The following is a 140336-nucleotide window of genomic DNA, read 5'->3' as shown; positions in this document are numbered from 1 at the left end:
CTACGAAACCTCCAGTGATTTTCTATCAGCGTGAGGCTGAGTAGATGATGACAGAATTTTCATTTTTGGGTCAGCTTGAGTGCTGAGAGTGTTAGCCTCCATGTCGGCTGCCACCCTGCTGATGGAAAGTTGCTCAGTAGTTGGTTTGTTAGTTAGTAACAAGCGTAAACTTAAAGTTGTCACAACTAATATTTGGTTGCAAACCCTTTGCACTCAACGATGGAGTGAATTCTCTCTCCTTGCGTCTGAAATGTCTTTTCTTGCCTGTATTGCTGCATGTTACTAAAATACTTTCTCCTCCTCATAAACTCTTCACTGCCAACTTCGTCGACGGCCTCCGACTTATTCCATACTGGGCCTGCGTTAATCGATTGTTATGCTTACATAACAAACGTCCTTGGGCCTCAGGTCACGCGCTCACTCGGAAAAAAGCAAAACCACGACAAATTAAAATAGCTGATTATATTATTATATCATTACTTTATGTGTAAATATCCAACCAACAATTCATCCAGGTCAGATACAAGATGATGAGGTGAAGCTTGTAAACAACTGCTAAACATAACCATCACAATCATTACGGTCTCGCGTTAAGCAGCATTTTTTCACAGCTACAGTGAATGATACGATTACATTTAAATGAAAAAAGTTTTTATTACCGGTAAGCATACTATCAAGAACCCTCTTCCACACGACTGCCCTTGCATTGCCCTTAAGGTTGTTGTTTACACAGACTGTGTAACAGACATCTATCAAACACGTCCTTGCCAAAGTCATCCGTTGGCCCGCCACCGCCAAACATATGGCTGCCTTGCCTTAATTCCCTCGCCCTCTTCCTTTTTTTTTCTAACTATACATAGATTTTTATCTTCATGGGAATAAAGCCATCTTAGCATGTCATGTTTTTTAATATACCCCCGTGCCCCCTATAAATATTTATAAAAGATGTGCCATTAAGATGGGCCAAAAAGGACCCGGTGCTAGACCGTAAGCAAACACCTTTTGTTTGACTTCGGTAATACACTTCTAGTTTAGAAGCCAAACTTTAAATGCTGTAAGAGGGCAGACATGCTCCGGCATCATAAGGTATGACATTTGCACTCCTTTTACTGACTGCCTCTGATTTAGCAATTCAAAACTCAAAGGCGTGTGAAGACAAAGCAATGCAAGATTTAGTGTATGATCTCCAAATTTTTGTGAAAGTGAGGTACAAACTTGCCGGAATATTAAATATTGACTTCGGAAATGTGACCAGGGCCATGACATAATGTCAGAACATTTTCCATTGTTATTATATTTTAGAATACATTTCCGTAACCTTGGGCAAGGCAGTGCAGGGATAGTTTCAGCTGGGTAAACGGGGATTAGACAACCCAAATGCCAGAAAAAACGCTGTTCCTTGTATGCCTCTGCAAACCACAAATGTATGTAAACTGTGTGTCTATGTTGCAACTTCACTTAACTTTAGGTTTCAGTCAGCCTTATGTTGTGCACCAGCACTGTTTGCAGTCTGGTTAGGTTTAGGTGCAAAAAAAACACTTGGTTAGGGTTAGGAAAAGATTATATTTTGGCTTACTCAGTTTTGTTGCAACAAACACAGATGAAAGCATGTATCAGCTACCTAATGCACATCTACCAACTGCAGCTGCCATTAACCAGTTAGCTCAGCTAGCCACACAGCTAGCGATCCAGACTGAGAGTTATGGCACCGGGGAAGCTTTAGACAGGGCAGTCCCTGTCCAAAGCTTCCATAACTCCCAGCTCATAACTCCTAGCAGGGGCTAGCTACTTAGCATGCAAACTTCTACAGAGATCACTGCAACACAATACACAGACGAACACAACTGTTATTTTTTCACATTCTGTGATCCTTTTGGTAAATGTGTTCAGTGTAAATTCTTGCAAAATGCACCTCTATTATTTGAATGGTTAAACCAAATTTCTTACATAGTGCGATGTAAATGCCGCAGTGAAATGTCTGACTAAATGAAAATCACCTTGAATATAATAGAGCTGGATGAAAAAAGAAAGAGTGCATTTTGAATCTAAAGGGGCTTCATCAGCTCTGTCCTCTTTTTCTACACCCTCACACCTCTCTTTCCCACAACTCTCTCCTTTTTCTTATTTCTACACCGCTCCCCGGTCCCACCAGCCCTCTGGCCCCTCCACCTCTCCATTTGGCTGCTGTACTTTCTGTCCTGCTTCGCTCTCCCTCCAAGGCCCTGCCTGGCCCAGTTTAGATCAGCTGCCAAAGTGAGTCTGTGTGAGTTTCGGTGTGCCTTTTGCACCTTTGTCTGTGTGTGCGTGTGTTTCTGCATATTCTCTGTGTGTATCACATGTGCCTATAGTCCTCTTTGCTCTGATTAGCCGATGTTGACTGTGGTAAAAGAAAAAAGAATTATATGTCGACAATATGTCGACATTTCGAGTTGCATACTGAATACGTGAGGCCAAAACACAATAAGTTAGATTCCCAGCGGCCGCGCTGACACTTACATGAAGGTTTCCACATTTTTCTGCAGTGCAGTTCAAAAGTGCAAATAGGATGTCAAAGTAGCAAGCACATGACTTTTCGTATAATCCTCACATCGATACACATAATTATGCACACTGCAGGGGAGGTCCCGAAATTCAATGTGTCAGTGCAGCCGGATTTTTAAGCTGAATGTAAATCAAAGCTGCCGAAAATCGATAGTGATCGCAAGGGCAGAGCAACAGACACATTTCAGTTCAAGTAAGCGAGGGGTTAAGTGCAGAGCCGCATATAGAAAAGGTGACAAACATAGTGCAAAGAAGTCATCCATAAAACTTGAGCTTGTTAAGCTGTGTGATTGCGACGCGTGAGTTTCGAACTGCCATATGGTTGATTTAGCACAGAGTTTGGCACCCTGTTCTTCTTCCAGGAGAGCTGGCATCGGATCAACAAATGTAATCAAAATGAGCTGAATTTTCCGGGCAATCAAGTAATCACCTAAACAACACACTGGCTACTGTGATTATGTCGGTTCGGAGGACCGACATAATCACAACACATTTAAAAAATGTGAATGAATCTTAATTTGTTATGTAAACACGAAAGAACAAAATGGGCATGAGGTTTCCTCGATAATCTGGTTACTCCCGTGGAATATGCCTGCAAACATATTGACAGGAAGTGGAAACCAAATGTGGCGACATTAAAAACATGGTTTGGCTCGCTTGACTGCACAAAACAACATGGCGCCTGCCTCTATCCATCAGGTTCTGGTGAACTTACCAATGATAAAAAAAAAAAAAAAACTTCTTCTGCCCTTCTTCTGAGGACAAAATTATTGCACATCTGTCCATCCTACCAGTGTTCCAAAGGCATCATGACGGGTTTTTGTTTTGCAAGGTTTTACTTTATTCCAGCCAAAATCTAAGGATTTATGGCAGAAAGTGCTGTACAGATTATAAAGCCATCACAGGTAAATTGTGATTAGTGACACTCTGGAACCTATAAATACAAATTTAAATCATAAATCGACTTGACATAAAACAAGGGAGCAAGTAAAGGGAGGATGTCAGAGGTGTCTGTGGGTCACTAGCACCCCAATCTTGGATCCCATAAACCTTTTATTGTATTTTAATAAATGCCCTCCATATAATTTATTAAAGCATAAAATAAAATTCTCTAATTTGTGTCCAACAGAGTTTTTGCCAACCAAAAAGTACAATGTCCAGATTAAAATCTTCAAATGACACCCAGTCCTTCTCCCACAAAAAAAAAAAGAGTAATTCAAGAATACATGAATATGCAAATAGACACAATGCGTCTCCTACTTCATGCTCTAGTCTGTTTTCAGTCTTTGTGCACTGGAGGGTTTCACGTTTCTGCATTACACTTGTAGTGTATCCTGAGCAGACAACTACCATACAGGTCGACTGTGAAAACAGTTTATCGCAGCCCGTATTGAAGTTTCTTGCTTGATGGTGACCTCAGGTGCCCGTTGTAATTACCAGGCAGCAAAGGAGGAAGTCAAGGGGAAGAAGCACAGAGAGCGCCACGTCTGCGAAGGGAGGAAGTCAGGGACGGATGGTTGGGTCAAACAAGCACAGGACTTTCACCCAGAGGACAGCTGCTCATGGGTCAGTGTGGAAGCAAAAGTCAATGGGGAGTTACTTTATCTTACTAACGTAATTAAGTAACGCCATGTTCATTAGATCATTAAAGTTATGTATGCAAAGTAGTTATTTTATGCCAAACCAAGATGGATTCCTCAACCTAAACAAGTAGTTTTGTTCCCTCAAGAATCAACCGTAATGATACGAAGATGGTCTCATAAACCTGACGCAGGTACGCTGCAGCAGCCATGTTGGCAGACATTTCATTTCTTGGGAGTCACTGGCAAGGGACCTACTCAGTTGTTTAGGCACGAAGATGTGTTCGGACCAGGACTGGCTTCGAAGTTATTTGCAATGTTTCAAACTATGCTTGTGAGCCTGCTTCTTAAAATCTGATTTTCAATAAGCACAAGGAAAATATACACTTGCAGCAATGAGTGCGAAGAAAGTCTTCTACTGTAGCGTCTAACTCATACATCATCGTCCACAGTGAAGCTCAAACATTCAACTGCAGAAAGAAGAAAAAACATTTTTCACAAGTTTTCCAGTTACACAACAAACTGCAGCTCCGAGCAAGAAAATGTGAAATCAGTGAACACTTTCTTCAAGTTCAGCACAGTTTAGAAAAAAAACCAAAAAAAACCACAGCAGTTTCCTGTAGTGGCAGATGGTAGAACATGTCAAAGACTGAATAATCACATCTGAACTCTTCATAGGCCTAAAGCAAAGAAGCAAAACATACGCGAAGCAATGTGACACACTGACAAATGTTACCTCGCTATTAAGAAACACTGGTTATAACAATAGAGTGGGATATTCAACATGAGCTTATGTGAGAAACGACAATAATTCAGGGCAAAACGTTTGTTTTTTTGTGCAAAAAGCAAGTAATATGTGTGGGAATTGTTGTTCAACACTAGTACAGAATGCTCTATAGATTGCAGGTGTTGCTCAACCTTGCCTCCGGCCATCTCTGCCTCACAAATGTCTGAGAGGTTATTTTATTGTCCAGACCAAATTTCTTTTAATCTTTCAGCTAGATGAATACTAATGACGAGGCCGCACGCAGGTCTTGGATGTGTTTCATAGCCCTCCCGATGGCTGTAAAAGATGTTGAAGAGAAAAATGATTGCCCCATCTGTCTGAGAGACATGCAAATTAGAGAGGGTCACAGGAGTGTGCCGGCGAGGGGGTCAGAAATATTGTGCAATAATAAGATGAAGGGAAACGTGCCCTCGTCGTGTCCATTAGAACGCCCGGAGCTAATTGTGTGAGCAAGGCCTGTGGCGCTTACCAATACTGAAACGGGAGACGAGGAGCATGTCGATTTCTGAACTTAGCGCAAAGAAAGGCGCTGTCTGTGCACAGTAAGCCACCGGGTCACCAAACAAAGAGCATATAAATGGGTAAACTTCATTGCCACGGTACTCGAAAAATAAATAGCGAGCACTTGAATTTGTGATGGTAAAAAGTGCAAGGTAATAAACAAGAGGGTCAGCGGAGTGCCTCTCTAATGGAAGAAACATAAACGGGTACACAGAGAATAAAAGGAAGACTTGGATGTCTTTCAAAAACCAAGTGTCTGCTTTGGAACATAATATGCGGAGATTCATATCTTTGTGTTCTGAATAGAAAACTGAGAATATTAAAGGGGCAGTTTGCACCAAAATCGAGAACACCCATAAGCTAGAGCTATTTATACATCAAGATTGAGGAGCTAATGGAGGTAATTGGAGATGTCTGCCTTCTCTCGGATATAATGGAACTAGATGGCACTCGGCTTGTGCTTCTCAACCCAGCTGCAATGTCTCTTTCGAAGAAATCATGACCCCGCTACTCAAGGTAACCCATGGCCTCAAGATGACGATGTAGACACTATTTTTGGGATGTAAAAATGAATGGCATCCTCTCGAGACTGAATACGCTGCAATGTCAGTGAGCTTAATTAGATAGCCCCATGCTAACACTACAGCAGGTGAGAGCACTTCAGCTGCTAAGAGTAATTTGTACTTTGGATCTCTGACGTGGTGAACTGTCCCTTTAAGAAACAAAGACTTAAAGTACCACCAGTTTGCGCTGAGACCTAACTAATCCACATTCTCTTTCTGCCCCCGACCTTTAAAATCCACAAGCGACAACAGGTGACCTTTGAGGAACGGCACAGAAAAAAAGAAATCCAACCCCCTCATCGACTGTGACAGGAAGAGCTTATCAACTTTAACTGGAGACATTTTGGACCATTGGCATCACGGTAAAATCAACTGACAAGTCAAGAGGACGCCTGTGCATATGTGATCTTCAGTTTCTTTTCCTCTGTTTTTACACCATCAGTGATACCGAACATACTTCCTTCCACATGTTACTTTCTGTAAGACCTGTTATTGATCAATTGGATGTCTGAGAGCAGAATGATCCTAACGAACAACGTGATCCACTTCAATCGTGCATCGATCGGTAGTCTGCCCTTCGTTGTTATTTTTGCTGTCACATTTTGGCAAAGATGGCAACCAATCCCGAGTCTGCAAATACTACTGATGATTATGTTACACTTTTGTAAGGACTATCCATAAATGCAACACTGAATGTTCAGCAACAATCTTGTCTTTTTTTTTCTTTTTCTTTTTTTTTTTGTGGGGCTGTAAAAATAAATAAATGTTGTTGTTTTTTTCATTTTCAAGCAGCAATTTTATTTACACATTTTTCCTGACATTTTGCAGCAGGCCTGGTGTCAAAAATGTTTAACGTCAATCTTGGTGACTTTATGTGATAAGCATACTGTATGTAGCGCCACGTCAGGAATACTCAGTCATTCTTTGGGACTAAATGTTACTGACATTGCGTCGCACACAAGGTCACAGTGGCACTTTTGCTAAAATGACATTGCAAACACCCAGCAGCTATGAGGCATAATGTGCACTAGAACAAAGAATATGGCCAAGTTTTAGTATGTAATCAACAATATCATCGTATCATACTGAACACATTAAAACGATGCTGCGTGGGTGTCCTTATTTAACTTTTAGCAACACATTTGGCACTTTTCAACCATGAAAATATCTCTCACAATAAATCAGATGAGGAGGAAGGAGACACTAACAACAATCTTGCCTTTTTACTGCCTCCCTAAGCGCATTCTGACCGGTTGAGATAAAGCACCTAAAATGGAAAACATTCGGGGCTGTTTTCATTAAAGCACAATATCAACTGATTTAACTCAACACAAAAGTGAAATAGTCGCAGTTTAAATACTCCTCCTACGACCCCTCTCTGAGTAGACTCTTACTTGGCGCAATAAAACTCACCTTTTCACAGACCTTGGCTCATTATCGGGTTTATAGACATCATTTGACAACAGAATAATGCTGGGAGGTCTGGATACTGTATGGTGTGTGTGAGTGTGTGTGCGCACGTGTGATTGTGTTTGCATGTGTGTATGTGTGAGCGAAGGAGCGAGACAAAGACGGAGCGAGGTGCTTGTGTTCATGCATTCATGCATGCGTGCCGATTGTGTCTGTGTGCGCTTACATGCGAATTTGATTATGTACGTCTTTGTGTCTTCTCCGAGCGTATCAACAATAACATTATAACCCAGGGGAGCCTATTAAAGAGTAGGTCTCTCCAGTGTGTGAGCGTGTGTTTAAAAATAGGAGCCATGTGTTAGAGTGATGGGTGAACTTCCCCGGCTTACTCAGGGGGACTCAATTAAAATGAGCTTTTTATTCCCCCCCACCGCCTCTCTCACCTGCAGAACAAGGACTCAGGTGCAGGCCTCAAGCATGGTGTGTGTGTATGTGTGTGGAGTATCCAGAAAAGGACTAAAGGTGGTCTTCTTGGTGCCAACCTCTTACATTCCTGGATATATAATCTGTTATTGATTGTAAGAAAACCATCTTCGCATGACACAATGGTGCCCCAAAAAAACAGCCCTTTAAAATCCCCTCTGGTCAATGTAACTGTCATCACTGCAGATATTCCTGTGCATGCTCAACACAAGGCAAATCCTGTAAAATCCCATAAAAGATCTGGCTGAAATGAGGCTCCGCCATCCTCCTCGTTAAAAGGGGAGCTCTTGAAAAAGCCTAAAACCTGAATGGGATTACTAGAAAGGACCGATTGTGGAATCCAAATAAAGGTACATTCAGCCTTCTTCACTGCACAACATCCTCCGTGTTTTATTGGCTGTACTATGATCCTTTAACAGAGTGTGGTGTGCTATCACAGTGGGACAGCTGTGCAGCACGTCGCTGAAGCATACTGCCACAGTGACACCGTGCTAATTCGACTGTCAGCGTGTTCATTATAATACAAGGGAAAATGGAGGAGAGACAGGGACACATTCTGCTCTGCTAAAATCCAACCAAGACGTCTGGTGCAGCTGTGTGTGTGTGTGTGTGTGTGAGTGTGTGTGTGTGTGTGTGTGTGTGTGTGTGTGTGTGTGTGTGTGTGTGTGTGTGTGTGTGTGTGTGTGTGTGTGTGTGTGTCTGTCTGTCTGTGTGGAGGGATTTCCACTCTGCATGTGCAAACACAAGTGTGTAGCATAGCCAAACATAATGACGCTGCTTTGTTTAATGAATGTTATATGCTTAAAAGTTGTCACCAGCTCACTGAAATCCACTTCACAGCCTGCTTTTAACCTCCCTTTTGATACATTCCTTCTTTTCTTTAACTTGCGACCTTACGTCTCCCTAGGTTGAATTTTCGGTTGAGGTTTTTGGCTTAAAATGCCTGTCTTGGTCAACAGGGCTGGAGATGTCCCAACTTTCCTGTCAAAAGTGTACGATTTTTTTTGCCACAAACACTGCGATAATATCCAGTAGTTTCACATTTATAAATGTTGAAATGCAGTTTCAAACAGTAGCCTGTTGAAGTCTTGTCTGGACCAAAATGTTACCCCACCAATAAAGAGTGTTACAGCTCAGAAAGCGTGCTGGCAGTGTGCCATTCTATCTTTTGTTCTTTAAAGTGTTGCATTTCCGCGCCATATCTCAGTTTGTGATGAATTAAAATGGGAGTGAGGTGACTCGATAAACAAGTAAGGGATTTGGGGTGACTGTTAACTTGGGTTTTTTCGGTAATTACAGAACATCCAATAACTTCCAATTTGCATATTCAGCAATATCACTGAGATGAGTGCTTACTTATGTTTATGAGTGTCAGCATGATTAACCAGAAGTGTAAACACAGAGGCGCAAACCATAAAATACCTGAAAAATGTATAATGACGAAGAAACAAAAAGCAAACAATATGTTGTTGAGCAAGCTGCTCAAATGAAGTTGGGCCATAAACATTTGGTTCAATACCTGGTGCTTATGTATTCACCCTTGTTATAAACATTAATTTAACTATAAACTTGTTTTTTGCAACACCAAACATTGGTAACACTTAGGTCAATAATACATTACTACACAATGATCAATCAATAGACACAATAAGGTCCACAAAAATGTGACTAGTTACTGAAGAGCGAGTGAGGAATGAATCAGGGAAGACTTTCTAGTTAATTAACCATTAATGAGTAATTACTGAATAACTGTGATTTCAGGACTATATGGTAGATAATGATGAGCTCCTGGAGAACAGACTGGGTGATACTGTATTAATGAATAACGGTTAGTTCATCAATGTCTGTAAATGAACATACTGACCACTTTCTTCATGAGTTGTTCCTGATTAACTATGCTGCTGAGTGGCACGAACCAGCAATGACTCATTAATTACTAATTACTTAATCATTAGTTACTTTATTTATAAAGTACTTCATGTAAAAGTTAAGCATAATGCAGAGTAGCTGCCCAGGAGTTACTCTCTTTGGGAAGGTATGGACCTTCCCCCCCAGTGTCGTTATGGCACTCTATGGAGCACAGATTTTTTCACTATTTGATTGTGTCAGCAAGTTGGTGATATAAGTGAGCTTCCCATGTTATCACAGTGTGACCATTGCCTTTTAAATCCCGCTCCACACAGAAATAACTCACAAAGCAAATGGCCTCTGAAATAAGCAACATTTCAACACTGACATTTTCCTCTCGGGTCGGTGGGATCCGGAAGGCCTGCTGTGTTTCCATCAGCTGTTTGTCTGTGCACAGTAAGCAAATTATCTAATGCACTCATCTGTTTGATGCCGAGAGCAATTTTGCTTTTACTTCCTCTTCAGGAAACAAAGGCACACTCCACTTCAGTGACATCATCTTTATTTCTAGAAATATTGTATGCAGATACTAACTTCTAAACCTCTAAACTACCGTCCCTACAAACAACTTCCATACTTATGCTGCTGAGGCACTCAAAAGCATTGTAGTGTTAATTTGGAGATAGCAGCTTGGGCAAACCAGTGGGACACCACTTTGCATGCTCACACACTTGAGCCTCAAATGGCATTACTAACTCTGTAATCTAATCACTGGCCAGTGTAGTAATGCGGTCCACAGCACAAGGCCCAGGAAACTCCTGGGCATACAAGCAATTAATTAACCTAATTGCATGGTTAACTTAATTGATTACCTTGTTATTTTTCTAGCCTCGATATGGCTCCATTGCACAGTGAGATAATGTAGACATAATGTGGGTATTAGCCCACTGGCACCGTTGGTTTCAGGTATCTCTCTTTGCCCTCGCACTGCTCTTGACTCAGTGAAATACCAAAGTGTCCTAGTTGTGCAGTGAATGAGCAAATGATGCTGAATTATCATTCCATTATCGCATGCTTAATTAGTTTTATTTATTAGCCATTAGCTGAACGCTTCCAATCCAGCTCAGAAATGATAAGCAGTGCACTTGAGTGTGTGGCCTTGAATGCTGCTGACTGGCGCCGGTCACTGGCCGAGTCGCGCTAATGTCACTAAGATAAAGGCTGCGTCAGAACGCAACACGGGAATGAATTATGGGTCGGATCAGCCAAAATTGGCCCTCCTTTTTGTAGGGAATTTGTAATGATAGCTGAGATATATCTAAAACTAAAGCAGTGTTACGAAAGGGACCCTCAGATAGAAAAAAAAAAAAAAAGCGCGCGAGAGAGTGTGTGTGAAGGTTGGTGAAGCCAGAAGCATTCATCAGTGGAATGAGTTGGCCTCAGATTTGGCCTCAGAAAACTGTCATATCAACACTGCTTTAGGGTAGGGCAGCCAGCTCCCCTCTCTTCCTCTACACCCTTCATCCCCGACTCCCTGCTCCACTTTTACATTATCTCCTTGCCTCCCCTCTCTGTCTTCCCTGTCTGGCTTGTCCTAATCTCCCCCCCTTCTCCCCTTTCGCTTGCTCATCTCCATTCTTTTCGCAGTCTCACACTGTTCCGCCCTCCTCTCTCTCCTCCAGTCCTCCGTCTGCTGCACGTATGAGAGATGACTCTTCCTCCTGGCCTGAGTATATTAGCTCCCCGGCCTCACTCTTTCCTGACAGCTCCGACCTTGTTAGAACTGGAGAGTGAGACGTCCACTTTCTTACAGCTGCAGAAAAGCTGCAAGGGCAGCTGGATGACTCTTTTTTACCTTTTAGTTTTACCCTGGAAGATGGATGTACATAAACACATCATCATCAGGGGATGATCATTAAGAAGCTGGCTGCCAGCACCAAAACATCTCACTTCAAGACTCCATGTGCGTCTATTTTTATCCAAAGGACTACAGCTGGGGTTTCAAGAGTCTTTCCCAAACTCCTTTTGTCGAAAACTTTCTCCTAATGCCCCATAATAGCTTGGCAAATAAGTGGCACCACCCACCTCACAAGCACACCTTGATTTTTACACTTCTTATAAAAACCAATTACCATACTCTATCATGCTCCATGGCACCATTAAATGAGCTCATTAAATACCTTTAGGATTACAAATCAAAGTAATTGCCAATTAGGATTTACCCTAATTGTGTAAAACTTCAAAGATCTGATGCTTTCTCGCCTAGTTTGTGGCACCACACCGGCCTTATCGCGCCGCGTACCTGTTTATCAGCTGAGCCATTCCGATGATGGATGCGGACAAGCAGAACCAGACTGGATCAGATTTTGATATACTCGCCGCAATAAATACTGCAGCTCAAGCACAGGTAGTCCAATAACTGCAGAAAAGGTAAACATATGTCTCTATCGCTGTCAGTGGAGATATCAGGGCAACCTTGATGTCAAGGTGACAAAACGAGGTTTGGTTTGAGCGTCACGTCCTTGTCTCTGCGAAAAGATCTGTCTTTTGAGATTAAAAATAAATAAATAAATAAAGAGTGAGAGACTAAAGCCGTGCCACTGGCTCCGTGAGGCTTCCTTGCCATGAGCTACATGCTAATGTGCTCACAGTGATGTTTAGAGATAGTGATCGCCGTGTTCACCACCTTAGTTTAGCATGTCGGTATGTTGACATTAGCCAATCAGATCATTTTAGCAAAGTACGCCGATAGCATGGTAAGTAAAATATTTCAGTTTAAACCATCATTTGACCGCTTCCTCATCGATCACACGTTTGATAATATAATATGTTGTTTTGCCTTCAAATATGGCCTGATGTCCCTCCAGATTTTGACTATACATTATCTTTTCAATTAGTGATCAGTCAGGAGGCAGTGAAATTATAACAATTTGTCAGATTTCCTGGGTTTATTACGCCTCTACATTTAACCTTGGAGGGCCCCGACTGCCCCAATAGAGGACTGCTATGTCAGTCTACCATGGAGCCGCAGTGCTACCCTGGCTAAAAGGTTGTTTTGTTTTGTTTTGTTTCTTCTGCTTCACCACAACTGCTTCGAGCATTGGGCCGGCTTTTTCAATTTTCCTGAGACATCTTAATTCCTGAGACAAGTTAATTATCTCATTAGCCCAAGAAAAACAAGCTTTGTAATCTTGTCACAACAAGATAATCAACCTGTTATCTGAGAAAAAAAAATAAAATTTAAAAAGAAGGGTAGTTTCTTCTTATTACTTTGAAAAGTTTATCAGAGATCAGGATCGCCGTGCAAGCATTGCGCAGACGGCATCTTGACAAGGGATGCAACCGATTCCGGCGCTAAATGTCAGATCAATCGTACTACCTGTGATTGATTAAGGCTGTACTTTTATCCTGCCTACATACACACTCTATTAAACTTTTCACACATCCAATAATGTTGGGTAGTTTCCTTTTCCAGCTACCAGAATCCTTTTGATTGTAGCCTAACGGACAGTAACACATGAAGTTCACCACCGAAGGCTACGTATTACAATAATCAGTCAAGATGTAAAAACCCTTGTATCAACCATTTAAAGAAACAACATTTTGAAGGATTTTACAAGTGGTTATACTGCAAGAAATGATCTCGTCAACTCGAGAAATAAACTTTTTTTTTTCTTAAGATCAATGAACGAACACATCATGGGAGAAAAATCTGCATTATCATTTCAAGATATCAAAAAATATTCTACTCATGACCTCAGGGCTTTGCCGTTCTCGGCTTCGGTAGATAATTATCAATCCAGAATGAAAATGTTTTTGGGTGGGGTGAGTGCAGTGTTCTCAATGCTGCATGTTAAAAGTCCGGTGAGCTTACAGCATGATGTATCTCAACGCCCTCAGGCTTAGCCACGGCAATGCCGACCTCTCTGAAACAGTGTGGCCATTTAAATAGAACAGTAAATCAAATTTTGCCTCAGGGAATAGAAGTCCATTTTCTTAGCCTCTATCACAATATATAGAGCATTTGTGCAATATATGAACACGCCCGTGGGTCCCTCTAAATTTAGGGGAATGGGCTGTGATAGAGGTCTGTCTTGTGTGAACTCTTTGGTACCTAATTGCCACCCCTGCACCGTGAGTCATAAAGGGTGCGCGTTGGCTCCAGCCCTGCGACTTTATATAACGATAACGCTGCAGAAAGAGCTATTGCCAGGAGTGTGAAACCTTGCAGTCCCTATTCCCTGCCTCTAGTTAGCTTGTGTGCGGGAGTTAACACACACACATACACACACAGCCTGAAATATTCAGGAGGTAGCACTCATGTGTTTGTCCTAGTTGTATTTAAAAAGGGATTTGGTCATGCTCAGATTGCTTTTACATTTCTCATGTGCCGTTATTTCCATGTAGACCAGGGCAGTACTTTAGGGTTCTCTTTTTTTTTTTTTTTGAGGGAAGCGACAAGCAGGAGGGGTTTTTTTTCTGCTAGGACAAAAAGTACACCGCCAGTGTTATTTGTAGGCAGACTTGTGCTGCTGGTACTTGACTGTGAACTTAGGCAGCGCTTCGGAATACTTAAACAGTCTGTTGCCATGTGCCCCCCCCACCACCCCCACCCCGGGCTGATAAGTTTCATCACGGGGGAAAGAGTTAGGTCAACTGGGCTTTAAAGAGCACTTTTTTTTTTTTTCCGAAGTGTTGCGGCCATGATTCTGAGATATTGGGAGGATTTAGCCTCTTTTTTTCTGATGAAATGTTTCAATATGAAACGATAAAATATACATATAGGACATGACTACTAAAATCTACTTCTAAATAAGGCTAGGCAAGACTGTGCAATTGTTCTTTTTACTGTCTATTGCACGCACTTTGGGTTCTTTATGGACCATATCTTTTTCTCATTTCTATCGTCTAAAAATACAGAATTTTCTCTTTAAATTTGCCCACAGTGGCTCTGAATCCCAGCCAGAGCCTTCTCTCGAAAACAGCACACTCAGCCACCCGGCCTTCGGTGTCCTCCAATGCCGCTGTAACATGGCAGCGGTAATAGAAAACCATAAAAGGCCTGTACGTGATGACAGAGTAATAACAGTAGATTTAAACTGTGGCGGGGCAGGCAGCCTCCCCCAGCCGTAACGACTAATACAAATGCATGTCTAGGAGCCGGTAGATTGAGGTCAATAATCGTTGTTTATTACATTCATTATACAAAACAGCAAATGTTAATAAAATTGATTATTTTTTGGCTTTTGAGCGCCGTCGAGAAAATAGCCCCAATAGAACTGTAAAGTTCCCTGCTTTAGTTTAGGATAGATGAGGCCGATAAATTCCCAGGATTACGTTCAACGCATTCAGATATTGATTGCGCGCCGTGTGTAATTTCATACACGCCGCGCTATATGCTGGGGGAACATGGCAGGGAGGCAGAGAGATGGGGTGGGGGGAGAGATGGAGGAGGTGAGGGAGCTCGGCTTCGCAGAGGAGGCAAATAAAATGACTGTGTGGGATTCATTTCAAAAAAGAACTAATATCAGCAGAGTCATACTGATAGGCACATAGATTCGATTAGATAGACTCTATTTATCCCACGACGGGGGGAAATTCACTTGTCACGACAGCTCGAGCATGGAACACGTACAGGGGAAAAAAAAGAGTCAGACAAATACGCATGAAGGTAAATAGAAGAAGTAAGATATTTACACAAAAAAAAACAAAAAGCAAAGTGAGTGGAAGGTGATTGTTCGGGCAGGTGCTCGAGTTAAACAGTCTGATGGCTGTGGGGGATGAACGATCTGCGGTAGTGCTCCTTCTTACACACATGCACATATACAGGCATGCACACGCACACATGCACACACATACACACACACACACTAATTCAAAGCCATTTTCCAGAGCCGAGCAATTGCCTGCAGTGTTGAGGAGTGGCGTGACCGGGATGGGACCAGCCTCCTACAAATGGCTTGGAATGCTAATGCGCTCACAAATGGGTCAGGGTAGAGCTAAATGAGAGCTATCTAGGCCTGGCTAATTATGAAGTAACCAAGCCTCAGCCAATCGGGTTGGCAGGCCAGGGAGGCCAATGAACCGACTGGTTGCAGACAGGCTGACTGCTAATTGGCTTTTACTAGGAGAATAGTTTTTTTTTTTGTTTTGTTTTGTTCTTAATGCAAGTGTGTCAGCGTAGGGCGGTTGATGGCTGGATGGCGTGTCAAGAGCTAGTCAGCATATGGACGGAAGAACATCAAATCTTCATTAGCTGAACAACGCCAGTCCTGCGCACGCCATACCTCATTATGCAACCTCTGATCCTTTGGTTGTATTCAATTATTAAAGGTTAGTTTTGCTAATTCAGAGGTAAGATATGAATGAAAAGGAAAACTGGATCCATGGGACCATGTTGGAAGCTACGTGAACATCAAACGGGACACGCAATTCTATTTGCTAACCTTGTATTGTAGCCCTGCATTTCATTCAGCGCCTGAATGACTGTTGACTAGTTGAAGGATCTGCAAATGTAAACCATTTCTCCAGTGAATGACTGCATGGTCACCCTTTAAAGAAATGAGCTGGTAAAATATCAATAGTTTAAAAGACACTTCATTCTCATTACTTTGTAAATGTTATGTTTTCAGATATTTTCAAAATATCTGATGTCAATGATCTCCATGTCGAATAGACGCTGTCCCAAGAAAACTGCTTCCTTCTGGTCCATGTGTGATGGCAACATTTAATCTGGGTCTCATAAATGACAGGTTCCAGCATTGTGTTTGAATTTATTCATCAAATCCATTTGAGTAATTAAAGATGGCACATTAATAATCCCTGTGGGGCCCCTTATTAAATCCCTTTTAGTTTTCCCCATTAATTATTTGGATGATCTGGGAATTCATCTGCCCGGAGAGCTAAACGAAACAGAAAACACAACAATAAAATTGTGATCTTTGCTTGTAATTTAACCTCCAGATCAGTAATCTCTTTTCTTTCAGGTTAATGTGCACACATCTCCACACACAGTTTCACTCTTGTCCCTCACAGCCCTGTCTTGGGCTTATGCTGCCATCTCCTGGTAAGGACTGACCTACATTGTCAAAAGAATAAGGCTGCACAGAGGACTGTACTGTAGTTCATAACATTTGCACCACTGCTTAATCAAGCAGATAATGAGCAATAAGATTTGAAGCTGTGTGTGTGTGTGTGTGTGTGTGTGTGTGTGTGTGTGTGTGTGTGTGCGTGCGTGTGTGTGTGTGTGTGTGCGTGTGTGTGTCAAAACTCGTGAGACGGGGGGGGGGTTTCAGTATAAATATTTATGCCCGGCAAACAGATCAATGGCTATTAAAAAGGTCAAGGGCAGATGATGATGGATGCCGGGTTGTATGTATTGATAAAATCTGACCGCAATAATAAATTACAAATGCGCGCACACACACGGACGTAGACGGCAAAGCAAATGATAGGGATTAATTCATTGATCATGCTTAATCTGTCATAATTAATTCTATAGGAACAACTGTGATGAGAGCACGCCTCCATTAAACAGATAAATTATTCAGCATGAGGAGGAGGAGGTGGACCCAAGATAAATGAGTGTGGGAGACTGGAGCCAGCAGTCACAGGCTGAGGCTAATTACAGTCTTTTCTTGGAAACTAGCACAGGTTAACTTACAGTAACAGTTATATGGAAACACCATATAACTGTAATTGGAGGCTCAGGTTAACGTAACAGTTCACGGAGGCACTCGGGCTTCATTACCGTTCACTTTGACTAAAGTGATGGCATATTGTAGATGTCACATTTGTTGACCTATATAGCCCCTTCTTCATTTCTACCACCGAGCTGGTCCCAGTTGGAATGAAATATCTTTGCTGTCCCAGCAGGTTTCCCTTTAAGCTAGGTACGTTTCTTCAGTTCGTTTCTTTTTCCATCATTAAGTTTTCATATTTGCAGAACTAAGCCCCCCTCGAAATTGCAGCATTCTAGAAAGCGATCATCATGGAGGTAGAAAAGAGGCTAGCAGGGATTTAATGGATCATGAGCATAACAATACACCTGGGGCCAGATGTATAAAACTTTGTGGGTTCAAGAGTAAAAGTCTGTGTTTGCACAAAGCAAAAATATGCATGAACAGTTCTTTGTGCCAGATATTTATATACTCCTGCATATGCATTGTTCTGTGAGGCAGCCATTGGGAAATGTAGACACTGTATTTTGTTCTGTACTCTGTCTGGTAGCTGTACCGTCGTGTAGGTTGTGCTAGTTCAGCCTGTCGTCTTGTTATACAAAGCTATTAATTGAGACTTCGTAGACGATAATTAATGGTAATACACAAAACAATAAATCTTTTGACAGAACTCACTGCAGTCTATTATATTTAGATCAGCTCAAGTTTCAAGCACGTTACAATGATCCATTCATTATTAAAAATCAGTTTCTGTGTGGAACGTGGCTTACATGTTTTCCGCATGTGTGCTTTGTTGAGTCGAGGACAACACATGTCTGTTAATAATGTCCATCTGGTTATATTTTATTAACTTTCCAGCATCATTTACAGCTGTATGCAGGCACAGGGAAAGACATATATCACAAGAGATTCTGATATTTGTGAGCAGTGGTGTTTAGAAATGAAAAAACTAAACCCTTAAGGAGCCTCCCTTCTTGCTTTTACATGTGTGATCTCTCCATGTCATAAAATAATAAAGGCATGTCACTAATCAGACATAATTTATTTACACTCCTAAATATTAGGAAAGATGTGTGAAACCTGGGCATTACAGCACTTGGATTATCTTTTTTTGTTTGTTTCTAAAACGACTCACTTAAACAGGTGTTAATATAAAGCACCTGGACAGCTTTGGTGTTTCCGACTTTGTGATTCTGCCTCTAAACAGCTGCATGTTTTAAAGACAAATTAAGCCAAGAAAAAAGGACAAAAACTGCTGGGACTATCTGATGCTGCACATTTACAGCACAGTAAAGAACTGGTGAAAAAGAAACTGCTGACAGTTTATCAACCCTCGCTGCCGATTGTGAAGATTAAAATCGCCAATTCTTACTCCATTTTTCCGTACCTCGGTTGAAACCTCGGCTTAGCACATTAAACACAATTTTTCTAGACCAAATAATGCCCCCGGTGTTCGATCTAAAAAACTTTCAAATACAGAAGTTTCTCAATAACCTCCTTCGTGTTAATCACGACCAATACAATACTGCTTGATTGAAGTGGTGTCAACCTTTTGTCCATGCTCAACCTACTGCACCTTAGAAGAAGGTTTCTCTGCACATCGGACAGGTGGACTTGTTGCTGGAGGTGAACCATTTGTACTGTGGGAAGATGAGGAAAAAAAAAAACATAGATTGATGTTAAAGACAACAACAAATTTCTGTCAGCAAGCAAAGTATGTTGACTTCAAACTAAATGTTGTCATGCACTGAATTGTGTCTGGTGTGTGGTATTGTCATGATCTCTACACATCGGTCTCACCAAACAAGCCGAGTGGAATTTTTTCTTGCAGGTGCGGCATCCCTTCTTGGGCAGAGAGTAGTTGGAGCCGTGGATGACAGAGAAGCAGATCATGCAGTCCTCTATCCCCTCGAAGCGCTTATCCACGTTGTTCTTCCACAGAGCCAGGCCCTCCATTATACTGCCATTCTGAACAAACACACACGCATTTATGTCTTTCTTATTTGTTTTCTTTTTCACAAGAATCTTCTTGGCCTGTACTGCTCAAGAAAACTTCACTGGTAGAGACTTAACCTAGCCTTGGGTCTTCAGATCTAAGAGAGGACGCTACTTAAAAAAACAGCTTCTTGAGTTTATATCCACTGTGTGTCTGTGTTTCTTACCTGGTGTGTGAGGTAGGTGCTCAGCTGCAGCATCCAGTTCCTCCACTGCTGAACGGCAACCCCCACGCGCCTCCCACTCTCGACAGCGATGGAGCCTAAAGGGTAGTTCTGTGGTAGCTGAATCACCAACTCGATGAAGATATCATCCACAGAATAGGTAGCAATCACCTCCCGCGCTGCCGAGCGGGCCTTCACCTGGGGGAAGATGATAAATAAATAAATACACTGTTTGCCTTTGCTATCGGCAGTCTTTCCTTCTAATGATTAGACATCTGATTAACAATTTATTATCTGCCTATTATTCCTGCGTCTGTATATTACATTAACTCAGACTCAACAGGAGAAACGCAATGATCAGGTATGCTGAGAAGATACACCCCCCCACACACACACAGTGTTTGACAACTTACAGTCATGCTGTCAAACATCTGAGTGCTGGAATGGACCGATGAGATCTCCTGGGCTGAGAGAACAGGACTGATGTATCTAATGGTGAACTTCTCCACAGCTGCGCTCACTCTCTTCTCCTGGCCGTTCCACCACAGCCGCACCATGGCAGGCAGGTCCTGCACTGTGCTGTAGTACACACTGCAGGCCAGATGGGGGAGCTCCCACTCAACACTCTCGCTTTCTGTGGGCAAGACGCACAGGAAGTGGAAATCTAAGCTTGTTTACATTTCACAGCCTGTGTACAGAAGTCCTGTGTGTGTGTGTGTGTGTGTGTGTGTGTGTGTGTGTGTGTGTGTGTGTGTGTGAGAGTGTGACTCACTGTCAACAGCCAGAGACAGGCTCTCTGTGAAGAAGGTTCTTGTCTCCTTCGTCTCTGCGCCCTGGCCCGGGTACATGGGGTTCTCAGGCATCAGTTTGAAGAGGTGAAGGAGGAGCTTGTTGAGGGAGCAGCTTCTCTTAAGATACTGAGCATAATGGGCACGCAGCTAGAAATAAATCAGAGGAGCAGTCAGTACTAGGACAATAATTTGCTATGAACATTAGTCTTCTCAGACGTCAAAACACAATTGCTGTGTTTCCATCTAGATGTCTGGAAAATTTGAAGTGAACTTTTAAAATGTCACAAAGAAAACAAAAAGATAATGCAATGTTTGTTTACATGGACTGTTTGGAGCGAATAAAACAAGCCTAGTTTCACCAGAAATTGGCTGTTGAGAATACATTGCACATTGTAGAAGAAGAAGAGGTGGTGAGCTGTAAAACAAAACCAGTTGTTTGCCAACCGGCAATAAGCCTCGAGAAGAGAAAGGATGAGAACAACAGAACAAAGAAATCATAGTAGTAGTAGAAAAAAAAAACACATCGCCTTTGCTAGCTACCATACAAAAATGGAGAGGAGGGAAAGAAACTGTTGATGCTGTCGACAGTGAAAACTTCTTGTACTCTGCGAGCCGAAACAGCTGATAAGTCATGAGTTGAATGTTCTGAAACGTTTTTTAAATTTTTCATTGAAGGCATTAACACGTTTCTACAAACAGAAAAAAAACACCTTGAGCGTGTATGAAAACCTTCTTGCAAAATGAGAGAATGTTTTTTTACACTGCGAGACTCAAACTGCACATAAAAATGCTTTGATGGAAACACGGCTACTCTCACAATGAAAGTGCAAATACAGATAATTAGAAGAAAAAATAGCAGACATATTGTACAAAGCATTTGTTAATCTGAAGCCAGGCCTTATCATGACTCACATGTGAGGGCGAAGATTTGAAAAAGGTGAGGAGCAGCTTCCAGGACAGTAAATAGCCCAGGATGCAAGAGTACTCCACGCTGAGAGGCTGGACCACTGCAAACTCTCCTACTTGAAGTCCTGCCAGGATGCTGTCACACAGCTCCTCACAGGTCGACAGGGCGGCCATCAGAGACACTGGAGGGGAACTGAACAAAAATAATAAACTGTATCCTGTACAGATTTTTATCTGCTCACATGACAATACTTAGAATCAAGCAACTATCATGCACTTACAGACATGGCTCATCACTGTCATCATCAGACTTGTTGTTGTCTCCTTCTCCATCACACTCAGGCAGCTGAGGCATCACCCTGTGATGACAATAAGCGAGTATGTTCATTTTAGTTTTTTATCTTGTGGTTGAATTCTGATCATTCTCAGTCACTTAAAAATCTCAGAATCACTTGAATCATAACACATTAATGTGGATTTACAGGTCAAGTGTTTAGGATTTAATGGCATCAAGCAGTGTGAAATGTGAAAGGCCCTTCTCCATCGACAGTGTTCAGTCTGTCCATTCAGGACTAATGAAGATAGAAACATTATTACAGAAACATAGTGGGGCAACACTTCAGACACCGTGGAAGATTATACAATGATGATCAGACATGATTATCAAATGATACATTCCATATCTGCGCCTAAGTCCTACAAACTGGACCTTTAAGGAGAACCTATCCGTGCTCTCAAAAGTCCTTACTTTTCTAACAAGTGGTAGACAGTCATCTGCAGAGGCCTGGCCTTAAACAGCAGCAGAGGACAGAAAGTGTTGAGTAGGGTCTGGAGGGGCTCCGGCAGGTTTGTATTCTGGTCCACGATGAAGCGCGGAGGCAGGGAGTTCTGTATTAGCTGCTGCACAGGCACATATGTCAGAGCCACGCCGACTGACTGCAGCACCGCCAAAGGGAACACAGGGTCGTCTGGTTCAGTGAAGGCATCTGCATTTAGACAACAAACAGAGGAAAGGACTGTGACTGTTGTGCACAGTGATTATATCAATTTGTCTTAACTGCTTGTATTTTGTAATGGAAGGGTTTGGAATGAAGTCAAACATGTTGTTCATTTAGGATTTTATGTTGTAATACACTGTGTTATGCTCAATAAAGTGCTGGAATGTAACAATGTACATTTACACTGTATTTATGTATTTATTTACCAAGTATTTATGTACACATTTGAGATACTACCTTGAGTATTTCCCTTTTATGCAAATGTTTACCTCTACTCCACTGCATCCAAGTACATTTAGCTCGGAGTGGAGAATTTTTACATTGTGGTGTTAGTATTTTTAACTGAAGCAAATGATCTGACCACTTCTACGACCGCGTAAATGTCAAACAGTTATTGTCAAATTTTTTTTTTTAGAGATAATGCCATACCACTTAAAATAAAATCCACAGACAAACCTGTGATACTGATGGGCAGAGGCAGCAACAGGTTGTAGATTCCCTCAACGAAGAAGTCAGCCCATTCACCAGCCAGTTCTGACGGCAGCTTCTCCAGGACGTCGGGCGAAGATGATGTGAAGAACTGGTTCAGATTCACTATCAAGGCAGCATTCTCACACACAAACAACTGCACCCATGGGTTCCACAGACTGCTCACATTCTCGCTGGCAACCTGAGATTGAAAGAAAGCAAATAAAAAGTGAGGGAACACTTTTAACCAAAAATATGTAGAAAAGGTGATATTTAAACCACAAAACCTTCATTTTACATGAGGAAGCTGCAGAGTAGCAGGTTGAGTAAGAGTTTAACACCCCATGGCAGGAAGATTCCCCCGCCCCATTGTCCTGGAAACTAAATTCTTACACGCTCATTGAGGCACCACTCCATGGCTGACCTCAGAGTCACAAAAAAACACAATACATATGATCTTTGTCTCACCTCCAACCAGGCTAACATGGAGCAGAGCAAAAAGTCCCACTGGCTGCCCCCAAGAACTGTCGGACGATGCGTCACCAGCCAGGACAGGAAACGCACCATCTCCACAGTCAAGTTCAACTGTTCTGGAGTTGCTTTAGAGAGGTCACTGAAATACAAAGACGGAAAAAGATTTATGAATAAAGATTATCTATAATTCAACAATGTTTCAGGAGATATTAATAAATATAAAAATGTGTAAATTTGTGTGAATGTGTTAGTGATTACATCACCTGCCAAAGAGAAACCAGTCCTCCTTACTGTTCCTCCACTCCATCACGGTGGCCAGGATTGCCTGCACGACCTCCTCATCTATTTGTGTGTTGGCTTTTAGACAGCATAGCAACACCGCCAGACAGCCATACACATCTGTGACACAGCCAAAAATGATCATTATTTACTTTGTTCAAAGTGCCTATATATGCATTTGTGTGTGTGTGTGTTTAAATGTGTATTCTCACCATCATTCTCTTGCCAGCTGATTATTCCAGCAGTAGCCAGAGCAACGAGAGTCTCTCTGTCTTCTTTGGTCATGGTGGGGCAGAGCACCTGCAGAGTGCTCAGTTTGCTTTGAGACACTGGGAACAAACTAAGTAAAGACAGACAATATTCAGTATGCAAAATCCTGATAACAGTAACCATGTAAAGGCCCTGAAAGTGAAAATTTAATGACTTGAACAGATAAATTATTAACCTGTCAGCGCTGCCATAAAGCCTCCTCACAGTCGCATTGTGAGTGGCTGCCAAGTTGTTGGTGATGATGTAGTTTTCCAGAGTCAGAGACCATAGACCTCCATCCTCTACTGACCTTCAGGGAAACAGTATGCATGTATTCAGTGGATAGTTGAAATAATTGCCAAGGAAAGTAATGATGCACCAAAAATCAGTGCTGATAAATTTTTCATCTTGTTTCATCAGAAGAGGACATATTTATTAAATTTCTTTTTATCCATCCAAGTAATCAGTTATGCTTTTATTGATGTCCAGATCATATTAAGTCCGACAAATTATTCAGAGGCTCCGCAGATCAAGGTGAGTAAAAGTTCTGTTTATGTAGAAAATCATTACACGTCTTGATCTTGCGTGATCTTGATTTTAAGTTAACTCCTCCTTCGTCAAAAATCAATGAGCATAGCTTACCTTGAGTAGAGTTTTTCCAGTAGATCTTTCATTGGAACCAGAGTGTGGAGGCCTTCTGACAGGCCCCAGTCAGTCAGTAGACTGCAATAAGCAGACACTATAGCAGGGCTGTACTCGACCTCCTTACACCACTGTAGGGCGTACAACAGTTCTGAAACTGTTAAAAGACAAATATAGATATACAAATACATGTTAAAGCACATCATAGATTATTTACCCTTTTACAAACATGTTAAACGCAAAGTTGCACACAAATGTCCTGTGTGATTGAGTACCTGTGTGCTTGAGGTTTGGCAGGTGTGAAGGACATTCTACCTCCTTTTGGTCAGGCGGTATGAATGCAACAGATCGGGCCACCCTCCCCAGCAAGGCGCAGACACATAGGTGGGCCGGCAGCCTGGTTGTCAACCTAAACCTCCAGGTGTCCACGGAGGATTTTTCATAGACTGCTCGGTGACGGCTGGCCAGTAAGGGGGTTTTGACCCACTGCAGAGGACACAGAAAAAATTAAAGGACAATTCGTAAATGTCACCCGTTTCGTGGAAGCAATATCCCTCCACAGATAGTTCGTCTTCATAACTGATAAAGTGCCTGAGTTATTTGCCAGCTCACCTGAGGAGGTAAGGCTTGTCTGATTCTTGTCCATTCTGTCTGGTTGGGCATCAGCTGGGTAAAGAACTGGACGAGGAGGGGGGAGTCTTGATCGCAGACAGAGATGATTGTCTCCACTAAGCTTTGTACAGCCACAACTAGAACCTGTAGACTAAATCCCATAGTAAAAAGAGATAGCTGGAGTCACAACAAAGTTTTGAGACAGATTCTTAAGAAATGGCTGCACCGGTACCAACACAAATCGATATAAACTCTACATCAGAGGAAGGTGTTTTGTTACCTTTTGATGTCCAGGGAGACGGTGAGTAGTTGATTTGTCACCCAGAGGGCTGCACTGTGCAAGAAGCCTCCCTCCTTGACCTCATACTCAGAGTGCTGGACCAATGATTGGACCCCAGCTGCACACACTGTCCTCAGCTTACCTAAAAGTGAGTCTTTTGAAGCAAAATCAATAAACATCAGTTATTTTACTTATCTGACAGGTATATATATGTTTGCGAACTGTGACGGTACCTACCAGACAGGTGACTGTGTGTTTGATCTTGGGCAGTGAGCTGGAAGACAGTGAGCAAAAGTTCCTCAGCAGAGAGCAGAAGAAGACAGTCTTGTACTGAAGAGAAGAATGTGGAGGCCACATCACAGATGAAGGAGATGAGTGGCTCCATGTTGCCTGCATCTGACAGACTCTTGGTCTCGGACAGAGTGGCATGGAGCTTCTCCAAGATCTTCTCCATGTACACCTCCCCTATCACAGGGTCTGCGCAAGTAAGAACAGATAAAAGAGGATAAGAAAATCCACAAAAATCTACATTTATAGATGGAAAAGATTTTTTTGCTGCGTGTGTTTGTGTTCACCATTGTTGTGGTGCTGAGAGAGGACCAGACTGATAAGAGTCCAACTGTGGTTGCTTCTAGAAGAGGTGGAAGAGGAAGAGCTGCGTCCCACCTTGCAGAGCTCCTCAGTCAATCCCAGGAGCTGCTCGCCCAGAACTGAACCTTTCAGCCAATCAGCACAGCTCTGAAGAGTGTCAGCATCTGCACATGCCTGATAGTACGGATATTGGAGTGGCACATTTATAACAATGTAAATGCGGCGTATCAGTATCTGGACTGCAACAAATGATTATTTTCATTGTTGAATAATCAACCAATTGTTATCATGATTCATCTTTAAGTGTTATCAAATTGCTTCTTTCTGTCCTTTTACAATCTGAAATCACAAGGAAAAGCAGCAAATTCTCACATTAAAGAAGCTGGAACCAACCAGCAAATGTCTGACATTTTAGCTTGAAAAATAACTGAGTTGATCAATTGATTATCAGATAGTAGGTAGTAGGTAAAACATGTTCATCAAAGTCTTTCTAAACAAAATGACACATACCCTCTGTATTACTTGCAGGATAATCCCCCACTGTAAATCCATCTGGAAAGTAGTGTGAAGAGCACAAATGTAAACACAGAACCAACAAATACAGTTGAATCTACAACAAAAGGAAGGATCCTCATGTCTTATTAGATATGTGAATCAACAACAGGTTAAATGTTCTGACATCTGCATTTCATGTTACCGTGGTGATGTGGTTGAGGACGCGTGTGGTCTCCTGCCGGCTGCAGCAGTAGAGCGCGCTGAAGACCATCTCCACCAGGTGCTCAGTGTCTGTGCGCCCCTCCTCAGCCAGCCACACCACCACCTGCTCCAGCAGGAACTGCATCGCTGGATTTCTGAGCTCGTCCTGCTGTTCACGGTTCATTGTTGTTGTTTCATCTAACTCGACCAAGGTCTACGCCAAGCACATTTTGGGGAAAAAGTTAATTGCATTAAAATATTCTCAGGGCTGTTAAAACTTAATACCAAAAATACTGAATGTGAAAGGGCCATGCCAGAGTTTCCCTTTTAGTTTTACTAGAACAACGTTCAAAATATACCAAACTGGAAAATTTAAATACACTCTTTCACACTGATCATTGAACATGACTTACACTGAAGACCCTGGTTGTGTGGAAAGACCGCAAGAGAAGTGAGAGGAAAACAAGATGTCTCTCTGACTTTTTCTCATTCACATGCACCAGGCACAGTTGGGCCAGCTGGCACACTACATCCTCAAAATGCTCGGTCTGTGGGGAACCGAGTGCCTTCTCGTTCACAAGCTCTGACACCGACTGCACGGGCTTCTCAACACCACCTTCCTCCTCAACTCCAGTTTTCTCATAGTCCTCTGGCTTAGAGAAAAACATCTTGACAGATTTCTTCTTCTGGGTGTGCTTTCTTTTTACTCTCTCGGGGTAACGCATTACCTGGATAGAATAGGAGAGAATAGATTTATTTAGTCACTTTGGCCACTTTTTAAGACATAAGTGGCTGTGACAGCCACATTGATTTGCTGTATCCTTTGTGCCAACATGGAGAGTTCCCTGAATTCACAAAAAAAAAAAAAAAAAAAACCTTACCTGCAGCAAGGTGGCTACCCCTTCCAAAGCCTGTGGATCGGCGTCCTTGTTGTCAACATAATGCACAAACATAAGACCAAGCTCCTCCCAGAAGTCTGCAAGAAGCACTTGAAAGACATCCTTGCCTTCATTTGCTTCACCTTCATTATGTAACCCTGCTCTTTTCTCCCAGGAAACGAGCATTTCAGTGACCAGAAGGAAAAGTGGACCATTCTGAAGGGAGGTATTTGCCAGAGCCTTTTCCAGGAGTGGCAGGAGCTACAAAAAGACAAACAGAACAATGTAAGAAAGCTAAGGACTCTAGTAGATTTAACGCAATTGAAAGTTTAGGATTGTGTGATCCCACCTGCTGTGAAATAAGCATGGTCCGTAGTTTTTTCTGATCCTCCTCCTCTTCTGTATGGTGCAGTATGCAGTATCTTAAGCACTCAACCACAGAAGTCACTATAACAGCACTTTCTGATGGGCTTGTTGCTGCACGCTCACTAGACAGACTGAGAAACCACACAAACATTTAAGGTTATACAGTTTAGCGGCAATTAATAATTAATTTGTTGTCAACTGTTAAATTAATCACCAACTATTTTCAGTTTGAGTGATTTTTTTAAGAAGAAAATTCAAAGATGATTCCATCTTGTGAAATGTAAATATTTTCATTTTTTTCCTCCTCTATGGCAGAAAACCGAATATCTTTTGGTTGACAACAAAATAAAAACACATAGAATCCTCAAATGTGTATACTAAAAATTCAAGTAATACATTTTCTTAACTTATAATTTAAATTTGCATAGAATTGTTTACTTGATTTGAAAATGAATACACAATGACTATACTGTCACTATTAATTTCCCTTTGAATTTGATAAATGGTAAAAAATTAATTATCATTTAACCAAAGCACACATACGCACGCGCACACACACAAATACACAAACAACTCACCCTTGTATGAATGACGTGAAGAAGGTGGTGTAGAAGTCTAACATTGGGTCAGTGACCTCTCGGGGCAGTTTGCTGAGGAGAGGCATCAGATTAGGGTGGAGTGCTTTGGCCATGCCTTTGCCACCATCTTTTAGCAGAGCCCAAAGTTTTGGTAAGAAGCCCTTCTTAGGATTCACATGTGTCCAGCAATCCTGAAATAGGAACACGAAGATATAAAATTAAACACAACCTTAATATAAACTGGCTCACACATCTACTTCAGTGTCTGTACATTTGTAACATGATTAGCACAGGTTAATATATTTCCTCCGAGAGGTACCTAGTAAGTCTACAGACTAACATAGGTAATAGATGATAAAATGCATTACAATGTGAGGTAATGATTTCAACACAAGCTTACAGGGATCGTAGACACAACATGAAGAACAGCTTCCCACACAGGAGGCAGCACTACAGGGTCCGTGTCGTCAACACTGAGGAGAACAGCAGGGCAGAGTCGCGCTGCTTCAGCCTGGACCAGTCCTGGAGTGTACTCACACAGAGCACACAACATCTCGAAAAATGCCCCTCGCACCTGAGGAGCAATACAACATAGTAAGGCAACTATATTCTTCACAACAAATTTTTCTTCTTATTATTATTGTTGTTGTGTTGTTATCATTATCATGATCATTTTCATCATCATGCATATTTATTATTATGACTATTATTATCATTGCAACGGTACTGTTGCTGTATATCTGGCAGCACAAACAGCCATCATTTTTTGCATTTTATGTTGCTGTCAGTTCAAGTACTACAATACAGCGCTGGGAATAAAACATGTCTACAAAAAGTGATTGCACAACCTAGAAAAAGTTGTATTTATTCAGAAGTTTATGTATGAAACGGAAAGCGGAAGAATGAACATTTAGTACCTTTTTTTCGTTGAGTTAAACTACTTTATGTGCATGCCAGGTGAACTACTTCATGAATTATTTAGATACAACCCTTATCCCATAAAATCTGTTGTTTTCACTTTGCATGTTGCAGGCATCGATTCCACAATATATTTACAGAAAAAATTCAAGTTCATCAGTTTGAACATGAAATATCTTGCTTTTGTAATGTATTCATCTGAATAAAGCTTGATGAAAACCATTGCATTCTGTTTTTATTTGCATTTTACTTATAGCTCTGACTTTCTTTCAAATATCTAAGCACAACTGTTCAGCTGGGTGCCAGTACCTGCGGTGTCTTGTGTTTGCCGTACTTCCAGAACTTCCCAGAGTTAACAAGATGTGCTAGTCGTGGCTCCAGGGCGGTCCTGTCATTCTGGAGCAGCAGGGACAGCAGTCTCTTCACCCCCAATAGAGAACTGGTCAGCATGCGCACATATTTGGCTTCTCTCTCTTCTTCTGTTACACTTCTAGAGAACAGAGGGAACCAGTGAGAGAATATATCATCATTGTGTCTACACAGTGAGAGGAATGGACACAGAGATATCATGAGCTAAGGTTTAACTCACTGTGGATCGCTCAGCGTGTCCGCTGTCTCCTTTAACAAAATATCTTGAAGCACCTGCAATATATGAATACAACATGTTATGTTAAATTTAGCTCATCAGATCGAAGCTCTATTCTCTTTGTCAACACTAAAGCCAACACAACTACTCACGTTAAGGATCTCATCCTTGCAGAAGCTGAGAGCCTCAGGCTGCTTGGTGGGTGAGAAGGCAGCCTGGAAGGCCTGACACGCAGCAGAGGCTGCAGGTGTGTAAGTGTCACACTGAGACAGAATCCAGTGGCCCATCAAGCTCTTCAGAAAGGGTGCTAAGCTGCGACGCACCTTCTGCACCAGCTGCTCAAAGGCCTGCTGTGTGGCCTCCCTGATCCGTCGATCGTGGTCCTGATAGAGATAATGTAAACAAAATTATTCTTATGTGAACACACCTCATACTCTTGAAGTTGCATACATTTAAGTTCCATTCATTCAATAAATCTATAAAATGAGATAAATAACTATCAATGTCACACAAAAATAGGACTTCAAGGATCAAATTACCACTGATATCTTGCAGTAAATCCTGGGCCAGTATGGCAATACACCCTTAACCTCTTCAGCATCCCGCTCCTGACACATGGACCCAAAGTCCTGCACGGCCTGTGGAGAGCACACAGTAATAAAACACACATCTGAACCATAGCATATCTTCAGACTTGATAAGACCCAATTCAATATTGTTATTGGTCTCATGTCAAGTGCTAGATTGAAGTGCATATCTTTCATTTATTAACACGGTTAGTACGTTGTTGTTACATGTGGTTGGTAACTTGGATAAACTCGAAGTTCTTACTCACTTTAAGTCTGGTGACACCATCCCTCTTGGAGAGTTTCCTGAGCACCAGGCGGAAATCAGCATCTACCAGGTTGTCTATCTCCTCCGCGCCGTGGACAGCTGGGACATAACTCAGCTCTGAATTAACCGTCGTGTCAAAGCCCACAAACCCCGGGATGACACCACCCTCCCGGGTCAGTACCTCGGCAGCTCGGCCGCTACTGGACGGCTGGTGACGGGAGGAGAAACTCTTGGTTAACACAAAAATCTCAGCAAAATGTGGCGACGGAAGTGTGTTGATTATGAAACAGTTCGGTCATCAGTCACACCTAGGGTTAGCTTAGCCGCCTGCAGGCTGCTAACATGAAGTTTGTATTAGCTTGTGCTAGCAGTCTCACTTCAGCACATTACGTTAATTTACAGAAACAGGTACTTACCCGAACATTTCCTTTGGTTCGCTGTTTATTCTTGCCCCCCATGGATACACATTAACCTTAAAGGTGTCCGTTTTCCGAACCTAACTTATTAATGAGTAGCTTTGGCAGTAGTTACAGTGGAGAATGGAAGCTACTGGTCGTTCTCATGCTGCACAACTGAAGACTTCCTGGCTGGATATTTCAAAATAAAGCGTCGTCTTCACTAACGTTTATCATGTATGACGTGTAACGTTATTAGCCATACTTTACAATTATACAGCTCCATATTCATTTATTTGCATATTTAAGATTACATGACGTCAGTACACTAATTTAAATGAATCCAGTGCATTCAAAATAGTCAAGTCTATTTCATGAATAAATCCAGTATTTGATAATATGCACCATAACGCCACACTGGTTATCGATTCCTTACTGTTTTATTTTGTTGTTATTGTTGTTTTTCAGTATACATGCATACTGTAGTTTTAATTTAACTGAATCAACATGCCTTTTTTTTAATCAATTTCAAACAAGACATGTCACACGCTTTTATTTTGAACAGGAAATCATAAAACAAAAGTTACTTACATGTGCTTACTTGACAGAGATATTCACTTCCGGTATGGATTTCTTCCCCTTGTCTATTTGGAGTCAACTAAAAGAATGATGTGCTCATCACTGCCCTCCAGTGACAGATTACAGACCCTGCAGCCCTGTTAACAAAAAAACTTGAATGTTTTTTTATTTGTCAGAGAAGGGGGAGGTAATTTTGCCCTGATTGTGGCGGGAGAGGGAAGGTCTTCACGTCTCGTCTGCAGACCATACATTTGGTCAGTAAATTTCATATACGTTGCTGTCGATCAAGCTAGATTTTTTTGTGTATGAGTGGCGTGATGCAGGCACTAAGTTCTGCAGTGTTGAAATGTAAAGAAAAAAGGGGTTACTGGAAGTAATATTTTGTATATCTAATTTCATGGCATCCTGCTCTTTTAGGAGGCATCCTCTGAGCATCACATCCAAGCTCATGGAAATTCAGTCAAATTCAAAGAACTTTATCACAGATGAGTATTGGCAAAAGGCGAATTTTATGATAATGTGGTTAGGTGGAAGTTTGAAAATCTGCATTGACACTGAAGCTGAAGTCGGCTTTGTCTTGAACCCCGACAACAAAAAAAGGCCACCCGGCACATCTACAATAACGTATTACATCAACAGAGCATAGCCTCCACCATGTTCCAACATCTGTACTACATCAGTGTCTGAATGACACACATTATAAATCACAGCGTTTCCCTTTGAGTTCCAAACAATGTTGCAGTGTGCGGTGAGATGACAGAGGAGAGGACAACACATGGACACAGTTACCTTTGACTCTTTACAAGCAAGCTTTATATGTAGAAGAGTTTACTTGAAACTTTTTTGTGAAACATTTGAAAACAGCTGATAATCAACTGTAACCATTTCCGTCTTCTTGTGACCTTGAGATACACAGAAATGCAACAGAGACAGAGTGAATGAGGACAAGTATGTGTACCAAACAACTTTAACTTGAAGAAATGTCTACTGCCCTGAGGATCAGAGGCCTAATGGCTGCTCTTTACATTATCTTTCTCCTTAACATTACAATGATATAAGATCAAATCAAGCACAGAAATCAAACAAGTCACACTTAGAATTACAAAATATTTTAATATACACCTTTTTTTTTTACATCAATCAAAAACATTTACAGAGTTGTATTATAATTGAGTAGATTTAGTTAATGTGTCACTATTTTTTTTTTTAAACATCTAGTCTTCAGTATAAATAGGAACTTTGCTCTGTATTCTTTACAATCATGGCTTTATGTACGGAGGTCAGGTGTGTCTAAAGCTGGGTTGAGTTAAAGAAGTGAAAGCAAAATTTGCCATTAACCAACAAGTAAATAATTGCCAGAAATTTGAGATGTGTACCAAAAGATTTTACAGTTTTACAGTGGAATATTATGCAGTCATTTCAAATCTGGAATGAAAGTGTTACAAATGGCCCCAAAGGGAAAAGACGTCATTTGCACCAAGCACAGATATTTTACAGGAACCACAGAAGTGCCCACTGTCCCCTTTATTTAACAAACTGCAGAACCACTCTATCTATCACCTGGTGAGAGATGTCCAAACATCTTTTCTGGCAGACATCCTCATCTCTCAGCAACGGAAAATGAAAAACAAAAGCGGATTGGGCTGTGCGGATTTTATTCACAGAAACTGATACCTTGTTGCCTTCGGGCAAGTGCACCAACATGACAACAAATTCTTCAGTAAACAATGTTTCAATCTGTGTTTCAATCTAATGTGGATTTTTTTAGCGACAGGGTTCACCTTGGAACTGACACAAACTATTAATCAAAACGCAAAGCAGCCACATCACTATTTCTCAGAGCTCATGTGAAACAACCATGTATTTAACTCAAAACTGCATTTGGCAGTATTAGTAAATATTCAACATTGAAGTCATTTCTAATCCAAACACGAGAGTGAAATTGAAAAAGATAGAGCAGGTTGGCCTTAGCGATGCCTTTTTTATTATTACTATTATTTGTGAAGAAAATGTTTTTTGATGGTGCAGAACTTTAAAGAGCATTACATGGATGTGCAATTCATCCCGTGCATCACTTAACAAACTTGGCTTTTCAGTGCTCTTCAGTGATGTAGTTCATGTAATGCATTTTGTACATTAAAGGCTGTTTCACAAAAACTTAGAAGCCCATTCTCTGATCGAAATGTTTGAATGCAGTAAATAGAAGCTACATGTGTATTCGACTGTAAACCACAGGTGAAAGAGACACCCATTTTATCTGTTCTGCCACATCATCCACCTCTGGCTGAATCATTCATAATATATGACTACGTGTTTCTTATTCAACATTCTATGTTTAATACACTTCAAATATACCAGTCTCTTTGAAAAATAGATTACAGGGAGACACGTGATTAGTGACAATCTGCAAACTGTAAATCCACATTTTAAAGTAATCAGGTTAGTGATCTGTATGTGCTGTGAATGCATTTGTTGACATTATTAGTCTCAGTACAGTTTACAAGTAAACAGTGGATTTATTACATGTTTAACTAGCTGTATTTATTGTAGTTTTATGTGTCTTAAATGTAAAATTATTTGTTTTCCCTCCATTTACATCAAAATTGTGTATATTCTAATTACTAATCTTCCATAAAATAAACGACCAAATTCGGCGTGGTCCTTGATGCTTTCTTTTAAACCATTAAGCTCTATGGTAGTAATTTCTGTCAAGTGTCGTTTAGAGAAACACTCTAGTGTGTCTAACAGTGCAGATTTGGAAAACAAAACTCAAATCACATTTAGAAATCAATGAAATGCTTACAAAAAGAAAACAAACACCTGCAACAGGTTAAAAACGGTGACTTTCCACCTGTGTTTTACATCGTATTTCACATCACAGACCACAATCTAAACACATCTCATAATCCCATAATCTAATAAAGAATAAAATATTTGATAAGGCTACATAATCATAAATATCATCAGTTGCATCCATCGTCTCGAAAAAGTACACATTCAGAAATGATCAGGGGATAATCTCAAATTCCTCCTCAGATATCGCTGCGTCTACTCCAAAAAGTTCAGTTAGTTTCACCGGCTGACATAAAAGCAACCATCTGATTAAACCAAACTGTGTTCAGTCAGTATAAACAGGTAACCTGCAAAATAACAAAACATTACACTGAAAGCATAAAAGGAATGTTTTTGGATCCAAAGTGAAATCTTTTTATGTTTTGCAAATTATGTCATTAAAATGATGCATTCCATTTATTTTACCGGTTACCTGTATCCATACAATCCCCATCAGTTGATGTGCAACACCACGCTCGACACTGGCTACGCCTTGCTTTGGACAGGCCTTCTACATCCTCTAAAGCATATCCCATCACATAACGTGAACATCATCGCTTCTGAGCTGTTAGAACATCCGTTTAAAAAAAAAAAAAAAAAATCCATAAGTTACTCAGAAAGAACAGTCAGAACTGTTCATTTCCTGTTGAGGTAACCCTAAAACCCCTCCCAGAGCTCGGCCCCAAATCATCCGAGCTGGATGTCGGCTCCTGGTGTGAGAATGGTGGTGAAGCGGGGGTCCAGTTTGGGCACAAAGCCTTTAAAGTCCCTGGATGCCTGAGTCCCAAACACGTCTAGAACCTGTCTGTTCATCAGAGCAAATCTGGGAGAGGAGACAGAAAAATCATCACTGTACCATCATGAAAAAAATACAACTCAAGGAGATTATGGACAGAAAGAGTCCGATTATAGATCAATCTATCACGACAGGATTGGATTAAATTGTTTACGTGAGACTACCATACATGCTGTATACTGTAGTTTAAGATTCACTTGTCATTTATAACAGATTCTCACAAAACAAAAGAAATGAAAACCCTCGTACCTGCCCTTAGTCAAACGCAGCAGGAACTTCCAATATGTAGGCCTGAGGTTCTGCACTTCCATGACGGCCTGTGTAACAGTAATGTGTCATACATAATGTCTTTACTCACCCTGAGTCACATGTAGCTCAACACAGTGTCATCGGTACAATGAAATGTGTTTGGTGAGAAAACAGGTCAGCTCAGCAGTGAGCGCATGAGTCACATTAACAGCACCAGTCATGTAATGATGAAATAAGATCAAAAAAACATATTAATTTAGAACAGCTGCAAGAAACTCAAATTTTGTGTTGATTCTGGCGACCCCTGTGGACAAAAGCGGTAAGGGCACCACCATTTCCTGACAAAGATCTTGATCTGGTTTGTTTTTGAGCAAGTGAAAGAAAGATGGCACATATTTCTAATACTTTCATTTTTTATCTTTCTATACACAGCTGTTTGCAGGATGCACAGTGGTGAGTTAATGTATCCATTTATGGTTATGCAAGATTAATGACGGTTGGCAAAACTACCGTTCACACACATATGCCGGGTGTAATCCTTCAGATGTGGCTGCCCAGTTCTACTAATTTTGTCAAGCCCCTAGCAATTTTATGACTTCATAATGATAAGCCAACAAGCCATCATAAAATGCTAGATTAGAAGACAGTTGCTGGCAATACAGAAGAATCCATTGCCATAACACTAGACTACAGGGCCGGGTACCAATATGCATGTTTGTGTACATGTTACTTACAGCTTGGAAACAGATAGCAGTGGAGATGGCATATAGCACTGTGTCTGCATGAGGGAAGTAGGGGAACCGTCCGGCCTCAATGCCCTTGAAGTACATGGTCTATGGACAGAGAGACAGAGTGCATGTGCTGTTAATGATAAACTGTCCAATACAGATAAGCAGAAAAGCACAATAACAATAGCCTGCAAGCCAATTTTCTGCGATCTGTTTTGACGAAAATACGGTGCTTATCAGTAAATGCTTCATGCTCCGATATTTTCTTTTACCTCCACCAGCTTTGTGAAGAGATACATGGATATCGTCGTACTTTTGTAGAAGAACATTGACATACCGGCCAGGAAGCCTAGAAAAAAACAGCAAGAAATGCAAACAGACAATCATCAAACAGAGTCAATCAGCCGGGACATTAGAAAAACTCGAGTGCACGATTGGCCTGCAGTGATTTCATTTGATAGTTTAGGCAATCCTCACCAGCAATCAGTGCGTGGAGTTCGTCATCAATGTTTCGCAACCAGCGCAGCAAGCAGCTTGTTCCCTTGTGTGAAAGAGGAACACATAAATCTTAACAACGTGAAACTCACAAATGTAAATCAGACATAGAAATCAGATATTACAAATCAAATGTGTCTTTAAGGTGATGGGAGGCGGAAACATATGTTGTACAGTCGATATATTCTGGTACTTCAAGGCAGATGTTTGCCAACCTGAAAGCAAGAATTGAAGCAAAACAGAAAAAAAAGGAAAATGGCAGAAAACAAAAAACAAACAAATAAACTAGAAAGTATGAAATGTACCTTGTAAATACTGACAAAGGATCCTAGAAAGGCCCCTAGCTGGAAGTTCTCTTTGTTGTAGAAGAGGGAGGGGAGCCGTGAGGGTTTAGAGAACATCTGCCTGAACGTTGAGGGAACCTTAAGACAACACTGAATCAGGTAGCCAACACTGAACATCCTGACAAAACCCTGCCCAATGCAAGAAAAGAGAAAAGTATTTAATACCATCATTGACTTACACAGAATTGTGAGGATTTTTAAATCAGTGTCTCACTTTAATGCAGTAGGAAATGCAGTTGTCCTGGTAATGTTTACAACATCTGTGCCTTGGACCCTTTTTGCATCTGAATTATTAAAAAAAAAAGAAAAAGAAAAGAAAAGTAAATTCTGGGCACTCTTTATAAAAACCCATGTGTGCCTGTGTTGAGGTGTGCATTCTCTCACATGGATTCTAGCAGTTCCCTGGTGTAGGCTAGCAGAGTTTTCCTCCTGGAGCTGGGCCGTTCTGCTGACGCCGGCGAGTCCTCTCCAGTCTCTATAGCAGCTGTCCTCTCCAGGGGCCTTGTGCAGGTGTGTTCTGCTGCCATAACAGAGTGATTGGGAATCTCTTCTTTCCCAATGATGAACCTGACACAGTAGAGCCCACACCACACCTGTGAGTTTTAGCAAGACAGCAGGAATCTAAATCAAGGCATTAGTGGAAATGGGGACCACTTACTTTAATGCAGAGAATGCAAAGCCTTTGAGACCATCTTTACTCCTGCAGCAAAAAAACAAAACAAATTTCACTCAAAATGTGAGCATTCCTCTATAAATGTTTCACATTGGGTTGTGAGAATTTGTCTGACCTGAAGTAGAACATGTAGAGCGATGCAGTTATGCAGAAGAGGAGCACCTAATGGGGAAAAAGAGTAAAAACGAGGGCATCAGGAAAAACAGGTGAAACGTAACCATCAGGCCATGCATATGAATATTTACACTATGCATTGAAATAGGAGCTGCTGGACGTGTGGTGTATCTTCATATCATGCACTGTAATCCACTGTACATTCAAGTATTATTCTCCATCTGCCGAGGCGTGGCTACCTGCTAACAGGAAGCTAAAGCAGACCTGAGAGCCTGTGATGATAGCCACGACTCTCCCATATCATGTAAGATATAATTCATCTCCTCAATCTCAGCTCACCCAGAACTCCCTTTCATCTTACCTCGCCGTGCCTGATGGGTTTGACCATGCCTCGTGTCACTGCCATGCGGAATAAGGTCTCAGTGGCCTGACAACAAAATCAGAAGATTATACTTTTACATACACATTGTGTCGTGAAAAGCAGACATATCTCATCACGTGTAACAATAACATTTAAAAGAACAGAGCAGCTCTTACAAGATTTGCCATGTATATTGTCAGCAGCCCTCTCCTGAAGGGGAAAAAAAGGGAGATACATGAATTCTCAATAGACACAGAATCAGTATTTAAGATTTAACCAACAACTTTATTACAATCCCTAAAAAGACAGTGCCGTTTTTTTTGTTTGTTTTTGTTTTTTTGTGCAAAACACGAGCATACTTTGCGAGAACAGGAGGAGCAAGAAAAAGTGAACAGACTCTTCAGACAGAATCTCACCTGCTCTTGCGCTCCACGAGGATGGCGATGTAGGAGGCAGGCAGCGCCGAGCCGAACCCGGCAGACCAGGAGTTGAACCCTCCCAGAAGTTTCCTAAAGTTAGCAATATACAGCTTTACTGCACTGTTCGTTCGGTGGTTTCTGTTATTTGTTTGTTTGTCTAGTTGCTTTTCACAACTGGACGGTAGTGAAGACGAAGGGTCACTGTCTGCCCAAACTCTATGCAAATAAATAATGCTTTGGTCATATGTAGGTCCTGTCTTTTCCCTTTAAATCAAAAGCAAAATTGTTTGTATGGCCTGCTAATGAATTGCCTTCCTTCAACACATTTGTGTGGTAATGTTAAATGTATTTTTTTTTTACAAGAAATCCCCACAGGGTACTTGAACAACTCTGAACAAAGACACACACACGACTGCTTAACTTGTAGGCTTGTGCAAACAGTCAAACTGTTCCTCGGGTGTGTCTGTTGAGCTTCTGAAACTCTTGCATCTGATCCTCATAATCTCAGCTGGGCTGTGTGATTGATAGGGCACATCTGGGTGACATCAACTGACCTGAGAATGCAGAAGAAAACGATATAGAGACCCCCATTGGCAGTGAGGAAAGAGGTAGACCACAGGATCTCAGGGAGAAGCCTTTTCAGATAGTAGTCCTTCTTCCTTCTCCTTAGAATTGCTGCTATCTGCAATACACAGCACACACTGGGTTGCCAAACATTGCAAAAATCATTAAAAATATAACTGTGAATGTATTCAACTTCGCACTGGCGGTCTCAACAGCATCGAGGATCTGCGAAAGGACCAGGGCTGACTGGTTGAACGAGTTAACTGCGGAATTCAGAGGTTTGCAGAACTTATCAGATGATGTTTTTCAGTTCACTGGTAATTAGCCTGTAACTCATGACCGTGTCAGAATGTGTTTTGTAAAAGGGCAACTTGGTGCAAATGTCATTCCTCTTTCACAGACTTAGAACTCGTGCGTGAACTTGACCGTTAGCCCCCCGAGGGTGAGCAAGCGTCACGTCAGTTTGCTGCTCGTCTCAGAACTAACTAGTTAGCTTTACTTGGTTAGCAAGCTAACTTTAGCTTCAGAGCGTCCAAATATTTGCAGGTCAAGCGGTGAAACCTACCAGATAAAGAGGGGCGTATATTTTGAAGGAGACCTCCAGGGCACCCCTGGTTACATCCACGGCAGACTGCACGCACGACGGGCTCCACGTATGGCCGATCTCGTAGCAGCTGTGCGGTATTTTGCTGAGAGCAGCCATGTCTGTACCCAGACAGCCACCGCCAGGCACCAGCAGGAAGACAGAGAGGCGCTGCCGTGCGCGTTCACTGTGAGGGGAGCGCGGTCACGCAAAGGAGCTGTGGACGCGCACGGCGCCTTTGGGACAGGACACTGATGGTTGAATGGAAATCTACTTAAGAAAACACCTTGATTTAAGGAAAAAAATCCGATGTTAGTCTTGATTATGAGATGTAAATGCATAATTATGAGATAAAACATCAAAATTATTAGATCAAATGTGATGATTATGAGATGAAAAGGCATAATAATGAGTTTAAAAGACCCAGTTATGAGATCAAAGGTAATAACTGTCAGATAAAGCATAATTATGAAATTATAATTATGAAATATAAATATAAACAGTCATTTAAAAAGTCATGTGGGACAACTTTCAACTTTTTATCTCATAATTCTGATTTTCCATTGGAATCTCTTTTTTTATTAGGCTTTTTTTTTTATCTTTTGTTTAATTTGTCTAATTGAATTTCCATGGGACCTCATCATACTGGTCAACAAATAAATAATGAACCAGTGGTTCATTGAAGATTAGTGAGGTGTTGCCAGTAACCAGTGCTATCAAAACCAAATTAGCCTTGATTTAAATATGAAGTCACTTTATCATCTAATCATCAATATTATACATGTTAACAAGAACCAAGTGGCACAGCTACAGTCCAAACACATTTTGCAAAATGTAAAGATCATTTGCGGATAAGTGTGTCATTCCTTAAAGTCTGCCTTCAAAATGATTTTGCTCATCCAGTATTAGTTCTCTAAACCTGAGTTCTCCAAATGTAATATTAGGAGCCATGGCGCTTACTCATTTAAACCAGAATTAGAAAGATTAGTATGAAAGAGGTGGGTAGCTGTGTGACAAGATGTGTGAGATTTGTTCTCTGCTACACTGCTACTATTCGCCGCCTGCTCTCTCACTGTGGGTATCGACCAGCTAAATACGTAAATCTGCCTAAATCTTCAACCAAATGCCCAAATCTGGAATTAGATTGGGTTTAGGCTGACACAAAGCATGAACCACCACTATAAAACATGTGCCAAGCCCTGCTGGTGCTCAAGTTGATGCATGTTGAATGTAAACTCAGTGTTTCTTTCATACAGTGGAGATAATTATACACTGCATTTGACTGTAACATGAAGGAACAGCACAAACATCGCAAGACCGCAAACCAAAATGAGAATTGTATTGTTTAGGTTAAATATATGGACATCACGTGGAATTTCCAGAGGTTTCCATCGCACAGTAAAGTGCTGGTCTGGGGCCTGCATTAGAATAAAAAGCACAGATGACTGTGTGGAATGTGGAACAATGTGTTCTTCCTATGGATTTGTATTTCAGGGTGTTACAAAACAATAGAGAACACAGTCGGCTCCTGGGCTGAACTTGACTTGACCCTGCAACCTGCAGGCACAAAATGGAATTATATAAATATAAGATGTACTCTTTTTTTTTCGCAGCCTTGTTGCTTTGAGGGCCTTATTTTCCTACAGAGCCACAACATTACTCACATGTCTTTTACTGCATATCTCTACAGTGCGTGGGGTCCAGATTGTACTGAGAGATTTGGAAGGATTACCAGAAATAAGGGACCTCAGGGATCACACCCACACATGCAAATGAGGGGGCCAAGACCAGAACGGCTGGTTATGAGGTGTTCTGCTTTTACTTTGTGAAAGGCAGAGACATCAGTTTACCCACTTTAGTCTCTACAGTTGTAATGCTCAGAGCTGGTCAGCAGGTGTCAGCCTCATCTCTCTGATGCAGGATCACTCACAACTGCAGTCTGCAAGATGTGGGGATGTTTAAAAATGTCCACTTGGCTCTGAAGCTGCGTGTGGAACCCCTAAGGTCATTGAGAGATCATTCCAGAGGTCACCAGAGGTCATGGTTGTGCAGAAAACAAAAAAGAACACTTTTTTTAAAATGTTGTTGTTTGTTTGTTTGTTTTATCTTACATTAAATGTAGCAGCTTGTCTTGTGACTGCACCTTTCACCATTCTAAATATGTAGCTCAAGTAGGAACATTGTTGTTGTTTCCACATGTGTTTTTATTTTCTTTTACAGTACGATTAGTCAGACAAGATCACCACCACAAGTTACTTTATTTATGTTTATTAAATCAGTCTCCAACGCTCTATAGATTATTAGTGATACAAACACACATTTCGCGTAAAATTGTGGAATTAGACTTTTGTTACAAACTCAATACTGTGTTAAAGGTTTGTAACCGTGATTTCTCTATTAAATTGTGAGTGATCTATGTCTATAACTCTTCTCGTACTCATAAAAACAACAGAAACAATCGTTATGTGGTCAGCCATCATTGTCCATACACTTCAAAATGCATAATTTAGGCCCCACAAGGATGTTCTCATTAGTAATTGAGCATACACAGTTCCTCCAAAATTGTTTGCAGTTTTGGGGCATTTCCATAACATGTGAAAAAAATCAATTTATCCTTATTACAGTGCCAACACATTTCATTATAATACAATATCATGAGGCTACGATCCTATTGCTGCAACTTGTGCCAAAACGGGTTAACCTGGCCCCAAAGTCAGTTTATGACCTTGACTTAAGGCTTGCTGGCTCCATACAAAGTGTGCAACTTGCAGAAATGTACAAACTGATAACTGATCAAAACTGATCTACAAACCATAAGTGACGTCAGCCACTGCCCTCATAACACCACTACTAGCAGCGCCTAAAATACGTTTGAGCTCAGGTGAGCTCAACAGGTAAGTGGTGCCTGAATGTTGAAAACATGGTTGAGAACTAATGAAAATCGTATCCTGTGTATACACACACACACACACACACACACACACACACACACACACACACACACACAGACCAGCTGATGGTCTGACGATAACGTGCTTATTCATCACTTGTCGGAAAACTGACAGCCAATCGAGACGCCCCGTGGCGCCCGAGTCGGCGTTTTTCACCTAAGTACATCCATTACGTTAATTTCCCAGCGGCCGATTTCAATAACATCTTTATAATAATTAACGCGCGGGCACTGAGAGGTTATTATCCGTGCGCGTCCGATACCACAGGAGGCGGTCGCACCGTGACTCGCTCCTCGGGCTCAATGGAGCGACTGTACTGCCCTCGCAGAGTTTCATAAGTGCTGCCGCGGCCCCCGAGGAGCGAACCCGCCTGACGCGCTGCTTGCATCTTCCATGCAGCGGAGGCTCCCCACTTGTTGCTCTCGAAACCTAAACCCGCACAGCGCTCTCTCCCGACCTGCGTGCGAACGGAGCGATCCTGAGAAACATGGCACGGACTTTGGGGCTGTTTGCGGCTTGTTTGCTGCTCCTCGTCTCCTCCGACGCGGAGGCGAAGCGCAGCAGGGAGAGGGTCTACTACGTGGGGATCGTCGAGGACGCGTGGGATTACGCGCCCAGCGGTAAAAACCTGCTGAATGGGAGAGACGTCCAACACGATGAGTGAGTTGTGACACGTTTTTTTTTTTTCAACCTTTGATCATTCACCTCTTTCGTTCTCGGGGTGTTGGGGTTGATCGAAAGTGATAGTGAGTGCTGAGGTGAACACCTAAAGGACCCCCAGTCCAGGTTAAAGTCATAGGTCTAAAGTTTATATGACACCTTTGTCAGGGTGTGACAGTGTCCAGACCTCCAAAGTCACCATTCCACAGGAGGGGTGACAGTAGGAGAGACCGGGTATGTTTGTACCACTTTTTGCTGGTAACTCACTGAGTTTTCTTTGAGCTGTTGTTCTCAAACTCTACCCACATGTGTTTACTACAAATTCTCTGCAAGAGCATCAAAGACGTCCTGAGGTGATGTCAACCCTTGCTTACCCCACTACCGGGGTAGGTGATCACACATGTTGGGGTGAGTTGTAACAATAAGACAAGGAAGCAAAAAAAAAAAAAACAGATGCCACACCGCACCATATGCTTCACAATGAGGTTTATTGATATGAAAGATCATTTCATAACGGTGTCTCGCCTGCTCAGTGACTGGCCGTGACTCAAATCCACTTTTTCTTTGACTAAGGAGTGTGTGTGTGTGTGTGTATGTGTGTGTGTGTGTGTGTGTGTGTGTGTGTGTGTGTGTGTGTGTGTGTTACATGCTGGTGTGAAGAACGTGCAGGCAGGCAGGCGCACCTCTGCCTGCCTTTCTTTCACGCTGCCCAGGCATCCTGCGAAATTACTAGAATCAATATAATGTTTTAAAGATGTGTTACGACCCATCCCGTCAGTCCCCCGTTTAGCGGGCTGTGTTCGCACAGTGGTTCGAGATTAGCAGGGGAAATGTTGGGACTGGGGAAGGAAGTGGGCACACAAATAATGGTGTAAACTCTTCTCCATGGTACAACCTTAACCGGCCTCTTTGTACTCGAGAGATATAACAATGACTTCTGTCACGAGGTTAGAGGCTTCCTTTTCCCTGTGTCGGTGTGCCAAAAAGTCAAGGAGGAAGCACAGACAGCTGCCCCCCGTATGAACGAGAGAGGAAGTTGCGTCACGGCACTCATCACTCGCTGCACTTTGAGAGCGAAGAGAAATAGGTGAATGGGTTTGATCCTGAGGACCGGGTGACTGCGTCCCCACTGTGATCATTTAAACGGTAAAGTTCATCCGACAATGAAAATTCGGTCATTTCTGGCTCACCCTTAAACTGATTGAAAGTCAGGTGAAGTCCACAAAACATTTCTGGAGCCTCAGAGCAAAACAGTGCTGCAGCATTCTCCTAGACAGCTGAAGTAGACGGGGACTTGTTTTGAAACCAAATAATACGACAGAAAAAGAAACAACATGAGATGGTTAGTATAGCTCGTCTAAGGTAATCCAAGTCCCCAGAAACCGAAAGATCCCAAAAATTGATAGGAAAAGGTGTGATTATATCCTGAATATAGCTTTTAGCTTTTAACGCTTTTAGTTCAGCAGCTACAGTGAAGATTTTGACATAAAACATAAGAAGCTATATGATTATTCTGAAGAAGCTTTAAGGATTCATTTAAACATGTTTTTTAATCTCAGGAAGACTATGAAACTTCACCTGAGTTCACATCTGCACGGGAGTGAGTAGATAATTACCAACATTTCCATTTTTTGCGACCTTATCCTTTACGGTATTTTGCCCAGCCCACAAATGATACTGATGACCTCGCTGGCATTGGTGCCCCTCTGCGCTGTCTGTAGTCGGTGCCATCCTTTGTGTGTTTAGATTAAGCGTGATTTCTTGAATAAAGGACAACGGTTATTTCCCCATCGTGGCGTTCACATCGATGTTTCCGGCTGTTGACACTTGAAACAGCACAGAACACCGTCCACTCGTTTGATCAGCCTATAATTAAGAGTACCAAACAGATCCAGGGGGAAGATGTACTTGGTAAAGGACAGATGGCAAGGTTTGTGAGGTTTACGCACTCCTAATGTAATATGGAGGATGAGGATAAGCAGATGAGCTCGTTATTGAAGAAAAGTCTAAATTGAGATAAAAGCCCTCCGTCGTATGAAGGCGGATGGTGGATATAATTAGATGGCCGGAGATGGCCCGGCTATGATTGTGCAGCTGTTCGTCTCCTCTTCCAACCTTGCATAATGTTGGACTTTCCAGACTTAGACAACGCTCAGTGACCAATCCCCAATAAACACAGGTGCAGCCAAGGCCTTACGAGATTGATTCCACTCAGGCCGAGATATTTTCGCGCACGCTAATCGGTCATCCAAACATCATGTTGTAGACTTGTTTTTTTCTATTCAAGCATTGAATCGAATCGCAGATCGCATATACGTATAGTAAAACAAGACGTGGTGTGTTTCACTGTACCTGAGATGCAGCTGCAACAACAAAGGTACACAGATCGCAACGTGGAGAAGTTCAAATCTCATCTATGCTGAGATAAGTGCACCTATACACTTGTTGCTAAAAGGCTTGTGTGGCACCCAGTGTCTCATCTCACACCCCACCTTGTTTAACTGGGGTATAAATGATGAGGTCGCACATCAGCATTAAGTTGCTCCGACCCAGGCGCTCAGTGAAATCCCCTTTATCAGACTGTCGGCGCAGCCATCTCGCGTCCTCCTCTCCCTGTTGCCAATGAGCTAGATATTCAGTAACAAAGCTGTTGTCTGCCACGGTTCCGGTAACAGGTTATTAGCCCACGGAAACGTGTAATCACAATAATAGCAAGTCTAATTGTTAAGAGAGCTGCAACCAGATGCAATTTGTTCCGCAGCGCTGCCGTCTAAATTCAAAATCCAATCATCTCGGAGATGAATGAAAGCCTTTTATGGAGTCTCTCTGCCATATTTGCCACTTTTTTTTTTACACTTTTTATCATGCCTCTTCTGTTTATTTGCATTAATTACTTACAGTTCTGTAGATGGATACAGTTGCACATGCCGTGTTTTAATAATAATAATTAGACAATAATCAGACAGTTGCACCTTCATCATGGTGTGTCATACAGTAGATGCTGTGTCCCTCCCACTCATATTCACAGACTAGTTCACTCAACATCTTTATTCTATTGCTGTGATTGCTTTTGTGATTACTGATTGTATTTTTTTGCAACATTTACAACACTTGTTTCTGCTTCTTTTGCGCAAAAACAATTACTTTGCAGCACGACTGGGAGATGAAGCGACGTGCCATTGTGGAATGCCACATTGTGGAATGCCACATTGTGTAACGTGACCTTGACCTTGAGAAATGCCGGACAAAACAGGATTTATAGCTGCTGCCCCCTCCTTCCTCTAGCTCTGTCTCTATTTATCATTCTTTATGTTTTCCCTCCACTTCTATCTCAGGCATGCATCTGTATTCCTGGAAAGAGGGCCCGACCGAATCGGCAGTGTTTACAAGAAGGCCATGTACCGACAGTATACAGATGCTACGTACAGCCAGCAGGCCCCCCGGCCCCCCTGGCTGGGCTTCCTGGGGCCCATACTGCGAGCGGAGGTTAACGACGTTATCGTGGTCCACCTGAAGAACTTTGCGAGCAGGAACTACTCCATGCACCCCCACGGAGTTTTCTACGAGAAGAATTCAGAGGGTATAGTGTCACACAAGTCATTTACAGCCCGTGCTCATAGAAAAGCACAAGATGTGCAGAATCAATTAGCAAAATCTGTTTATGGAAAGTAATACCTGTGGGGCGCCAGAGAGCTCACCTATTACGTCTACTAATGATAAGTCCTTACCACAGTGGCCCAGGACATTTGCTACATGTCATCACCTTTCTCTCTCCCCTGCTTTTCCCACCTCTTCTCAGCTCACAACGCATAAGATAGAAAAGAAACAAAGATTTTGAGGGAAATGATGCCTGTATTGACGATAATGGGCATAATATATAGCAGTTATTTGTCAGATGGTGCTAAGCAGACTGCAAATATGCTCAATCTGCCCCCAAAAAGACATTTGTACACACTGATGAAGTGGGCCAGAAACATTTTGTGTAATGGGATTGTTCATCAAAATGATCCTTAGCGCGACCCTCTCCTCTTGACATGGAGACATTTATGCAGGATAATGCACCAGCGGGGGGGAAGAGCACGGGTGCTCACCTCACAAAAAACACAAAGAAATGCTGAATGAACGGATTTCCCACCAAAATAAATATCAGTTCATGCACCAATGTGTTACAAAAACAACCTATTAGGTTTCACTAATGATAGTAATATGGATATTACTGTCTGAGGAAGTAAGTCTGACACTGTTCTGCTGAGCCAACTTATTTAAAGTAAGTATTATATTTAGGCCATCGCTTATTTTTCCTGAAAAGAATAATATTGTAACATAATAACATACAGGAGCCGTTATCAAGAGATCTGCCTTAATGGACAGTTCAAAGTTTTGGCATTACTTCAGACAAGTGGGACGGTTTGACTGCACACGGCTCAGTGTGCATCCTCATGTTCAGAAACATTATATAGTCTAGAATGCAAGGCATCTTGTTTTTGCATTTCTGCTTCACTGGCAGACGGAGCAGACAGCACACTTTCAATCCTCCATGTCCCTGAACTTAACAGCAGTTATGCAATAGTTCCTTCACTCCCACTCCAGGGTGGAGATGCATCATAACTCAGGAATTTCCAGAGCCTTACGGGAACTGAAAGTGAAACTAATATTCAGTTCCCAAAAGACAGATTATAGCTGATGTCATGCTGTGCTAAAGGATTTGTACCTCTATGAAACATCTGTCGGGAGACCCGTTTTTCAAATAGCAGCTCGGGCAGGAAGGGAGAGAGATGTGGCGATTGGAGAGGTGGAGACGGGAGAGGAAGTAGTGTCAGCATGTGAACATAAAACTGACCGTGTCCTGTGCTGAGTACGAACAGTTCCAGAGGTCACCGGTTATGAGGTTATTTATGTGTTTATAGATCACACACGTGGAAGCTCAAAGCTTAACAGAGATAAGATTCTTAAAGGAAATGGGTATGACCTTTGACCTGGCAAATCCCCCGGAATGTGACAATTAAAGCCTTTTTGCAGTTGGTGTATCTGTTTCAGACACAGTTAAAGGAACAAATTGGGCTTTTTAACCATGTCACTTTTTCTACTGACTGGGCTCAGCTGCTCCGTAGACCTCAGAGGAAACAAAGTGATCCCACCGTAAACATCTTCTGTTTGTCTACCAGGGGCACTCTATCCAGATGGGACATCAAACGTGCTGAAGAAGGACGACTGTGTTCCCCCGGGGGGCAGCTACACCTACCGCTGGGAGGTCAGGCCAGAATTTGCCCCCACAGATGACGACGCCAACTGTCTGACCTGGGTCTACCACTCTCACTTGGATGCCCCCAGGGAAATCGCCTCAGGACTCATCGGGGCTCTGCTCACCTGCAAGAAAGGTATGATGTCGCGCGACTACATTACGTCGTTTAACCTGATTTTACGTCAGAAGAAGGGTTTCTCTCTCGTGTGGCTTGTGTGTTGTTGTCTGTTGGGTTTCCTCTCTGTGTGCCAAGGCAAATCAAATTCAACAGTAATCTCTTAGCAACAGCTTCTCCACATCAAAAAAAGGAAATTACACAACACTTCCATGCCTTAATCCTTTGATTAAAAGAAAAGAAAGCTTCCTTAGAAGAACAACCACGGTGGGATTCACTCCATTGTGCGGCCCACGTGCATCCAGTGGATGTTTAGATGGTGGGAAAGATTAAAGTTGCAATATGGCTTGAAAAACAGTGGCCGACATTATCAGTGGCATGCAAAGAAATAACAGATCTTCGAATTGTCTTGCATAACTGAGGGTAACACTGCTAACCAGCAAGTCCCGGCCTGCCCTGTCCCGTACGCCTGCTCCTTATCGAGCAACAAAGCACAAGCGTGCACCCTCTGATTTCAAGTTTCATTCCTTCACCATACATAGACAAGCAAAATTGTTAACTCAATCATAGAACAGACTACATTCAGAACCGACAGAGACTATTGAAGGGGCACATGTGAACGGATTGTAAAAATAAAGTGAGGAGAGAGAGCAGCAGTAGCTGGCATTAGTTTAGATAACGGAGCCTGCCGACATGCACTAACTAACTAACTTTGAAATGCAACTCAGTCAGACCATCTTAGCTCATCTTTCCACTGTTCCAGCAATCACCGGCTCTGGTCTGATTGATGTAAATCCTTAATTCACCGCTCTAGACGTTGCTTGTCAGCAGACATAGCCGAAGCCAGGAGTCAAAGCCACCAGACCATCTCTCATCTTCCCTGTAGTCAAAGGCTGCTGAGCTGGCTCCTTAGCCCACACTGTAACGCCAACACTCACCCAATGGCTCAGAGCTCTGTGGAGAACCCATCAAAGCCACTAGCTGCACGGCTACCTGAGCTAACCAGCTTACATTCGCTAGTAGTTTCAGGCAGAGTTAGTCTGTCAGCAGCCTTCTCTTACCATTTATTCAACAGGTAGCCATATCTTTAAAGTTTCCCCTTACCCATTGCTTGACTTCATAAATGTGCAACATTTTCAACCGCGGCCTGCATTTTTTCTCCGTGTCCCACATTTCTCCGCGAGCGCAGGAATCTTGAAGGAGACCAACAATCAAGTCGAGTCTTTTACCGAGTCCGCGCGAAACGACGTGGACCAGGACGTGTTCCTGATGTTCAACGTGGTGGACGAAAACCTGAGCTGGTACGCAGACGAGAACATTGAGAAGTGCGCCGATCCAGGTGGGGTCGACCCAGAAGACGCGGACTTTATGGAGTCCAACCTGATGCACGGTAGGAAATCTGTGGGCTTCACTCAGATTTTTTTAATATTAAAAAGACTCCACACGTAAGACGTTTGTTGACAACATGAATCTTAGTCATTCACATGCATCCTGCTGCACCTACATTTCATTCATTTAAAGCTAAAAGTGGCTTCAAATGAGTAATTGCCAAAATAAGTGGTGTAAAAGAATGTTGAATGGCTTCCCTTGTTCTCTTTGTTCTTCCCTTTTTTTCTGTGTGACAGCTATTAATGGGTACATGTTTGGTAACCTGCCCGGGATCGAGTTATGCAAGTACCGTGAAGTCGCTTGGCATTTGTTTGGCATGGGCAACGAGGTGGACATCCACTCTGCTTTCTTCCACGGGAACACGCTGCTGGACCGCGGCCACCGCACCGACGTCCTCAGCCTGTTCCCCGCCACGTTCGCCACGGCTCAGATGGTCCCGACCAAGAGCGGAAAGTGGCTGCTGAGCTGCCAGGTTAACGACCACCTGCAGGGTAGGGCATCTGACCTCTGACCTCGGCTTTCATCTCCGTGCTCCGGGCCTTGCTGACGGGGGTGGGGGAATGCATTTTTGTGAGGTTCACTCTGTTATTTTGTCAGAGAGATGCTATCGGAGCCTTCACCACTGCTCCTAACGCGCCAGGACCTGCATTTTAAAGTTGTCCAAAGTCCAGTGAGCATGAAATTGAATGAGACGTGCTAGCTGAACACGGCATGAGTAATGCTCACACTTGTCGAGCCCTCTTTTCTTTGTATCATACCCTGAATTCCTCAACGGCCTGTTCTGTGTACAAATATTATAGTTACACAAATCACACCTTTGGTAGTTTAACAGGTCCTGGGGCCTCTCAGGCTCAAAAAGGGGAATTCTCATGCTTAAGGAAAAGTGACAGTGTCATCTGAGCTCTGCAATATTGATTACTTTCTAGACTGATAAACCTGACCTTTTAGACATTCTCAAAATGATTTTTCTACCATAAATGATTTCCTAAAAGGCTGTAAAGGTCTAGTTTAACCACAAGCTTTTTTACTTTTGCATGTGTGAATCATGGCGCGTGAAAGGTTTGCGTCCTGTCTCTCTGTTCCAGCTGGAATGCAGGCCTTTTATGAGGTGAATTCATGTGACAGCGAGACTGGCGCAGCGAAGGGCGGCGCTTTGAGGATTCACTACCTGGCAGCAGAGAAAGTCCAGTGGAACTACGCTCCCTCTGGAAAGGACATGATCAACAACGTGTCCCTGATTGAGGCAGAGAGGTGGGCAGAGAGCTTTTTCCGATTATGAGCAACATGCCGCTGCATCCAACCTCATCAGTAGTTATGGCAGATAACACTGTTTGGCCCAGAATGATTCAAAACTTTACCTGTGTTTCTAGCAAACACACAGTGAGCCGGGCCGCCGTGGGTTCATAAAAGCTTTCTCCCAACTCTGTAGGTCACCAGGGGTCCATTTATCTTGTTTTATTCTGTTCTTTACTGTTAATCCACCTGAAAAGAAAAGTTGTCTCACCTGTTTCATGTACAAAATTTTTAGTCCATGAGCTCGACTTTACAATAGGAGACAGTCTAACGGGACAGTTGATCCCCTGTAGTGATATTTATCCCTCTTGTTTTGGTGTGAGTTGCCATGTTTTGAGGATATCGGCCGTAGACATGTCTGCCTTGTCTCCGATATAATGGATATTGCTGTTGCCGTTGACTATTTCAGTTCGTCTTTTTGGCACGTTGAGCACCACAAGCTGGGTGTCACCGAGCTCTCTCAGAAACCTCTGTGGCCGATGTCTCAAAAACTTGGTGCCTCACACCAGTGACAGATGAATAGAACTACAGGCCAGAGTGAAAATATGCATTTTTATTTTTGGACAAATAGACGGTCCCTTTAAATTTGAAGATCTCCCACAAAATTAGTCTTAATCTTGGCATAAGGGTGGGGGCTATATGATGTAATTATTATAATGATGGTTTTATAGCCCGGCCTGAGTCCAACAAGCCAATATGCATCAAATGGACATGTTCAGTAGTTTTTGAGAAGGAGTTGAGGGGGTGAATTATCCCTTTAAGACTTGCTGAATCCTCGGGCACAGTTGCTTGTCTGTGTGCACGGCCTCTGGACCAGGCTGGTCGTACGAGAGCTCATCATTCCTGTAGCGAGGCAGCTCTGTGGTGTGTAGAGTAAACAGTGTGGAGAGTGATGCAGTGACTCACTTGTTATTGTGTCTTTGTTATTGTTCCCCCGACCTGACACAGTAAAAAAAACAAAAACGCTCTGACTGGCTATTTTTCTCTCTTTCCCTTCACACACACGTGCACACACACACACACACACACACACACACACACACACACACACACACACCCCACACTGTGCTTATGTATATCATCTTCATCAAGTCCCTTCGTAATCGCTCCCCACCCTTTCCTCACAGTGCATCGGAGATTTTTTTTGGCGAAGACGGCGGGCGGATCGGAGGTCTCTACTTGAAAGTGATATACAAAGAGTACACAGACGATACCTTCACCACTCCCAAACCACAGACGCCTGATTCTCAACACTTAGGACTCTTAGGTGAGGCCTGGTTCCTGATTTCTCATACTCTCTCTCTCTCTCTCTCTCTCTCTCTCTCTCTCTCTCTCTGTCTCTCTATCTCTCTCTCTCTCTCTCTCATGCCAATACATTAGTGTCTTGTCCTTCTTCCAAGTTTTCTCAATATCCTTTGTGAGGCTACATTGTTCTCCTGCGTTCATCCAGGTCCGGTCCTGAGGGCAGAGGAAGGAGATAGTCTCAGAGTGGTCTTCTTGAATAGAGCCGATAGAAACTACAGCATCCAGCCCCACGGCCTCAACTACGACAAATGGTTCGAGGGAGCCACCTACGCGGATGGTGAGGAAGCCGCCTCTCTTGGACGCAAAATCTTTTGACTGTCAGATTTGGAACAAAACTCGGGGGCTGCAAAATGGCCTCACACTGAAGTCACAGCAGATCTGATTGCTCTAGATCTTTGTGTTCGGCTCCGTAGGTGCTGACAAGCCGGGCTCTCACGTCGGCCCAGGGGAGAACTTCACCTACACCTGGCAGGTGCTAGATGGTCCGTCCTCGACTGATCCCCCCTGTATCCCCTACCTGTACTACTCTGCCACCGATCCTGCCGCAGACACCAACGCTGGATTGGTGGGACCTCTGCTTGTGTGCAAGAAGGGAGCGCTGGGGACGAACGGAATCCAGGTGCTGCTTTGTTGCTCTTTTTGTCTCCTTGCGGTAGCATTATGTCTCTTTGTGGTAATTTTGTGTCTCTTTGTGCTACTCCGTATGTCCCTGTTGTAGTTTTGTGTCTGTTTATGGTAGTATCGTGTCTCTGGGGTGGTTCTGAGTCTCTACGTACTTTTGTGTCACTTTCTGGTCATTATGTGTCTCTTTATCGTCATACTATGGACTTTAAACAGACACTCTGTGCCCCATAGGACCATTAAAGGTCCGGTGTGCAAGATAAAGAAGCAAATGAAAACTCAACAAAATTAAAGTTGCAATATGCAATATTTTGATTGTTCTGTTTAACAGAAAGATGTCGATAAGGAGCTCTTCCTTCTGTTTTCTGTCATGGATGAAAACATGAGCTGGTATTTGGAGGAGAATAAGAAGATATATGCCGGCAACCAGCCACATACTTCTGAGGAGGACTTCGAGGAGAGCAATAAGATGCACGGTAATCACTGTGTGCTGCTGAATTTCTAGTTTCTCTTCTGATTTTTTTTTTTTTTTTTTTTGCACTTGTGACCGTGTGTTTTTCTGTTGAAATCCTCCCTTTGATTTTTCAGCTGTAAATGGACGTATGTACGGGAACCTTCTCGGACTGGACATGTGTGCCGGGGACAAAGTAACGTGGTACACCTTTGGGCTGGGCACTGAGGTGGACATCCACGGTGTTTATTTCGAGGGGAACACCTTCAAGAAGCAGAGCACAACGCGGGACACCATCAACCTGTTCCCTCACACCGCGACCACTGTCACCATGCAGCCAAACACTCCTGGTTAGTCCTTTTACACACACACATACACACACACACACACAGCGCTACCACTCAAAAACCACATCCCTTTCCCTCAAACGCATTGACAGGGCTCATCTGTATTTCCAGTTTTGTTTGCAGATACATGTCAAGTGCTCTCAAAGGAACACATCAATAACTGCAATGCAAACAGGAAATGTCTGAGCTATCTTTATCTTATTTACAGTGTCCTGAGATCTAATCTCGTTCACCCTCACCCAGCTAAAAGATACTCCCGCAATTGGTTGTGATTATGGTGAGGTTGTTGATTTCCAAGTCTGGTTTACTTGATAGGGTTATTCTGTCGTGATTCCTTGATTAGCCATAGTATTGGTTACACTAAGACGTGCAGTTTTGCACATCTGACATCAGCCACTTTATTTGGTTATTTTACACAGAAAACAAAAGTAAAAGAAGAAACGAGACAACTGAATGTTAGGAGCGCTTCCAAGACCTAAAGTCATTCTTTTTATTTTACTGTCACATCGTGCTCATGTTGGATCTAAAAACATACGTGTTGGAGTTTGTTTTCAAGGCACGTGACCATGCCATGCCAAGAGATGAACAAAGTGATCAAGTCAAATGATAAGATGGTGTTGATATGTTTTTCAGACGAAAAGGAGTCTGCACAGTAATTGAGCGGAGCACATTTTCGCGCAAAGGAGGCCTTCAAAACGTACCTAGGTAGCGCGAAACAACCTCCAAACGCACAAAACAGAGTAACGTTGGGATAACAGGCAGTCTACGTGTTTGAAGCAAACCCAGTTTTGCAGAGATGTGCAACAAACTGCAAAAACAGAACTTTCTCATTTCCTGGCCGTCAGCAGGAAATACATGACAGCTGAGCATTTGCGGGTCAAAACAGCTACTGTGCATTACGTTTCATTCTTCTGGTGGATGTTTCCGTCTCAGCAAAGGTGCATTTTTACAGCAACAGGAAACAAGAACAAGCTGTCACTGTCTGACCCTCCCAGATGAAAACCACAGACCAGTGTTGCAGACAGATAGCAGCAGCACTCATGTTTTTTTAATTTCTTTTTTTTTCTGCTGTGTGTTTGAGCAAGCGAAGCCGCAAATACATCCGTTCATGTGTCCAGATCCTTGACCTCTTCTTCGCTGTCTTCACAGGCGTGTATGAGGTGAGCTGCAGGGTGACGGACCACTACTCGGCCGGCATGAGGCAGCAGTACAGAGTGAACCTCTGCCAGAAGAGCAAAGTGAAGCACACGCACGCGCAGCCGACCAAGATCGTGCAGTATTTCATCAGCGCGGAAGAAATCGAGTGGGACTACTCGCCCGAGAGGGACTGGGAGGTGGAGAAGCACCACAGCTCGTCGGAAGACAGGTGTGTGTGTGTGTGTGTGTGAACATAATTGCACGGTGACGTATTTCAGGGGTTGTAACCGGAGCCTGTGTTTAGTGGCGCGACTTATTACTGTTTTGTTAATGGAAGCAAATTGGCATGTGTCTCTCAGCCCAGGCAACATATTTTTGGATAAGGGGCAAAACAGGATTGGCTCGCGCTACAAGAAGGTGGTGTACAGAGAATACACCGACGAGTCCTTCAAGGTTCAGAAGAAACGGCAGCCCGACCAGCAGCACTTGGGAATTATCGGTAAGTTGAGCTGATCTTTCTGTCGCCGTTTCTTTCTTTCTTTTTTTTACCAAGAAAAGACTGAAGAAGGCAGTGGGGTTTCTTCTTGCCCCCTATAGGTCCAATAATCAAAGCCGAGGTCGGAGAGCAGATCGTGATCACGTTCAAGAACAAAGCCAGCCGGCCGTACTCCATCAGCGCACACGGGGTGAAGGCCAGCGGCGCACACGTTCACGTCAAGCCTGGTGAGAGTGATATCCGAAAAGATAAAGAGAAAACGCACAGCTGCTGCTGCTGCTGCTGCTGGTGTTTTCAAACCACAGGCACCTTCTCAGAAGCAGTGGGATTGATATTTTGTTTGTTTTCTCATGTTCACTCGCCTCCAGGCTACATGCTGGAGCTGACGTGGGATGTTCCTGAAAGCTCCGGTCCCGGGGTCTCGGACCCCAACTGCATCTCTTACGCCTACTACTCCACCGTCAATTTCATCAGGGTATGTAAATACTCCCGCAAGTCACATGGGCCACGTGATTCACAGTGTTGCTGTGATAAAATGTATTTACTCGTGATATCTGTGTACGTTCAGGATCTGTACAGCGGTCTCTTGGGGCCGCTGGTGGTCTGCAGGCCCGGGACTCTGAAGGGGCCCAACAGACAGAGGGGCGACGTGGAGAAGGAGTTCGCTCTGCTCTTTATGGTCCACGATGAAAACCAGTCCTGGTACTTGGACCACAACATCAGAAAATACCTCGGCGTCGACCCGAATACTTTTGAATATACCGAAGACTTTGAGGAGAGTAACATGATGCACGGTAAGAGATAAGACGAGAGGCGCGGACGGGGAGACTGTTGCATCCATGAAAGCACTGGTTCCCGAACTGCACACACACCCACACACACACACACCTACATCTAAAAGTTTTCTGTACTAAATACAGAAGTGCAACTTCAGTTTGACATCTTACCAAAGAAACCTGAAGTAGAAACAGATCGCCTTTATAGTGGAGGTATTAAAAGTTTCTCTGAGCAACAGCGTTCAGTTCTTTCAGTAGACTTTCTCAGAATCGCTGCTATACGCAAGAATTGCTCCCTTGCTCCCCAATAACAAACAAAAACCTGAACATTTCCTGCTGCAAGGAATTCACCGTGCCGAGATATGCCCTCTTGCTATCTTCTTGTCTTTGTTTCGGTAGCTTGGTGTAGATCAAGTGTTGGAAGTTCGGTCACAAACTCGTCCATGGTTTGCTAGCGATGCAGAGCCATGCCTCCGTCATTTAGCCCTGCCGCGCAACCCCTGTCACAGCTCTGGGCCCCCCTCTGGATTTATTTATCGATCCTCGTGAGAAAACTTCGGTCACACCAACAGGAAAAGCATTTCTTTTTTTTTAAAAAAACTACTGGGCAAACCACTCAGCATGCAAACGTTAAACACAGTCAGTACTACAATGAAACTATTCTGATGCTTTAACTTGGTGAAGGGAAAATATCTTGAATCTTGAAAATACAGAGTAGGGCTGCAACTAAGGATTATTTTCAGTGTAGAATGTCATAAAATGGGGAAAATTGTAGATCAGAGCCCGACATGACGCCCACAACCCACAGATAATTAGTTAGATGTTGTATTGGAGTAAAGAAACCGGAAAATATTCACATTTAAGAAGCTGGAATCAGAGATTTCTGACTTTTGTTTTCTATTTGTCACTCAAAAAATGTACTGATTGCAAAATAGTTGGTGATTTATTTGATACTTGAAAACTAATCGATCTCTATGTACTCTCTAGTACACAAAAACTCAAATATAAGACCAAACCCTCCTGTGCACCAGGTCCAACAGTGAAAATAAGTAAAATCCAATATTGGATCAAAAATTAGTCATTCATGATGCAGTTTGCCTGTGATAAACGTTTCATGATACTTTTCTTTTGTTGTTGTTTGCTGCCACACTTGTGTCTGCATTTCTGTGATTCTGTGTTTGTGTGTGTGAGTGTGTGTGTGTGTGTGTGTGTGTGTGTGTGTGTTAACATCACTCTGTCATTGTGCCTATTGAAGGGATCAATGGTAAGCTGTACGGCAACCTCCATGGACTGGTGATGACCCAGGGCCAGAAGGTCGACTGGTATCTTCTGGGGATGGGCAACGAGGTGGACATGCACACTGTTCACTTCCATGCGGAGACTTTTACCTACAAGGTGACACGGTGACATTCAGCACCGCAACCAAGCCTTACCATTGTTATTCATAATGAAAACGATTAATTCTGATGCCGGATGTGGCTCCATGCTCATGCAGGAAGTGTTGCTTGGCCAGTTCTGTACTCAATGCTTATTTCCTATTTTTCTGTTCCCCTCTGCTGTACGGTATGTGCTTTGTGTGTGTGTGTGTGTGTGTGTGTGTGTGTGTGTGTGTGTCAGACGGACCGCGTGCACCGCGCAGACGTCTTCGACCTCTTCCCCGGGACTTTCCAGACCGTGGAGATGGTGGCAGGGATCCCCGGGACCTGGCTGCTCCACTGTCATGTAACTGACCACATCCATGCTGGCATGGAGACCACTTTCACCATTAAAGGTGAGGTGTCAGAGGGTGCATGCGTGTGTTCCTGTGCGAACGTTTACATCCTCACTATGTACATGTGCGGCCCTTAAAGTTCTGAACTCATGAATGCATCTCGAAAAAGATTTTTCCTTTTGCAGAAACCTCCTCACCGAGTAAGATTTGTTTTCTTGACCAAATGTTGCACAAAGTATTGAAACACCTCACAACACGCAGCCTGGGTAAAAAAGACTATTTCAGTGCTGTGTTTAAAATATATGCGTCACTTTTTGCAGCTTACTACAACTTATTTTGCCCTAACTGCGTTATTGTAGTGCAAAATTCAAAGTTCAAATCTAATACTGACAAAAAAAAACATTATTACTAGCTACACAGTTTAGATTGTAACATATTATTAGCGGACAACACGAGCATGTTTCAGTCATGTGCTATTAGAATTTCATATCGCGTGTAAATGAGAAGAAGCCAGTCACAGAACCCAGAACGACAGCATACGGTGCATCTAGGTTACTAATACACCTGGTCTGTAGGATTCTAAGCTGTGACATAAAACACAAGTTTTTAAATAATACAAAACATGCAGTGGTTCTTTACTGTAGTCTGGTCATGTTCGTACCGTACCGGTCATTTGTCTTGTGTAGTTGGACACAGGTCCGGTCTTTCTCCACCTGTGCTGTTATGTAACCGCTGTGGAATGTTTGGCAGAATGTTATCTGTCTTTGCTTAGTTAGTATTGTCCAGAGGGAGAAGAAATCTATTATTTGTGTCAGGCATTCCTCCAGAGCTGTGACGAGCTCAATAGAAATAAATAGCACAGTGGATAAATTTCTGCCCAGAACAGACATAAACAGATCCAAATTTGTGGAAGATTTTTTTTTCTTTTTTTTCTGACCTTTGAGGCCAGTATAGGTGAGGATCAGAGACTTTTTGAGGCGTCACCAAAAAGTACCCAAAAGTGGTATCGCAGAAAAGATGCAAAACTTACTTTGGTAAAAGTGAAAGTAACTGAAATGAATTCATTCTTTACCTGCTGCGGCCCTTAAAGTTATGAACTCATGAATGCATCTCGTATGACTGTTTCTTGAGTAATAGTCTTAAAGGACCTTCTGTGTCGTGCCGGAAGCCACCCGCTCACATCAGCAGACTCCACTTCACAACATCAGCTGCTGCTGCTCTCTGTTGGCGGAGCGGAAAGCGGCACTGAGGCGAGGCACTTGAGAACGTGCATGAAGTCACATCCTTTGGACTGTCGTGGAAAATCCAACCCGAGTCCTTCACGACAACAAAAAAATCCCACAATCCAGCAACATTAAACAACTTCCACAAAGAATGTAAAGGCCTGGGTGGACAAGTGGGAGAGACGAGGAAGGTCTCATTTCTCACGTCACGTTAGAATCTGCTCCCAGAGGGCCAATGATAAAGGGAATAATACACAGCCATAAATAGTCCATTTAAAGTACCAGATGTTGAATTTATTGAGGTATCAGAATTCGTTTTCTGTCAATAGATGTACTGCATTATCAAAAGGTATCAGGTAAAAGTAAATCATACACACATTTACATGTTTGTACGGTATATTGGGGTTTGTATGGGGCCCCCGATGATCACATCTTAGTCTTATTTGTATTAGAATGATTATATTTTTATCGTATTTTTTTTTGTTTACAGAGTTAGTGTTTATTTTTTTTAATGCTTTTTTTTTCAATTGACAATATAATGAATTACTTTTGAAAATGAGCTGCTCGGGCTCTGATGCAGCATGTAGCCTGTAAAGTAACCCGTACCTGAAGTTATCAGAAAAGTGTAGTGGAGCTAAAAAGTTAAAACATTTGCCTTCCAAAATGAAGCGGAATGGAAATTTGTACTCAGTTACACTCCCCGACTGTATTTTTAGGAAATCCTATAACACTGAATGCATAACTGAACCAAATCAAAACACACACACACACTGGTTGGGTTTTGACTCCGTTTGTGCACGAAAGACTTATGGATATTGCTTTAAACTCTTCATGTTAATCGTTTTGCCATTTTTCTTCTCACGCCCTCCCGTCTCTAGCTTCCCCCCCTCCAGATGCAGCAGCTGGAACTGAAGCCTCCACAAAGACGCCGCTGCTGTCGCTGGCACTCTGTCTCCTGGCTGTGGGCGGACTGCACTAAATGAAGAAGGGACTCTTGACTGGGCTGAGTGCGTGTGTATGTGTGTGTGTGTGCGTGCGTGTGTGCATGTGTGTGTGTCACCACAACACTGCCCATTAATGCACTTAATAAAGAAATACTAAAATCCAGGGACAAAATCACTGTTGTAAATTGCTGGAGGTTCTGTGTGTAAATAGAGATTCAGTACATACTAACGACTGTACAACTGTGTGTGTAAAGTTCAGGATTTCGTACTCATAGAAGCATTTTTTGCGGGCCGGTTGTTTCTATGTTTCTATGTTTTTCCCGGCATGTTGCACTGTGTTTGTTGTTGTGCGTTCTATATTTTTATTTTATTTCTTTTTGCAAATTACTACTTCACCAAATATTTAATTCCAGTTATGAATGTGCAATAAAAGACCATTCTATCCAAGTGTGCTCTGGGATTTTTTTTTTTTTTGTGGCAGTGTGTCGTGTTGCTTTCTTGCCACCAGGGGGCGCTGACTCAAACTCGGAAAACTGAAAGTTGCCAAGAAAGCAGCAGATCACCCTTTTTCATCTAGTGTCGGTGATTCTGCGACAGTTACGTTCTCTAATCTCACTCACTCGCATTCATCGCCCACACAGACCACATGTAAAGGCTGAAATAGCTCCCAGATTTTCACACTGCGGTTCACCTGGCTGTGGAACCTTCGTGACGTAACGCAGCTGATCAGATCAATTAAAGGTTGTTTTTTTTTTGTTTGTTTTTTTCTCGTTGATAAAGATGCAGGAAATGAAAACGCCACACCGGTGATTAATTGCATTTGATGTGTTGTAATGAGTCAGTAAACAGGCAGCTGCGGGATCAATTGATCAGTTAACGGCTGACACTCAAACAAGGCTGATTGGTCAATCTAGGATCGATAGATAGATCAAATGTACCGGGGGGGAGGGGAAATTCTTTTACGGCCGCATTTAAATTTCAAGCTAGACGAGTTTTTTGTTGTTGTGCCTTTAATCTGAGCTATTGATCACAGCAACAGCACAAATTACCACATCAGTGTTCATGCAGATGGTTCACTGTTGCCCACTCAGTGATCGATTTGCATATAGATCAGCAAGTTTCAGCACAGAGCCGGAAAGCAGACTTTGACTGTCAGCTTGCTGTTGATATACAACCATTATTCCTCTAAAGATATGGTTGAAATGAAAGATAATATATATATATAGTAATAATAATTGGATTAGAGTTCATGTTGTTATTTCGACAGACAACTCAGTATTGATCACGCAAACACCAGTAAACATTTTATGCAACAGCTGGAAAAACAACAATGGAGGTCGCCTCTCCATCAATCCCCGTTATTGATCCGGACAAAAAAAAAACAAAAAAACAAAAAAAACATCCTGTTATCTGAACAAGACCATCATGTCCATCACTACACTTTGTTTTGCTTTTATCAATCCCTTCCACTCGCCCAGTCAAAGGCTTCCCACTTTGATAACATCAACCTAGTAGTGTTATTCTCAGTGAAAGAAACTTTTTTTTTAATATGTGATTAAAAGTAAATGTTTATAAATGTGTTCTCTGTAAGCCAATAAAACTGACTACGCGATCTTCAAGCCACCCCTATGATTAAGATAAGACACATTATGACAGCATGAGAGGTCTGTGCAGCCATCAGGCAGACGCTGGTCGACAGGGGGCGCCACGTAGGGCCCCCCTCCGCCTGACCGTATATAAACCTGGCGCCTTACAGACACCCGGTCACTCTACTGGTCCAGAGCTCAACAGGAAGTTTGGAGCTGGACCTGCTGCTGTTTGGAGCCTGGAGAGGTGAGAAGATCTGGTTTCCCTTTTTTTTTTTTATCTACTCTTTTTTCATACCTTAGATTTTTACTTTGTGTTGTTGAAAGTAAATGAATTAAAAAAGTGGGAAGGCATTTGTATTTTTTCTTTTTTGATTAAAATGAGAGAGCAGATACACAGAAAAAACAGATTATTTCTAATTATACGTTGCTGTTTTTTTTTTTTGTTCCCCCCTATGAGATGTTCAACTACTTTTTTCTCCTCCTGGTGGAGCAGATTGTGTGTGGGTGCACGTACAGTACTGTGTGTGTGTGTGTGTGTGTGTGTGAGAGAGAGAGAGAGAGAGAGGGAGAGAGAGAGAGGCTGGCTGTGTGAGCTGATTTGTTTATTGTCTGTCTGGCGGCTCCTTTATTGTTTTTTTCGGATGCGCCGCAGTAATTGCAGAGGAAAGTTGCGCTTGGATGAGTCTGAGAGGACATTTAGGGGCTTTGCGGAGGGCGACAGACACAGGGGCCACCGAGGTGAACAGCGAGGGAGCCCCATTTTTTTTTTTTTTTAAAGATCCAGTTTGGGCCGGTTCGCCCTCCCGAACAGCAGAGACTCTGTGATGCCTCCTCAAGTTATTAGTTGCTATAATGTGATGTAAGAGCTTTGTCCTCTGAGCCGAGTGACGTAATGATCTCTGATCCAGCAGGGGGGTTTAATAATTTGCCATCGGTCCTTAGTATTAGTTAGTTTAGCTATTCGGAGCAGCTGCATTTACTGTGCCTGTATGTCTTATTAGGAGGAAAAAACTTAACTGAACAAGAAAAAGTTACAGAGCACCTGTGTTATCCAGGTATCAGCTTCATGCAGCCGGCCAGGTTGAAAGTTAACTGGTTTTTATCTTGTGATCTTATAAAAAAGAAAAAAAAAACTCAACCTTCCTGTATGTCAGTGGCATTGCTGATAGGCTAACTGTAAAACCTCCCCCTTCCTCTTGTGTCTTTCTCCTCACAGATAAGTGATCAGTGATCCTTCATCCCGAGTCAGTCAGGGAGGCTCTGTCCAGCACCGCGCTCTTCTCCCCTCTGCTCTCCACACTCCTGTCCTCCGGTCCTGCCCTTTGCATCGCTCCTCTGGAACCATGCCTCCGACCCTGGCCTCCGCGTTCGCCAGGCGCTGGTGGATGGCGGTGACTGCCATCATCGAGAACCTGCTGTTCTCCGCCGTGCTGCTGGGATGGGGGTCGCTCCTCATCATGCTCAAGTCGGAGGGGTTCTACTCTTACCTCTGCAACGAGGAGGAGGGTGAGTAAACAGCCGTCGTGTTTCAGTCCCTGCAGCTTGTATGTTTTGAGATTTCTCCTGCCCTTCTCTCACTGAAATGAGGACTGGCGACGGAGGGGCCAGCCGGTGTCCCTTTTGCCTCTTCCATTCTCTGAGGAGAATTACTTTTCTGTTTTTAAGGGACTCTGGAGATTAAACCTGATCACTTAAAGGGGGGAACAGTTGGCAAAGTTTTCCAGAGTTAGAGACTAAAAGTTTCAAGTGACTGAATTGAGGGCATGGCAGCCAACCGAGTGACTGTTAGACTGTTGGTCCGGATCAGCTGTCCTTTCTGCAAGTCCCTCAGCTACAGAGGTGGTGAAAAAGTGCACACATTCTTTTGGGCATGTAGAAGTGCAGGTAATTTGTGTAAAAAAAAAAAAAAAAGACTAGAAAAACTAGACTAGAAAAAAAGTAGAAATACTGACTCAACTTCTTTACTCACGTAAAAAGTAAGAAAGAACCGGCGCTGAAATCCAAAGACAACAAAGTAACAGAGCATTTTTTTTGGGAATGCGAGGAGTGGGGGGGGGGAAGAAAAACTAATGCACAGATACAGATACCTGAAAAATTGACTGGAGTATGCTAAATAAGTATTTTTTTCACTTCCACCTCTGCACAGCTTTAAAGCCTCTCCTCTCTCTTTCTCTCTCTCTTTCTCTCTCTCTCTCTCTCTCTCTCTCTCTCTCTCTCTCTCTCCTCGTCCTCCATTTCGAACTAAAGTCAGGACAGTGCTTTGTGTGATTAAGTACAAAGGTGGAATTGATGCACACAATGACCTCAGTCAGGTAAGAGACATGAGCAGTGTGAGAGAGTGAATCAGGCCAGACTTATTCTTTGGATGTTTAGGCATCCTGACTGCGGCGAGTCTCGCTAATCCTACTGTTGTTTTCACTCAGGCAGTCTCAATAAGCAGCCACCATATCACCTTAGGAGTTTGCACAATTGATTTTGCAGGGGGGTGTTTTTTTTTCCAGCTCCTCATGTCTGGTGCCTGGCACCGCCTTCTTAATTGTGTCTGACCTTCTGATCCTTAGCAGCCCTAGAAAGCAAAATTCAACCACAAATCCAGCAGCTCAAAATCTTATTCTAGTGTTTTTACAGGACCCTGAAAGTGTTCCAGCTCCGGTGCTGACTCGATCGAGCATCACCCAGGTCTAGGTGACTTCCTGGAGCACTGCCACCGCAAGACGTCTTATCTCGCAATGGTGACATAAGAGGGAGAGGAGCGGCGGCCAGCTCAGCTCTTTCCAGGCTTGTGACATGTGATAGTAGGGACAGAGAGATCGGCGGTTTTATTGCTGGTAATATGGAAGTTTAAAGTCCACTGATAGAGGACACTTAGGCCCGGGAGAGGAGACGAAGACTGATAGCAAAGTGATGAGCTGCAGAAATCCGACAGTAAAAACAAGATGGTGGCTCGAGAAAAAAAAAAAAAAGATGATGGTGATGCAGTGGAGGTTTGGCTTTTGTGCGTGTGCAGCAGAGATACAGGAGGGACGGTTAAAGTTTGATATTTTATGGCTAGGTCAGCAGGGGGGACGAGTCACAGCGGGAGGGAAATCACAGTGTTTAGCCCAACTCAAAATGTAAAACAAACAATACATATACCTTGGAAATTATATTAGCTAATTCCTCAATCATAATACATGTTATATGTTTAAAGGTGCAATATGTGAGAGTTGGTTACCTGTTAAATCCATTGTCACAACAAACGGAGGGCAGCGTATTGAAGTAACCCCCAACCCAGCTCGCCCTGCTGTAGCTGCCATTAGCTGGTAAGCCCAGTTAGCCATGCAGCTAGCGGTCCAGACTTGAAGGCACAAAGCACTGGAGTGAAGTGATTTTTGTGCCAGCGCTTGCGGGAGTTAGCATGCTAAACTTGCTTTGCAACACCTACATAGATGTCATAATGTCAGAACCATTTTTTTCTCCCCCCTCATCTTCTATTAAGAATCTTTGTTGAGCTTTCACTGTTTTCTGTCGAAAATCTCACACATGGCACCTTTAGAGGATTTATTTTTAGTGCAGGATGAGTCAGTATGAACATCTTGCAGCATCCTGCCCGGTCGAATCCGCAACCAGCTGCTCCCTTTTTGTTCTGCTGCTCGGCGTCTGAAGAAAAACTTTGGCACGTTGTCACGAAGCGCGTCACTGTGTTTCACACGGGGATGCCACACAGACGGCACGCCCGCCTCCGGTGGTGTGAGCGAGTGAGATCCAGAAAACGCCGGCCCGTGCGCAACCAAAACGTCTCTCACTCTGGACTCTGCACTGTTCCCTTCTCTCACATTATCTCCCTGCCAGTTCTCGTGATAGCGTGGAGTTTATTGTCAGCGTCAGCTTATCGTTTTTAACCCTGGCATTCCAGCGTACTGATAAATGATTTTGATATTTCTGTCAAGTACCCACGCCCCCCCCAACTGTTCCTGCTCCTGATATGAAGCTTCTAGTTCACACACGCCCGACTCTGCACGTGCTCACTGCACACATGTGGCCACAACTGTGCCGATGTATCAGGATGGTGTGAATAAGCAGAACTGCCACGTTCAAATTTCGTCTGTATGATGCGAGGCCACACGCGCTCTATAGACTAAACTCCCTCAACCTTACACGGTCATGCGACTGTTCACACATCTCAACGTTTATTGTTTCTCCAGGCAACAGTTCCAGCTACAACCTGTCCCAACACGCGGCGACGCCGCCACCAGCTAACGAGTTCGCCGACTACTATGAAAGTGAGGGCGTCGTGGTTGGTCTGGGAGACGGGGTAGAGATGAGGCCCCTGGTCCCCATGGATGGGCCCCTGAGGATGAACGGCTGGCTGATTTGTAAAGAACAGGACGAGATGCTGAACCTGGCGTTCACCGTGGGCTCCTTCCTGCTCTCGGCCATCACGCTGCCGCTGGGGATCGTCATGGATAAATACGGGCCCCGCAAGCTACGACTGCTCGGCAGGTAAGGAAGGGAGATGAGGGATTATCCAGACTGACCACGACGATGTTGCAGGAACGATTAGATGGGAATATGTGATATAAAATGGCCAAGATGGGTTGCAGCTTGAACCGTTTAAAAAGTGTTTGACCTCGTCATCTACTTTCAGCACGTGTTTTGGATTGTCCTGTCTAATGATTGCCTACGGAGCCTACCGACCAAATGGTGAGTCCAAGTGAAGAGTCCTCATGTGGCCTTTTTTTTCTCTTTTTAACTGTATTTTGAAACAATGTACAGCAGTTAAGCCGTTGCTAACATCTGTATTGTTTGCAGAACTCTCCGTCCTTATCTTCGTCGCCCTGACTTTCAATGGCTTCGGGGGCATGTGCATGACCTTCACCTCTCTCACAGTAAGTGTGCGCTGTGCAGTCCTCCTGCTTCAGAGCCTCTGCACCCGCTGCATAGTTTGTATTTTTTTTTACATTTATTTTTGATCTTCATACGTCTTTGTCTCGCTGTCCTCGTCTCTTATAATAGCCCGCCCACCCTCTCCAGTCCCTCTTGTCTGGCAGTCTGTTTCGGGTTCTTTTTTTGGGGGGGCATATTACAGTGCACTCTGTGATCCTGCTGACAACCAGGCTGATCTTTGGGTAGCAGGAGGGAAGGAGGGGTGGTTGATTGAGGCAACGGTTCATTATCAGTTTTACACTGCATGTATTACTGAGTCTCAGCAAGAACATCGCAGCGACTGTTGAGCTTGTGAAATTCATATTTGGAATTGAATGTACCCAAGCACAGCTTGCAGTGCAGTGAGGGAATAACAAATGCAACGCACTAAGATCCAATTTGTGATGGAAGCTAAAGGGGCGATATGTTACTGTGTTATATTTGTGAGAAAATATTCAAAAATCTACGAAAAATGATCAACAGAATATGAAGAAATAGCAGTTTTGATTTTATGATGTCTATATATTGTGTTGCAGAAGAAACTTTTAAAGTTAGCATGCTAACCCAGCTATAGCTCAGCCCATAACTGCACCGCTAACTGCGCTAATTTGCTAATGACCACTAGAGTTAGCGGCAGTTAGTGGGTAATCTGGTGATTATGCCATCCCCTATTTGTTTTCACCCTGCATTCCGAGTTCGGTGCCACCCAAGACAAGTGTGACTGGTTTAAAGGCATGCAAGCCAGAACCATTCCACCCACCAAAACCAGAATGAGAATCCTTCGCAGCCGGACCTCTCTCAGGCATTCGTGAGATCCCCCCTTTAAGCATAAGTGGAACCACAGAAAAACAACCGATGCCCCCCGCCCCCTCCGCCATTCCTTGGCATTCTTTCCCCACCGTTCCTCATCCTCCCGTGCCTCCCTCCAGCGCCATCCGTTCAGCCTACTGCGACTCACACAGGAGTCCTGGGCTGTGCCATGGTGATGCCGTTCACTAGAGAGGGGCTCTGCTCCACTAAATCTCCCAATAAAATGCCCCGTTTTCTATACCACCACGGGCTGTTAATGTAGAGACCTCCATCTCATCTCTCTGTGGTATTTGTTGCATCCAACAGCTGAATCTCTTATTAGTCGCTGCCACTGGCCTGAATGTCAGCGATGTAGTAAAACTGTAATTTAGAGCTTTGTTTGCTCTCTTTCTATAGACATCACGTCCTGGAGGCCCGCAGAGGCTGTGCATAAAACCATGTTTTCCCCCTTTTACCGCCTTTCAGTCCATCTCCCTCACAAACCCGATATGCTATACGTGAAAGCCTCGGCAGCGGGTTAATCATTAGACTCCGTACAGCTCTTTGACTCCTTGGTCATGACTCCACCTCAGAATTACAGGCAATTATTCTCAGCTGAGAGCTGTTGGGTAATACTCAACAGGCTCCCCGCCAGAGTCAGCTGTCAGGTCACCTTTTCCCTTCAGGTTCACCCAGCAGCCGCCAATGTATCTGTGTCAAAATCTAAGGGGAACAGTTTTACAAGGTCCTCCTGGTGATATTGCTGGGAGATATTGTAACTTGGGTGATCACATGCACACACACACACACACACACACCTCTCCCCCAGCTTCCTCACTGTTATGTAATTGAATGTGCTTGTTGTTGTTCAGTCTCTTGAAAGCAGAACAGCTTGTGAACGCCTTTGTATCTGGATGTTTTGCCACCCACCGTCTCCCGTTGTGTGTCTGCTCTCATTCCTTAAACAGGAGTAGAGAAAAGAGAAAAAAAAATCGTCTCCTCACCTCAGCTGCCCCCATCCAGCTGTATAGAAATTGCGTTTGTCCAGTGTGATCGGACAGCTGCGCGCGTTATGCGACGTTTTCATACTGCTTCCCCCGTCACTTTGTTGTGTTTTTGTTTTCTCTGATGTTCTCTCTGTACAGGCATGTCTGCTCGCTAATTGGTTTCCCACTGTCCACTCTGACCCCTGGTGTCAGTGGGCGCCATCCTCACGGTGTCCTCAATCTGTCCCCGGCCCTCGAGTTTAGAGCAGCTACACTGCAGCTGAGATCGCCATTATCTTGGCAGTAGATGGCTCAGTCCATATACTTACATACACTGCGCGATATGTGTCATTTCTCTTGCAAGTCTTCACAGCAACGACTTTATCAAAGGGTAGAATAAAGGCAGGACGTGATGATTTGATCATCTGAAAGCTGTATCTTTTTTTTTCTTTCTTCTTTAGCTCCCGAACATGTTTGGGGACCTCCGTTCCACCTTCATCGCCCTGATGATTGGCTCCTACGCCTCATCCGCCGTCACATTCCCTGGCGTCAAGGTAGAAAAAACACCCAGCACACATCCACACAGCATGCATTATGGCCGCCTCTATGTAATTTGATGGGAAACTCCATTCAGAAGCTGAAAAATAGAAAAATGACATTTACTATTGCTAAAGGTGCAATATGTAAGGTTCGGCCAGCTATATTGAACAGCAGATACCGCCACAGTGACTGCTGGGCGTGGCCTCTGTTAAGCTAGTTGTGTAATGTAACTTAATATGCAGTTACTTTAAGCTTAAACTGTTTATTGCATATTCCTTTGAATAAACGGTGGACGATTGGATGATTTTTCAGTCTTGGCAGATGTATACACCCTTGATGGCGTTCTGATTTCAGGTGTTTCTTGTCTCCTCTCTGTTTTTCGTTCTATGTTTCTCATTTTCACAGGTGATCTATGACCTTGGCATACCTTTCATCACTATTCTGGTGGTGTGGGCCGCCTGTGCCGCGCTGGTCTTCCTGAACTGCCACTTTAACTGGCCAATGGAACCGTTCCCAGGGCCAGAGGACATGGACTACACGTTAGTACCACAGACACACACACAGTGGCTACTGATAGCAGAAGTCCACGTTAACATTCAGTTACTGATATTTGTGCCTTTCAGGAACAACATTTGTTGGGTTCATAATGCAATAGCAGTCTCTCGAGTGGTTATCATCACCCCTGAAATTGATGTAAAAAATGTGCAGTGTAATGCTGCCAGGTTAAAGTCTATGTGCTTTCTTGTCATCCTTGGGTTTAATTAAAATCACCAGTTTTGACTCACTTGTTCAGCAAAAACGTTTCCACTAGACTGATTTGTGCATGACTTGCAGGACTACCAGGAAGCCTGATTCAACCCTTTTACTGTTAATGGAAAATGCAACATTACCATGTTTCCTGCACGTCATCATTTTCTACTTTTCTCCCTGCCACTGTCACTTAACTTTTCCTCTGTTTCCTCAGCGTGAAGATTAAGTTCAGCTGGCTGGGCTTTGACCACAAAATCACCGGAAAGCAGTTCTACAGCCAGGTGACCACAGTGGGCCGCCGCCTCAGCCTGGGCAACAGCCTGAAGCAGAAGGAGCTGGCCACCAAGGACGGACACAAGCTCTGCCTCTCCACCATGGACCTGGAGATGGACTGCAAGCAACAGAAAGAGAGTAAGAAGGAGAAGTCAGGGCGTCAGTGAAAGTCCATCCTCCCCCATTTTTTTTAATGCACGTCATTAAAACTCTGTTTCTTCTCCGCAGCCCAGTCATTCATGAAAACTATCACCACCCCGATCTTCATGCTCAGTCTGGTGACCATGTCCATCACTCAGCTGCGCCTCTTGTTCTACATGGGGGCCATGAACAATGTCCTGGAGTCGCTCACAGACGGAGACCTCAACACAGGTACGTCTCTCCGCTTTCTGTGTCTACGTGTTAATGAGGCAATGGAGATATATATATATATATATATATATATATATATATATATATATATATATATATATATATATATATATATATATATATATAGAGAGAGAGAGAGAGAGAGAGAGAGAGAGAGAGAGAGAGAGAGAAAGAGAGAGAGTGCTGATAGAGAGTTAGAGAGTGCTGATATAGCCCATATTGTTACCAAAAAAGTTAAATGGTGCACCCTCAATAGTACTGACAATGTAGTAATGAATATATTAAATGACAAATTATCTCTATATAATCAAATATACCAATTATTATTAATCATTTTTCATATATTGTTGAAAATATAACAAAATATATTTTTTAGGAAACATAGTATCTAGTGAAAAATAGATTTTTAAATGCATATCAGTACATATTATCAATGTGTTACATTCATTACCATCTATTTTTGTATTATATTGTAAGCAAAATGACAACATATTGTCATGTATTGTCAGATATATGTGTCTCCCTCCATATATTAAATTGTGTTTTTTAATATATTACATTATATTTTTCAACATATGTCAATTTACGACTGTTTGGTGTGATTGCCGACTCATGAGCAGCTGGACTTACTTGCTTTCACTTGACTTTTCAGTGGAGAAAATGGAAGTTGGTAAGACTAAAATCGTGTAGTTGTAGTCGTGTAGTAGATTACATAGAACACAACAATTAGAACTTAACCTGTAGTCTTGCGTAGACTTGCCATCACAATACTGCACACGATCCGTTACCACCACTCCTTGCTGTAATCTGTTATGTGTAGTGCTGTTTTTTTTATTATTTGACCTTGACTGTTTGTCAGTAACCCAGTCCTTCAGCTTTAATCTGAAACCACCAGGTATCATTTTGTTGTACTCATTAACTAACTTCGACCCTCGGCTCCTGCTCGTATGAGCTCTTTCACATGACGCGCCTTTCTTTTACCTATTACTCCCCCTGGCCATAAATCCCCTCATAATGGCCTCAAATTGACTTTTGAACAGCCGTTTCCTCCCGTATCCACTGTTGTTTCATTCAGTGTGGCTCTGTTGCTCAGGACTAATAATTAACCAAACCATCATAGTTACTGACCAGATGGAAAAAAGGTCCCGAACCCTCCATTTTATCATCATTTCATCCCTCCTGCTAACCTTTCCCCTTTTAGGTTTTTCCTCATTCTCTTATAATCATTGCGCTTTTTTTACACCCTCCTTCTTATCTCTCTCTCAGTGAGCCTGTACTCCTCCATCTTCGGTGTGCTGCAGCTGCTTTGTCTGATGACGACACCCGTGATTGGTCAGATCATGGACTGGAAGCTGAAGGAATGTGATGATGGCGAGGCGGAAAAGGAGCCCTGCAGCAAGTGAGTCAAGTTTGAGTTGTTCCTTCGACCGCTACAACCCCTTTTCTATTTATAAGCCCAGACGTGACTCGAGTGTTTATTTGCCAGGGCGATGAAGAAAAACCAAAGGAACTAACCCTTTGAGTTGTGATACCGGTGACTGTTTATCTTATTGCTCCTTCTTCTGTTTGATTTTGATCACTAGGGAGCTCCAGAAAAAGCCCAGAGACAAAAAGATGCAGAAGGTGACCAATGCCTTGAGAGCATTCGTCCTCACCAACGTCCTTTTAGTGGGATTTGGGATCACCTGCTTGGTGCCCAACCTCCCCCTGCAGGTGAGCGGTTATCACTGTCTCTAAAACGCTTCATATTATTGTAACACTGTTGGTCAAGTAGTGTGGAAACCTTCTTTTTTCAAATAAATCACAACATAGAGTTATCTTAGTGTAGCATAGACTAGATAACCCACAAAAAGATATAATTTTTTGAGTGGTTAGCTGAAGAGATGCTAGTGAGATTTGGTCACCTTGGACAGAGTCAGGCCAGCTGTTTCCCCCTATTCTCAGTCTTTATGCTACGCTAAGCTACATATAGCGTTTTAGCATTTTTGCCCTTAAGGATCTCATGTCTCGCAGCCAGTGAGTTTTTTTTTAATGGGATTTTGGTTGGATGACTGAAATGAAGTCTGCAATTTATAAGCTTCAGAGATGTTCAAGTTGTGTTATATGCTAGCAAGCTTGCTAACAAGTAGCTAAATGAGAATACAGAGATTGTCGGGGATGTTACATGTGATTAAGCCAAACAGCGACACTCTTCTACCACTGGAAAACTATTCTAACTCAAACTTTCCAACATTTAGATTAATCAATTCATAGTAATGTGTGTACAGTAGATTGTAGTTGGGAGTTTAGTAAGGGTAATGTTGAGGCCTAGCATTAGCTTTGAAGGTCAGGCTGGGAATGTCAACGTCCAAACCTTCCAAAAAAAAGTAGTTTAATAGGCCTGAGCGGCACTATTTCTCTGCAACAAAGCAAACATTGCCCAAATTGTTGAACTACTCCTTTAATTTTGATTGCCTCTGATCTCATCTTTCCTCAGATTGTGTCCTTTGTGTTACACACTGTGGTGAGAGGCTTCATTCACTCTGCTGTTGGTGGCCTCTATGCTGCTGTGTAAGTCCTCAACGTGCTTTACACTCTCACACACACATACACATAAACACATTTGTATACTGTTCATTGATGAGGCTTCCAACTATGAAACTAAATGTAACCTCCTCCATCTCGTCAGGTATCCCTCCTCCCAGTTTGGCAGTCTTACAGGCATGCAGTCTCTGGTCAGCGCTGTGTTTGCTCTCCTGCAGCAGCCTCTGTTTTTGGCCATGATGGGACCCCTGGGAGGAGATCCGTTCTGGGTATGAATGCGCACTCACAAGCACACATACCCACATTGAGCCCGCTGGCATCACGGCTAACTCTGGTGTGGTCCTACAGGTCAACATTGGACTCCTTGCTCTCAGCATGCTGGGATTCCTGCTGCCTCTGTACCTGATCTGCTACAGGCGGATGCTCCACAGACAGCAACAGGAGAAGGAGGACAACGCCAAAATCTACATCCGGATCAACGGCTCCGACATCCCCGAGGCCTACGTCTAGAGAACCAAGAAGATGAACAGAGGATGAGGAATGATTTTATACTGGCATACAAAAAGACAACTGGAATCTTAACTGTCTAGAGTATCACATTTAAACATACTGTGATTTAATTGTTATGGGTACACACACACACACGCACACACACGCACACACACACACACACACACACACACACACACACACACACACACAAACAGACTGCCAGAAACCCACCAAGATAATCTGATTCTGCAGTTTTCTTGGGAGTCTACCGGACCGTCGCTGTAGAGGAAACTGAAAGGTGGAGTGGGAAAAGAAGAGCAAGAGAGAGGAAGAGACTGTGAAAGGAAAGAGGAATCAGCCCTCTGCATTCCCCCCAAAAATCCTCCGACTTCTCTTTGTATTCCCCCCCTCCCCTCTGTCCGAGCGACGCATGAGCGCAGCTGCACGCCACGCAAGACCGCTTCAATATTCCCCACGTGAGCGGAAAAAAAAGGGGAAAGGGATCTGGTTTATTTCCACCTGTGAAAGAAGACCTCGCCATTATTTGGTGAATCAGTCCACTATTATAAATCGTGTTATCTCTTCTTGTCTGATTGTAAATCCTATCGTGTGGTGCTTCATGTCTATTCATAAACTGGATTATGTGATATGGTGTAAGGTAAGTGCGGACTAAAATGGCATTAATAAGCGACAGGGAGGAGAGAAGAGCCTTACTGCTGATGTTTCTCGGCTGAGTGGGAGTTATGCAGTAGTTTTGGGAGTGTGTTCTGTGAGACTGATATCAAACAAACCAGTATGTTTCTTGTATGTTAGAGTATTTATTTTTATTTCCTGCTTTCTTGAGTTTTTTTCTTTTTAGCCTTTACCATGGGTGCCTTTTGAATACACCTGAGTAGATTTATTAATCAGGCAGCATGTTCTGTTGAACGTTTTGCATACTATTTCGTTTGGAGAAACGCAATATGCTCCATTAAGCGCATCAGTGAATCACTCCCATCCAAACCCCTTAGCTTGAAGTCAGTATTTCATACCACTGTCGAGAAGAGTTCAGCACTTTAAACCCGTTTTCAAACCCTCTACATTTCACACACATCAGCTCCTTTCAGCACTTCTCTCCCGATCCCTTCCTAGAGAAATAGTCCCTCTTTTAATTTTGAGCCTTCTTACGTGTATTTATTTTTTATTTTACACTCTTTTTTTTTTTTCCATAACAAGTTTCATGATGTATTTGAAGTGTGCTGTGCAGGGCAACTACTGTCTTCTGTCACTGAAGCTAACGTACAGATGTTTTGTTGTGCAGGAATTCCTGTTTAATAATGGAAGAATTTGTGGGTGGGGGGGTTAATAAAGATGAGTTGATCTCTTGAAACGTTCATGTTTAGTTTTTTCTTCATGAAAACGAGGAGAGATGGTTTTACAATGTTTGTTTCAACATAAAAAACCATTGAATGAAGATCTTTATCATCTGATGAAACTTTCTTGTCCAAAACTACCTAGTGCTCCTTTAAAAAAGTGATGCTATGTATGAGTATTAATAAAAATGTTTTCCTTATCTACAGTAGCCCTACTGTAACTACTGCTGTTGTAGCACAATCAGTAAATCGGGTTGCAACTGGCTCCCATGATAATCTATTTAATTTAGATTTGAAGATTTTAACAGAGTCCCTTTGTTTTATTGAGCATCATATCAAAATGTTGCAGCCGGTAGAGTAGTTTGTCTGCAACCCGCCAGCAGAGGTCAGTGTTTTGAAGGCCGTCACACTGGATGAAGAAAACCAGAGTCAATTTTGATCCCTCAGGTCTTAATTTTATTTTCAGTTTTTTTCAATTTAACAGAAACGCTAAACATTTTAAACCAAACCTTCACAAATACAGTCACACTTTCCTGATCTGAGATTCTGAGAGTCTTCAACTCTCACAGGTCGGTATAACTGCATATTTTTCACATGTGGCATGAGGTAAATGTATCCAGAAAGTGCTCACAGGTAAAACACTGGTGTCCCCTGAATCATGTCCCACCAGAAACATGTTCAGAGGTGAGATTAAGAGTGTTTCTAGATGTTTTTTTTTTTCTTTTCCCACCAGATGTTCCAGTCACACTCTCACTACATGTTTGGTTTATGTCAGGTCTGTCAGCGCTCAGCTCTGCCACCTGATACTGCACTCCAGCAGATGGTTATCACTTGACACCTCAGCCTCTGCCTCTCGTCACCTGAGAATAGATCTGAGGACGTCACTCACATCAGGGACAGTGGCTCCCGGAGCTCTGCTGGCCTGCTGCTGCTGTTTGTAGGCCGCCCGGGGCCCCCCGTGGTGTGTTCAGGCACACAGTTCAAAGACACAACACGAGGCCGCTGCCTCAAAAACTCACTGTAAAGCCAGTAGTGGGCCAGTCACCTCCTGTTCTGGTGAATGATCTGACTGAACACTTCTAAATTACGAGCTGGAAGTATGTACACCTGTGGATGCTTTTTAAATTATTCATTTGCAATTATTTGTGCATGTTTGTGCCAAATGCCTTTTTCTTTATTACCAATTTGCCTCAGGGATTCATGTGATCAGCTGGAGAGCTTCATATAGGTAATAATTTACAGGCAATCACTGTGAATGTCAAGTTATCTCTGTGCTGCTATCCTACCACTGTTAGATGATGTTAACTGGACTGACAGTGGATAGTTTATAACTGCACTTTGCACCTATAACCAACATGAGCTAGACAGACAGTGTTGGAGGAACTATTGAGATCCTTTACTCAAGTAAAATTACAAATACCACACTTCAAGTATTTAAGTAAAAGGATGCAAAGTATGAGATGTTTGAGCAATGAAATGTTTTACATAAAAAAAACATATTTAATAGTGACTCATTAGTTTTCTGTTCATCGACTAGTCCTTTCAGATATAATTCATGAAGTAACCACTACCTAAATCTCTCAGATAAATGAATCTTAACAGTTTACTCCCTTGTTGTAAGGGAGTAGAGGTAGACGTACGTAAGTGGTAAGTACAAGTACCTTGAATTTGTACTCAAATACAGTACTTGAGTAAATGTACTATTAGACAGACAGTGGTGGGAGAAGTAATCAGATCCTTTACTCGAGAAAGTACAAATCCCACACTGTAAAGGTGAACTGAAAATGTAAGTTGAATCAGGAAGATATATCTAAAGTATGTTAAGTAAAATTACTCCTTACATTTGAAAAGCTCACCATGATAGTTGCTTATTATTTTTCTGTTAATGGACTATGTGATTAATTGAGTATGTGTTTTAACTGTACTTAAAGTCATAGATAGATAGATAGATAGATAGATAGATAGATAGATAGATAGATAGATAGATAGATAGATAGAAAGATAGATAGATAGATAGATAGATAGATAGATAGATAGATAGTGTGCACATTGATATTCATTGCAGGAGGTGGCCTCTGTAGCCTGAAGCGCTCCTACAGATGAGAAGACAGAGGAATGATAAGCGGATGCTGGCAGACGGATACAGATGCGCTATAAATACAGCAGCAGTGCGCCGTTACGTAATTCTAGACTCACACACACGCACACTCATCCCGCAATCTCCGGGACGTGGGGCTGGATTAGGGACCTGTGATGCCTTGTCATCGCATCACGCGTCAACACCATCCTATACAGACCCCAGACCCCGTGGGTGGAGGAGCAGAGTGCGCTCAGTGGACCTCCTAGGGGTCCTTGATGGAAATACAGAACAGCGATCCCTGGGTTGGTGTATATCAGGGTGGCCAGTGCAAGCTCACCGGCCACGGCTTCATACCACAACGGATCGATATTGGGGATAATGTGGAGCCAAAGATGAATGCATGCCTTCATCAGCGGCAGACATGTGGTGGACAGGAATGGGGTTTTGGATTTCTGGAGGCCGATAATCACATTGGATTCGGGGACTTTGTTTAGAGGGCTTAGAGAGCTGACGCACCGTGCGTCTGTGCCAGCGGTGGTGGTCCCCGTGTCATGCCCGTATACACTCTGATGGTGAATAACCACGCTTCTACGTCACGCGGACAGCGATGACGCAGAGAGTGTAGCACACTCTCCAGAAAAACGGTTCAGAGGATCTCATTCAGTGCAGCAAGTGCTTCACATTTGATGTATTTTAGGTGTTATGTCAGATGTCTGTTAATAATAAATAATAATAGTCCACTGTTGACCTGTTTTATATTCTAAACTGCAGAACTCAAACTGGATCCGGTTCTGGGATCATTTCAAAACTAAACTTCAGCAGTTACTGCAGAGGGATCAATTTGGTGCTACTTGTTTTATATCACATTTATTACAGTTTGTTTTTTATATTGTCCTTCATTGTTCTTTATTTTCATGAATGTATCTGTTGCTGAGCTCATATTTCTATCTACTTTGCTCAAAAGTGGACAAGAGTACCTAGTAATAGTAATGAATGAGTCTACCTTGTAACTACTCAGTAATTTGTGTAGTAATTCAGTAATTACTGATTAAGTAATTACTAATTAATGAGTATGTATTGGTAACAATATTTTTCCCTTTACTTGAAGGCACACAAAAGACTAACTAATGGATAAGTAATTAGTAATTAATAAGCCAACTGCTGGTTCATGGTTAATCAGAGCCAACCCACAAAGCCAGAGGTCACAATGTTGATTGACAGATATTGATGAACTTATCGTTATCTAATGATTCATTAACATAGCTCATGAAGTAACTCATCATTATCTACTATATAGTCCTATATATTTCAGTTGTTTATGGCTTTCAGGGTGAGCATTTCCCTAGTCAGACATTGTCTATGTCAGTTATATATTGCACACAATGAATACAAACAAGATTTCATACAAGACTCAATCAAGAAGTACAAAAAGTAATAATAAAACATGTATAAGTATTCAAATAAATCTTGTACCGAAATATATAATATTTTTAAAATAATGAATAAATATGTACATAAAACTATAAACTGTGATGACTATTTTCCTCCATATAAATGAGATATCTGAGTTATGCTCTCTGACTGTTGATATCTAAATTGCCTGGACCCCAGCAGCACAACCACCACCCACCCCGCGCTGAGGTGAACCATCCCTTTCTGTGTGTAGTCCGCTCTACAGGCCTGCTCGGTGCTCTGCGCGCAACAGCAACGCCGCGTCGCGGCCCCGATCAGGAAGTGAATTTGAAGAAAATAAGCGACTGTGGAGGTAGAATGACATAGAGGGGGAGAGGTGGGAGAGAAGCAAGCGGAGAAAGAAGAGACTATCGGAGGGAGGGATCGACCCTATTTCTGGACCTTTGCATTGGAGCTGCTCCCCGCTGGGATACACCGCACCGCCAAAAAAAATGCTCATAAAGGAATTGTAAGTAACCGTGTGTGCATGTATGGGAGAGGGGGAGGCTGTGTGCGCGTTTATCCGGCTGCTTCTTTTCCCCCCTTTGCAAGCGCTGACATTGTGGCCAGTCGCCCGAGAGTGGAATTACAAGAGTGCGGCCAGGGTGATGTCGACATCCCGGCACCCGGCTCGTCTCCATGGCCGTCATCGTTTTTATTTCACGCAAAGCCTCATCACAACTCTCCATCAGCCCCTCGAGCATCCACCGAATAAATAGATCGATTCTATTAAAAGCGGCGGGTGTAGTTGCATCAGCAGCCGGCGCAGGCATGGCTGTGCCCTTCACGTTTTTTTTTTTTTTTTGCATCAAGTGGAGTCGTGAGGCTTTCACTCACGGAGGGATGATAAAATGTCCTTTGCTCTGGTGCAAACATGAAGGATGCTCGAGAGGAGTGGTGTCAGTGATGGTGCTGAGGGAGGGATGGCTGGTGTAGCGAGGCTAAGCCGTGCAGTGCCGTGCCGTGCCGTGCCGTGCCAGCGTCCATCCGTGTAAAGCCGCTGTGGCCATGTTATTGATGCGCGGTGAAGGTGAAACGACCGATGGGAGCATTCCGGCATTTACCTCTGGAGGAATGGAGACGAGGAGGTGGAGAGGGAGCCCAGAGGTGGAGAGGGATGAGATGAGGAGGGGGTGGGAGTGGGCAGGTAGGAGAAATAAAATGAATTAAAACAAAATACGGGCAAGCGTCGAGGTTTTGACGCACCAGACATTTCTGAGAATGTGACAGCTGGGGCCGGAGGGACGGGATCGCATGGAAAGCAGGGTCGTGCGTGCGAAAGAGGACGATTGGGGGATTTTTGTGTCTTTTTTTTTTTTTGACACGTTACTTCAACACGTCGCTTTTACAGCAGGCCTCAGTGTGCTGAGAGGATAAAGTGACTGAGGCCTGCTCACAGTCAGCTGGTGGTTTAGAATGAGGCAGATGATGGTAGATGATATTGGCCTTGAAATAGAAAAACTGAAAAAAAAAAACAAAAGAAAACAAAAAAAAAAAATCAAAACAAAAAACAGTATAAATCGCACATTAAGTCGTGGTGGTCCGCCTCGGACAGGAAGCTGCCTCCTTCAGCTTCGCGCTCTCAGCTGGTGTCAGTTGTGCACGAGACACGTTTAGCCTGAAGGAGCTCGTGACCCTCCTGGAAAAAAAAGGAAAAAAAAGTCTCCAGTTTGGTTTCCTCATGATATCACAGTACAATCAGGAAATATCAATAGTTTTGCACAGTTATTATTATTATTATTATTATTATTATTATTATTATTATTATTATCATCAGTTACAGTGAGTCATACAGTAATGAAAACACTTTGTCTTATCCTCACAAAATAGTATGCAGTGTTGTACAAAGTAACCAAAAGTCATCCTTCCATCGTAAACGTAAAGATGTCATGTTAAAATATGACTCCGGGTAACTTGGAAAAAGAAGTCTCCGATGAGCTGTCCGACACTAAAACTACCTAAGTATCAGGCGCTATTTTATTCATTCATTCATTTATTATCATTATTCTGATGGTCAGAGACTTTTTTTTTGTATTTGACTGCAGAGTAACAATACATACATGTATAAAGTACGCTGCTTTGATGCAGCGCATAACCTGCAAAGTAACCAGTGACAAACGTTATCAAATAAATGCCGTGCAAGTGAAAAGTACAACATTCGCCCTCAAACTCAAGTACAGTACTTGAGTCAATGTCCTTAGTTGCGTTCCATCACTGACACTATGTCCCGACAGACAAAAAAACTTGATAGAAACCTGAAATTGAGAGCTTTTGCAGTATGATTCTGTAGATGAACACATGTTTACAGTACACTGTAAAATATGCTGACTGTAAATTCACGGTAAAAAACTGGCAGCAGGGTTATTTTACTGTTCTTTCCACAGCCCTCCTACTGTAATGTTTCAACGTATGTAGCCGTCACACTGAATTCGAGGACACTTTCTAGATTTTACGACAAACAACTGGCAGTAGGGTTAGCGGTTTATTACAGTTTTTTCCACAGCTTGCTTGCTGTAATAGTAATGATAATTTACAGCTTGTTTCTAGTTTAAAGGGTAAATATGTGAGACTTGTCTACCTGTAAAATCGTACTCACAACAAACGGGGGGGGGGGGGACATGTCACTGGGTTAACAACTAACTGCTGCTGTAAACTGTAGCTGCCATTAGCAGTTAGCCGGCAGCTAGCATTCCAGACTTGGGAATATCTGAATACCCGGATACCTTTGACATCACAAATACATTGTGTAGCTTAAGTTAACTAAAATTCAGCAAAAACACTCAATGGAAGAGAAGAGACTCTAAGTCTCTTCTCTTACGGACATTATGTGGACATTATTTTGAAAAGGCAGCACCAAATTAGACAACTAATTCATAGGTACAAACAAATGGGTTTTTCCATTACAGTTGAAAATTTGCAAAATAACAACATTGCACGTTAACAGTCTTTTTCATTCTATGGTATATCTCGAGGCTGGTGGACCGCTGCAACCATGGTTAGAGAACCGTCTCGGATTATTTTGCGCCATCCGCTCTATGGAATCGTTAGAATATTGTGTTCTTCCCTTTCCTCTGATGATTTTTCCAATGTATTGTCATTGTTATATAGAGCTACGCTACTGTAATCTGGCAGCCTCAGCCTCAAAATAACCAAATCTGATCCTGAAAAAATCTATATTGATCCGAGTCTGGCTATAAAAGGACCACGTTCATCGACGTTCATTACCATCTTGATTTCTCCACCACATGCATTTAATCAATTAATGGCCCACCACAAAAAAAAAAAAAAGGTTGGGATGAGAGTGATGGCATGGGCTAAAGATCTGAAGTGATTAGGGAGAGTCTGGGTCTCAGCAGTCTGCCTGGAAATTAATTAAATCGGTCACGATTAAATGCTGAACGCGGTTGTGCGCGCTGCCAACACACACACAGGCCCCGCCATGCACACGCACACATCCACCAGCAGACCATTATGAGTCAAGAGGTCAAGAGGCGGTGACTTGATCCTTGTCTCCTGCTCTTTTTGACTCTGCGCTGCTCACCTGAACCACTGACCTAAAAATCACTCCTGGTCCACTTTTTTTTTTTTTTTTTTCGCCACTTCCATGAGCTTTGGCAGGTGTGCGGCAATCCACAGGAGCCACTCTGCAAAACGCAGCGTGTGTGATGAAGGGAATGGGAGGGGAGGCGAGTGAAAGAGCAGGGATGGGCTGAGGTGAGGAGACAGAATGGATGGGCCTTGCGGGAGAGGAGAGGGGTGTTTGTTTTCTGAAGCAACAGAGAGACACCTGATCTTCCTGTCAAGACCTTTACACCAAGGAGATTTACAGAGAGGCAGAGAGGGAAAGAGGGAGAGAGGGAGAGAGAGAGACAGAGCATTAAGGTGACTTTAATCCTTGTTCAACTAAATCCCAAATTCTACTAAGTATTAAAATTTGCTCTTTTGAACATTAACCCCATATTTAGCCACGCAAACGACTCATTTTGAGGGACTGACTCATAAAAAGAAGTGTGAAATCTCTATTCCATCTACTCGACTGACAAATAGCTGCGACACTTCATCATCAAGTAAATTAGAAGATAAACTGTAAGTTTTTAAATTGTCGTTTGATATCAGTCTCTGCCTTCCTTGCAGCATCTGGCCTCCCATCCACTGTCTGGCAGGGACTCAGACCCAGATTACGCTCAGTGGCGAGTGGGATGCGGGATTATCTGAGTTTAGGCATACATTGCACAGTCACAGAACAATCAACAAAGCTGCGTACTGTACATGGTGTCAGAGGAAGAGGAGGAAGTGCGGCGCATTTAAGCTCTTGCTCCCATCTGCATGTGATATAAACAGGCTCTGTAATAGTGTGTGTGTGTGTGTGTGTGTGTGTGTGTGTGTGTGTGTGTGTGTGTGTCTGTGTGTCTGTGTGTGTTTTTCTTTACGTGTTGTGGGCAGATCTATAAAGTGTGCTGGAGCTGCAAAGGATCAAACCAAATAAGTTCCAGTTTCGAGTTATCCGTCACCATCCCCACCATCTTTTCCATGTATCAGATTCATCAAACTGTGATTATATTCCACGCCGCACCCAGCTGTTCCTGATGTGTTATTTTCATTTTATTTCTTACTTCTTGCAATTCATAACAAGCCGCAATAAGGGATTTATTACATTACATTTCATTCTGTTGCAGCTTATTACATTAGATATTAGATTACGGTATCAGGGGGAACATTAGTGGCTTTTCAAACCAAAGCAGCAGTGCTGACTGTGGATCAACACATTAACCTCCTTTTTTGAGATATCTTAAAGGACACATATTATGCTCTTTTTCTGGCTCATGATTTTATTTTGGGGTTAATACTGGAATATGTTTACATGCTCAAAAAGCTCATCCCTCTCCTCATACTGTCCAGAGCTGCATCACTGAACTCCCCCTCTCTTTTAGCTCCTGTCTCTTTAAGGCCCCCACCACCACCACCTCCTGAATACCCAGCCTGCTCTGATTGGTCAGCTCACACGTGCCTGAGCCAGCACCGCTAACGGCTGTGCAAAATTAATTCTAATCCGCCAAATAAGCTGCTAGGCATAAATTGTGGAAATGTGTGATATGGTGACACAGCATGATGTCACAGAATAAAAGGCGGGACTACTGACGAGGCGTTCAGGAGCTGTGTTTTTCTGTGGGTGTGAGGAGCTTCTGTTGGTTAACTTTCGAGATCTTTTACATGCACAAAAACTTGTATTAAACACTGAAAGAAAGAGGAAAAAAAGCTGAATATTTCTCCTTAAAATTGAAACACTGATCATCATGTCACAGTGGTAATTGTGTGGAGTGGATTTCTCAGTGAAATACTGTAGGGAAAGGCGAATATATGTATTTCACTACAAAAAATCAGTATGATTTGTTGACAGCCCTTATAATGGCTAACAGAGTAATTTTTTAAATTTGCATAGTTTGTGTAGTTCAACATGTTAAAAACATGCCCTAAGCTGAGTGTTTTACCATCCATCTTTTATTTTTAGTTTCACTGGGCCGGCTGCCACCTTGTCAATGTGCACAAAAGCAAATTTGCTCTTGGCTCGTTCTGAAAGAGCGTGTTGGCACAGACGTCGTCATTTTGTCGGTGCACGACTTGTGTGACCGTTTGTTATCCAGTTCCATTTTCCCAGCACTCTTTTGTAAACATGGTGGAGCAAGGGGAAAAAAAATGTTTGAGACAAACTAAATACAGCAAAGGACAAAACAGCAGGAGCGCAGAATGCCATTTCCTACATGAATAACATCAATGTGAAGTGGTGTTGTCCAAAAGAATTTTGGGATTGTGTACATGTGCCTTTTCAACAACCAGGTACAGTTCAGCCACTGTTGGCCACGAGCGTGTTTAGTTTAGGACCACAAGGAGGCGCTGTTGTTCACCTGACCTCCAGGAAAAGTAGAAGCAATTTATTGTAACTTTGAAAACAATTAAAAACTACTAAAAATGCACAAGCAGTAATATCCACACAGATGGATAACACCAGAATCATGAGCATGAAGAGCAGCTGGGCAAACAGATTATTTACACTGTTGATTGTTCTGATTATTTTACCCGATTAATTGATTGGTTGTTTGGTCTACAAAATGTCAGAAAATGGCGACAGATATCAACGATTGCATCCAAATGCCCAGGAGGATGTGTTCCACTGTCTTGTTTTCTTCTCAACCGTCTACTGTCATAGCGGAGTAAAGAAACCAGTAAATACTCACATTCAAGAAGCTATTGTTTTTTCTTAAAATATGACTCAAACTGATTAATTAGTTTTTCGAAATAGTTTGCAATCGATTTCATAGTTGACAACTGTAATGGTGTGCATCTGGCAAAGCAGTTTTTGTAGTCTTAGAATGTAAACTTTTATTACCTTCACAGAGGAGGTTTTTGATGGGCCTCAGCCCGGTAGAGGCCCCATTAACTTTTGGTGCCGATCCAGTTGATGGGACAGACCCAGGATTTTTAAATAACTTTGTTTAACATTGGGAGAAAGGGTGCTTTCAGAACGTTGTCGTTCATTTTCCGGGGGGGGAATAATGGAGGGGTTTTGATGAAAAGAATCTGGCATATTAAGGTGGCTGTTGTGTGTGAGTGAGCAAAATTTCACATGTATGTGCTGTACAAATACCTTGTCTTGATTCTAGATAATTAAAAAACTTATAATGACATCCTATTAGAAATGACTGTGTATCGCCTCCTGTAGAAGCTGTTAGAAACCTTTTGAGAAGAACTGCTCAGCCTGAAAAGCGTCTCTTTTCATCTTCTCGATGAATATATTATTCATTCTCTCCTGGTGACTCAGTGTTACAGTGTCAAAGTAAAATATGTGAATTTCATACTTAACAGGCTGTTAATTGTTTCATTTTGGAATGCATGGTAGATTTTGTAATCCTACAATTATTGCTAATGAAGGGGTAATGTGCCATGGCAAAATAATTCAAAAAAACATTGAAGGTCGTCTACTCTTTACTGTGGAAAGAAGCAACAATTCCTCGACAACTTATACGGTGTACTGTGTTCGAGCTTAATGAAGTCCGTACATGTAGCTCATAGAGTTCCTAACTCTAAACCCCTGTTGGAGAGCGTCCTCCGAGACAGCATCACGGAGCTCGGTTTGTTGTTCACGGGATTACTCCAGGCTAATGGAGTTCACAGATAAAGGTTGTTTATTACCAAATTATAGCGGGATGAATGTCATATTATCATCCAAACTGTCGCAGGCTTAAACAACAATCACACCACAGACAGCCTGAGAGTCGACGTGATTAAAACGATCCAGAATAAACTGTGCTTGGTGAGAATGGAAGGCAGTTGTTGAGTTCTAGGAGTGAGCTAATATGCAACAAACTGATCCGACATGCAGCGTTGAGGAGGAGAAACGTTTTTCGTTTGATTGTTACTTCAAGATTTGAAATAAAGTAACTAACTTCCCTCCTTTTTTCTGTCTTCTCTCCTAGTCGAGTGATTCTTCCTATCTCTGTTGAGGAGGTAAGTTTAATTTCATTTTTTGTCAGAGTGTGTGTGTGTGTGTGTGTGTGTGTGTGTGTTAGCTAAAATGGCTCAGGGCTCAGCTTTTGTTATCTGATTCTTTGGCTCACTGTATTCGGAAGAGTGAAGCACGAGCGCCTTCCCTCACTTAGGCTGCTCTTATTTTTTTTGGGTGGGGGGGTGACCTCTGGACTATTAATGTGTTTGTGCTGAAGTTCTGACACACACACAGGACTGTAATCGCACGCTCACTCTATGCATAGAAATACATACACAGCGGCAACCACCAAGTCATGATAAAACTTGTTATCTCGACGGACTGTGAATGAACGCGGCCTCCTTCACCGCCCTCGTCCTCCTCTTCTCCCTCCTCCTCCGTGCTATCCTCATTTCCATTGCAGTTTGCTGCTTTATTCAGGCCTGCATCGTAAATGAGACACCTGAAACTACTTCCATGACTCCGACTCATGAGCCCCTCCCTCTCTCCCTCATATTTATGCATTATTTGTACTGACATGGGAGTAATCTGGTCTTGGTGGAGACATTTGACTTACAGATCAATATTTGATGATGACTGCAGTCAACAAGCACCTAATCTGCTCTTACACCCTTATGAACACTTTCATCTGTGAGCGTGAAGCAGCACGCAAAGCCCCAAAGACGTGATGACCGGTTTTACGGATGAGATTAGAGCGAGATATCCTCTTTATACTTTCTATACATACTCATATTTTGTCACATGCAGATGGGGAAAACAAATGGAAAATCTTTCTAATTCTCTGCGGAGGTTTAAAACCTGACGGAATCTATTTTTTCATGGGCATCTCCGTTGTGTCTGGCATGAATGAAAATATCGTCTGACTGCTCAAATCTGTGCTTATTGTACGTCAAAGCCAGAGGATGGAGCAACTCATCCCACTGATTTCCTTTCCTTGCATAACCTCTGGCTCATGGACAGTGGTGGAAAACAACAAAGTACATTTACTCAAGTACTGCGTTGCGGTACAATTTTGAGCTACTTTTTTTTAAGTATACTTGAGTATTTGGATTCTATTTTATGGTTTTATATTGTACTTTTTATACTACATTTATTTGAGAGCTGTACCATCAGTTACTGTGCAGATACTTGTAAGGGAGTGTTTCTACACTGTCACACTGCTATTTTTACTTAAAGGAACAGTTCACCGAAAATAAAAATTCAGTCATTATCTGCACACCCTCATTTTGATGGAATGTCGGGTGTAGTTTCGTGGTCTGCACAGCATTTCTGAAGATTCACAGCAAAACGAAGAATTGCAGAATTCTTCTGAACAACTAAAAGCAAATGGCTCCATACAGCTTGTCTGCGATAATTCAAGTCTCCAGAAGCCCCCTCATTCAAAGACTTGGATTATACCACACAAGCTTCAGTAAAAGTATTAGTTCTTTGTTTCTTTTTCTTTTTTTCTTTTTTTTTTAAGTTTTAAAACAAGTCCCCATCTACTTCAATTGTTTAGGAGAATGCTGCAACACTGAAGCCCTGGAAATGTTTTGTAGACTACAAACCTTCCATCAGCACGAGGGGGTGAAGTTCATTTTCGGGTCAATTTATCCTGTAAGTTAAAAATCTAAGTACTTCCTCCTCCGCTGCTGATGGAGGCTTTAAATCTACAATAACGTGTTGCTTTCTCATTTACTGCGCATGTTTGTGGCCTTCATCCTCATCGCTTCTCTAAATGAAGCAGCAGTCGCAGTCAGCACGCTCTGTCACAATTAGATGCTGGAAAAATTCTAAAAGAGAATTGTGTGTCCAAAGCATGAGCCACAGAGCCTGAGTACAGTTGAGTAATGTCCCCTGTCTCTGGAACTACATGTCAGTGAATCACATCCCTCTGGATCTTTGTCTCCTCTGTCTGCCTGTCTACATCCTGACTCTCTGAAATAGCGATCTTCAGTCCTTCAGGACTGTAGTCAAGTCCATCACTGATTTGAGTTGATTCCCATTCTTTCAATTCTTTCATTTCTTTGCTCACAACTCAGTTTGATCAAGTTAGACCTTTTTTCAGAAACCACATCAGTTGTAGCTTCACTGGGGACAAGGATAGATTAATCTCTTGAACAGAGGACTTGTTTTGTTGAATGAGAGCGTTCCAGCTATTGAAACCCCTGGAGTATTTTGTGAATCGAGTTTCCTGTCTGCAAACCTCTTTCCAGGAGTCGATCTGAGCTCAAAGTGTTTTTTGGTTTTTTGTTTGTTTTTTTTTTTAGTGAGAGAAGGAAGTTCTGGTATAACCGGACGTGGACTCACCCCGCAAGTCAAGGTTGAATTATATTTGTCCAACACGGTTACCCAGGAGGCCTTGTTGTCCCTGCATCCCATTTGTTTAGTTGGCAGCTGAGGGAAGAGTCTCTTTAAACCTGTTTGGCATGAGTTATCTGTGTCTTTGTTGCTGTGAAAGAGCAACCTTTTATATGCAGGCGAAAGGGTCAAGAGGTTCTGGATAGAAGGGGCTCTTCTGTTCACTGATGCTATGTTTTGGTCACCTTTTCAACACCCAGAACTACTGGCTGACACTGAACATATTGAGGAGCTGCCATCAACTGAAGGATGCATGGGCAGTGGTTAAAGTCCAACCGCCCAGTCTCCCTGCGAGTAAATCTGGGATTTGGCCTCAATTCACTGCCCCGGTTGATTTCACAGTTACAGCTATAATGATGTATGAATTATCTGAAATTACTACCAAAGTCTAATCACTTCTTTGCTTGCCTGAGGGCTCTAAGTGGTCAGAGAAAAATCGGCTCCGAGAGCTTGGAAATTCGCTGCAGATGGTCAAATTAAATAACAGGAGAAAATGTTCTTGATGGAGGAAAATCAACGCTTAACATTAAAAAAGACTTTAAGAGGATGTTTTTGGTTGCTGTGATGGCAAAAAAAAAAAAAAATCTACATTTAGATTTGGAGCTGAAATAATGGTGCGTAGAGCATTACATGCACATATAGGAGAGGATTTTATTCTTTAGTCTTTTAAGGTGAAGAAGTTCACAGGAGCCTTGATCATGCAGTTACATTCCTGGAGCCTTTAGCCAATTTATGAACCAAAGAGGAAGCCACTGGGCGATATGGACATTGTACACACATCTAAATGGTTAAAAATGGCTTCAAAATATCTGTCCACTGCGGGGGACGACATGCATACAAAGAGAGAAAATGTATAGCTATTATGGTCCTTGATGGAAGGACACTTCAGCAATCCAAAACAATAATGTCACATTTTTTTCTGGAATCCTTTATTTGTTTAAACATTCGATCAATTACTTGTACAAAGTTAAGATGAACCAATTTAATCCCAAACATCAGAACTGACTGTCCACAAGTAATTTAATCCACAAGTAAAGTTTGTTTGTTCTTTTGTGCAATAATTTTGTATTTCTAGAAAGCATCAAAAACACATAAAGGTAGATTTTATATAGACTTAAATTAGTTTTGTCATGTTTAAATTGACCCGTTTGTATTTATTGCCTTTTTACAATGTCCTATATGTTCTGTTATGCTATGCTCATCTTTAAGCATTAATTGTGCTCCAAAATACAGCATGTATTTATATATAATTTTCTTTTTTTCATGTTGAATCATCTCTCCTGAGTTTATTTGAGGATCACAAGAGGAGATCACCATTTGACTCTGTAATGAGACATTCTGTCAGACGTAGTTGTGCTTTGTAAAGAAATAAAACTCATAGGACTGTTCTCAGAAAGGTTGTTTATCCTTGGCAGGATGAGGGACTTCTCAATGACAAATCCACTCTGGCTCATGGATTTTTGTTTCTTCTCTGTAAAGCTGAAATTCACCACAGGGTTATGTGTGCGTAACCTTCCCATGGTTTTCATTTCACGGAACGCTGTCTTACTCGAGTATAAATAATAACTGTAATCTCTCCGGTCTCGTAATTCTGACCGTATCCACTTGTTCCATCTTTGTGATGTTGTAAGTGTGTCTCGCTCTGGTCCAGCTTTGTGCAGAGGTTATGTGGTGGATTAGAGGTGATTAAGAAATGAAAGGAGCCATTGTCCTCACAATGCACGAGATGGAAGAATGAGAGGACGAGAGCGTTGAAATGAAAAAATAAATAAATAAATAAATAGCGCGCACTTTGTGTAACCCTGGAAACGTGGAAAAAAAAATGGATGCCTGTTTGTGACTGTGAAAGCTCACACACAGCTCCTTATTTTTCTCCCATCATGCACCCCTTCTCCCTTGATTCAACCTGTTCTTCTTTTCCTCTTTTTTTTTCCAGTACCAGGTCGGCCAGCTGTACTCTGTGGCCGAGGCCAGTAAGAATGAGACGGGTGGAGGCGAAGGAGTGGAGGTGCTTAAAAATGAGCCGTACGAGAAAGAAGGAGAGAAGGGACAGTACACACACAAAATCTACCATTTGCAGAGGTAAGCAGTCGTGCGTTCGCTGCTGAGGACGACTGTTTCCTTCATGTCTCCCTCCGGGCCACATCTCTCAGCTCCTGTCCATTACTTTGTGTTCCTCCTTCAGTCTGTTATCGCATCACTTGAAAGTCTTCTTCCTCTGTCTTCAAACGACCACTGCTTTTCAAGGAATAGTTTTGAGAAATAAGACAATTTTCTTGGTTAACAGAAGTTAAATGAAAAGACTCTCATTTGCGTATGCTAACAGCAGCAGCCAGGCTAGCTTAACTTAACATAAAGACTTGAAGCGGGGGCGGGACCTGACTCTGTCCTAAGTTTTGACTTCAGACTAATGTCATGTCATGTCATGTCATTGTCCGAACCGCTTATCCCTTTCCATGGGGTTGCGGGGTCTTGCTGCTGGAGCCAATCCCAGTCATGTCACAGGGCGAGGGCAGGGTACTCCCTGGATAAGTCGCCAGCTCGTCGCAGGGCCCTCACTAGTGAGCAATGTGGGGTTCAGTATCTCACTCAAGGACACTTCGACATGCAGCTCAGCCCTGCCCGGAGCTGGGATTTGAACCAGTGACCTTCCGATCACTAGTCGACCTGCTCTACCCGCTGAGCTACAGCCGCCCCACTTCAGACTAATGTTGCAGTGAAATATTTAGATACATTTTCCATATTAAAGGTGCAGTCAAATATAACATGTATAATGGCAGCTGTTATCTCAAGTGTTTTTTGTCAACATTTGCTGTTGAACTCGTGGAACACCTGGGAGGGCAAAAGTTTTAACTCGGAGATTCTGCCCTCCGACTTTGACTGACAACGCAGCACACGCCCTGTCAGGGACTCTCGCCCGCTTTGAGCTAAATGCTAACGTGAGCGCGAAAATACACTCGCAATGGCTGCGCTAACACACTGATGCTAGGCATGTACAATGTTTACCACATTCACCATGCGGGTTTAGCATGATGTTTCTCCCCCTTGCTTCCAGGCTAAATGCTAGGCGAAGCTAAGCTTATCATCTGCTGGCTCGGGCTTCATATTTATCTTACTGACATGAGAGTGACACTGTGCTTCTCATCAGAGGCAAAAAAAACACAAAATATGGACATTTCCCAAATTGCCATCTTTCCCTTCAGTGTTTGACTCCACCATTGTACACATCAGTTGTGTATTTACAGGCTTTAAGTACAGGTCTTGGTATAAAGCCTTCTGTGGCTCTAGATGTAATCTGATAAACTGCCTATAGTGATGTCACTCAGTGTCTAAGGTGCACTGTAGGTAATGAAGGTAGGTCGTTGGTAAAACGTTAATGTTTAGGTCAAATTCGAAAGAATTTAAGGACGTTTGAACAAAAAACAATCTTTATTGTATCGTACATCATCATTATGTCAAACTTACCGCTGTCTGTTCCTTCCATGCTCCTCCGCCGTGAAGTAAAGTGCCGTCATTCGTCAGAATGTTGGCTCCGGCTTCAGCTCTCAACATCCACGAGAAGGCCTGGAACGCATACCCATACTGTCGCACAGGTAACACACACACACACACATGCACACACAGACACACACACTTGCAGACACATAAACCTTCAATTAGCCTTCAATTTAATCATTATTTATTATTAGTGACATGTTTTGATCCTTATTTTCACAGTACGACACCTATTGAATATGAAACGCTCACTATGACTTGCTTTTGCTTTATAGTGGTACACCAAAAAATGAGAACGCTCATTACCACTGATGGCATTTAAGTTTTTATTGATCTTTTTTTTTGCTTTTGTTTTTAAAGCAAGGTCTAGTACATAGCCCATCAAGAGGTTCAGTCGACAGTAAAATGAAAGCAGGATTTTTTTTTACTATTCTTGAAATCTAAACAAGCACTCCATCGATCCATACAAAGAGGTCCCAGGAGGAAGTCCCGTCTTCCAAACTACCTTTTAATCTACTGAGCACAGAAAATCTATGTCACTGTGTTTACCCAACCTTTTAAAACCTGCGATATTAGCTATTTTTTAACGTTTCAACCTCTGGAGGCTGCAATCATACCCACCATACTAACTGAAATTGCATATTAACCCTGGATTTCTGTAACTTTCGTGAACATTGTCCATTTTAAAGGACCTCTTTGCCAGCCGGAGGAAATAGTGATGCTAAAAATAATCTGCACGTTGGTCCTTAAAATATGTGAGTAGGACTGACTCAAATGACATCGAGGTCACATAGATGCTGAACTGTCAAAGAGATTGTTGTTCTCTGGTACCTGTCTCTGTCTCTGCCTCTGTCTCTCTCTTTCATTTCTCTCCCTCTGTCTGTCTCTGGCTCTCTGTCACCTTGAAGGAGTCGCTGAATAATTAACTGTATGTCCAGTGAGAAGAGCCATGCAATCACTCGAGCCTTTCAGCCCGAGATCTCACACACAGACATACATATACACACACACACACACACACACACACACACACACACACACACACACACTGCAAGCTGCCTGACAGCCATCTGTCTTACCAGCACACGGGACGTTCACAGGCACAAACCTGAACACACACACACAAACACACATATTTCTACGTCCCCTCGACCTCTGTACAATGTCCAACGCCGTAAATGTTTGTTACATTTCTCGTATGTTGCTCAACTGTATTATTTCTTTTCTTTTCTCTCTGGTTGCTCCTGCGCTTTCTTACATCTCGCCGCTGGCTCTGCAGTTATCACTGTAAGTATTTTTGGTTTATTTCTCTCGAGCCTACACATTTTATACACGTTGACACACAGGACATATTGATGCCCATTGAGGGAGCAAATTAGCCTGTAAGTTGAGAGAGAAATTTGATCTTTTGCAGCGACACAGCAGCAGCAGCAGGCATAGTCAGACACTATTACTTTATGTGGTTGTGTTGGTGTGTGTGTGTGTGTGTGTGTGTGTGTGTGTGTGTGTGTGTGTGCGTGCGTGTGTATGTGTATGAGAGCAGGGTGTTGTTCGACGTTTTTGACTCAGATTTTTGACTCAGATTGTTCTGTGGACTTGCTGATTGAGACTCCCATGACTACTTCTCTTTCCCCTCCACAGAACGAGTATATGAAAGATAACTTCTTGATCAAGATCGAGACATGGCACAAACCTGACACTGGACATCTCGAAAATGTAATTAAAGATTCTAATGATCTGCTCATGTTTGTCATGTTTTTGGGATGACTTTTTGGGATAATGTTCCTATATGTAAATGAATATGATAATGAAAAGAAAAACCGTGAACATGCAAATCCACAAACCCATGAATAATTTATCTTACTGTTCACTTGCGTCAGATTATGGGCTTTTTTTCACGTAATCGGCACCAATCTGTGCGCTGGGGTTCTCTTTCAGGTACACGGTTTGGATCCAGAAACCTGGAAGAAGGTGGATGTAGTCTATATTGATATTGCGGACAGAACCCAAGTGGAGCCGAAGGTGAATATGCGCAGCTTGAGATCCGTGCTTTATCCACGTCTTCGTCACCTCATCCGTGTTTTATTCATTCTGGGTTCTCCCGTCTCTCACCAGGACTACAAGCCAGAGGAGGATCCCTGCAGGTACAAGTCAGTGAAGACAGGACGAGGCCCTCTCGGACCCGACTGGAAGGTGCAGCATTTTGTTGGTGATGTGTTATTCAGTTGAGACACATTTGATGCCACTGAAATACATGATGAACATAGACCTCCAACCATATTACTGTTTACTATTAGCATTAGTGTCGATGATGATAAAAAGTGTTGAAGTACTTGGTAAAAAAGGAAAAAAATCATAATGTAACCAGGGCGACAGATACTTTTGAGGACACCAAAGTCGTGTTTTTCAAGGAATTTGTGGGTTTTGGCAACCTGGTGTCCAGCCACCCACTAACAGGTGGTGGATATTCTAGTGATTATTTTCAGCTCAATATATTTAAATTTGACTATTTTAAGCCAACAAACAAGTAAATGATAAGATAAATGAAGGATTTACACACAGACAATGTAGAGAAGTTAAATTTACAGGCAATAAATAGAAGACTGAGACCCATTTGTTAAGATTTTAATGATGACCTGATGTCTAAAGTCCAAAATCCAAAATGCAAACAACGAAAAGGCATGCAAAGGAAAGTCCAGTGAAAAAGACTAAAGCTGTATACTGTATATATTTTCAGATATATACTGAAGCAACACCAGAAGCCAGAAAGAACAAAGCGGGAGCACAGAGGACAAAAAAAGATGTCAAAAACAGGCACAAGAGACACAGACACACCAACAATGAGTGAGGGGAAACCACAGGCTTCAATACACAGGACTGATTGGCTTATGGATCGCAGCTGTAGTCAGAGTAAGGGCAGTAAAAAGACAAATACAGGAAGTAGAAAGGAAAACATGACACAGGGGGATATAATCTACAAAATAAAATAGAAAACAACTAACCAAAACCCCACTGTGACACTATTTCACGTCCATACTGGAGCAATTTAAGTGCAAAGGAAACTTGCAAAGTAAATGAGTTAATTCAAATTCAAGACAACTGTTGGTGATGACTGTGCAGCCCACAGGACACCTAGCTATTGTGTCGTGGGCTGCACAGTTTGCATGAGTGGTTTTTGGTTCCGTGTGTGGTTTTACAAAAAACCTTGTCGAGATCGTATTCAAGACACTTTTAGGCCTAACATTTAGAAGAAACCCTCAGGATATACAAAATATGAAAAAGCAAAATAATTAAAATTTTTAAAAACTTATTGAGGTAGATGTCAGAATGTGTAAAGCAGTTGGGGGAACTCTCTTGTCTATTTCTAAAATTGTGGCTATGGCCCTGAATGTAAATCTAACAGCAAAATATGAATAGAAACTGTTCACTCTTCAGATGTTTTATAGCCCAGCGATTTTTGTTAACAATGCGATATTCCCTGTGTCTTGCAGAAGGAGCTCCCTAACAAGAAAGACTGCCCACACATGTGTGCCTACAAACTGGTCACTGTCAAATTCAAGTGGTGGGGTCTGCAAAATAAAGTGGAGAACTTCATTCAGAAGGTTTGTTTACAGTTCGTACAGCAGTGCAAACCAGTTTGTCCCATTATGATCAGTGTGACATCTGGATAGTCACAGGTTAAGGTCAGATCGTTAGCGGCAAACATGATGCCGCTCTTACTGGGAAATGTCTGTGATGTTTCCCTTCCTGGACTCTACTTCAGATGTTTGTGTGTTTTGCTAGCTTGAGGTAATAGTGGAAAAGTACCGCTCACTGTAATGCTGCGTGCTGCACCAGCCTCTAGTGGATAAACAGGGTAAAGCAGGACTGAACGAGACATAATCAAACATTTTTTTTTTTATCATTTTGTTCTTAAATCTTGAGACTCCTAATGATTTCTTTTCATCCTCCTTTGTTGCTTCACAGCAAGAGAAGCGTTTGTTCACTAATTTCCACCGTCAGCTCTTCTGCTGGATTGACAAGTGGATTGACTTGAACATGGAAGACATTCGTCGCATGGAGGAGGAGACGCGCAAGGAGCTAGATGAGGTAAAGCAACAAGACGGGAGGAGGACAGAGCCAGAGAGACTCATGAGGAACAGATGAACTCTAAATCAGGGAACATGTTAGTGAGATAAGGTAATTCAATCGCGTAATCTCGTATTGATGTTGATTTGTTTGTCTTGCGTGTGTCACGCAGATGAGAGTGAAGGACCCAGTGAAAGGGATGGTGGCTCTAGAGGACTGAGGTTGTGTTGGACTGTGAATGCTGCTGCTCATCAGGTGAGAGGGAGTCAAATGTCTTGCGTGACCTTTCATTGTACCTGATTTCATCAACAAAATTTACTGCAAGAGACAATCAAAGCCCTCTCTGGAGCCAGGAGCTATGTAACAGCAGTGACAATGTTTGTTTAATAGATTATCAGTTTCTTTACTTGGCTGATTCACTTGTGGCACACAGAGTAAATAAAACAGATTTGTCCAAACAATCCAATGGGTTAACATGGGCACCAAAGGAAGCAGAGGTACACAGGAAAAAGTCACTGACTCGATTGAGAAGAGTGCCAGTTAATAACTCTTAATGAATCTCTCGCTCTCTTTCAGACCAGAATACCCAGACACCAGCGGATTCACATCCCCCCACTATTCCAACCGACACAACACCTGACCGGCCGGTCCAAACCCCACAACCCCTGACCCCAAACCTCCACCCTCCTGTGGCCCCCACCCGCCCCGGTACAGTCTGGTTTTCAGGGACCTGGACCCAGTTTTCAGCTGATCTCCACCACATCCCACCTCCCCTCGACTCCCATCTGTTTTCTCTTTGTTTTTCCATTCAGTGTCCCCATCTTATTAACTGCTCTGAGGCCTCCAGTAGCAACACTATAGATCTCGTCAGTCAGTCCTCTCAGTCTCTAAACTAACGGAGAATAGTGTAATTTACTGTATCTCTGCAATTTTAGGGTTTATTTCTATTTAAGATATCCCAATGGTGTGTATATACAGTATACCGTGTAACGGGGAGCTGAATTATTGTATTGAAATATACAGTATATATAAATATATATATAAATATATATAAACAGGGTTTTTAAAATGATTTTGTCTGTAAGTTTGTCTGTGGATGTTAATTTTTTTTTCCAGACCAAGCTGTTTCTGCTCAGTGTTGAGTTTTTCTTGTTTGTTTTTTTTTGTTTTGTTTTGTTTTTTTTCGATTTGTCATCGTGCTTCCTTCTCTCCATTTGTGTCACGCTTTCTGCAGTGTTTTCCTTTTTTGTCGTTCAAATCAGTTTTTGCAAAATCTACAAAACTGCAGCTGAAAAGGTCGGGATTGTGCCGAGAGTGTGCTGTATGATGTCTCTGCCGTACTCCTGACCTGCCATACAGGACACCCGCCCCCCCACCCCCCAAGTATTCCCCAAATTTAGTATGTCGAGGCATCCTCTGGCTTTTTTCTGCTGCTTTGTGAGTTTGTGTGCGCGCTTCTGTTTGTGTGTGTGTACCGTATATGCGTGTGTGTTTCCGTTTGTGTACAGTTTCTTGCCATTTTTTTTCTCTCTTTCGCACAATCATTTCTATCTCTTCAATTTCATCAGACTGTTCAAACAGACAATGCAGTAGTTGAAGATCAAGTCCGATTTTAAACATACAGTGATGCACACACACGCACACACACACAGACAGATAGTACATAAGGATAGAAGTCATGTATCAATCAGTGAAGGGGAAATGCACAGCAGACCAGCCATAAATGAGCCTCTTTTTATCTTCGTGTCTGACAGTCTTCCTGTCGACAGGCTTCATGCGCTTTTTAACTGCAGTGCTTGTTAACGTGGCGGCGATTTTACCCATTAGCGGTCGTGCGGCTCTATTGGCTTGCTGTAGATAGATAAATGGTTCTTTGAAAAGCAAAACGTACTGCTTCAATCCTTGCCCTGTCACCCATCCTGTCACCTCCAGTGGATAAATGGTCTTATCCAGCGATAGCAATAACTACCATGACACGTTGGTCTCTCCCGTATCATCGCAAAAATTCAATCTACTGTTTGTTTCCCGTCCTGGACAACAGTTTTTTAGCAAAGCGGAGCCCCGAGCTGAGAGTCGAGGATGGTTAAGTTGTTGATTAGTTATTTATTAAATGCTGGTTTTAATTTGTGTGTCGTCTTTGGATCCGATTCCGAAGCCTGTTGTTTGTTATAGTGTGGTTTTTTGGTGTATGCATGAGTGTAGATGAGTGAAGTACAGTGGCGTGTCTTTGGAGAGATCTGATACTGGCTGGGTAAAAAGACAGGAGGAAGTAATATAGCTAGAGGAGTGATAACAGCAGGAGCCTGCCCTCTTGTTCTTGTTGACGTCTGTTTGGCCTCCTCTGTCGTCACTCGGTTACTTTTATCATCCTCTGTTCCATCCTTTGTTTACTTTTCGCTCCGCATCTTTTAACCGTGTGGACACTTTAAAGAGCAAGCAACAGATAACGTCCAAAGGCAATTAATACATTTGAATCATTACAAAAAAGGGTCAATGCTAAAAAAAACTGCCACCAGAACAATCAGACCTTCTGTTTAAGCACTTAAATTGCAGGGGTTTGATTGATTTGAGGTCCATATCTACTTTTTTGACAAGAAGATGTGAGCAGCTGTTTGGCGAGATCTCTATTAAAGGTGCAATATGTAAGAACTGGCCACCCTTACTGTTGCTAACTGTGGCTGCCATTAGCTAATTAGCTCAGTTAGCCATGCAGCTAGCAGTCTGGACAGGGAGCGGGACGGGCTGGGGCTAATTTCAGTAGATATATGTGCAACATGATACATCAGCGTCAGTCAGCATTCTGTTGATGATTCTCGAATGTTTTAAACTTAAATTCTTACATATCACACCTTTAAGTTAATATTAATCAATGTCTGGATCATTTTTAAATCACCAGCTCAATCAAATATTAGCACTTGCATCTATTTGCTTAAAAATGTAACAATGTATGCACATAATTGATCTAATTAGAGCATTACAATGCACACTTGTGTGAAATCTGAGTGTCTGTTAAACAGTACGTAGATCAATTCCACTTAAGGGCTTTCCATTGGCAAGTCCAATTTTGAAGAAGAAGTCTATTGGCCCAATACATAAGCATTTTGTAAGAAGTGATTTTTATTTGTTTCTCATTTTATAGGGCAGACCGTTGTAGCGAGCAACAAAATGACATGACGGAGTGGAGCAAACCAAACCGCCAGAATAAATGTTGGTAGTGAACGTTTCTGTAAATCACAGATGTGTCGAAGCTTTGCGTTTCTTTATGTTGCAAATTTACGTTTCTTCAGATTCAAGTTCAGCTTTAGATGTGCAGTGATTATGTTCTGATTAAGCTGAGGCACGAGAACACTTTGGTTAGCGCCAGGAGAAGATCGCGCTCCGGTTAACCTGGTTCCGTCGTCACAAACGCGGCTGTAAAATGTCAGAAACATTGAGTGGTTACAGTCATGACCAGTGGTCGCTGGCTTGGCAGCTGTAACTCAAATTCCTCCACCTTCTGACATGAACGCCAGCTCATACACATGTGAACATGATAAGACATAGAGATGTTGATGCGATACATATGACGCGTGAGAAATGTGAGTGTATCGGTGATTTGCAGAAACGTAAAAAGGGAACTTTTCATTTGAGTCGTAGGTGACCAGAAGCCTGAGTTGCTTACAGAATTTGGGGTTTTTTTATCTTTATTTTTTCCATTTTTAGAGAGCAGCATTGACGTCAGCCCAGGCCTGCTGAATTGCAGTGAGCTACATATCACCGTTTTGTCGAGCTGACGACAAAACAAAACGCAGATGTTTTGCAGCAGATTTTTCAGCAGCTGGTGTTCAAACAACGGGGAATTTAATTTAAAGGATCACACGAAGGGATGAAACCATTAGACTATACATATATGTGTTACAGCTCAAGCCCAAGCACAGTATCCAATAAATTCAAATTTCTTTTATTGGCCATAAAAACATTAACAACTGCTCAGGGCAATATTGGCAACTGTTCAAGCGTAATACTTTAGATTTGCTTTGGAAAAATCTTCTTTATGACAACTAAAATTTACTCTCTTTTTTCCATCTTGCAACACTTTTTTCACGTCTTTGTATATATTTACGTCAGTTTTTCTGTTGCCTCCTCTTTAAAGAGAACACCGACCCCCTTCTTTGGACGTCCAGCCCCTTCCACCTCTCTCTCTGTCTCTCTCTCTGTCTCTCTCTCTCTCTGTCCATCGAGCATCTCACTCGCTGTCTGTGATGGGGCTACCAACTGAATCATGGAGATTTGTGGATGTACTGTATGTATTGACTCTGTAAATAGTAAATAAAGTAATGTAGATGAACACATATATATAGATCGGACTGTCCTGCCAAACCTGCAGCAGCACAACCCTCGATCCTCTCGCGTTCCACCTAGAGCTAAACACTCAGCGGACCCACAGAGTTACAGTTGCTGAAATTTAGTGCTGATAAGATATTTTTGAGGATTATTGTCAGCTGTAGATATATATTTAAAAAAAAAAAAAAAGAAGAAGCATTACTACATTGCTGAGTTGCTGTGTGGTTTGTAGTCAGAGGCAAGAAAAAAAAAATATGAAAAAGCAGCAAAAAGCCCCATCCCACTTATCTCCTCTCCTCACGTTCCTCCCTCACAGGGACCACCACCTCATTGGCAGGACAGTGTATAGATATATATTTTTGTTCTGAGTGTTGTTGTACCTCTGTCGTCAGTCTCTGAACTACACTCTCACCAGACAAAAAGACAAAAAAACAAAAAAAAAAAGGAAAACAAATAACGGCAGCTTGGGTCAGTTCATTGATCCACATAATGAGCTGATGGTGTCAGCCTCGGTGCGAGTTAGATTTTGCCCTCCCCGTGGTTAGCGACGGGGATCGAGGTGGAAATTATTCTACATTTAAGGAGCCGCTTCGACCGGCTACCGGAAAGGGTTGAAGTTTATAGCTACATAGACAATAAAAAACAAAAAACAAAAGAGAAAACAAAAAAAAGCAAAGACAATTAGATGTGGATACTGACAGTAGGCCCATTTTGTGAGAGAACAGAGACAATCTCATAGATATCTGTTGTTAGATTCCTCAATTTGTAATCAGAATATGAAACCAAATGATTCCACAAAACCCCAAACTGTTTTTAAATCTCTTTCTCTTTCTCTGTCTCTCTTACTCTCTCTCTCTCTCTCTCTCTCTCTCTCTCACTCCTGTTAACTTGTCTCCTGTTTTTCTTTCTTTTATTGTGAATTTGTGCCTTTTTGTCATCTTATCTTCCAATAACACTACTGTACATTGGAGACGTAAAGAAATGAATAAAAAGAAGCAAAGCAACTGTAAATATGCCTCCATGTCGTCGTTTTTTTCTCTTCTTTTCAGTGTAATGCGTGTGTGCTGTGAGACAAGAGCGATGATCACAGCAGGGAGCATCAGGAGGCCAGAGGACAGCTGATAAACCAACTTTAACATCATTTACCAGGCAAAATGACACAACATAACTGGAACTATCAGTCATGTTGGATTTTTGGATTTTGGATTCATCTGAGTGAGCTACTAAGCCTCGCGAATGGCTGAAAAACCTTTTGAAAGGGTGTTGATGATTAACCTATGGACATAAAAGCCTATTTACAAAGTGACTGGACACAAATTGAATAGAGAGGAAAGATGGATTACCACAATAATCAGGCCATCCGAACAATGCATTTACAGGGTTTAGGTTAATACCGTGACAGCCTCTATGTGTAGAATTTGTCTTTGGCGCCCCCTGTGTTAGGTGTCAAAAACGACATTTTAGCAGACAGCAGCAGACACAGACACACACACACACACACACACACTGTAGGCAGGGCTGAATTAATCAGGTTTAGATGGCAAAGATTACTTTAAATCCTGATTATGAAGCAGGCGAGGGGCCACTGGAGAGCTGCTACACATTTTGTGAGATGTTGATGAGACTCTACACCGTCGAGTGGTGGGAGTCTGAGAGGAGGACCTCTGTTAAACCGCAAAGCTTTATGGAGTTTACTAATCTTATGTCTGTGTTTTGTCTATTTCTGATGTTTAGGCACTCAAGGACATCTTCCTCCTTCCCCTGTTTTAATAATGTTTTACATTTTGTGACAGTCTATGAAAAATAACTGTAGCCAAACCTTCTTAGAAATATGGTGTGAAAAAAAAAAAAACAAACTTAGGAGGTGGTAATTCCCCCGTTTCATTTACATGGCAAGTTAATGACTTTGTAGTAACCCAACAATACCAAAGTAACAAAACAATTGCCATTTAAATAAATTGTTAAACATTGAGGGAAATTGCATTCTTGCAAAGAGCTGGATGAGAGGACTGATACCACTCTGATGTCTGTACTTTCAACAGAGAGCTGACAATTAGCTTAGCTTAGCATAAAGACCAGAAACAGCAGGAAACAGCTAGCCTGACTTTTCCAGGGGTCACAAAAATCTCACAATAAGCATGTCAGTGAACATTATGCGCGGTCCACACTAAAACTGAAGTGCAAAAACAACCATTTTTGCTTGTTCAGGTTATACTGGGCCGGTTTCATGGGCTGACACAGTGACGTCCTTCCTGTGTAGATTAAACAAATTAGCTATCACGTTCAAGGAGCTTTACAGATGCCGGCCGGCGGATTTAGTTCCTGCCAGACAGAGCAGGGCTGGTTTTCCCCATCATGTTTAAAGCACTGATGCTAAACTAAGCTAACTGTTTCCTAGCTGCGTCATACTTGAAAGACAGATATGCAATTACAGATACAGAGACGATCTGAGACGAGGCACTTGAGGATATACATTAAGCAACGACCTTCTGGCCGTCAGCATTGAACTTTGACTTGTATATCCAACCGAGACGCGGTGGCCTCGTTTTTCACACCACATCACCGTCCGCTCGCATGTGGCCAACAAAAAAGTGATTAATACATGTACATTTCCACAAATTCTACATGGGGCCTCCTGAAAAGCCTTTTTGAGATTCGAATAATAGCTTGTACTTTCATTGTAAGTGCTTATCATGTGAAAAAAAATAACTCAAGACATTACATTCACCCCTTCAAGGAGAAATTACAGCGCCTTAATTAAAATGGAACATGGCAAATCAGAGCAACCTACACATTCCATACTGTTGGGAAAGTAAAGGATTATTTTCTGAACATACAAAGACGGCTTTAGAGCAACAAATACCTCGCGTCATGGTGACATTCAACAAACAGACATGTCCATTCATGATTAGATAATACTTTCTCACCGGGTTGTTAACCAACCTGGGATAATAGCTTGATCCGATGTTACGCTTTAAGTCCAGAGCAGGTTGTGAGTGGGACCTTGTACCCAGAGCAGCTGAGTGGAAGGTGAGGGAACCAAAAAAGAGCACAAACAGTCAAACGACGGGACTCACTGTAGGAAAGCAGATCCAGTCTCTCGACTCCCCTTTGGAGAGCTTTGTCATCTGTGGACAGGGAGTTTGCAGCTTTTTCCAGACGCCAAAACATAGAGACAAAGACAAAGGTACTGTACTGAGTGGATGATTGGGCTTTTAACAGAAGATACAATTTAGTCTTCAAGAGGGACATTGATTTGTTGTTTCATTAGATTCATTACAGTGAAAATGTCTGATATTGAGAGAATTATGTTGTTCTTGGTGACGCATAGACCAAACCATGTCCCAAATTTTAGTATTTTAGTAATAGTAGCAGTCATGATATTATTAACTTTTTTTAAAAGTTAAAGGACACTGTGGAGGAGGCAAATGTGCTTCCTTTTTTCGGTCTGAGTAGAAACTGTAGGCTCTCTGAGGACACAAACACAAGTACGACTGTCCTACAGGGCCCTAAAAGTAGTTTTTCTAATGAGCTGAATGTTCTAACGATGGCTGGACCCTTTCATTAGTCTGAAATGTGAGATTGAAAATCTAACACAAGCTTGGAAAAATCTGGTAGGGACATTTGAGGAGTTGTCAGTTCTGTTGTGCTATTAGTATTCCAACGTGATCCTTCCTTTATATTGTGGGTCCAAGACAGTAAAGTGGCCTAAATCATTTATTCACTAGTCTTTACGGCCTCCAGGCGTTTCGCGCGAATGTTAGGGCAGTCATGCTTGGGTAGAAGGCAGTTGTGGTTAAAGCAACAATAGCCTAATCAACATTTATATATTAACAATATTTATGAACAATGGATTAAATGTCTCGCTCTCACCGCTCTCATCAACCTCGTTCCAGCTGTTAAACAAACAAGCTCTAAAAACCGACAGCAGGCCAACGCTAGCGGAGCAGCACTGAAGAACCAACAGTTAACAACTAGCTAGCTGGTAAACATAGCAGACAACTCAGGACACACAAAAAAACACATATTGGATAAAAAGTGAGTGAAAACTGAATATACATTTGTCGGGTAAATAGAAACACAGCTCCAAATTTTACTTTAAAACTTTGTCTGCTGCACGTGTAGCTAACTAGCTGCTCACTTGCTAACACATTAGCGGTGAGATGGTGGTAGTAGGCTATGTCAGCTTGTTGTACAGCATTGCCAGATGGGAAATGTTCTATCATCATACCAGAGGCCTAAGAATATCACATTGGAATTGTATCTAAATATTAGGCTTTTCATATTTGAATTATTGTATGTGAGTCATGACCACAAGGACAAAAGAAGGTGAGACTGTGTGACGTTTACAGAATTTGTAGGCCTATTTAAAATAAATCACTGGGTTTACTTGTGCATTCCAAACCACTGGACTTGAACACAGCATACCTTAGTGAGAAATGTCAAGCTCCTCGTTCAAGTCACTTCGAATGAGTGTTGAGTGGGCGGGTGGAGAACGTCAGCACGATTGGCTGAACAAGGGTCACATGATTTCCGGATCCATATTTTTGCTGTCCTGATCATGTCGGGAAATTAATTAAAACAAGACAGTATAGACTATAACCAGCCGCAAATGCACCGGTACTAGGATTCACAAAATGGTCTGAACTAATTGAAGGCATCAATTCGCACAGGGGCAGAAATACGATAACAAAAATGTGATAATTAGGATAATTGGATAAAAATTCTATGAGGCTGATGCAGGTTTAAGTCGACAAATTGTCTTTGAAATTGACAAAAAACAAGTGTGCATTTTTCACACACAAGTCACACATCTTTACCACTGTAGTTTCCTGATGTTATGTATGCTATGTACAGTTCAAAGGTACATAGCTCAAGGCTCAAAATACTGTTTCTGTGATGTGGATCACGACCTGAAATGTTTCTGCAGCATGTGTTTTTAGCTCACAATTAACTTTGTGGCTTTTAGACAGTAACTGCCAGATATTCACCATAAAGAGTCCAGTTTTACAAAATGGCTCTCAAGTGAAGCACTTCTCTTTTCACATGTGACCTTCAGGGCACTGTCACTTTAACGTGAATAAAGCTAACCGCGATTAGACATGATTACAAACCCATTTCAGAAATGACTTTCAGGCATCCCCGTGGGCTCTGTTATACTGGGCACTGCTCTGTGCTCCCGGTAAACCAGCTGCAATATAGAGGCGAGCATTTAGGTGTTCCTGCTTGTTTACACTTCGTTTGTCACTACAGGGGAGAACATGAGTGCTGGAAGAGGTCGAAGTGGAGGGAAGGACAAGTGCAGGTAAGACCACAATCTTCCTCTTCTTCTTCGTCTCAGGTTAAGAGCAGGAAGGAACAAGAGAGAGAGAGAGAGAGAGAGAGAGAGAGAGTATGGTGATGAAAGTAATTGTGAGAGAAAGCACAGACTCCAGGCAGAAAAGTGAAAAGTGTGTGGAGGCCGAGGGAAAGAAGGTACAACCCTCTCATACCATGTCTGAATTGCCTCATGTTCATAAGTAGCTTTGAGGCTAGTGGTTTAAATTTAAAATCTTAAACTTAAAGAGCTTCTCATTCACCAATTTTCCAGCAGAACGGCGAACCCCCCTTCGGATATCCACTTAACACCTCTGCTTTGCTAAAGAATGTGCCCTAAGTCTGTGCATGTGACACTGTTACATGAAGTGGCAGGGAGAACTGGGGCACCTAAGATTAACTTTTTTTTTTTTTTTTTTTAATTTTCGTAAAGGGGCAATTCCTTCTGGTTGTTTCTCTCCTCCAAGCATGTTTTCATCCCTTGTTTTCCCTCATATAGCATTGTCCCCTGCAGCTGTCTAAAAATTAAAAACATTGTTGACTCCCTGCCATGATTTATGGCTTGAACTCTGCCGCTAACAACTGAGTCATATGTTAAGTATGCGTAGATACAGATTTCTAACTCAGGTAAAGGTGTTTTTTACTTACAGTAGATACAGTGTTATCCAGGGGCGGACTCAGAATGTTAGGGGGGCAGCTACCAGCTGTAGGTGTCAGGGCACCAACACACAGAAAGGTCTCTGGAAGGGCACATGTTTATCATGTTTTATAATGTTTTATCATTTTTTGATAATCAATCGATTTGAGTCATTTTTAAGTAAGCTTCCACCTCTGTGGATGCATTCTGGCTTCTGTACTCCTTTCTTGACAGAACAATGTCTAAATAAAGAAATATTTTCAATAGTCTAACCAGGAGTTTCTATACATCCCTATAGCTATGGCATGATTCTGGTCATAGTTTCAGAGTCAGTGATCTAACCATTAAAAGACTGTTTTCCATAAAGGGAAAAATACATTTTAGGGTTAAAAAAGAGACTATGTGAGGGAAAACATTTTTATTGTATATTTTCGCTTTTTTATAAATAATTGATGGAGACACATTTTCCAATACTGGTGACGTATAATTCCGCTCAAAGTATTACTTCACTGCATTCACGGTTTTGAAACGTTTAAACCATTTTCGGTATTAGGTGAAATGCGTCACTGTTGCTGATTGCTTCATGTACTCTCTGCGTCTAAAACTGTTATGCAATTTGCCCACTATTAGCTGTGTTGTAACACTTAATTAATTACAACTCTTTCAGCTTTTCTTCTTAAGCGGAAAAATACTAAAAATAAAAAATAAAAAAAAGACTTTGTCAGGGCTGACAAAAACTGGCTGCCTTTACCCTCCCACTCCTCTGCGGGTTTACAAAGATAACCTTTCCCCTATATGAGGAGAGACTGGATTGAGGCCAAAAGAAGCTAATGCTATTGTTCGCTGTTGTCCGCTCACTAAAGCATGCCTGTAACTGCGGGGTTACATGCATTGTTCAGTGTGCTCAGCTGATAGAGAGAGCGCTGGTGGTAAACCTCTTAGGGATCTGAAGGGTTACCCAAGTCTTGCAACAGTGATGGAGGATCAGCCCTCCGGTCCTCCTCTTCTTCCCTCTGCGACTACAATCAAACACACACGTGTTCACATGCCCTTCTCCTGCCTGCGATTATAGTCCAAGTCGGGCTCATTATTTGCCCGGATTCCTGAGTCGACCCCACTACTTTGTCAGTTGTCGCTCCATTGCTGCATGACCACACGGGCTCTGCTGCAAGAGAGGGCTGCACCAGCACGAGCAGGCTTCACACTGGGCTTTTGAGTTTTTCATCCTGGATCTAAATCAGACGCTGCCTGAGAGATTTGACTAACTACGAATCAGTACTTGTTACTTCCAGTGGCCTGGGCAGAGCGGAGGACTCTCGCATCAAATGGCTGCAACCAAACCAACCAAAGAAGTCTGAGGGGAAATCAAGCCAAAGGCATTTCTTCTACTCCATTTTGGCTTCTTAGCTCTTGCAGGACGCGGTCTTAACCTCCTGACCTTTCCTGACATACGACAAAGCCAACACCAGGAAGACCCTTTTTTTCCAGTCTAAGATCCAAAGATGGACCCCTTGACAGACGGTCCACGCGTGCGCTCGGACAGCATGAGCAGCTCAGCGTCTCAGAGCTCGAGGTCCAAGATGCTCCTCCGCCAGCGTCTGTCCCAGCTGCTGACCTGCATAGAGGACCTGAGCTCTGACGATGAAGCCAGCGAAGAAGTTTCCCGCACGCTGGACGAAGCGTTTCACCTCTGCGGGCGTTTCGTTCCCACGGACGCGTTCAGGTTGACATGTGCTCATTCGCACATAGACAAACACACAGGAGGCGTTTAAGAAATAATAGGAATTTGTCTTCACAACCTTTAGAGGAAAGGAGTCATGTAGTAAAAGCGCAAATGCAAAAAGAGTATATTGGATTGGATATAAGTATATCCAGATCATAGCTGGGTGTCTTTACAGTTTGAAACTTACTTGGTTGGTTTTGAATGATTGATATTCGATTTTTTTGATGTTATTTGTATGTTTGGGATTTGCAAATGTCTAGTGAGAAAAAAAAGTGGTAAGCAGGAAAATTAGTGAGCAGGAAAGAAAAGTTGACAGAGAAATTAAGTGAAAAAGCCTTTGAATGTATTTCAAAAATGTACATTTCAATAGTAAAAATGACTATAATAACTGCAAAATGAACTAACCAAACACTCTGACAGGCTGCACATGGTGACCTGGAACGTGGCCAGTGCAGAGCCTCCCGAAGACATCACCTCTTTGCTCCAACTGGACGTTCAGCCCCCCGCAGACCTCTTTGTTATTGGGTGAGAGATGTAAAAATTTTGCCAGGAACTGGACCAAAGGATAAATGTGTCTCTTTCAATGAATCGGCTAGAAAAGAAAGAAGAGGGTCAGGAGCGTCAGTGTGTGTGGTTGTGTGTGTCCGCAGCCTGCAGGAGGTGAACGCCACCCCGGTGAGGTTCATCTCTGACATGCTGGTGGAGGACTCCTGGAGCCACGTCTTCATGGACACACTGGCACCCAGAGACTTCGTCAAGGTGAGAGGGGACAGACGGAGAGAAAAGGGAAAACAGCACTGTGTGGACTGGTCACACACTTGGGTCCAATGGGTGTATGTGGATTTAAACAACTGGCATGAATAATAGTATCTTGAAGGCTGCCTCTGAAAACTTACATAATCATGGGGTCACTTTGCCTAAAAGTCTTAATAATGAGTGCATGCAGTTTTATACTGGTGGTGTTTTGTTTCATTTGGTATTAATTATCTTCAATTAATTGTAGTTTCCTTTAGGCTTGCACATGCTTGTGCGGTGTGCAATACTACATATATCACATTTGAAATGAATGAGTCAGGCAATAATTATAATAATGAACTGTTAAAATCTATTTCCATCTGTCTAGGTCACATCAATAAGGATGCAGGGTTTGCTGCTGCTGGTCTTTGCCAAACAAATTCATCTCCCCTTCATCAGAAAGATCCAGACCAACTACATCCGCACCGGCATCTTCGGCTACTGGGTGAGAAATTGGTTTACCAGTTAGCCCTGAGCTAAGAATCCCACTGGCATCCGATTCTGCGGAGATTAAACTCTGTTATGAAAGGCCTATTGTGTTTGTTTAGTGGAATGTGCAACAGCTTTGAGCGAAATCACAAAGAAGGACCACTCGAACTGGAGCGGTACACTCAGGCAAACACTTGAAAGACAAACTATCTAAACCAGGATCTAAGTTATAATGAAGAGGTGCTTTTTAATTATTGTATATTTAATTTTCTTGTAAGCACTAAATAAAATGAATCTATGCAGATTTATGAAAAATATATATATGTATATGACTTTAAAGGTTCCATATTGTAAAAAGTAAGATTTCCTTTTTTATTTCTGTTTTTAATAATTATTATGAAGCTCATCTAGGTGCTTTTTAAATACTGTCTAGAAACTCTGCTTTTAAAACAAGCTAGTAGCAACCATTAGTAGCTTGCCACAACAACAAGCAGACAATGAAGTCAGCTACAGAGACCGAGGTGACGCTAGCATCTCAGCAGCTTTCCATTTGCTCATCTTGATGTCTGCAGATGAAGTGACGGACTCACTGCTGCACAGTATAAAAACGGCTACTGACTTTACACAGGTAGTTTTTTGCTACTCTACCCAGCTACTTCCCTGCAGAGCCATGGTTGTAAAAACACCAGCAGGGCTCTTATACAGTGGGCGGTGCCAGCTCAGGCTTGTGAGAACTAACCAATCAGAGAACCCTGGGCTTTTTGGGAGGTGGGCATTAAGGAGACAGGTGCTAAATATAGCACTCATGAAGCATCTTTTGTAGTAGGCACAAAAAATGAAAGCATACATTTCAAAATTAAATTCACATGGTGCCTTTATACTTTAAATTTTGTTAGTCTGTTAAAATCCACATTATCTTTCGTCCTCCTCTGTTTCAGGGTAATAAAGGAGGAGTGTCTGTGCGTTTTTCTTTCTACGGCCACATGGTGTGCTTCCTGAACTGCCACCTAGCGGCTCACATGAACTACGCTCTGGAGCGTGTGGATGAATTTGAGTACATCCTGGAGTCACAGGACTTTGACATCTCTGACACCCCAAATGTGCTGGACCACAAGTCAGTACGAGCACACACACACACACACACACAGACACACACACACGCTGTGAAATATACACTGAGATGCACTGAGGGCTGTCGTGCAGCAGGTATAATGAAGCTCCATCATTCACAGGGTGGTGTTCTGCTTGGGAGACCTGAACTTCCGTATCGCCGACCACGGCTTGCACTTCATCCGCTCGTCCATCAACAGCGGGCGCCTTAATTTGCTCTGGACTAAAGACCAGGTGATGTGCTAGGATAAGCGCACAAACACATACACACAATAATGCACACGTACTAATCTATTTCATGTACCTGCAGCTCACCATGATGAAGAAGAAGGAGCCTTTCCTGCAGGAATTTGAGGAAGGGCCGCTGAATTTTAAACCCACCTACAAGTTCGACCGTAACTCCGACACCTATGATACCAGGTAAAGCTTGTGACAAACAAATATATGACACACGAATGCTCAACGCATTTCTCAGACTTCATCTTTGGTCTTGTTTTCGGTTGGAATGTTTTGTGCAGCACTCCAAAGACATTGTTGGGTTTTCAGTAAGACACGCTATGTTTTTTTCTGTGTGTTGCATGCTCCACATTCTCTTATTTCTTAGTCACGACATCATCTGTCCTCATTTCAGAAACTTTAGTCGGAATTAAATATGCAGCCCCAGGGACGCACTGAGCAGGAAGATAAACTTTGACGTATATAGATGAAGTTGGGCGCAGCTCTTTCTGTGAGTCGTATCCATCCCTGACGCCAGCTACATGTATGTGTCTCTCTCAGAAAGAGCACTGTGGTACTGCCCCTAACCATGTACAGACCCAGGCCCCTGCAGCGCTGCAGCACCACCCTTTTCTTCCTCCTCACCTCCCTCACCTGGGGGCTGCTCTCGGCCTGGTTGGGGGCCTGGTACAGGGAGCTAGACCCGCCAAGGTGGGTGTCTCCACAGATGTGAGGAATACAAGGAGAGGGCCCTATTGTATAGGAAAGGCACCATATTGGTTGTATGTACAGTATATAACCTACGATCACATCATAACCGGAGACACTGATAGAACACAAAAGGGCTGATGTATTATAAAAATGAGGACATCCTGCACCCTGCACCCCACTGCTTGTCCTGCTTGCATATTGTGCATGTGTGGCTTTATACAGTAAATGTGCATGTACATAAAATGTAATGTAATGTAAAGTGGTATTGTCCACTTCTAACATCCGTCATTCCTCCACAGCATGCTACACTGTAGGTATAGCTCTGCACTTTGTGTGTGTGTGTGTGTGTGTCATTCATGTACTTAAAAGGAGACCTATTATGGGTTTTGTTTTTTGTTTTTTTCCCCCTGTGTTTATGTATGTTCTTGCGTGTTAAAGATCTTGAAAGTTTTAGAAAGGCCAAAGTCTGCTCCAACAAGAAGCTCCCCTCTCCTACAATATCCACTGCTCCTGAAATGAGCAGTAGTCCCTATATTAGTCCCACCTTTAATTCCATCAACATGTCAAACACTGGCATTATTTATAACTAGCAGTTAGCTTGGCCTATAAAATATTTGGCACAGCTGCTTTGTTGTTGTAAGCAGTCTTGGCTCAGACGTATGTGAGCTGACCAATCACAGCAGATGGGCTAGTCAGGCGGGGAATTATGGGGTTTTTTGAGCATTAAAGCATGTAAACCTATTCTAGTAATAACCCGAAATAGAACTGTGAACCTGGCATGATATGAGCATGATATGTCTCCTTTAACAGCGCTGTTTCCAATATAAGTGCTGCTTGTTAAATTAGCATTAATGGAAGAAATTCAGCTCATCCTCAAACTTGAAACTGTGCTGTCAACACCTGCCTTTGCTTTGCTCAGCGGCAAGAAGAGGAAACCCGCCTGGACCGACCGGATCCTCTGGCGCATCAAACCCAAAACCCTGCCATCAGAGGATGATGACGACGAGAAGGCATCGACTTCCACTGATGATGGGCTCGATGACTATCCTCTCCTGGTCACTCAGGACAAATACACCAGTGACATGAGCTACGGAGTCAGTGACCACAAGCCCGTCATCGCCACCTTCAGCCTGGAGGTGAGATCACACTCGCTGTAGGATCTGCGGCTCATATGAGTCTGCCTCTTTCACACCACAAAGCGAGGACTTTGTTCTTCATTAGCTTCCCTTTTCCTCCCTCCTGTCTCTCTCACAGCTGAGGAAGTGCTTTGACATACCACTGGTGCACATTTCTCCTGTGGGCGTATGGAGCGCCGACCAGGATGCACATCTCACCTACACCGTCCAAGAGGACTTCATGTCTTCCACATGGGACTGGATTGGCCTGTACAAGGTACAGACAGGACAGATACAGAGAGAGAAATAACAAATGACACAGATTTGATCTCATGGGGTTGGGGTTTTTTTTTTTCGGCAGGTGGGATTCAAGAGCGCGTCCGATTATGAAACCTTTGTGTGGGTCAGAGAGAACGACCTGCCGGAGATAAATGAAGTCATACAGGTAGAGTGCAAGTATGATATTTGTGTCATGTTTGGACTAATACTACATGTGTATGAATGCATGCGTCATTCATTTGAACGTACATGCGCACATTGTGGTTGCAGATATCAGTGGATAAGGATGAGATCCCTCTGCTCGGTGGACAGTATTTGTTGGGTTACTTCAGCACAAACATGCAGAGCATCCTTGGTCTCAGTGCAAACTTCCAGGTGAGTGTACCACTTTTACATCTGCAGTCGCATTTTATAATGCATGTAAACCTAATTATTTTGTCTTTACCTATGAAAATATTGTGTAATTTATGCTCTAAGACACATCACTTAGTTTTAAACTACCCATATTTGTTTTGATCTTGCAGATACTGGAGTCAAAGCGCGCTGTCATGGAGGGCCTCGTTCCTGAGAACGTCAACGGAGTCAACAAATAAGAAGAAATTCACCTCAGTGCCGCATCGTGTTCCTGGAAACGTACTCAGGATTGATTCAGACTTTCAAATGCCCCCAAGATCAGCTCCGTCGTCTACTGGACGAGCTGGCACAGTCATTAAATAGAGGCCACCACACTGTGCCATCACATGGACTGGAGACTTCAATGTGTCGTTTCGAATTTTGCCTTTAAGGAATTTACCTGCAGTCTGTAAGCTTTATCATGTAACAAGTCACTGTCCAGCTCATCAACAGGCCTTTTTGTGCCTGTTAGAGTAGAAAGTATGGAAATAAATTAGTTTTTTTTAAATTGGTGGACATGTACGGCAGGTCAATACAGTCCTTGGTCAAATTGAATGTGAAAATACTTTTGTTTTATGTTTTATTTTGATCTACATTAGTGCCAATACAGATCTGCCAACATTTACTGTATAGAGAAGTATATGTTAATGCAGGGTGCTTTACTTTATCTGTACTGTAATAATGCAGAAAGATGCTAATCTGGTAATTAAATATTTAAAAATCTCACTATGGATTATTTGAACCATGCATTTGTTGTAGGTATCTGATAAAGATGAGAGAGAGATCAAAAACAAAATGCACACATGAGTGTGAGGATGTGGACGTCTATGCTCATATATTGCTCTATCAGACATATTTGTAATGTATTTGAGATGATATATGTCTAATGTGTATCAGTGAACAGAATCACGAGAAAATTGCTTGTGCTATGCGTGGTGGCAACATGTGATCCATTGTGCTGGAGAATGTCTCTCAAGTTAATCTCTCCAATCCATAACGACTTGTTTTTAAAATGTTTGAACAGGATCTCTGTTCTCTTTAGTAAAACAACCCAAAATGTTTTAAGTCTAATTAAAACTGAAAATCTGCAGCTGACTGTGAACGTTCTTTGACATGTAAGGCTACATAAGATGCAGTTAATTTTTGTTGTTGCATTTATCAAAATCAAACATGTTTTCAGCTCCAGGGTCAATGAATAATCAGTGGGACAGCTATGATCTCTAATTAGTAAATATGACCAATATTAACATGTAACTCAGGGCAAAGTCAAATAAGACATTAGTCTATGACATATTGCACACTACACCATGACATCACACTATACTATGACATATGATAGTATTTACATCACACATTGCTATAAATTATTGCAAAGTCAAAAGATGAAAAAGTGCCAGCAAACAACACAGGCAGTCCGAAACAAATGCGTGTCATTAAGCGATATGGTTTCAGGTTAGCCTCTAATTTAAAGAAAGCATTCTGTTATCATTTTTCCTCTTGAATCTATATACTTATTACAGAGGATAAGTACTTAAGACACAGATTAAAGTAATCTGGGTACATAGGAGTTAAATCAACATCCAGCAAAACACGACCATTCAACCATTTACCAGTCATTAACAATTGTATCTCTCCATCTACATGAATGTAATTTATTACACATATGCCCCTACATTATGAGTGATGCTATGGGATTCCATATATGTTAGCTATAAGGCAATATGTGATTATTATATATGTAAATCCTTGGATATATGGAATTAGTTTTACAATAAGTAATACCCATGGTACACTTTCCACATGTACATATATGAAAAATGTATATATGCTGAATTTGTGTGTATATATTACACATTTATACAAATACATATATGTTATATGTATAAAAAAAATTATACTGTATATGCCAAAATATGTGATTTACATATATGGACATAAATAGTCTACAAATTGTATAAATATTCATAGAATATGTTTCATATGACCTTTGTGCATATGTTCCATATACGTACATATATTAAATTGTTCGTATGGAATATGCTGCTACACTTTTGATGGTTACACTTATTTTGATAGTGATGATGTTGTGGGTGTGTCTGAGTGTGCATTAGAGTCAAAGCCAGCCAGAGGTCTCATTGTAACATGTATTCTTTATCTAATTTATTTAGAAGCAATAATGCTATTTTTGAAATATAAATGCCGATAACTTACAGAAGCATAATAAAAGTGGAGATGAGCACCGGCGACGGTTCCTCCTTTACTCACATTACTTTCCCACAATCCATTGCGCGACTCGGTTCACTAACTTGACAACGCCGGCTCCTTGTTACATCTTCGTTTCAAAGGCTCTTTGGTGTTACACACGTGGGGCGTTTTAACACATCGACACGTCGCTGAAGGTAAAGTTTTAGCACATGTCTTGTCAATTTCATATCATTTAAAACCGGACACAGTTGTGCAAACAAGTGACTGTTGTCTTACTGTCCTCCGAGCGCTGCTACAATGAATTAGATGTCCTAAAAGCTAGCTAACAGCAGGCTAGCGGAGTTAGCTTTACTGGTTGACACCATTGACTGTGGTTGACAGCAGCTAAGTTAGCTCAAAGTAAACTGCTAAAACAGTCAATTTTAGGTTATTCGATGTGCCCCAAAGCTTTGTAATGTCAGTGTTAGTATCAATAACATTGCTCTACAATGTCCTGTTGTCTAATGTTGGACCGTAACACAATATACATGTATTTGTCAGATAGTTTAGCTAACGTTAGCGTTAGCTGTAGTGTTGCCTTCACGACACGACTGAGAAACCAATAGTAAAGTATTCACTTTAATTATTTTAGTACAAGTACAGCGTCTTGGTTTGGCTGTAGGTAGTTTGTAAGTTTGGCTGTTGCAACATCCCAACATTTAACACAAGATTTATCGATTTTGTAACTCTTACTAGGAACTGGTTGTGGTCTTCAGAAACACTAAGAGGAAGCTAAACTGTACTTAGAGTTTACCTGCATAGTTGTGACGTTATTTATTGAGAGCATGTCCATGAAAAGATATAACTGATGAGTTTTTATCTCCATCTACGTACAGATATATCCTTGTTAGATTTGGATCCAGACCAAACAGAGGATGATGAGTGAGGACGTGGAGCGGCTGCTGATCCAGTTTCAGGACGAGGCTGGGGAGGTCCTGGGTTCACCTTTTGATGTGCCTCTGGACATCACACCAGACAAACTGCAGCTGGTCTGCAATGCGCTGCTACAGAAGGTACCCAGCTGGCGCTGCGTCGCAGAAATACAGATTTAATTTGTGATGGTAAACTGTACACATCTGCACATGAAGACGCTTCAGTGATTTATGTGTAGCCGGTTTACAACATTTCCCTCTTTTAAATGAGAAATGTGTGTCTCAGTGTTTGTGTGATCATTTTAACAGTGAGAGGTAAAACTGTATATGTGCAACAATGGCAATATCACATGCTGTAGTCTTGAACACCTTTCTAACTGATCTTATATTGCTGTTCCCCCATGTAGGAGGAGCCAGTACCGCTGGCATTTTTCGTGCGTGGAGAGGCTGAGGTGGTGTCCAATCTGCGCTCCTGTGTGAAGGCTCTCGGGGTCGACACGGAGCAGGTCCTCCCCGTTGTTTACCAGCCACAGGCCGTGTTCAGGGTTCGAGCTGTAGCCCGCTGTACCAGCACACTGCAGGGACACACAGAAGCTGTCATCTCTACCGCTTTCAGCCCGACTGGCAAGTGAGTACCCGGACAGCTGCCGACTTTTCTTTGCCTGTTTTGTTCTTGATTTATCCAAGAGTCCTCAGTCTATAACAACAATTGAACTGAATTGTGTTCTGAAGACACACTGCTGGGTTTGTTTCAGATATCTGGCCAGCGGTTCAGGTGATACCACAGTGCGCTTTTGGGACTTGACGACTGAGACGCCTCACCACACTGCCAGAGGTATGCGGTCCCTTCTGTAAGGTATCAAAATGCAAATGATTTATTATAGCGCTGGACACTATCCAGCTGTATTCTGCTTTTATTTTAGGACACACACACTGGGTACTGAGCATCACCTGGTCACCTGATGGGAAGAAGCTAGCTTCAGGGTGCAAGAACAGTCAGGTGGGCTCCCAACACACACACACACACACACACACACACACATCAGATCTGTGTTTTTACATGATTTATTTTTATTGTGGGGCTGTTTCTGTAGATCTGCCTGTGGGATCCAGTGACGGGTACACAGATCGGGAAGACTTTGACAGGACACACCAAGTGGATCACTTGGCTCTCCTGGGAACCTCTCCATCTGTGAGCACTGAGTTTTCTCATTTCTGCACACTCCTGTCTGTTTTACTGCTCTTCTAAATTCCCATTCAGGTGCAGCTTCTGCACAGATAAGTTTTATTTGCTAAACTGTTAAATTGAATCATGGGAATCGAATGGCTCCAAGCTTACCAATTATTTTTTTTTAATGCCGCTGTCATCTTCTGACAGTCACAAACATTGACATTGCCTTTACCATTCCACCCCAACTCTTTCCTAACCGCCCCACTGTCTCTCTCCGTCAGTAACGCAGAGTGTCGGTACTTGGCCAGTAGCTCAAAGGACGGCTCGATACGTGTTTGGGACACTGTGTTGGGGCGCTGTGAGAAGATCCTGACCGGACACACTCAGTCAGTCACCTGTGTGAAGTGGGGAGGAGATGGACTTCTCTACACTTCCTCCCAGGACAGAACGGTCAAAGTCTGGAGAGCCAAAGATGTGAGTGTGTGGCTGAGAAACTTATTACAGTATTGATCTCCACAGACAGAAAGAGTTGTATAAGAAGGGGGGAAACATCTGTGTTTTAAAGAAAGTCTTTTGTGTTTGTCTGTAGGGTGTCCAGTGCAGGACTCTGCAGGGTCACGCCCACTGGGTGAACACCCTGGCTCTGAGCACCGACTATGTCCTGCGCACTGGAGCTTTTGAACCAGCAACTGCCACCATCAACCCCCAGGACCTCACTGGATCGTGTAAGGACCGTTTTATAACAACTCAAATGGGAACATTTGTTACTAGAAGAACCAGTTGTCTAGAGGATGTTTTCATTTAATAAGCTTTTGTTTTTACCCCCAGTGGAAGAGCTGAAGGAGCAAGCTTTGCAGAGATATAATAAAGTTCGGGTAAGAGCTGTTTCTTGTCTGTACTGATGTTTTTAGGTCTGTACGTCCCTTGTATCCATTCCCTCACTCGTTGCTCTCGTGCTGCAGGGTCAAGCTCCGGAGCGCCTGGTGTCCGGCTCAGATGATTTCACCCTGTTCCTGTGGAACCCTGCAGAAGACAAGAAGCCTCTGGCCCGGATGACGGGCCACAGCGCTCTGGTCAATGAGGTGCTCTTCTCCCCCGACACCAGGCTCCTCGCCTCTGCCTCATTTGACAAGTCCATTAAAATCTGGGATGGACGCACTGGAAAGTAAGAAAATCTCATGAATAAATCTGTGTGTAATAACCCTGTTGTCCAGGTGATGGTGCTGCTGGCTTAAGATACGTATGTATCACTGTTAAATGATGTCTCTGTTTGTCCACTTACCCAAAGATACTTGATGTCCCTGCGTGGCCATGTGGGATCTGTGTATCAAGTGGCGTGGTCAGCAGACAGCAGGCTGCTGGTCAGCGGCAGCAGCGACAGCACGCTTAAAGTTTGGGATGTCAAGACCGGGAAGCTCAACATGGACCTGCCTGGCCATGCTGATGAGGTGAGCGAAGGGAAAGCTCCACATCATCATAGTTGTGTATTGGTTGCAACTTACTGTCTAACTGTCTTGTTTCATGTGCGTTTAGGTTTTTGCAGTGGACTGGAGTCCTGATGGACAAAGAGTGGCCAGCGGTGGGAAAGACAAATGTCTCAGAATGTGAGTGAGAGGCCAAGAAGCCATCTTTATCCTTTCAGTCAGTTAAAAGGACAGAAGTACACACAGAAGTTGAAAGATGTCAGCTCTCAAACAGCTGATATCGCTCCATTCTTTAGCTTGTACACTTACTGACCCTCTCTTTAATGCAGACCATAGTAAAATTTGCACGTCTGTGAGCTTGTGAAGTTCAGGGAGCAGTCTGCGGGTGAAATACTGACACATAAGTCAAATGTTTTCCAGTGGTTGTGGTGAGTTTTTTGGCACATTTCCATCAAAAATGAAGGTAATCCACTGGGTCTTTACATGCTCAGATGAAGTCTACTGTGTTGGTTCCTGCTGCCATAAACAGAGCAGGTAGTGTGCTTGGACTGTGCTGGATATATCCTAAGAAGGGCTAAGCCTCCATCTGTCTCCGCTGCATTTCTTCAGCCGTATACTCTGGCCCAGGTAGATCCAAAGCACAGTCAGTTGCATCATCATTTATACCGACATCCTCTGCCCTCACATGCCGTTCTTGCTGTTAGAAAATGTAGCTAGCTCAGAAGCAAGAGAAGAAGTTGATGTGACAGCACCTACCCAGTAGCTATCCAAGCTGAAATTACCGGGGGGTTCTCTCTCACACTAATTGTGTCACTAATGTCAGAAAAAGAACAGATATTGCAGCAGGAGAACTCGGATGTTTACTATCAACACTGACTGGTCATTCACATACAGACCTGGTCAAATTTCCCCCTTAAAGCTAAAAACGTGTTTCCTCATATTTAACCCTCTGTTTCTTTGTGTTTTTATTTCCAGATGGAGAAGATAGCCACACCTCTGTTCCCCTGTCCTTACTTCAGCAGGTGGATTTCACGTCTTCTTCCTGTCGAGAGAAGCCTGACAGCTGGAGCGACAGCGGCTGGACTGTGCCTAATCCCCCCCCCGTTTGGCTTTACTACACCGTCTGACAGTGACGGCATTGTGTCAGGAAGCTCTGGTCCATTCATGGAGCGAGTGGCCTGTCCAGGTTCAAAGCCCACGTTGGAGTATTAACAATGCAAATACTGTGATGGTGTTCAGCTGAGCAGGCGTGTTAATAACCATTCATCCTTTTTTGAGATCACAAGTAAATGTGTTTCATCCCAAATTTGACACATGTAGGAGTTTCCATTCATGTACAATATTGTTTTTGTACACATCAAGGGCCCTGATATGTCAAACTTAAGTGTAAAGCCTTATGATAGCCCATATGCTGAAACTATGAACATGGTTATATGTTAAAAATGAATATATAACGTTTATATATGATATACAGATAGAACGAGGATGTAACCAGCACAAACAAATTTCTCAGCAGCGTGGGTGTGTCCCCTCCTTCACCTTGACACAAACTATATATTGTAGGTGACAGGTGGGCCGGTGAGTCAACAGGTGGGAGCTCTAATACCTTCCTCTGTGATGTTAATGCTGACCGCGCTGGCCCTGCTCCCTCAGCCTTTTAATCTCCTCTGTCCTGCAATCAGCAAAGCTTCAGCCTGCTGATTTTCTGTCTGGCACTGCGGTAAAGATGAGCGTCACCACCCCTCTGAACTCTCGATTCTCACCCCAGTGAAGAAAGAAGCAGGTTTGACATTTCAACGGGAATAATCTGTTTTATTTTTTGGTAGTTTGTTTTATTTTCTGTATATAACTGGCTTTGTGAATACTTAATTTGAATAAATATTCACAGCACAGCTTCTGCCTTTTAATTAAAAACCAGGGAAACTGTATTTGGCTCACTTGACCTCCCTTCTGTATACTGTACATCTTTACTCCATCTTTTTATTGGCTCAGTCATCTTTACTTTACTATCTACATAATGAGTACATTGCAATTAATTTCATTAATCTCATGTCTTGACACACACGTCCACAGTCACACAGCTCAGGTTTGTTAATGACAATTTTATTGAAACCAGTGAAACCATGTTATGTCCAAACATGACTCTTGACCAACAGGATCACACTGACTCTGATATGCTGTACGATGAGGTACACATGCCTGTTCAGAAAAAAGCAGCAAAGCATAAAACACAAGTCTAAACAGTACAAATGTGCTTTCGTAAATGAAATTAAAAAGGTAGAGACATAAAGATCAAACAATACTTTCTGTTGCACTCTATTTAAAATGGAGTAAAGATTTTCTCCTATCAGGGATGTTACACTGGGTTCTACTGGAGTGGTTTGGCAAAGGGGAGTAAAAGGCTTCTGTGCAAAGGCTGTGTGGTGCGATCAAAACCGAGCCTTGCTTAAAAGTTAGCCGCTTGTTACGTGATCCAGCCTCTGACACGTCCAGTGTCCTTCATCGTATATGTAAACACTATATCGGCCAAGAATGAGTGCAGTCAAAGACGACTAATACAGAGTTAGCGTTTCGAAAAGCTCCCGGCGCAGGTTAGCTTGAGGTAAACAAAGAATATTAAAAGTGACTAGAGGACAGCTTGATGAGTGAGCGCTGAAGTCGTATGGCTTACATAGTCGGGACATGTTTACATCTCGTGTAGTAGGAGTGGATTCACTGTAGACTGAGGCTCTGAGTGAAGCATTCAAATCTGTTAACAAACTCTCAGCTTTCATTGTCTGCATGTAAAGATAGTGCTACATATGGATTTGCTTGCGTCGGCGCGACGGGACGCTACGTCAAGATTCATGCAGCCATACTGATACTTGTTGTCGGCAGAGGCCACAAAATGCACAATGAACAGTATCGAAGGTTCGTCATCATCACCAGTACAGCGGATGTTGTGCGACGAGACCGCGAGCGGGGGCGAGAAAGCAATCACAACACCGACTTGTGTTTGATGTACTGCACGGATTATTTTTTTTTAAGTACTACAGCGAGCTTGGTTTATGTCCAGTAGCGTTCTCCGCTCAGTTAATAAGTACTCAGTGAGTCAGAAGACACATTTACGGTTTCAGTACAAAGTGTTCACTCTACGTCATGTTACGGTTAACAACAGTCATAGAAAGCTAAAACGTCAGACGTGTAATTTCCCTTTTTTCCCCAGTTAGTTTTTCCTCTCTCTAGTCTGATCCTTTGGTTAATAACGCATGTCTGTCTCTAAATCACTTACGTTTCTGGTTAGAACCCTCAAGAAACTTGAATTTGGTCATTTGACTTAGCCTCTTCCTGTCCTTCAAAATGAAAGAATGACTCTGCAGTCCGCCCGCTCGAGAGACGGAAGAGAAAAATACCAAACTGATCCCTCCCTGGATATGTCCTGTAAATCATTTATGTAAGGTAACAACAGAGCAGAAAGTCGTAAAAGGTGACATGTCATCAGCTCAGGGCGATGCAGAGAGCTCGTATGAAGTTGAGTAGAGGTGTTCAGTTGTGCGTAGCATGAGGCACTGCTCCGTGCTTCCCCTTCCGGACCTCGGGCTCCCGTCCGCCTACTGGGTCTTCCACACATTGTTGAGTAGTTTGACTACCTCCTCGTAGATGACGAAGACTATGGCCACATCCAAGCAGACACGGCCGAGCCTCGGCACTGTTCCTTTGTAGAAGCTAGGAAGGACGAGATGAGATGAGGTTGGATGGCTGTAATAGCTTGCATTAGGAACAGTGGGGGGAAATCTCCCAAGTTCAGTTGGATTCAATTCCCACGTTCATGTTTTGTTTGTTTTTTCCAGTCAATTTCACCCCTGCAGCTAAGTTTTGCTAAAATGTTACACGCAATCATGATGTCAAGAATTGGATTCAAAGTTCCAACAATTGACAATTATGCAGTGAGATGTCGCCCAATGCCTACAGCAAGAGGATGAAGGTCAACTTACGCCTGAGGTCCTTCCTGCTTCAAGATCTGAAAGGCACAGTCCACTGTGTTTTTGTAGCGGTGAGCCTCCAGACCCTAGGAAAAAGGGGAAAAAAAGTGTCTTGTTAAAAACTGGAAAACCTGATGATTTGGCGGTTAAATCACCATGGGCCGCGATTCCCTACCTGCATCCTTGTCTTCACCACATCTAAAGGAGTGTTTCCAAAGACGCTGGCAGCTCCCGCCGTCGCTCCGAACATCGCTGTGACAATCGGGTGCATTTCCTTTCTGGGGTCGTCACCTTAAGAGGCCAAATCCAAAAAGTAAATACATCGCTCGCTCGGATGGGAAAAAAGCAGCAGGGACATTCGATTTAGCTTCGTGATAAGTAGCTTTTCTCACCTTTGTACCAATTGCGCAATAAGTTCATCACATAGAACCGGATGGCCTGATTGGTTCCTTGTTTCAGCACAGTTGCTGTCAGACCCTGATACGTCCCCCTCACACCTAAATGAATCCAACAGATTGCGTTTTATCTCCATGCACAAACAACACGTGCATTTTGTCCCGTTACAGACTCAGCTCTCATAACCAGGAGCTGAAGTGGCCGCCGATCCGTCCTGCTGTCTTACCCTGTTCTCTGATAATCTCGCTGACGCCGTGAAAGAAGCCTCTGTAGCGCGGTCTGAGGGAACACTGGTCGTGGATCAGCTTCACCTGGAGGACGAGGGAAGATTACATCAGTCTGCTGCTCATTGAGTAAAAAACGGACATGTTCTTTCTAGAAGAGCTTCCTAAAGTACACCATCCAGCGCCGCTGACCTTGAGCGTCTCCATGGGGCAGACCACCACAATGGCCTCCGCTATACCTGCTCCTAAGCCGCACAGGAGACTCCGCGTGTTGTCTAGCCGGCCCGTGTGGTCTCGCATCGGGTTGCTGAGCATCTCGAACGTGCCAAACCTGACGGGGAGGTGACACAATCGAAATTAAATGACAACAGGGGAACATTTGTGTGATGGAATTCCAGTGTCGTGCGAACCGGCGACTCTGTGATCGTGTCAGTAAACCTGCTCCAGTGAGGTTGTAGTACAGTTGATCGTCAGCTGACTCACAGGGAACAATCTATTGATAACTGATTCGTTGTTAAACCTTTATTCATTTTTCAAGCAGAGGAAGCAAACAATTGGCTGGACGGTTGCAGTTTCCCAAAGGTGAGAATTTGCTGCCTTTCACTGAATGTAAATTGTCATGAACATATTGAGGTTTTGGTCAGCTGGTCGAACAAAACAAAAACCTCTGATGAGATCACTTGAGCTCTCGGAAACTGCCACTTTTCACTGTTTTCTGATGTTTTATGGACCCAAAACATTTTAGATACATTCAGAAATTACTATTAAAATAGTTGAAATTGTGGCTACCTTTAACTTAAGTACAAAGAAACGCCGTCACTGCTTTGACATCAGTCAAGTGCTCAATAGATTTCAATTTACAACCCTGCAAGAGGGAAATGTGCTGTTTTATCTGAGCCAAACTGTGTAGTTGTACATCAAATCTGTCACATAATAACCACTATATATATTCATGTGTGCATCATCACCTCACTGCAGACTTGGGTATTGATCCATACAGCAGGGAGCTGAGACCTCGATACAACCCTCTGAGCCCGTGATCCTGCACAGTCAACTTCACACAGTCACCTGCGTACACACACACACACACACAGCATCCAGGAGTGAGTGACGAGCACACAAACCTGACAGTCAAGTCAGCAGTCACACATGTCCCAGTGACCTACCGATCCCTCTGTATCTCGGGGGGTTGGCTCTCCCATCGAGCTGCAGCTGGGTCTTCACGTACTCTGTGGGGAAGGTGATGCAGATCTCGATTCCTCCTGCGATGCCACCTGAGTGGGAGAGAGAGAGAAGCACAGCCCTGGAGATTTGTTGACTCACTGTTCCTGAATGTTCTGTCAGGAAAGGAGCTCCCAGCATTTGTACTTTCAATTCATCGCAGGGTGGTGCTGATGCTGGGTCATGCCTTGGCGTGTCTTTTGTGTTTAATCAAATGCTGATGTGATGTGGATCAGCGGCAGTGTGTGTGCTGAGCTGCACAGATCAGCTGAGGGCAAATTAATGTACAGTTAAAATGTAGCATAAGAGCATATTTACACGTTTCACTTTAACTCATAATGGCATGGCAGATAAATGCAGAAAAAAAAACCAAATGCATCATGCAGCTACTGTAGCATCACTCCTGACTGGGTGACCCAGTTCTGCATGGATTGCCTTTAATGGGCGACAGATTGAGATTAGACTGCGCGGTGCAGAGAGCAGTAGGCTAACGTGATGAGGGGGGAAAACCTGAGGGATGGATAGCTGCGATTCAAAAACCAACCTGCAAGGATGGCCTTTCCAGGATGCGTCAGTTTCCTCCCTCCGATCGCAGCCGCCGCCAGGTTTCTCCTCGCCGCGTAGGAGCGCTGGTGGGCCGGCAGAGAGCCCGGCCCCGCGGCGGCGGCAGCGGCGGCGGCCAGACGCCGGGATGAAGGCTGATGATGCGGAGCCGAGCCCGGGCATCCTCGCCTGACACCGCAGCTCTCGCACGGCCCCTCACACACCGAGAACGGCTTCAGCAGCGAGGACATGTCGGTGGTTGTAACAACAAAAAAAAAATGTCAATGTCAGACAACAACAACACAGAGAGGCGCTGAGGGAGCATCAATATTCAAAGAGTGGTCAGGTGATGGGGCAGGCCATTGGCTCAGCGCGCCGTCTAATGCCATTACTCATGTCACGTGACGGTGCATGATGTCTGCGGACCAATAGCGTGGAGGATGCTGTTTTACTGATGTGGCGAGGCTGTCAACCACTATCATGTTCCACAACATTTAACACCAATGTGAAGTAATATTACATCATATTTTAAAAAATGAAATAGAAATTGTATGATTACAGATAAAAGATTTCTCTCAATGATGGATAGATATAATCAATAATCAAAGCTTATTCAGTGGTTACATCACTGTTAAAAAATTTAAATGCTTAAGAAACCATTAAAGGGTAACTCCACCGGTTTTACGAAATGTTCTACTGCACATGTGGGGGAATAAAAGTGGTATGTCTTTTTTTGGCAGACGCTTGATGTAATCTTGAATGCCCTCTAGTGATGTCACTTAGGGGCTAAGTTGCATTGTGGGTAATGGGGGCACCAGGTTTTGAAAAGCTAAAGTTACCATTTGACTACACCCTGTGTATTTCACTTCCAGGTTTAGACAAATGCCTCTGAGATGCATGTTGGTATTTATTTTCCAAATTAATTTCCCATCGTATAGTCTCAAAACAGCTTTCAACCACGAGACTGTGTCTGAAAGCTGTTTTGTAATGGAAGCTAATCAGTTATGAAAAACCTATTGTTTTACTTTGAGATATGGTCCGATGTCCCTCCAGAATAATAGAATAGAATAATAATAACAATAATAATAGAGTAATAACAATTTGTCAGATTGATTTGACATTTGAATTTACCAGGAAGATGGGAAGATAAGGAAACTGGCCACTCATAAAACAACATTTTTGATATTAGCTTCCGTTTGACACAAGCTAATGTTAGCATTTAGCCACTCCGTAGCTAACATTACTGTTTGATTAGGCTATATCTAGTGCATGTACATGTCCAGTATCTGAGTTGATATTTTAGAATTAATTTCTGCTTTTCCTATTGTATCGTGAAAAACTCTTGTGCTAGCAAGGAGGCTGTTGAATGCTAACACCAGTTGTTGCCAGATGGAAGCCCAAAAACAGTTGTTTTACAGTGAAATACAAGCTGATGTCCCTCCCATTTTCACTATCCCTTGACTTTTTGCTTACCGATCAATCAGGGAGCTGTGAAATTATATAAATTTGTCAGAGCCCATTTGATATTGGACTTGCGACGTGGATAACAGGAGTACAACATTTCAGGTTCCCATCCTGAGCGTTATGTCAGTGGAAAATGGCCGCCATGTGAATATGGATGTTTATGAACCTTAGCAATTGCTTAAAACAGTGAAATAACTATTAACTAAAGTTTACTTACCTAATTATGTACTTATGTACACAGCATATTGCTCGTGTAAGGCAAGCGGATAGCAATAGGCGGTGGCATCACGCTATATTGGAATTGCCTGGAATAGAATGGAATCGACTGTACGTTAAATATATATCCAAGTATGTAAAGGTATTTTTAGTGCATGTTCAAGCATGTAATACCAGAAGGACTAATACTTGTATACGCAGAGAGATCTTGTAATTAGAAGAAATTAGCTGAATAAGATTAAAGCCACACAATAGACCTAACTCCCTCGGTAGCGTGTCACGAGCATACAATCAAGAGCTGAGCATATTGCTGCCGCCTCTTAATCCCAGCTCCCTTAAATAGTGCACTCGCCATGCCAGAGCACACACACACACACACACACACACTGCCTCCCCCCATCACCCATTATGATGAAAGTAGGTCAGGGTTTCCACACAACCCCCACCTCCCTGAAAAAAACATAGACGGGTGCATTGACAGTCACTGTCAGAACTCCAACACATATTTATTTTATTGTTTCTATCTTTATGTGCACTGGTCAACTTTGCTCCTGATAACTGATTAATATATGGGTTGATGGTGGCATTAAAATCCAGTTGATGAAGGAGATGCCGGTGGGAGGACATCATCTCCTTCAGCTGTTCTTCTTTCTCTGCTACTCGCTGAGTAGATTCTCACCTGGAAGACATCAAGCGTTAGTTATCATGGTGTACATCTCAGTAGCTCCATGTTCAGATTCAGTTCATGAACATCACAGTGATGCCCGCGGTCCGTACAATTCATGGATCCATGGATGTCTGATAGTTCATGGCACTCCTCATCAGTGGTTGAGATATTTCAGTCTGGACTAAAGTCGTAGACGGACAGGTCTGACCAGCATTGCAGCCTGTCAAAACACAGATCAGCATCTCTTCTCAGACGTAATGATGTGGCTACTTGTCACGATCACCCGTAGAGTGACATTTCTCTGCACTTTGTAACGCTGCATTGCTCAGCGCCCTGACCTCAACTCAGCGCCCGCGCTCAGCCAGCATGTCACAGACGAGAGGCCTGGCGCTCCAGTTTGGGTTTGGTGGAATAGGAAGCTGTCGTCCTGAATTCTGTCAGGGGAATCTCAGGCAGAAGAATCCTCACAAAGCAGAGTGTTGACGACTTGGACCCCCCGTAAGCCGTCATTCAGGTCAGGGCAGCTTGATGTGAAAATTGTCCGTGCGTCACCGCTGATCAGCTTGAGAGAGAAGATGAATCAGAGACGGAATTGGACAAAGGAAACCTGGGTGTATCTTTCACACTGATCTCACAACAACTACACTTTTATCTTGCCAAGAGCAACATTTTAGTGGATAAGCTGGCAAATGATTTTAAACCCTTTGGGCCATGCAGGCTTGTGTGTGTGTGTTTGTGTGTCTTTCATCCCTGGTTTTTCAATGAGGGCCTTCGGTGCCAACACACTACGGCCATGTACGTAAAACAGTTAAGTAGTTTCATTGGGGCTAATCCAGTAATCCCTTTATTTCTTGCTTACCTGAAGATGGTGCTCGTCCAAAACGCAGTCAATGGGAAAATCTTTGCCAAGTCCTCCCGTCTCGCCGCCTCTGTCCTTCTGTGACTGCTGGAGAGCGGTCAGCAGCTGGCCTGACAGACAGGCGTAACTCAGGCTGAGGTCGGTGAGGCCTTGAGGTTGGCTCAGGACTTGGGGCACATTGGAGTTCAGGGATACACACACAGTGTCGGTAGTTGAACCCCCTCGTGTCCAAAGATGAGATGTAGTGGGGGGGGGATTAGATTCTTAAAAACTGCAATCATTGTGGTTGATAGTGAATGTGAAAGCTTTTGTCTAGAATGTAAAATTCAGTAAATAATAAATGAGCTGTCTGTTATTTCCACTGCAAGAAGCCGATTCGGTGAGTGATAACTGATGATTCGGTACACTCTGTCCAGCTCGAGGATTCATTCAGTCAATCCACTGATAAACTGAACTGGTCCTTTAGACCTCAGTTAATAAGATCTGGCTTATCTTTTGATTACCATGGGAGGCAGTGACATATCTGCTGATACATTATCTTTAAACTGGTGTTGCACTCAAATGACTCATGTTGTTTTGCATCCTGTTCAGATAAAGAGAGGTGACGTTTGAGGATCCTCTGTGGAGGAAGCGGATCAGACTGTCTATTAAAGAGTTTCTGAGCCCCGAGATCCAGGAAGCGTGGTCCAGCTCCAGCCCTGTGAGCTTAGGAGGCTGCAGTGGGGCCTGTACTCTGTGGAGACAAAATAAAGTTCAGTTCAGCTGAGGTGTTGAATTGTCGTGTTTGGCATCCAGAAAACACACTCCTTAACCTGGTGAGCTCAGAAAACACACTGCTAAAGGCTACCTGCAGTTGCCAGGCTGCCAGTGACATGCAACGAGGATGCACACCTACCTTAAGCCTCTCCAGGTGGACTCCCAGGGAGCAGGCACAGGCCACAGGACACTGCCTGGATCTGGGCCTCCAACCGGTAGCACCAGAGAGAGGGAGAGCGCAGTACAATCCCAAAACGTGTTCTTCAAAAGGCTTTTAAAAAATGCTATTAAAGCAACGCTGTGTACATTTCAAAGCAATTCTGGAAAAAAATCAATAAGTGATGAATACCGACCCGAGCCGACAGCCTAGCTAACTCTAGAAAGTTACATATTGGTGCTTTAACTATTGATAAAGCCATTCATTAAAACCTATAAGCTGTTTAGAAAGGGTCAGACCTGATCGTCAGACCATCGTGAAACACAAAATATCTATAATGCGTATAGAATAACGGAATGGAAAAGAGGTAACAGTGCAACACAGTACACAAAAATATGAGAAGTTACTAATGAAAGAGTGAGCAATGATTTTACTAAGTGGGCCCTCGTTTATTCAAGATTACCCCAATATGGACCCCAATAAAAAAAAAAGTGGTAAAACTCTTTCTTACTTTATACTAAACATCAAATCTCAAAGCCGGTTTCTTTTCTTGCTGCAAACAGGGGCCTTCATCCTCCCTTTCAATAGAGCAAAAGAGCATTTCATTTCATTGACTCGACATTGATTGACTCTGTACACATGCAGTTTGTTTTTATTAAGACATTGTTAAAAATATCACTGAAATTCAACACCGAGTCTCACAATGAAAGGAGTGAACATGGCTAAGCTGAGGTGTAAACAGACCGTTGTTTACAAGCAGAAGCAGACATTGCACACAGCTTGTGGGCGCAACGTAATTCCTGAGAGCATTAATAAGCAGAGAGACAGCATCATTCTTCGAGGACAGCACGTCGCCGACTGGGTTTATTTCTTCGAGCTCCGCAGCCCTTCAAACAGCAGACACTTGGCCTGTGCAGGGACAAAGACAACAGTCAGGGGCCCCTTGAGCAAACGCTGACATAAGCTGCGGTATGTTTGGTGGAAACTGTGAGCCCGTCTCTATTTGTGTCTGTGTGTGTGTTTACATGCGTCTGTGCCAACCTCATGCCAGCGCAGTGTGTCAGCGGGCAGCCCCAGATTGCAGTGAGGGCAGGTGTGCGTCTGATCAGGCGCCTCCTGGTTTCTTTGCCCCCAGCAGGGCCCCTCGCTGCCCCACAGGGGGCGACATGTGGAGTGGGAGGACCAGGCCACGCCAAAGTGAGGCCGAGGGTCCGTCTGGTATTTCACTCTCTGTCCACTAGAGGGCAGTGGTGACAAAGGATCTGAGTCCTCCTGCAACACAGCAACAGGGGGAGAGGGGACTGTGTAGCGTATATACCAGCTCATGTTTGAGATTTGAACCAATCACAGCACGTCTTACATGCAGAGAAAAAACTGAAGTCTTTAAGTCTTTAATATAAATAATTATATAATAATTTCCATACAAACATACTATCCTCCCACAGAAAACACTACCCCTGAAATGCCACGTCAGTAGTCCCGCCTTTAATTATGTGACTTTGTGACATCACATTATGTCACAGTGACAGAAATTTGCATAATTCATGTCTGGAAGCTGGTTTGGCACATGAGAACTGATTGAGCACTGCTGCTCTGTTGTTAGTGGTTAGTGGTGCTGGCTCAGTCGTGTGAGAGATGACCAATCAGAGCAGACCGGATATTCGGTAGGGGTGTTTTAAAGAGACAGGAGCTAAAACAGAACACAATACTGTCTAGCAAAAGTGCCCCATGATATTTCTATACTTGGGTGTTCTCACACACCAATCAGGAGAAATTTAGGGTTCACTGTCTCGCCTAAGAACACCCATTGGCCTTCTGACCATCCAATGAGTAGACTAATCACTCCTCCTCCTGAGCTAATAATCACCCATGACGCTTGAGGCCGCTCGCCAAGCTGACAAATTTGACGAGCTGGCAGTGAGAACGTGTTGGCCCTATCGATATCAGGCCAGCAGAAACTCTACACATCTTCTGTCCCGGGCTGAAAACTCATCTGTTCATACTGCACCTCGGCCCATTAAATTTCCATGTTTTATAGCATATTTGATGAAGATGATGCACTGGTTCTTAAACGTCTTGGGTTGTATCCACCTGGGGTGGGTGCACTTATTGTAGATAGCTTTCAGCTAAATAAATGTAATGTTACAAACATGTGTTTCCTCTCATCATGTCTTGTGTTATTTCTTATTCCCAGTAAAAGTCAACGAGGCTATCATGTTTAGAAAAATAAAAGAGCTTTGCCCCTTTTTTTCAGTGGATCTGTCCAGCTCTGTGTCAGTGTCATGAAGTGTCTGGTTCAGAAAAACCTGTTCAGGGGTCTCAGGACGATACTCTGAGTCGAGGGACCTCAGGCAGTACCAGCAGGGTCCAGACAGACGACCTGTGGAGACACAGACGTATTTACTGCTTTCCTTTTCTCCAACCGAGGCCCCGCAGGTCCCACATGTCAGTCATTTGTGTGTGCATGGGTGCGTGTGACCTACTCTGCGCTTTGGAGGGATGAGGTGACACTGACGGGGGGGTCAGCTCGTCCTGTGGCGTCAGGGGGGGCAGAGGGAGGCAGTCAGCATCGTCCTGTGCATTTGTGGCTACCAGAGTCTCCTTCACGGGGGTCTCTTCGTCACCGATACATAGATATTCCCCAACCTTCATCACATGCAAACAAAGGTACACACCAATCTTGAGCAAAAAGTGGAGTTAGTCCCCAAATGGCCACAAATGGTTGGCAATGTACATCTTTCCCTGTCAAACCTGACCTGACTGGCCTCCACCTCTCCATCACCAGCCCCGCCGTCACCCCTGCTGTCCTCCTCAGGTTCCTCAAGGTTTTGGGACCCTTCGCTGTCCTCGCTGCCGTTCTGAGTTGGAGCATCAGCCTGGGTAGAAGTCGTCACACTGAGGTTCGAGAGAGAAGCAGCAGAATTACAAAACATGCTCTCCTAACCACCTGAGGAGAAGGTTATCAGCCAGTCCAATCTTCGGCAGATTACACCAGCACGGACCTCTACAGTTACACTCAAGATGAGCACCTGTTCAGGCGCAAAACATTCAGACTGTCCTCGCCTTACCTTTGGGTGCTCTCTCCCTGTTCCTCCCTCTCTCCCTCCATCGCTGCTCATGTGTCCCCCTCCCAGGGTGCCGGATGTTTTTTTATTTCCTCTTAATCCCACCGTTCTTTGACTTTTTCCCTCTGCCGCTCCTCCCGTTTGTCCTCCTCCCCTTCTGTCTGCCACTGTGCCATCTCCCCCTCCCTCGCAGTGTGTGAAACGGAAACTCCGGGCTTTCAATATTTGATGTGTCTGAATAGCTCACAAGCAGGTTTCTGTAAAGAGTAATCAGGTGAGGGCTCTGGTGACTCTCTGTGGCGGAGTCGGCTTTGACATACCAAGCCTCTGGAGGCCAACGCCGAGTGCAAATTCTGCAGATTCAGGATGAAATGTATTAGATGCAGTTGTGTTTGTTTTATTGTTGAAGCAGTCGCATATTCACATTACAGTAAAATGGTTTTCTTTTGACACTCACAATAAATAGATGTCAACCATCTGATCTGTAGCCTTACATAACTTTTCTGTTTGGTACAGTCGTCTTTTGAGCCAAATGTGTGAATGTTCCACAGTCACATCCTTGTTGGATCCGAAAAGAAAAATGATTCTTATGATGTTCAACATTTAACAGACAAAACGTGTGATCATCTTATAGAATACGATGCGCTGTTGTAGAATAAACTACCCAACAGTATATAACTCTAGTTAAAATGCCCCTTAAAGGATCAGTTCACTCAAAAAATGAAAATTCAGTGACAAGGAGTGTGAAGTTTTGTAGTCCACCAAACTTTTCTGGAGCTTCACAGCAAAACAGCGTTGCGGCATTCTCCTAAACAACTGAAGCGGACGGAGACGTTATGTTTTTGCCCTCGATTTTTGAAACAAGTCCCCATCCACTTTAGTTGTTTAGCAATGCCACACCATTTCCCTGTGAAGCTCCAGTAATGTTTTGCTGCCTAAGACACTCACAAGTTCAAGATCCACAGGTCACGCGTAATCAGGAAACTACTGGGTGCACCTGTGATGTTCTCCCTTAGCTGGCTGCAATCAGTCAGCTGGGAGACTATATGAGGGGGCTGCAGTTCTCCTGCTCAGTTGGTCGCGTGTTTCGGGGGATTCAAAACACCATCAGTTGGCTTTCTGCATTTTCTGTTGGGTGAAAATCTGGGTTGAGAGTGTTTGAGCTTTCTTTCTTTTGGACAGTTTTATATACGTTGTGTCTCCCCTGTGATCAATGACTCCCTCTTCAGCTTTTCAGTCAAATGTTTTTCTTTGTTCATGACCCTTAACCCTTTCGTGTTTTGCGCTGTGCCTTGTTAGTTTGCCAGCTTGCGACCCCTGTCCTTCAGGATTTGTTTTCTGGGGTAAACCAGCGTTTACAATTTAGTGGCCTCTGTGAGGTTGCAGATTGCAAACCAACCGACCGCCCCTGATCTGGCCCTCGACAACAGCAGCCAGTCAAAATGTGAAAAAAAAAAACATAATAAAGGCCCTCATAAAGGCCCATAATGGAGCCAGCGTGACTTTTACTAGTAAAAGTGTTTTATTCTGTTGTATTAGTAGTTCTACTTGAACTAAACTTCTTCCGACGCTGTATCGAACCAGATAGGAAAGATGAGCAATTCTTGTGTCGGCTGCAGCTCTGTATGTGTCATTCTGTACATTGTGTTCATCCAGGACTGCCATCTTGTGCGCACAAAAGCCAACATGACATACAATGTAAGTGACTCACTCCTCCAGCAGATGGAGGAAGAGCTTTTGCTTTGTGGCCCTGCAGCCGTCAGAGGACGGAACAATACCGGAGCCACATCACTGCCTCTGTCTTCCTCCTCTTTTGTCCGCGCTATCCGCTGGTTATTTCCATTTAGTTCAGGAGCGTCTCTTGCATGAGCTGTTGCCCTTTAACTCTCCATTTCCGTCCTCCAACTTTCTCATTCACGAGTTTCTTCCATATTAAAAAAAAGGAAAGGAAAAAAAAAAAAAAACACTACTCCTGTGAGACATGATAGGCAGCCCACATCAATGAAAGCCATTTTCAACCACAATTATCAACTAAATTATGTGACTCGGGTTTTTAAATTTCTGGGTCTTTTTGAAGAGCGGTGGAATGTGTGTGTGTGTGTGTGTGTGTGTGTGTGTGTATGTGACTGTGTGAATCTGCATGGTGTGTGTGCATGCTTGCATGTGTTTGTGTGTGTGTGTGTGCGTGTGTGTCGCATGTGCCAGCGGCGCACTCGCCCATGCGTGCCTGCGCGTGTCTTCCTGTAAGTGCGCGGCAGGTAAGGAGTAATTTGAGTGTTTTTATCCTGTATATGTGTGTTTTTTTGTGGGAGGAGGGAGGCAGGAACATAAGTGGTCGATGACTCACCAGTCTTTTGTGACAGTGGTGCAGAGAGAGTGCTTTTCACCCATTTCTCTCCCTTGGGGCTTGCATACAAAACAAGAAATAGAGAGAGGATGAAGAAGAAAAGGAGAGGAAGATAGGGTGTTAGGGAGCATTAAGGAGGAGTGTGGTGGTCGTGGTGGTGGTGGTTGGGGGGGTAATTGAGGGAAAAAAGGGGAGAAGATGTGGATGAGGGTAGAGAGCAGGGTAAAAAAAAAGATGAAAGGAGCGAGCAGGAAGACAAGGGTTGCAGGGATCATAAACAAAGGATGCGTCTTCTAGGGAGAGGCCTTTCGCGGCTCTGCCTCTGTTGTCCTAATGGCTGGTGAAAGCATGGTTGATGAGGCATATTATGGGGCACAGATCACGTTCAACAAAGGTAGCTAAACAGACAACAAAATTCACAAATGTGGGGAGGGGAGAGCCGCGCCGACGAGGGTTGGATCTGATTCGAGAAGCTGTCTGAGGTCAGGGGGCGACATCGTACGGAAACCCCAAACATCTCAACACTTTGAGTTGCCTTCACGGTGACAGAGAGGTCCAACAGACATTTAAGTTTCAGCTAAACACGTGTATGTATGGATGTAAGTGACAAAACCTCCTATAAGCTTCAAATTCACATTTGCTGACATGTATTTTGGTTTGAGAGCGCGTTACGTTGTTTTATGATGTAACGCCAACCCTCCATTTTCCCCTAGAGGTATCATTTTGCCATATCTCGTGTTTTTTCTCGAATATTTTCCACTCTCACTGCAGCTTTTACTTCCTCGGGCCCTGAAAAGCTGGCCAAAATTTGAAAGGAAAAAAGAAAAAAGAGTTCGGAGAAACTCAATCAGAATCAGTATTCCTTCAATTGTCCCACGAACGGGGAAATTTGTTTGCCACAGCAGCCGAAGGACAGAATATTACAAAAAAGACAATAACAATAGTAAAAAATAAACAATATAATTAAAAAGGTAAGAATGTGCAGCTGAAAGGAAAAGTTCACCCAGAAATGAAAGTTCAGTCATTATTTACCCCTCAGTCCCCCCATGTGGATGCAAAGTCGGATGACGTTTCGTACTCCGCAAAATATTTCAGCTTCATGGCAAAACAGTGTGACGACAGCAACAGAAGTCGATGGGGTCTTATTTTAAAAAAAATCAACCAAGAAGAAAAAATAATCGGTTTCTGGGAGCCGTGAGATCCCAGATGGTTTGAAAACCAAGATGGGGTGCATGTTTACACATGTAGCTTAGCAGCAACAGTGAAGAATCCAGCGTTGTTCAGACAAACGCCGCAACGCCGTTTTGCTGTGAACCTCCAGAAATGTTTTGTGGACAACAGACTATGTCACCTGAGTTTCCATCATCATGAGGGTGAGTAGATAATGAGTACATTTTCATTTTTGGGTGAATTTATGCTTTAAACTATTAAAATGAACTGTATGCTTTGACTATATTAATACTCTGATGAAACATCCATTAAAGTTCCTTACCAAACCCAACATCCTTGCATTTTCTTTTTTTTTTTTTTTTACAAGCACTGCACAGTTTTTCAGTGATAATTTGTCAAATACATGTTCAACTAGAGTTCACTGGGTCAGAAAAAGGCATCCTGGCATGCCTTGGTGGTCTTTAACTTAGAGGTCGTTTGATCGCAAATTAAATGCCAATTAGCTGCATTTCTCATTTCTGCTAAAGATGTGTGGAAATCAGTTTTTCAAAGCAACATTAGGCGACTAACAGCTCCGACAGAGGCCAGTTCATCTCAAGCAGGTGCTCAGGTACTCAGAAACACTGCAGAATTGCGTAAAATCACATTCACGCAGGCTTAATGGTTGAAAAGATAAGTGTTGAGACGGACCAAGAAGGGTAGGAATGATGTGCACAACCTTCTGTGCACTCAGTTTTTTTTTCTTTTAGATATTGTACCTGAATCATCTCATAATCTCAGCGAGTCCGCGAGCACAGGAAGAATAAGCAAAGAGGGAAAAACCATCGAACCAGGCCACCATTAAGATCCTGTACAAAAAACATGAAGATATCGCTCGTTGCCATGCAACCTAATTCCACCAATTTTTGTATCAGTGTTTGCGACGGTGATGGCAAGTCTTATTTCAGGTGGCGGTTGAGTCACGTGTGAGCACATCTGTCCAGCAGCCACCAGAGCTTTTGCCATTGCTGATTATTTTACACTGTTTAACTGCTATGTAAATGTGAACTCTATGCTTTACATGGATATTCATAGTGAATACTGTTTAGCTAATATCACGCTGACATTTAAAGGTAAAGGTTGGGCCAAAGTCCTGCGCTTTAGAAATAAATGGTCATTATTTAATCAGATTTTGAAGGTCCTGTAGCTGTGTTAATTCAATATTCATAGTTCTAATGGCTGACATTTTTTCCTCATGTTCCGGCCTCTGTATGTGCATGGGCCTCTGGGGGCCTTTACTGATGAATTGCTGTGCTGTCAGACTCTTTTTCGTGCCAGGAGCTGGATGTATACCAAATGTTTGCGCCTGCGAGAGTTGGAGCCTTTTGAAAAATTCAAATGGCATTTTAATTATAGCGCAACCACCGGGCAAAATATAACTGATTACTATGAGGACGTAATGTGATCTAAAGCTCCACACACAATTATGCCATTGTGCCGGGAAATTTTAAACCTCAATCGCGTGGTATGTCACAGAAATACCGCACAAAGGGGATGTAAATATCAGCAGCTCAGCAGCGCTCGTTTTGTCCACGGCTTGGCAACAAGGTGCAAAAGAGGACTTTATCAAAGGCGACAGTGTGCGAGCGTCCCACTTGTGTGTTTCGTCAGACTGGACCCGCTGAGCCCCGTCTTCAGGTCTCAAGCCTGCAAAATCTAACAGGACTATCAATACACCATCAACTCTTCTATTATGAGATGTTTGATCTCGATTTAAATATTCGACGACTCGCCCCACAGCACAGAACATCTCTATATTGTTGTAGTATTGTTATTTACTTGGAGCACTAAAAGCGTCTCACTGCCTCCGGCCGGGACAGATCAGTCCCAGAGTGTCTCTTAGTGGTGTCTGCTCGATGACAGAAATCGTCTGGCGGGCAGTGGAGATCCGGGGTGAGGTTGACCCCTCGTTGCAATGGGTGACATCATGTTACTGAATTAATTTAGTCCCCACTGATGTCCACAGTGATTGGCTGACGGGGGAGCTGCCTACGTCACAACTGGTCAAACAAATGACCTACAATGGATGTGATTAGTTTAATTAAATAAACATTTTGATAATGTGGTGGAAATTTCTGTCAATAAAAGAGTAAAGTCAGATCTGTCTTTTCGGTAAGTTTAATCCAACCATCTGCAGATGGACTCACCACACAGTCAAATTCATGAGCTGAGTGAATGAGCCCCGAGTAAAGGAGTGTTCACAATTTTATACACAGATATCAACAAGGTCAGGGGAAGAGACAAGCACTCTCGGTGCCAGCAGTGATTAAGCTACACACACACACGTACATACGACTATCCCAATCAGACAGGCTTCTCATCGACACAAGACGTAAAGTTAAAACTTCATGACGCATGACCTGGGACTCTGTGCAAAGCATAAAATTATCAGACATAAAACATAAGACAAGAAGACGACTTTCTATCTGAGTTTTGACTGGTTCGTGACTCTGTAGCTTTGTTTGTTTATATACAATACAGTTGAATTGAAGAAACTGAAATCAATTATATATGAAATTAAAGTAAAGAAACTTAAAATGGAATACATTTTTGTTTAAACGATTGAGCAAACATACCGTTATACTTTGTTTATATGTGGCGGACCCTGCCACGTTTCTAGCTTCAAACTGTTCTTGGGACCTTATTTTCTTCTGAGAACAACTTGTTTATTTCATTATGGAAAAAATTAATATTTCGGAGTTTGTATACATGGTCGGACAATTGTGGATCTGGAGAAATGGAGACTGACACACTTTTCAGTAAGTCACTAATGCTTTGTGAAATACTCTTGGACCAGAAGAATCCCACATCACCAAGGAGTTCCTCTTTACTTAGCCAGGTAAGAGCACATTTTTAAACCCACAATGGTCTGTAAATACATCCGCAGGTGAGTGAGCGGCCAGGAAGTATATTTTCAACTTCAGATGATGGCAAAACATTCAAAACATGTCTCGCCCAGTCATCAGTAAACCTCGTATGGCTTGAACTGGCAATAAAGCACTGTGTCTAGTGGTTGTAAAAGGAAATGACACCATCCGTGTACACATTGTTTCCTTATGAGCCTCGTTTTGACTGCTAAGCTGTTTAGTCTGCCCACCAGACTTCATTCACGCAAAAATGAAGGTCGAATTAGAACACAAAGGAGGCGCGTGTGCCGTTGCAGAGCCACAACAGGAAGAGAACATTGTTTTCCCCGGTTGTCATATCCAGGTGACAGTGGAACGACTGGAATAACCGTGGAAGCTCTACACTCCGAAAGGAAAAAAAACCATGCTGATGGAGGAGGTGAAGAAGGAGAGTGTTAGAAACCGAGGTGAATCAAGAGTGAACAGACGCACATTCACTCAATAGACACAAACTGTAAAACCACAGAGAAAATGCTTTGAAGAAGCTACAATCAAAAACTTTATATATTTATTTATATATAACGGTGGATCACATGGTTATATGATTGTAAAAGCAGGTTCTCTTTTTCATTCCACACGTTCTTCTTCCTTCTCAAAACCTACCCAATTTACCCACAATGCAGTTTGAAAGTCGGCGGTCTGGTTGGAGGTTTAGAGCTGTGGAGTGGGCTGCGAAGGACTGGCAGGCACTCTTCTTTCCAACTCCATCCCTCAGATTTGTTTGCAGTTTTCAAAATTGTGTCATGCGACATTACTTAAGTCAATTTTTGGAGAAACAAAGTAATTTGGGCAACTTTTTTCACAAATGCGGATGTGCTCCCAAACATTTGTGAAAAGACTTTGAGTTCCCATTTAGGATGACACTAGATGTTAAGGAATCCATTATTGACCATTATTTAATGATTATGCTAAAATGAAATAGTTGCCGACTTGTGCTGACTTGTTACAAATATCTCAGATTGTAACTGGAGCTGATCCTTTGCCTTTCCTCACCAATAGTACAACTCTAGTCTTATTATGACATTGTTGGACTCGTAGTCCTTCTTGACACTAACTGCGTCCTCTTTGTCCCAGCAGGACAGCCTACTGAGGACCAGTGACCTGTTTTGTTGAGCTTCAATTCAAAAATCTGTGAGGCCCCCGTGAAAAAAATAAAACGTAATCAAATTCTTACAGCCAGCGAGCAAAATGTCCAGCTCGGATATCTACAAAGGGGTACAAGCCGTGATTAAAAATCTGAATTCATAACGCGATGTCCAAGATTCACCCAACAAGCTGCGATAACACCATGAAAGGTACCAGTCCAAATCAACTGGCGGGCAAGCTGGCAAGATAACGCGCAATTAGAGCATATTGACAGGCTGCTAATCACTGTCAGCGTTTGTAGCCACTGACAGCATACATAAGGTTTGTTGTGATGCCAGGCGAGCGGCAGCCAGAAGCACTTCAAGGAATTATAGCAGGAGGGCATATTGCCCATGTGAAGTGAGAGTGAGGAGGAGGTGTGGAAACAAGATATGGCAAAAAAAAAAAAAACCTATCTACCAAACACCTTTCCAGCGGCCGATTGGCTGGCTTGAGGCAGGAGC

At 42.9% G+C, this 140336-nt stretch overlaps 9 protein-coding genes across 14 annotated transcripts; 5 read left to right on the top strand and 4 right to left on the bottom strand.

Moving 5' to 3' along the window:
* Nucleotides 1-18210: 18210 nt before the first annotated feature.
* ltn1 (listerin E3 ubiquitin protein ligase 1) lies at nucleotides 18211-31276 on the bottom strand. The gene is made up of 32 exons (XM_037120055.1): nucleotides 31114-31276; nucleotides 30699-30905; nucleotides 30403-30501; nucleotides 30016-30246; nucleotides 29867-29919; nucleotides 29587-29767; nucleotides 28760-28933; nucleotides 28360-28550; nucleotides 27765-27912; nucleotides 27419-27676; nucleotides 26951-27265; nucleotides 26539-26751; nucleotides 26352-26393; nucleotides 25826-26015; nucleotides 25488-25727; nucleotides 25251-25404; nucleotides 24971-25121; nucleotides 24634-24844; nucleotides 24359-24515; nucleotides 23913-24026; nucleotides 23680-23807; nucleotides 23452-23587; nucleotides 23183-23327; nucleotides 22703-22916; nucleotides 21997-22234; nucleotides 21530-21607; nucleotides 21255-21441; nucleotides 20324-20489; nucleotides 19965-20185; nucleotides 19555-19749; nucleotides 19193-19360; nucleotides 18211-19032 (listed from the first exon to the last, which is right to left on the bottom strand). Exons 1-32 carry the CDS (start codon nucleotides 31153-31155, stop codon nucleotides 18970-18972), a joined length of 5310 nt encoding a protein of 1769 aa, XP_036975950.1. The 5' UTR covers nucleotides 31156-31276; the 3' UTR covers nucleotides 18211-18969.
* A 1488-nt stretch (nucleotides 31277-32764) lies between these two features.
* tmem135 (transmembrane protein 135) lies at nucleotides 32765-39992 on the bottom strand. The gene is made up of 15 exons (XM_037120104.1): nucleotides 39812-39992; nucleotides 39237-39364; nucleotides 38680-38772; nucleotides 38440-38473; nucleotides 38264-38329; nucleotides 37904-37950; nucleotides 37774-37815; nucleotides 37500-37682; nucleotides 37330-37399; nucleotides 37077-37244; nucleotides 36754-36817; nucleotides 36549-36625; nucleotides 36283-36381; nucleotides 35549-35616; nucleotides 32765-35326 (listed from the first exon to the last, which is right to left on the bottom strand). Exons 1-15 carry the CDS (start codon nucleotides 39947-39949, stop codon nucleotides 35191-35193), a joined length of 1413 nt encoding a protein of 470 aa, XP_036975999.1. The 5' UTR covers nucleotides 39950-39992; the 3' UTR covers nucleotides 32765-35190.
* Nucleotides 39993-42909: 2917 nt separating this feature from the next.
* Nucleotides 42910-60937, top strand: LOC119030999 (ferroxidase HEPHL1). Its single transcript, XM_037119048.1, has 19 exons — nucleotides 42910-43440; nucleotides 46776-47020; nucleotides 48606-48818; nucleotides 49987-50187; nucleotides 50423-50677; nucleotides 51272-51437; nucleotides 52607-52746; nucleotides 52930-53061; nucleotides 53198-53403; nucleotides 53737-53881; nucleotides 53994-54206; nucleotides 55353-55569; nucleotides 55700-55839; nucleotides 55938-56063; nucleotides 56205-56311; nucleotides 56405-56630; nucleotides 57868-58007; nucleotides 58230-58383; nucleotides 60425-60937. Exons 1-19 carry the CDS (start codon nucleotides 43268-43270, stop codon nucleotides 60523-60525), a joined length of 3300 nt encoding a protein of 1099 aa, XP_036974943.1. The 5' UTR covers nucleotides 42910-43267; the 3' UTR covers nucleotides 60526-60937.
* Nucleotides 60938-62185: 1248 nt separating this feature from the next.
* On the top strand, nucleotides 62186-75078 carry slc43a2b (solute carrier family 43 member 2b). Of its 2 annotated transcripts, XM_037119049.1 has the most exons (14): nucleotides 62186-62323; nucleotides 63296-63585; nucleotides 66264-66561; nucleotides 66707-66762; nucleotides 66871-66947; nucleotides 69221-69313; nucleotides 69705-69838; nucleotides 70264-70460; nucleotides 70551-70694; nucleotides 71961-72093; nucleotides 72278-72407; nucleotides 73171-73244; nucleotides 73363-73486; nucleotides 73566-73727. In XM_037119049.1, exons 2-14 carry the CDS (start codon nucleotides 63423-63425, stop codon nucleotides 73725-73727), a joined length of 1785 nt encoding a protein of 594 aa, XP_036974944.1. In that variant the 5' UTR covers nucleotides 62186-62323; nucleotides 63296-63422. The 2 variants fall into 2 exon arrangements, with proteins under 2 accessions (XP_036974944.1, XP_036974945.1); XM_037119050.1 differs by lacking the exon at nucleotides 62186-62323 and having other exon boundaries at nucleotides 63423-63585; nucleotides 73566-75078.
* A 3692-nt stretch (nucleotides 75079-78770) lies between these two features.
* pitpnab (phosphatidylinositol transfer protein, alpha b) lies at nucleotides 78771-100752 on the top strand. The gene is made up of 12 exons (XM_037120823.1): nucleotides 78771-79062; nucleotides 86066-86096; nucleotides 90371-90516; nucleotides 91936-92027; nucleotides 93209-93216; nucleotides 93571-93645; nucleotides 93868-93951; nucleotides 94045-94122; nucleotides 95421-95531; nucleotides 95896-96018; nucleotides 96170-96252; nucleotides 96574-100752. The coding sequence occupies exons 1-11, from the start codon at nucleotides 79046-79048 to the stop codon at nucleotides 96215-96217; spliced, it is 813 nt and encodes a 270-aa protein (XP_036976718.1). The 5' UTR covers nucleotides 78771-79045; the 3' UTR covers nucleotides 96218-96252; nucleotides 96574-100752.
* Nucleotides 100753-102095: 1343 nt separating this feature from the next.
* On the top strand, nucleotides 102096-113770 carry inpp5kb (inositol polyphosphate-5-phosphatase Kb). Of its 3 annotated transcripts, none has more exons than XM_037119663.1 (13): nucleotides 102096-103507; nucleotides 105574-105625; nucleotides 108417-108521; nucleotides 108647-108755; nucleotides 109120-109236; nucleotides 110159-110334; nucleotides 110453-110564; nucleotides 110641-110750; nucleotides 112177-112393; nucleotides 112512-112649; nucleotides 112734-112817; nucleotides 112922-113026; nucleotides 113176-113770. In XM_037119663.1, exons 1-13 carry the CDS (start codon nucleotides 103285-103287, stop codon nucleotides 113242-113244), a joined length of 1617 nt encoding a protein of 538 aa, XP_036975558.1. In that variant the 5' UTR covers nucleotides 102096-103284; the 3' UTR covers nucleotides 113245-113770. The 3 variants fall into 3 exon arrangements, with proteins under 3 accessions (XP_036975558.1, XP_036975560.1, XP_036975559.1); XM_037119665.1 differs by lacking the exon at nucleotides 102096-103507 and adding an exon at nucleotides 103980-104358; XM_037119664.1 differs by lacking the exons at nucleotides 102096-103507; nucleotides 105574-105625 and adding an exon at nucleotides 107351-107996.
* A 1540-nt stretch (nucleotides 113771-115310) lies between these two features.
* Nucleotides 115311-120647, top strand: nle1 (notchless homolog 1 (Drosophila)). 2 transcript variants are annotated; one of them, XM_037120278.1, is made up of 13 exons: nucleotides 115311-115443; nucleotides 116125-116301; nucleotides 116568-116788; nucleotides 116916-116995; nucleotides 117084-117160; nucleotides 117255-117352; nucleotides 117613-117805; nucleotides 117921-118056; nucleotides 118160-118206; nucleotides 118294-118496; nucleotides 118620-118779; nucleotides 118865-118935; nucleotides 119731-120647. In XM_037120278.1, the coding sequence occupies exons 2-13, from the start codon at nucleotides 116164-116166 to the stop codon at nucleotides 119741-119743; spliced, it is 1437 nt and encodes a 478-aa protein (XP_036976173.1). In that variant the 5' UTR covers nucleotides 115311-115443; nucleotides 116125-116163; the 3' UTR covers nucleotides 119744-120647. The 2 variants fall into 2 exon arrangements, with proteins under 2 accessions (XP_036976173.1, XP_036976174.1); XM_037120279.1 differs by lacking the exon at nucleotides 115311-115443 and adding an exon at nucleotides 115563-115581.
* Nucleotides 120648-120837: 190 nt separating this feature from the next.
* Nucleotides 120838-125496, bottom strand: slc25a1a (solute carrier family 25 member 1a). Its single transcript, XM_037120281.1, has 9 exons — nucleotides 125103-125496; nucleotides 124504-124611; nucleotides 124306-124405; nucleotides 123530-123668; nucleotides 123340-123424; nucleotides 123110-123214; nucleotides 122893-123008; nucleotides 122730-122803; nucleotides 120838-122460 (listed from the first exon to the last, which is right to left on the bottom strand). Exons 1-9 carry the CDS (start codon nucleotides 125350-125352, stop codon nucleotides 122346-122348), a joined length of 1092 nt encoding a protein of 363 aa, XP_036976176.1. The 5' UTR covers nucleotides 125353-125496; the 3' UTR covers nucleotides 120838-122345.
* A 4355-nt stretch (nucleotides 125497-129851) lies between these two features.
* On the bottom strand, nucleotides 129852-134198 carry LOC119030929. 2 transcript variants are annotated; one of them, XM_037118896.1, is made up of 7 exons: nucleotides 133234-134198; nucleotides 132289-132638; nucleotides 131977-132115; nucleotides 131704-131899; nucleotides 131527-131600; nucleotides 130262-130492; nucleotides 129852-130129 (listed from the first exon to the last, which is right to left on the bottom strand). In XM_037118896.1, the coding sequence occupies exons 2-7, from the start codon at nucleotides 132327-132329 to the stop codon at nucleotides 130085-130087; spliced, it is 726 nt and encodes a 241-aa protein (XP_036974791.1). In that variant the 5' UTR covers nucleotides 132330-132638; nucleotides 133234-134198; the 3' UTR covers nucleotides 129852-130084. The 2 variants fall into 2 exon arrangements, with proteins under 2 accessions (XP_036974791.1, XP_036974792.1); XM_037118897.1 differs by having other exon boundaries at nucleotides 131704-131866; nucleotides 133234-134193.
* Between the last annotated feature and the right edge of the window lie 6138 nt (nucleotides 134199-140336).

The sequence above is a fragment of the Acanthopagrus latus genome, chromosome 13, assembly GCF_904848185.1.
Source record: "Acanthopagrus latus isolate v.2019 chromosome 13, fAcaLat1.1, whole genome shotgun sequence".
Lineage (NCBI taxonomy): Eukaryota > Metazoa > Chordata > Actinopteri > Spariformes > Sparidae > Acanthopagrus > Acanthopagrus latus.
This window is presented reverse-complemented; position numbering and strand designations above follow the sequence as displayed.

Excerpts from the sequence above, each read along its gene's own strand:
- nle1 (XM_037120278.1), top strand. The coding sequence starts at position 116,164 with ATGATGAGTGAGGACGTGGAGCGGCTGCTGATCCAGTTTCAGGACGAG. Across the intron at positions 117,161-117,254 it reads CAGGGTGCAAGAACAGTCAG|ATCTGCCTGTGGGATCCAGT; the intron begins GTGGGCTCCCAA and ends CTGTTTCTGTAG. Across the intron at positions 118,057-118,159 it reads CCAGGACCTCACTGGATCGT|TGGAAGAGCTGAAGGAGCAA; the intron begins GTAAGGACCGTT and ends TTTTACCCCCAG.
- LOC119030929 (XM_037118896.1), bottom strand. The coding sequence starts at position 132,329 with ATGGAGGGAGAGAGGGAGGAACAGGGAGAGAGCACCCAAAG. Across the intron at positions 131,900-131,976 it reads GAGAGGTGGAGGCCAGTCAG|ATTGGTGTGTACCTTTGTTT; the intron begins GTCAGGTTTGAC and ends TTTTTGCTCAAG. Across the intron at positions 131,601-131,703 it reads TCATCCCTCCAAAGCGCAGA|GTCGTCTGTCTGGACCCTGC; the intron begins GTAGGTCACACG and ends GTGTCTCCACAG.
- inpp5kb (XM_037119663.1), top strand. The coding sequence starts at position 103,285 with ATGTTACGCTTTAAGTCCAGAGCAGGTTGTGAGTGGGACCTTGTACCC. Across the intron at positions 105,626-108,416 it reads GGAGGGAAGGACAAGTGCAG|GCTGCACATGGTGACCTGGA; the intron begins GTAAGACCACAA and ends ACACTCTGACAG. Across the intron at positions 110,335-110,452 it reads CCAAATGTGCTGGACCACAA|GGTGGTGTTCTGCTTGGGAG; the intron begins GTCAGTACGAGC and ends CATCATTCACAG.
- ltn1 (XM_037120055.1), bottom strand. The coding sequence starts at position 31,155 with ATGGGGGGCAAGAATAAACAGCGAACCAAAGGAAATGTTCGG. Across the intron at positions 27,913-28,359 it reads TTCACGTCATTCATACAAGG|TCTGTCTAGTGAGCGTGCAG; the intron begins GTGAGTTGTTTG and ends GTGGTTTCTCAG. Across the intron at positions 24,027-24,358 it reads CTGGAAAAACTCTACTCAAG|GTCAGTAGAGGATGGAGGTC; the intron begins GTAAGCTATGCT and ends GTTTCCCTGAAG.
- slc25a1a (XM_037120281.1), bottom strand. The coding sequence starts at position 125,352 with ATGTCCTCGCTGCTGAAGCCGTTCTCGGTGTGTGAGGGGCCGTGCGAG. Across the intron at positions 123,009-123,109 it reads ATTGCGCAATTGGTACAAAG|GTGACGACCCCAGAAAGGAA; the intron begins GTGAGAAAAGCT and ends TGGCCTCTTAAG. Across the intron at positions 122,804-122,892 it reads TGGTGAAGACAAGGATGCAG|GGTCTGGAGGCTCACCGCTA; the intron begins GTAGGGAATCGC and ends CCTTTTTCCTAG.
- pitpnab (XM_037120823.1), top strand. Across the intron at positions 86,097-90,370 it reads TTCCTATCTCTGTTGAGGAG|TACCAGGTCGGCCAGCTGTA; the intron begins GTAAGTTTAATT and ends TTTTTTTTCCAG. Across the intron at positions 90,517-91,935 it reads AAAATCTACCATTTGCAGAG|TAAAGTGCCGTCATTCGTCA; the intron begins GTAAGCAGTCGT and ends TCCGCCGTGAAG.
- slc43a2b (XM_037119050.1), top strand. The coding sequence starts at position 63,423 with ATGCCTCCGACCCTGGCCTCCGCGTTCGCCAGGCGCTGGTGGATGGCG. Across the intron at positions 69,839-70,263 it reads CCAGAGGACATGGACTACAC|CGTGAAGATTAAGTTCAGCT; the intron begins GTTAGTACCACA and ends CTGTTTCCTCAG. Across the intron at positions 73,245-73,362 it reads GGTGGCCTCTATGCTGCTGT|GTATCCCTCCTCCCAGTTTG; the intron begins GTAAGTCCTCAA and ends CCATCTCGTCAG.
- tmem135 (XM_037120104.1), bottom strand. The coding sequence starts at position 39,949 with ATGGCTGCTCTCAGCAAAATACCGCACAGCTGCTACGAGATCGGCCAT. Across the intron at positions 37,816-37,903 it reads CTCTACATGTTCTACTTCAG|GAGTAAAGATGGTCTCAAAG; the intron begins GTCAGACAAATT and ends TTTTTGCTGCAG. Across the intron at positions 37,683-37,773 it reads TTTGCATTCTCTGCATTAAA|GTTCATCATTGGGAAAGAAG; the intron begins GTAAGTGGTCCC and ends CTACTGTGTCAG.
- LOC119030999 (XM_037119048.1), top strand. The coding sequence starts at position 43,268 with ATGGCACGGACTTTGGGGCTGTTTGCGGCTTGTTTGCTGCTCCTCGTC. Across the intron at positions 55,840-55,937 it reads GCAGCACTTGGGAATTATCG|GTCCAATAATCAAAGCCGAG; the intron begins GTAAGTTGAGCT and ends TGCCCCCTATAG. Across the intron at positions 56,064-56,204 it reads ACACGTTCACGTCAAGCCTG|GCTACATGCTGGAGCTGACG; the intron begins GTGAGAGTGATA and ends ACTCGCCTCCAG.